This window comes from Emydura macquarii, unplaced genomic scaffold, assembly GCF_026122565.2.
Source record: "Emydura macquarii macquarii isolate MOO-44397 ecotype Brisbane River unplaced genomic scaffold, CSIRO-AGI_Emac_v2 contig_3345, whole genome shotgun sequence".
NCBI lineage: Eukaryota > Metazoa > Chordata > Testudines > Chelidae > Emydura > Emydura macquarii.
Genome location: NW_027133482.1, coordinates 3,761,322 through 3,902,044, shown reverse-complemented (window position 1 = coordinate 3,902,044; position 140,723 = coordinate 3,761,322). Strand labels below are relative to the sequence as shown.

The window sequence follows — 140,723 nt, the reverse complement described above, 5'->3', positions numbered from 1 at the left end:
ACGTTCAAGGGCAAAACCACCCAGGCAAGTTAAACAGTTGCCGCTGGATTAGCACGAGGCAGGCGCTGCTAATGTGACTCTCGCACACAAAGGGATGGACGAGTCATGTTTTATTCAGGAAGGTCGGCCCGGGTCTCCTGATGTGTGCATTCATAGTCCATAACCCCTTCCATAACGCCGGCAGAACCTGCCCCACTGGAATTCAAACTGCCCTGCAGGAGCGGGGCCGCCTCTCCCCAGTTCCTCTTCAAAACGTCCTGTCCAATGAGGCCTGGGTCTGAGTAGAACTGGGGGGGGAGGTTGACGGTTCCAAGCCTTTCTCTAGGGATTAGATTTGATTCTAGAATCCTACTCTTCAGATCAGCCCAGCTACCACCTTACAGGGCGTAACGAAGCACTGCAACATTGATGGCAATCAGTCCCTAGCAAACACGCGGCACTGCTGTCGCACCTTCCAGCCAAAGATTTCACGAGCACGAACGAACGCAAGTCTTGTCACCTCCCTTGAGACGGGGAAACGTTCTTATCCCCGCTGGGCAAATGAGAAAACGGGCCCACAGCGCAAGGAAGTCACTTGCCCACGGTCACACGAGGAAGCCCAGAGCAGACCCAGACCTCCCAGCCTCAACTACAGTGGTACTGTGTAGGGATCCTGCTATTACATGGTGCTGAATGTGTTTTTACCCAGTCCCTGCTCAGTTTAAACAGCTGCTGTAGTCTGCTCTGGAAGCAGCTGCAGTTCAGGGGTGGGGGAAGTGGTGTGTGTGTGTGTTTCACACTCATGTCCAAGAGACAGCAGCTGGCTTGGCTTAAACAATCGTTGTGTGCCAGCCCAGGCCAGGTGAAAAAACACAAATCGTTCTTTCTCCTTCCAACACGGGAACAATGGTTCGGCAGCTGATGTGCTGGGACCACGGCATTGCTTCATCATTACCTTCTCTGATGTATCCCCCAGTGGGCTCACCTTATGCTTAGACTGCAAGCTCTGCATCTTTGTTCTGTGTTTCTACAGCACAATGGAGCCTGGGTCCATGGCTGGAGGTCCTACGTGCTCAAATAATAATAAGGAACCCGAACCAGAACCCCCAAATACAGCCCAGTAGCTAATCTCCCAGCAGGAGCCGAGTTTGAGTGAATCCATCTATGTCCCAAGTCCCCATCCAACCTCAGAGCACTGATCCAGACCCCTGCCTGGCTTCTTCTGGCCTTTGGGAGCCGGTGAGCTGGATACGGAGCTGTGATTTCCTCCATGGTACTGCTGGTTACTGAGAAACCAGCCCAGGCCACGGAGTTGGCCCAGATGGAAACTCTTTGTTGCGTGCGTGAGCGGAGTGAGTGCATGGTGAATGGTGCCAGCCTGAAAGCATGAGGCCGGGACATCCGGTAGCCCCAGGGCAGGAAGAGGGCAGGCTTCCCATCCATGGGTAGCTCCTAGGGGGTCACACACACACATGGTCTCCATGGCCCATTTGGTCCTTGGCGCCTCTGCTGAGGGAGCAAACCAAGGTCCAGTTACAGCCAATTGTGTTGCTTCCATTTGTGATGTCAGGGCCTTTGTTAAGACCACCCCCAATCGGCCATCAGAGGGTCACTACCAGCCTTGGGTTGGACTGGATCCACCCATAGGCTAGAGAGGGAGCAAAGGTCCAGCTCTTCAAAGGTATTTAAGACCCTAAGAACGGCCAGACTGGGTCAGACCAATGGTCCATCGAGCCCAGTGTCCTGTCTTCCGACAGTGACCAGTGCCAGGGGCTGCAGAGGGAATGAACAGAACAGGGGATTGTCAAGTGACCCGTCCTGCCGGCCATTCCCAGCCTCTGGAAAACCAAAGCTAGGGACACTTCAGAGCATGGCTTTGCATCCCTGCGTGTAGGCTCCTAACTTCCATTGATTTCAGTCCGCAGGGTTCTTGGAGGCGTGTTGGGCTTAGGATATTAGAGAGATGAGGTGGGTGAGGTCATATCTTTAACTGAACCAGCTCTGTTGGTGAAAGACAGCTGTCAAGCATACATGGTGCCGAAGAAGAGCACTGCGTAAGCGCGAAAGCCTGTCTCTTCCCCAACAGAAGTTGGGCCAATAAAAGGTATTACCTCACCCACCTTGTCTCTCTAATTGATTTCAGTGGACGTTAGGAGCCGAAATACCTGTGAGGATCTGGGCCAAAACTCTTGGCGGGACCTGATCCTGCCCTACTGGTCTCAAGAAGAGTTTTCCCCATTGTCTGTAAGGTGCATTTCCAGTCCCCGTGGGGTTGTGTCTGGACATATTCAAATCTCACAGTGAAATATGTTTTAAAAAAAACCGGCACGTGGAATTTCTTATCACAACACACACGTCCCGAAATCCAATTATACATTCAGTTCCGGTTCTCAGCCCAGCTCCGCCTGCCTTCTTCTATCTTTATTCATCATCTTCCTTTTATTTCTCCCTTCTCTGATTGTCTTTTCTCTCCTTTTCTTTTGATTATCTTTTCTCGTTCCATATCTTTGCCTCTTTGTCGCCTTCTGTTATTGTCTCGGTAATTGTATTTATTTCCTTCTCTTTCCACCTCCCCTTCTCCCAAGTCGCTTTCTCTTTCCTCCCTACCTGTGCTTTCTGACTTTCCTTTGTTCAGCTCTTTATTTCATTTCCACGTTTGCAGTTTGGGGGCAGGGGAGTAGTGGTTTTTAATTATTCCTGCAAATTGCGACCTTTTGTTTCTGTCATTTAAAAACGTGCAGAAGAAAATCGGCTAGAAAAGAATAAAAGTGACACCTGATGGCACTTGTCGCTGGAGACCGCGATGCTGCTAACCACCTTGCCATGGCCTCTAGCGCCATTTACGTACCCGATGGGATTCTAAAGAACCTGGAAAAATTTGAGGAGTAACTTTTAACTGGCTGGACAATGGCAGTTGAGAGTGGGTGACCGGGGCAGGCAGAGTGACTCCTCCACGAACCGCAGTGCGATGCTCATTGGTAAGAACATAAACTTGCAACCAAAAAAAAAAAAAGCAAGCCTATAAAGCAGTGATCCTGGCCAACCAGCTCCAGAACCATTTCTCCGCTGGGGGAATGATGAGTAAATCCCAGCATGGGTAGACAGACACACAGTAGTTCTGGTCCAGCTAGCACCTAAAAATAGTGTGGCCGCAGGGGCATGGACAGCTGCATAGGCTCGCTGCCCAGCATGTGCCCAGCGAGTCGGGTGGGACTGCACTTAACTGCAATGTTTAGTGTGTTCATGTGAACAGAGCTAGGATGGGTGGCTCTAGGCAAGCCGGGAATTACACCTTGGAAGGAACAAATACTTTCTGTAGGAAGTTGTCCTGGAAATATAGTTTTCCTTCCTCTTTTCAAATGTCCTGGCACATGGGGACAGCATGGAGAGGAAAGGTTTGCAGAAGGAATATCAGTTGGGGTTCACCAGAGCACCCCTCAAAAAGTGCCCCTCGCATTCATTATTGCTCAGCCCTGCCTGCTAAAATAGCCAGGCACTTGCCGCCGGCAAGCTTTCACGGCTCCCGGCGCAAGGCAGTAACCCCAGCTGCAGAAGTGGCACTGCTTGCATTGCCCTCATTGCTTTGTAAAGCCATCTGACGCGCTAAGGGCATGAAACACTCCTACGTCAAATCGCACTCCTGCCTCCTCAACTGAGCAGCTGCGGACTGCCTGAGCCAAGGAGACCCAAATCTCTCACTCTTAGAGGCCTTTCCAAGTCATGCTCCAGGCATGTTGATGGGGCCACGTTAGAAAGCGTGCTCTGGGAGCTAGAGCTCTGCGTAGGTGTACACACCTCCTGAGAACTCATCTGTCCCTTCATGCCTATAATAAGTTAGTCAATTACATCCCGTCTCCTCCCTCATAGAGCCCCGGGCCAAATGGGGTCATTGTGATCCTCTAGTCTGACCTCCTGCATAACGCAGGCCAGAGAACGTCCCCCAAAGAATTCCTTGAGCAGAGCTTTTAGCAAAATGTCCAGTCTTGATTTTAAGATTGCCAGTGATTCAGAATCCAACACAAGAAACATATACCTTATGTCTAGTCTTTGTCTAGCTTCCACTTTCAGCCATATGCTTTTCTCTGCTGGACAACAGAGCCCATTATCCCCTGTGTAAATACTTATAGACAGATCAAGTCACCCCTTAACCAGCTCTTTGTTACGCTAAATAAATTGAGCTTCTTGAATCTAATCGCTATAAGGCCTGTTTTCTAATCATGCCCATGGCTCTATTCTGAGCCTTCTCCAATTTATCAACATCTTTCTTGAGTTGTGGACACCAGAACTGGACCCCGTATTCCAGCAGCACTCACACCAGTGCCAAACACAGAGGTGAAATAACCTCTCTACACCTCCTTGAGATTCCCAGGTGATGCATCCCAGGATGGCATTAGCTCTTTTGGCCACAGCGTCGCACTGGGAGCTCGTGTTCAGCTGATTCTCCACCACGACCCCCAAATCTTTTTCCAAGTCACTGCTTCCGAGGATCCAGTGCCCCACAGCCGGTGTGGCCCGCCTTCTATATGTCATTATTATTTAGTTGCGTTACCGTAGAACCTAGGCGCCCTGGTCATCCACTGTGCCGTCTCTATATCTATCTATGCACAGTATTAGGGGCCATACCAGTTCTGCGGCAGGCAGCTCTGAAAAGAGGCATCTTTCAGCAGCACACCTCTTTCAAAAGACCCAGCAAGCTCCCTCTGCAACCCACATTCTATTCCAGGGGTGGCCAAACCGTGGCTCCGAAGCCACGTGGCTTTTTTTTACAGTTAAAGTGCAGCTCGCGGACCCCTCTGCATCTCTCCATTCTCCACCTACCGGACTAGGGTGGTGGGGCTAGGGGCTTCTGTCCCGCAGGAGGAGCCTGCCGGGGCTCGGGGCTTCAGCAGACGCACCCCACGGGGCAGGAGCCCAAGCTCTGGTAGGCATGAAGCCCCACGCCCTGCCACAGGGCTGAAGCCCTAAGGCCCGGCAGGCGCGCCCCGGCTCTCAAACTTCTGAAGATTGTTGCGTGCAGCTCAGAGAGTCCGTAAGTTTGGCCACCCCTCGTCTATTCCATCCCCCAAGCCACGTTAATTCGTTCAGCTCGTTTTTCTAGCCGCCCAGCCCCTCCGATGAATCTTCTGCCCGCGTGAAACACTGCCACATTCCGCTCTCCAGCATGACGGGCGCTCGCTTGTTCTGCTGACCACCTCGCCCCTTAGACACAAAGGGAAGCTGTCATTGCAAGACTCGGGCAGAACCGTTTTGCTGGATAAAGGTATTGGGAGGTTTAAAGAGCAGCCCGGAAGGATTCCAAGGCTCTGTTTATACAATCAGCCCTCGTCTCTGCACGCATGTCTAGAGATTGTTGCGATCTTGCTACTTCCTTGATTATAAGTTCTCACCTAGGGCAGTTGCTTAGCTGATGAGTAGTCTGAAAGTTGGCAATTGCATGTGCTAATTGGATCATTTTCTTGTCTTCTCTTTGTTTATGCCATATGGTGGGTGGTTGTGCAAATCAGGTTGTTGGCGGGGTGGGGGGGAGGAATTTTGTGGGTGAGGGGAAGAGGGAGGAGGCTGTGGGTCTGGTTTCCAGATTGGGCACTTGGTAACAGCAGCCGTTCCCCCCACTGGCTAAAACGCGCGTGGCTTGATTTGTAAATGCAGATGTTTGTATTGGGAACACAATCGGCAAACATCTCGGTGAAGTCTTAGAGGAAACATTCCTGCCAGCGTGTGCTGCAATCACTAGGTGGCGGTACCACACAAAGGTGTCCTCAGTGGGGACTTCCAGTGTGGGTTGTTTCTGGGGGCCTGTACTTTCCCGCTGGGGGTTGGCTGTATCTCGTGGGGCACGCATTCTCCTGTGGAATGTGGACACTTTGTTATGGACCTGATCCCCCAGAGTGGGGGCCACTGGATGTACTAGCCACATCCCTGGGGCAGCACCACCGCTACGTTTTCCTCCCTGTACCCAGCCTAATAGGCCTCCGCAAAGCAGTGAAAGCTCTTGGCTCTTGCTGCGCAGAACGCCGGGGTTTCTAGACTGTTGGAAAGGGTTCTGCCACAGGCACCACCTCGCCACTCTCCCAAGTCCAAGAGGCTTTTGGAACCAGCAGGCGTCTAACCCAGAGCCGCACAGAAAGAAAAGCCATTAGCTGGGAAAAGAGTCCCTTGTGTGAGATGTCGTCTGGGTCACTGCACACTAATCCAGGGCAGTCAGAGGGGATCAGAAGCTGTCTCACGTGGACTCTATCTCCTGCTGCCTGTTCATTGATTGGCATTTGTCACATGTGCCTCATCAGTTTCAGAGGAGGCCGCCCTCAGGTGAAATGGACATGGGTCTGCAGTGCTCTGATCAGCATTTGCTTACAATGCCTGAAGGCAACTTTTTGAAGGGCTGCTAATTTAAAACAAACCAAACCTTTTTTCTCCCCCGGGTGGCATGATTTTGCAAAGTTTTCTGCCACCTCCATGCGTGCGGCTTGTCTCCATTGAGACTGGTTTTTCCAAGTATTGCACATTTAAATGGAGAGAGGTTCTGTCCTCCTCCCTCCGCTCTTCTCCCGCTTCTGCTATAGAGGTAGCTGCCGTGCTGTGTTCAGATACAGGCTGCTAAAGCAGACATGCACACACTTGGCTGTCTCCTGGAAATGTCAGTATTCATTTTATTGCAGTCAAGGATCAGGCCCCAGCACTTAGGCCTTATTACACATATAATAAAGAGTCTGTCTGTTTCAGTCTTTGCCTTCTGATTTTTTTTTTCCCCTTGATCACCTGGGACAGACAGAATTAGTTTGTAAAAAGAATAATGTAAAAAGTCAGAGCTCCTTCCCTCCAGGCCCATTCCTGGGAATGTATGGGCTTTGCTAGACGAGGGCCATTTGCACCAGCATAGTTACACCAGTAAAAACCACTAATGCAGACATACGGCACTGGTACAGGCCTCATTTTACACCATCAACATTCAGGGTTTGCCTCGGTGCGACTACCTTAGTGTCAGTATAATGGTGCAAAAAAACCAACCAACCAAACCACCCCTCCTGTATACAGGGCCTAAGCCATTTACAATAAAGCAAACAAATCGCCTGCAAACCGAGCACATCGTGAAACACTGGCCCAGTGCTCACCCACCTCGTAAATTACTGGAACCTGAGTGAAACAACGGGAAAAGGACAAGTTCTTTGGAGTACTTTTTAATATGACTTGGAACCAGCCACACCTTGCAATGTAATTGCCTGGCTATTGATGCGCTGAGAGGCGGTGAAGTTCTGCAGCTCCTAAATGAATTCGATGATTTTCTCCTTGGGTTTGTTTTTTTTTTTAAGTTGCAAATGGATCTCATTATATTTGCAAAAGGGGCGAGAGGAAAGCGACAGGCAAAGCCAGTGTTTGTTTCCTTGGTTACCCTGGAGAGGGCTTTGTAACAGTCCATTAATGCTGATCCCTTGGCCCACCAGCTCAGTGTCAGGGTCAACAGAGGGTCAGCGTCAAGGTAGAGGTCCCGAGATGTCGTTTTGTTGTCTGCTCTTTTAAATGGCTTGATCCCGTTCTGCCTGCTCTGGCGTGCTGGCCAGATCGAGAGGGGGGAAGCGGGCGGGGGATAAGCCATTTGTCAGAGCCAGTGGTCGCGAGAATTAGATTTGTCAATCTAATTTTTGAGGAGGGGTGGGGAAGCATAAGAGCCTCTAACACCCATTTCTGCCTCGAAACTTTAAAAGCCGCCGAGGCAGCAGCTGTGGTATTGATTTAGCAAACAGCCTGTAATTAAAGGGCCCGGTAGAGGGGAGAATTCTAAGTGAGGAGGAATAGCGCCCAAGGTGGATAGAAACGGGAAAAGGTCTGTGAGTCGTGTACCAACTCCAGCCCGGGTACACAAGGGGCAGCTCCCCTGACTCCAGTGAGCTTGCACCCATTTACACCAGGGGGCAGGCCTTGTACCCTTCTAGGTTCTGAATAAATGATCAAGAACGTATTAGAGAGATGCCTGGTCACGTGGACCGAAGGGCCTGATTCTGCTCGTGGTTGCGTCCGCGTGGCGTGACACTCACTCGTGTCTGGGCTATACCGCTAAGAGCCAAAGCCGGCCCAATGGGACTTCTCCAGGCATATGAAGGCCCTACCAGCAGCATCCTGTTCTAAGCTGCTCACGGCCCCATTAGATCCACAGAGGAGAACATTAGTGCTGTGGGGTCTGGCCCCCCCAGGGGAAGAACAGTGCCTCTGGGACTCAGTGGGAAAGGCACGGGAGCCTGCGCGCTGTTAAAATGTTCACTGGCTGGCTTAGGTGTCAGGTATGGGCTACGGAGCCTCTGACTGTCAGGTCCTTCACGGGAGTCGTCCCAAGCAGAGGGCGGGTTGGCGTTTGATGATCCCCGTCCACTTCTCTGGGGGTGGGAGCTGCCGGGAACCCCAGCAGACAGGCCAGTCTCTGGGTGGGCTGTGCACACTCAGCCATACAGCCACTGCTCAGGGAATGCCACAGGTCAGCCTGGACGGGTGGGGACTCTGATTCTACTGGGCATTTCTGAAGGTCGTGCTGCGTGCACGAGAGGCAGCAGGGTCCAGCAGCGGGGCCCGAGAGTAGAAGACGTGGGTTCTCTTCCAAGTCCTCCAGGTGGCCTGCTATGTGACTTTGGGAAAATCACTTCCTCTCTCTGTGCCTCAGTTTCCCCTTCGATTAGTTTGCCTGTTTAGACTGTAGGATCGTCAGGGCAAGGCCTGTCTCCCACTATACAGCATCTAGCCCAAGGGGGTCCCACTCTCAGCTGGGGACTCTAGATTCATCAATTCCAAGGCCAGAAGGGAGCACCCTGATCATCTAGCCTGACCTCCTGTCTAAACAGAGGCCAGAGACTTGCCCCACAATCATTCCCAGAGCAGATCTTCTAGAAAAACAACCTGTTTGTATTTGAAAATTGTCAGTGATGGAAAAATCCACCACCACCCTTGGTAAATTGTTCCCACACTCAGTTACCCTTGCCGTCAAACATTTATGAGAGACACAAGGTGGGTGAGGTCATTTTTTTTTAATTGGCCCAGCTTCTGTTGGTGAAAGAGACAAGCTTTTGAGCAACACAGAGCTCTCCATTTATTTACTGCCTGAATTTATCTACTTTCAGCTTCCGTCCTTGGATCCTGTTAGACCTGTCTCTGCTAGATTGTCAGATATTTGTTCTCCATGCAGACTCTTCTATGCACTAACACACACAGTGATGGCTGAAACACCAGGGAGCTGCAGGTATTTCATAGTCGAGGTGCTCATGGAGTCCCAGATTGCAAAGCCAGAGGGGATCACTGTGATCAGACAGTCTGCCCTCTTGTAGAACACAGGCCTGAGAACTTCCTGCAGGGAAGGGGATTATCTTGCCCTGTCCCATCCCAAAATGGACGCTTGTCTCACACCATCTCACCTGTCCTTAAATGTCCAATTTAACACAACAGGATAGATTTAGGGCAAATGGCATCATAGGGACCTTGCAATGAGTTACTCTTAGCCAGACAGCCTCTTACTTGCTGTATGCGTACGGCAGCCTGATTGCAGAATTTCTGTCTGTGGCGTGTAAGCTAAGCAGAATTCAACTCAGGAAAATCAAAGGTGCTGCCTCTCTTCCTTTCCTCTCCAGCACTAGGAGAAGGAGGATCCCAGTGGCTTAAGAAACTGGCAGTTGAATGCACAGAGCTTTTTATCTCTTGGTGCCTAGCTAAACAATCTGCTCCACCTTGCATTTAACTCAGACACTCGCAGCTAGTTTCCCAGACCTGAAGAAGAGCTCTAGAAGCTTCAACGCTTGTCTCTCATCAACAGAAGGGGGGGACGTGGCTTGACACCCCTTCCTGCAGTTACTTAGCCTCACTTACTCCGTGGCTTCTCCCGCCCCAGGAGCTGCGGCGCTTTCCCTCTTCATGGCTTAGCCCTTCGGCTAAATCACATTAAAGCTCTCCCCCCTTCCCGGGTAGGGTCAAAGTCTGCTTCAGGCTGTTTCCAGCCACCCCCCAAAGGGCTCTCCCTAGGGTGTCACTCCAGCAGTGACTTGTAGGGAAAGCCAGGCCAAATTCCAGCCTAGGGACCTTCAACCCAGCAGCTCTGGGCTTTTATGCTCCCAGCACATCCTGCTCCTTCCCAGGACTACTTTCTACCCGGTCCTTCCTGTTCTTCCCTCTCTGTAGTAGTACCTGAGAGCCAACTGCAGGTTTCCAACTTCCCCTCTTTAGAGATCCCACCCAGCTCCTCCCCCAGCCGGACTTCATCAGCAATCAGACCCGAGCACTGCCTGGGTTTCCTCCAGGAGCAACCTAAGACTAATTGGCCTAATTGACCCCTCAGGCCTGGTGTGGGGTGGACACCCCTTCACAGCTCTCCAGAGTTTTGATACCCAATTAACACTTCTCTTTAGGCGGTGTGCAAATGTCTTTTACAGTAGAGTTAATGTGGTACAACTATTTTGTGTGGACACACTTACACCAGTATAAAGGCACGGGAATAAGCTACACTGGTATAAAGGCAGTCTCTATCACAGACTCATAGCAGATGAGGGTTGGAAGGGACCTCAGGAGGTATCTCGTCCAACCCCCTGCTCAAAGCAGACCAACCCCAACTAAACCAGCCCAGCCAGGGCTTTGTCAAGCCTCAGCTTAAAAACCTCTAAGGATGGAGACTCCATCACCTCCCTAGGTAACCCATTCCAGTGCTTCACCACCCTCCTAGGGAAAAACTTTTTCCTAATGTCCAACCTAGACTTCCCCCACTGCAACTTGAGACCATTGCTCCTTGTTCTGTCATCTGCCACCACTGAGAACAGCCTAGCCCCATCCTCCCTGGAACCCCCTTTCAGGTAGTTAAAGGCTGCTATCTAATCCCCCCTCATTCTTCTCTTCTGCAGACTAAACAGGTATTAACCCAGATCCACACTGAACATTCCATTTTTAACTATGCTGGTTTCAAACCAATATAGTTAATAGTAACACCACTGCCACCACCACCTCGCTCGTCTATAGTGCATTTCATCAGTAGATCAAAGAAGGTTAGCATCATTATCTCCATTTTATAGATGGGGAAACTGAGGCACAGAGTGGGGACATGACTTGCCCAAGATCACCCAGCAGGTCAGTGGCAGAGCTGGGAATAGAAGCCAGGTCTCCCGAGTCACAGTTCTGTGCTCTAGCCACGAGGCCACACTGTTAAAGCAGCAAAAGCAGTGTGTATAGACCAGTCCTTATAGCAGCATATACGAAAGGGGAACTTTTCAAGGCCTGGAGGGGAGTTGGGCCTTTGAAATTCTGCCTCTAAAAGGGATAAGAGATAGGTTATCCCCGGAACTGCCTGCTGCAGGATGCTGGACTAGATGAACCATGTTCTGAGCCAGCCTGACAATTCCTGTGTTCTGACAATGCGCCACCATGCCGCTCTCCCAGCCCCAGTTATTCCCGCAGAAAGTCAGGGCCAGCACTTGCCGAGACCTATTTGCCAAGTGCTCCGAGACCCCGGGGTGAAAGGCCAAATCTTGCTGTCATTGTGGCCCTGATTCCCTAATGAGGCTCTAACAGCAGAGCTAGGAGCCCAGAGGCCACGAGTCCCTCGCCAGCACCACGGGGAAGCGGCTCGGGGAATGGTGCAGCTGTGGAAGACGCTGGCAGGGAGCAGAGGTAGAAAATGCCAAGCGGCGCCCTGGGTTAATTACTGAATCGGGGGAAAGGTACTTTGAAAAGGATTCGCACTGTCCTGACAACTTGCAAGTCAACATGCCGAGGAGACGCCCCATCTCATCCCGCCTCTCCGGTACGGCTCATTGCCAGCCGAGAGGAAGGGCAGCTGGGGGAGAAGCAGCCCAGGACTGAGTGTACAGCGTCCCTTCCCCAGGCCCCTAAAGGACCCACAGGCCACGACAGGGAGGGACGACTGGGCAACAGAGCGGTACCCGTGTCCTTGGATGACAAAGCAGACAGCACAGGGCTTGTGTCAGGGCGCTGGGGACCGAGGCGGGAGGAGAGAAGATTCCATTAATTACCCGACTTGCTGTCGTTTCTTATTCAACAGGACTGAGCCCGGGGGTGGGGGGAAAGGCCCAGAAGCCATGTGAGCCTTGGTGTTACAACGAGAGCTGGGCCCAGATCCAGACAGGCCTGAGCTTCCGGGGTGTCTGAATCCGGACCTTGAGGCCTTCTACAAAGGGGAGGGACGGCGGCCCACGAAACCAGGCCCAGTCTCTCCATAGAACCAGCTCCAGACACCTCTGGGCCCAGAGGAAGCTCAGATCTGGACGTGAATGCTGCATCTTAGGTCTGGCACTAGTGGTGGGCCCCAGAATCCAGGCCCTGAGAGCAGCGGGGGGTGGTCCTCTGACATTGGGCCTGCAGCTCCCTCCGTAGCTCATCTCTCAGGTCCTGGGAGGCTGACGGTTTATCCGGCAGCTCAGCCTGCTCCGGCCCATGCGAGAAGCTTCAGGAAAACTGCCAGGTGCCGTCCAAAAGCTGGGCCCCGTGGGCTCCCACGCCGTCCCTCTTGCGTTGACATGGGCCAGGGCCGCTTGGGTGGCTCCCTTGTGGATTCCTGGGGTGCTCAGCTCGGAACGGCGGAGGAAGGGGAGCTGAGGTGAGCAGAACTGAGCGTCTGCAGGCCGCTGGAATCGACGGCTTACCTCTGCCTGGCAGCGTGCAGCCGTGCCTCAGTTTCCCCTCTCAATGCCTCAGTCTGCCCGGCTCTCCAGACAGGCAGGCTGCCTCCCAGTGACTGAGCGTTTGGCCCTTTGGCTAAAGCATGAGGCTTCCACTTCTGGGGAGTAAAAGAGAAGCCAAAAATCAACATCCTGCCGTGGCCATTTCTAGGCCACTGCCTCCATCCCTCTGCTGCACGCCTGGTCCCGAAGACACTTTCTCCTCCTCAGAAGGTACAGGCCAGCTGGCCTTTCCCGCAGGCTCTGTCCTGCTCTTCCTCTGGCCAGAGAGGTGGGAAGGGGTGGCTCCCTCTCTCCTTGGGAAACTCTAGACACGGGTCCCCCACAGGCGACGCTGGCACTTGCTTCCTGCCCCACACCCTCTGTGCCCCCTTTGCCCACCGCCTCTAACTTTGCTCTTCGAGTCCCCTGGCCTCCTGCCCACCCCCGGGGCCAGGTGGGGCTGGGCTGAGATCTGAGTGCTGGGACCTGTGTCTACGGGCTGGAATTGAGGGGCCCTAGCAGAGCCGGGGGGGAGCCCAGGGCTGGAATCGTAGGGGGCTGCGGGTCAGGATTGAGGGGCATCGGCAGAGCTTTGGGAGGGAGAAACGGGGGGGCTGCAGGGTGGGACCGAGAGGTGCCGGCAGAGCCGTGGGGAGGATCTCAGAGCTGGGAGGGGCGGGACCGTGTGGCAGGACTGGCGCGGGAGCAGCCCGCGAGCCATTTCACAGGAGGCTCAGCTTCCGCCCAGAAAAATCCTTCTCTGGACGTCTGGTTTATGTCTTTACCGGCGCAGCCTCGCCAGCCGCCCCCTCCCTCGTTCCTGCAGCTGTCAGTCTGCAAACCCCGGGCAGACACACAGCCCCACGCAAACAGGTCAGCGCTTACATCACACAGGAGTGCCGGGGCCGGCTTGCGATCAGCACCCCCGCCCCTTCCTCGCCGCTGTGACCCAGCCCCTCTCTAACTTCTCAGGCTCCTTTGCACCTTGCCACCTGCCCACGCTGACTTTGGAACCTTCCTCACATTCGACCCCTGCCCAGTGCCTGGCCTGGCAATTCCTCCCCCTTGGCACAGGGTCTGGACGAGCTGTGGGGTTCCCCTAGGCAGCGCTAAGGACCTGCCCACCGCATCACAACTGCCCGGCCACGCAGAGATCTTTCAAAGGCTAGGAGGGGGCCGGCCCGGGGAGAGGGCCGCGTGTGGAGAGACAGTCCCAGGATGCTGACGTTGAGGGTGGGTGGGGGGCGTTTTCCGAAATCCTTGCTGCCCGATGAGGCCTGAATCCAGCTTGCAAAATAGCTGGACTTGTTTGTCATGGAGACTCTGCAAAGTTCAACCAGCTGGACATGGCACAGCGGGGTGGGGGGAGAAAAGGGGGGCAAACCACCTTATCCATTGACCAGAGATCTCTGTCCGTGGCAATTTCCCTATGCAAAATGCTGACACTTAACAAGCTCTCTTCCCGCCCCCCCACTCCGCCCCCCGGCCACTTTCCAACCATCAGCTTTGCCGTTCGTTGACGTGCACGAAAAACCCAGGTGCGAAGGGGGCTGCTGGGGTGGGGGGAGGAGGTGGGAGCTAAAACAAATAAAGAGTTCAAATGTGAAGCGATTAAAAATAAAATAAAATAAATCGAAAGCAGGCGAGATAAGGCTGGGAAGCCCTCGCTCCCTATTTAACATTCATTGGATTGAATAATCAGGCCTCATTATCTCAAATTCTCTGCATATTTGCCCTCAAAATGCTAATTTGGAAGTTGGCTGCGAGCGCCGGCTGCCTATTTTGACTAAAATATTATTTTGCTTTATTGTGCATTGCTTGTAGCTCCAGGGGGCATTTCCTGGTTAAAACCAAAAAGGAAAAAAACAATTCTATCAAAGGCTCGCCTGGGAAAAGAGCCTTTTATTCATCTCTCGGACCCCGTTTTGCGTAGAAATAGCATTTCTAGGCCTTTGAGTAAAATTAGAGGCGTTATCAGTTTCTTTTAGGGGATGGACAGTTTATCATTAATCTCGGGAAAGGAAATAGGAGAAATAATTTTTTATTATTATTATGTTACCGAGGGGAGAAAAACCCTCCCCCTCTCTCTCCTGAAACTCCGGTGTTTGCCCGATGCTGTCTACTTTTGACCTTTACAGAGATACGGCCGTTTCTTCGACTCAACCCATAGATTAGCGCCCATCGAGGTCGTATTTTACACATCATGGAAATACAATAGTGGGAGGAATTGGGTGCCGTGGGATTTAGCTGGCGGGTGGTTTTACATGGTTGCCCTTCACCCTCTGAGCACCTTCCACGTAAAATCAATAGCCAGATCCCTCGTGAATGTCATGGAGTCCTTGGCTCGCCAACCAGTTGGGGAGTAAAAAAAGTTTGGAGTCAGGTTTGTGGCTTTGATTTTTTAGATTTTACTAATTGACTGTTTTATTGGGGGTGATTTTAGATTGAAGGGGGGTAGATGTTTTTAGTGGGCGGACTGGGGGGTGGATGGAAAGGGGTGGTGATGTTTTTATTGGGGGTAGAAGGAAGGGGGGTGTCAAGTACCCCAGCGCTGATACCCTCTAATGTCAATGACCCCTAGCGCTCTCCTAAAGCTCTTCATCTCAAAGGGCAGCAGCCATCATCTCCTGCATTTTATAGAGGAGGAAACTGAGGCACAGAGAGGTCTAGACCAACATTTGCACTGTGGCTGTCTCACTTTTCAGGACAACAAAGGCTGAGTTTTCTGAGGTCCTGAGTTCCCGGGGCTCCCATTGGCTTCTGCCACCGGCAGGAACCCGGCCCCTGGCAGGCACCCAAACACAGCAGAGGCTTCTGAAAACTTGGGCCCGAGTGACTTACCCAGGGAAACATGGTGAGTCAGTGGCAGAGCTAAGACCAGCACCCCGATGTCTTGACCCCTCCAATCAGGGCCCTCTCTGCGGGGCCACACTATTGCTAGGGGTGCAAGAGAAACTTTTTCTGCAGGTGCCTCCATCCCGTGACCTTGCCCCTGGAAGTCCCAACAAGATCGCCACCCAGTGACACCGCTCCTTTGGTGAGGGGGACCACCTGTCCCCTAGAAAACAGACTGACCCACCAAACTCCCCTGCTGTGGACCGCTACACAGATTAGCAGATGGGCTTTTGGTTGCTAGTCGTCTGAGCTGGATTGGAACCGGCCCGCTAGGAGAGACCCACCCGGCCACCTTTCCAACAGCGGGTGTGGGGCAGGGGCTGGTGCCCTCTCCAAGGAGGTGAAGCTCCTTAATGAAAGGAGAGGGTTTCTCAGTCACTCTGCCTCGGGCGAGATCTGTCTCCTACGGACCCGGCCCAAGCGAAGAGCAAAACCCGGGCTCGTGACCTTGAAGAAGCGGCTTGTTGGTTTTATTCTTTGATGGCTAAACCTGGACTTGCCTGGAGGGCGGGTTCAGAGGACTCGCCCCAGGTTCATCTCCCTGTCCTAGGGCGTCTGGGACGCATGCCCGCAATCGGGACGTCACAGACTCACGGGCCTTGGCTTCACTGGGGGAAAAGGGATGTTCCGACTTCGAGTTAAAATCCTGGAGAAGACGAGGCAGCTGGGGAGGTTGTGAAGGCCAAAGGTATAACTGGGTTCAAAAAAAGAATTAGCTAAGTTCCTGGAGGCTAGGTCCATCCCCGGCTATTAGCCAAGATGGTCAGGGATGTGACTCTAAACCTCTGACTGCCAGAAGCCGGGAGAAGAAGACAGGAGTGGAGCTCTGCAAAATTGCGTTATTCTGCACACTGCCCTGACGCTCTGGAACTGGCCACTGCTGGAAGCCAGGATACTGGGCCAGACATAATCATAAAAGATGAGGGTTGGAAGGGACCCGAGGGGATCATCTAGTCAACCCACTGCTCAAAGCAGGGCCAACCCCAACTAAACCCTCCCAGCCAGGGCTTTGTCAAGCCAGTCCTTAAAAACCTCTATGGATGGAGATTCCACCAGCTCCTCAGGTAACCCATTCCAGTGCTTCACCACCCGCCTAATGAAAACGTTTTCCCTAATATCCAACCTAGACCTCCCCCACTGCAACTTGAGACCGTTGCTCCTTGTTCTGTCATCTTCCATCTGTCTGAGAACAGCCTAGCTCCATCCTCCCTGGAACCCCCTTTCAGGTAGTTAAAGGCTGCTATCAAATCTCCCCTCACTCTTCTCTTCTGCAGACTAAACGAGCCCAGTTTCCTCAGCCTCTCCTCATAAGTCTTGTGCTCCAGCCCCCTCATCATTTTTCTTGCCCTCCACTGGACTCTCTCCAATTTGTCCACATCCTTTCTGACCCAGTTTGGCCGTTCTTATGTAGCTTTCACATGAGTTTGCAGGTCAAGACACAGAAACCGGGGAAGCTTTGTGTGCACCTTGACCTGCCAGCCCGTGTGAAACCCAGGCACTGCCTTGTCTTCGTTAGGGGAAAAGGCCTTTGGAAGGCACAGCCAATGTGCAGCAGGCCAGCAAGGGACCGTCAAGCCCTTCTAGGCTGACCTCTTCAGCACTGCCAACCTCTAACAGTCACAAGGCATGAATCAGGCCCCCCAAGTTCATGAGCTTGGCCCAGATAGCATCACTTTACAACACTGACAAGACTGTGGGATTTGGCCGGGGTTTGGCCTCTCGGCTGCAGACTGGAGGGGCGGGGGAGAACTCAGCTTGCCTCCCGCTGCAGCTCTGATTGGCTGCTCTATCCTAGGAGGCAGAGACACAGGACAGGCAGCCAATCAGAAGGGGTTCTCCCGCAGCGAGGCTGAAATTCCCGAGGGGCCTAAACTTCTGGGGGTCACAGCCAGGGCGATTCCCGCCGTGGCAATTCCTGGACTAGGAAGGAAATGGTGAAAATTGGCAACACAGCCCCCTCCCGCCTAACACAGGCCGGAGAACCGCGCCCAGCGAACTCTGCCTCCACCCCAGCCCTTTTGTCTGGAAATCTCAGGGCAGGAGGCAGGGCTGGCATCCAAGCAGCCAGGGCAGGCTGGTGAAATCACCTGGCAAAACTCCTCGTCTTCTGCTCCACCTTTGACCCACCTTCGCCAACCAGAACCTGCAGCAACGTGTGTGGAGAGCTGACAGTGTTACAAACAAAATCCCAGCCAAGCCGCTCCCCTGCACACTTATGATCCTTCCCTTGCTGTAGGATCGTAGCACCTAGGAGCTTTAGGCACGGCCCAGGACCCCATTGCGCTAGGCGCTGTACAAACCCAGAACAAAAAGACAGCCTCTACCCCCCCAAAAAGCTAACAATCTAAATAACACTTCTCCCTCAGAGAGAAGATGAGAGAACATAACATGACAGCGTAGTCCCGGCTGGTTCTCAGATACTACAGGGCTGAGCGCGGGATAAGAACCTATATAGACGAGAGCAGCAAATTTGGGTGGGAGGTTAGCAGCGGGGCTGAGTGTCAAGGGCTGGTCTCTCCCTCAGCCTGTGCCCCGACGCTGGCTCCTTTGTGACTTTGCCGGGGTTTCTGGTCTGGATGGGCAGAACACCCTCGCCTCACTGGGCTTGAGCTCTCATGCTTCCCCCTGCAATCACATGTCACACGGGGCGAAGGAACCTTTGTCCATCTGGCGGGGCCACCTTGGGAAATCACTGGGCAGTAACCAGCGTGCTGGGACGTGCTGCCAGCGGGTCGCCCTGGGACTTGCAGTCCACTGAGGCAATGCGCTGTCTATCTGCAACCCCATGCCCATATTATCTGAGCACCCCCAGTTTATAACGTATTTCTCCTCCCACCACCAACAGGGCTGTGCTGTTATCCCCATGGGACAGGTAGGGAACTGAGGGACAGATCCTCAAAGGTATTGCAGCACTGCAGAAGAGAAGAGTGAGGGGGGATTTGATCATGGCCTTTAACTACCTGAAAGGGGGTTCCAGGGAGGATGGGGCTAGGCTGTTCTCAGTGGTGGCAGATGACAGAACAAGGAGCAACGGTCTCAAGTTGCAGCAGGGGAGGTCTAGGTTGATATTAGGAAATCTTTTTCCCTAGGTGGGTGGTGAAGCACTGGAATGGGTTACCTGGGGAGCTGGTAGAATCTCCATCCATAGAAGTTTTTAAGGCCCGGCTTGACAAAGCCGTGGCTGGGACGATTTAGTGGGGGTTGGGCCTGCTTTGAGCAGGGGGTTGGATTAGATGACCTCCTGGGAGCCTGTACAACCCTCATCTTCTCTGAAATGAATAGGACTTTGGTGTCTCAATACCTTCGAGGAGCGAGGCCTAAGTGACTTGCCTAAGGTCAGTCAGGATGTCTGTAGCAGAGCAAGGAATCGAACCTTGCTCTCTCAATTCGTAGGCTAGTGACTGGGCCACTGGACCATCCGCCACACTACACAGCAACCCTTGTCTGTGGTGAGCCAGTGACCCCATGGTCTAAGATGCTATTTCATGGCCTGGCCAAGTTTGCAGGGGTGCAGGGCGGCTCGGTTGTCAATGATGATGAATAATTAATTTGCTAATAGCGATTAGCTGGTTTGGAAAGGGCGCGGAAGAGGCCCGATGTCGTTATTAGCCAGCCTTTCCCCAGCTCATGTGGGACAGCCGAGCATCAGTGAGAGCACACGGCACCCGGAGCAGTGCATGACGGCCTTCCCCAAGGGGTGGACCAGCTCTCAGATCAGCACAGCCAGAGCAGATCTTTCCCTCCCAACGTGGGTTAAGAGGAGCAACTCCATTTCTCTGTGGGCTGAAATGTTGCAGTTCTCTGCTCCGTGTCCGCCTGCCTCTCTTGCCAGTTTGGAGCCTGGCGAGCTGGGGCCTGCGTCTCCCAATCAGCCTGAGACATGTCAAACCTCCTGACCCCTCGTCGTTTGGCTTAAGGGTCTTTTCTTTCCATGCAGCTGGCGTGGGGGACGTGGAGAGGGGACGCGGCGCTTTGGAGAGAGGCAATCACACCCAGCGCGCCTTCAGAACATAATTCTATTTACATTATTACCCTTTCTAAAAGTCAATCAATAGATAATAATGCCGGAATAATGTCCAGAGTTAAAAACCCCATTCACTGCCAAGGATTAGGGTTATTGAAGGGCAATTGCTTCAAAATCGCTTCAATCCCGCGTTAGTGATGCTATGATTCACTCGCTAGATTACCCAGCATTCCGCCGGCTCGCTTTAAATGACACATTTTGGATGCAGGGCCCCACACAGCTTCGAAATCTGTTTGCACAGCAACCTGCAATTGTATCTGAGATTAGCCGGGCTCCGGGGGAGACGGGCGGGGGGAGAGCGGTTCTTGTTGACAAATAAACGCGGCAATCCCCTGCCATCAATTCTGCAGGAGCCTCTGCATTTGGCATTGACTCTGCTTGTGACATTCCAGGCTGGACAGATGGACCCTTTGCGGCAGGGCTCAGAGTCCTCACGCCGGCTCCACGACGGTGCGGCCAGCTGGCCCAGCTGGCATCCCGTTTGCTCAGAGGAAAAGCCTTTGGCGGCCACGTTGCACTGGCGTAGGCGACCCAAGGGGGAAGCAGGCCCCTAGAAAGGAGGGCAGGTAACCATTGGGTGGCATGCGGGGGGGGAAGGTGCAAGGGGGGTTCCACCTGCATGTGTCCCCAGGGCAAGGGGCTGCCCCGAACCGCTCACACGCTTGGTCCTAGAGATGTACATAAAGCCAGAAGGTGTCCTCTGATCTGATCTCCCGTACATCACAGCCACCTGCACCCAGTCCCAGCCAGAATTAGGCCGAAGTATTACAGCCCTCAGATGACTAACCCGCTGCAGGCAAATAATAAGGGACTGAGGTGCCACCAGGGACCAGGGCCTGGGACTCAATGACACATTACTGCTCTGGTACGGTGGAATAACGAAACCCCAAAGCAGCGTCCACGTGAACACGCACTGGCTTTAACCTCACAGATGCTGTTTTGCTTCAGGGTCCTCGCTCCAAATAACATCTGTGCAAGTACCGCTCATTCCCCTGCCGTTGCACACGAGAGGCGCTGTCCCAAGGCGGGATCTATTCCCCACCCCACCCCTACGTTGACCATCCTCCGGTGATTGCACTGGTGGACGGTATCAGCGAGAGCCAGCGGGAAGTTTTCAGATGAAATCCTTTGGGCGAATGATGCAGCTGTGAGACGACGGGAAGGGTCTGCGGATTCCTGCCGAATTCGCCAAGCGGGTTCGAATGCTTCCCGCCCCGCCCCAAAACCCCAAACGCGAGGGCTTTTCCTGATTCACCGCGACATTTGGTTTAGAATTTGATGACGATTGTTTGGAGGTTTTTTTTTAAAGTAACGAGACCTTCAAAGGAAAGGAGACGTTTTTGGGTCGAATTAAATATTTTGTTCACCCCCAAAACACATTTTTTTCCCCTTCTTGTTTGGTTCATCCCCCTAGTGGCCCCTCGCTCTTGACTGCGGTGGAAGGCCACTCTGCTTCCCTATGGCAGATAACAATAGCCGGGGCCTGGGCCGCTCTGGCTGGGGCAGACCACAGTCTAGTGCAAGGCCTCCTGGCCTTAGGTGAGCAGGCAGCTACCCCCAGGGGTGGGAGTGGAAGCAGGGGGAGCAGGACCCACCCTACTCCATTGGTCCCAGCCCATGGCCCTCACAGTGGTGGGTGGTCCCACCAATGGGACAGTGGGGGAATACAGTCTTGCTGCCTCACATCCCAGCAGCGCACCCAGATCAACATCTGGTTCCCCTGGGCTACTTCCTACCCAACTCTGCTGGTGTTGCTCCATCGACACCAGGCTCCGTCGCAGCACTTGGCCTTCCCGGTAAATCCTCGGAGCCGTCCGCCTCCTCCGTCAGCAGGTCGGGTAAATCCTCGGAGCCGTCCGCCTCCTCCGTCAGCAGGTCGCTGGTCTGCAGCAGGTGAGCTGCTGAGCCGTCCACCTCCTCCGTCAGCAGGTTCCTCATCCGCCTCCTCCGTCAGCAGGTCGCTGGTCTGCTGAGCTGCTGGTCCAGATTCCCATAGCGGGCTTTGGTCCCTGGAAGAGATGTCTGCCTCCTTCCCTGGTCCAGCCCCAACTGAGCCAAACAGGGCCTCTCCTTTTATACTTCCTGTCCCACCGCTGTACTTCCAGCCTGGGGGCGGGGCAGGGTTTGACTCCGCCCACGGAGGGGGCAGGGTAGTGGTCCCTCGCTCCGCCTCACTACAACCCTCTGAACCGAAAAATTGGTCATTCGCACAGCTGTAACATCAGCTGATTTAGATCAGTGTTGCCAAACTCCAGAAGCACAAAAATCATGAGTCAGACTCCCCTGCTCAGGCCTAAATCATCAGATTGGCTCCCAAAATCGTAAAACGGGGGGAAAAAAATCCAGACTAAATCATGTGTTTTGTTCTGTCTGCTGATGTCTGCACACCCCTGCCCGCCTCCAGTGTGTGTGCATCTGACAGTTACACCCTGCACAGTTTACAGTGAGTAGGGTAATTGCGGAGCTCTCGCAAGGGGACCCAATGTAAGACCTCAGGACCAGGGCAGGGCTGGCTGTCAGAGTCAGGGGGCCACCAGCATGGTAAGTCATTCTGTCTGTCTGTCCGTCCAGGTTTGCAGGTGGCCCCCATCCCCTTCCAATCGCCGGGGACCCCTTGGCAACGGTGGTGCCTTCATGTCCCCATCGTGGCACCAACACCCGGGGGAAGGGAAGGAGGAGCAATTGCTGCCCCCACCCCCTTCCAGAGCAGCCTCAATGGAATGGGGAAGGAAAACCCGCACCTGGGTCAGGCCCCACTGGCTCCGCAGAGCCTCCAAACTGGCAGGGCAGGAGCCCAAAAGCCAGGAAGGAGCTGAACCAGACCAGTCACAGACTCCTGACCGCCCAGCGGGGGCCCTGCAGGCATGAGACTGCAATCGCAGGTGCCTCCTGCCTATTAAGCCATCAACAAAGCAGTTGATGGAGGGGGCAGAGAGCTGCTGCCCAAACTTGGGGGCTGGGGTGGCAGTGTTGTCCCCGGTAGGATGCACATTGGGAGGGAGAGGCATGCCCTTCCACTGCCGGTGCTCTTGTTGATCTGCCAACCTGGAATCGGACCCCTAGGGCTGAGTCCATTAGAGGGTAACAGCCTACTACTGCCGCCGGCTACGGGAGCCTTCACCTTTAGCTCAAACGGCAGAGGTCTGTCTGCCAGGGGTGCTGAAGCTCCCACTGACGACAACCCAAGCCACAGTGAGTGCCTTAGGCCTCTGGGCCTAGTTCACCTCTGACTCCCGCTGGGGTGAATGGAAAGCAATGGAGTCAGCCCAGACTCAATGCCCCGTATGACCGGCCACCTGCATCCAGCCTGGCACAGAGGAAGGGGATAGCCGGGAGCCGCTGATGGAGGGAGCAACAGCCCACCGTAGCCATGGAGAGAGGGGCCCATCTGACACCGCCTCACCCATCCGTCTCCAGCCGAACAGATCCACCTGCCCCGAGAGGTGCAAAGGTGTTTGGGGGCTGCCTTCCGTCGGCCCCCCCAGTGAGCGGGAGCCTACCCCGTGCCCTGCCCGAGCGGTACTTCCTGCGGAGCTGGGGCAATGACGCTGCTTCACAAGGCCGCTCGCCGGGGACGATGCTGTGCCGAGATGCCGTCACTTTAGGGGTCGCTGCGGTTGCCTGGGGACTGCGGTTCTGAGCCCAGGGCCTGCTCCTGCGAAGGTGGCTACCTGCAAAATGCCAGAAGATTCCCATGAACCAGTGTGCTGGTTCCTCGCTGGTGCTTCTCCGAGCAGGTGTAAAGCATGCCGGGGGCTGTCTCAGGAGGGCTGGGACAAGAGGGGGGGGGCTCTGCTGGAAGAGCTCCAGTTGGGCTTAGAAAATAGCACTGTGCATTCCTAGGGCCCTGCTTTCAGAGGGACTCGACGCACCCCACAGACACGAACAAAGGCAGATAGGGAAGTGCTGGCATCCTCCCTGTGGGGAAACTGAGGCACCGGGGGTTCAAGTGAACTGCTTGAACTGGCACGGCACGGCCGTGGCAGAGCTGGGAAGATTGCAGCCGTCCCGAGCCTGATCTTGACCCGCGAGACGAATCCGTTCCGACGGGCTAGTCCCCGACACTGCTGCTGTACCTCCCCCCGTTTGTCTCAGGACAGGGGTCGGCTTTGGCCCGGGCGCCAACTTGGAGCCGCGCCTCCCCCACCTCGCCAACGCGGTCCCACCCCTTCTCCACGCGGGGCCCGCCAACCCGCCACGGCCCCCGGGAATGGGCCGGCAGAACCACCCCCACCCCGCTGCCAGTCCAGCACCGGGAGAGGGGCCCGGGGGGCGGGGAGGGGAGATTTGGCACGGCCCTGGCTGAAGGTTGCCGACCTATCTTAGGAGATGTGCGTATTCTGAGCCAGCCTGCCTTTCCTTTCTTAACCGTCTCACCGCCGTCTCGGATCCCAGACGTGTGGATGTGACAGGGGCCCTGCCCTGTACCAGAGTCATCTGGGGGGAGCCTCAAAAGTACATCCACAAAGGGCTCAGTCCTGCCCCTGCGGCGATCGGGGCAAAACTGCCGGCCCTGCTTACCAGTAACGCAGGCGGGCCGAGAAGAGACGCCAATCTCCCGCCGCCAGTTCCAGCGACACATCAGGGCAGTGCTTTCCAACCTGTGCTCCACAGGCTACCGGGGGGTCCAAGATTTCCAAAAGGGTCCGCACCTCCATTGGAAATATTTTGCGGTCTGCAGAGGAGAACAGGTCGCAAGCCCCTGCCTTCGTGGGTAAGCAGTGCCCTCTGGCGGCGAAATGACAAACCCCAATCTTCCCTGCACTAAAGGCTGCTAATGTGACACGGCTTCTCGGGCTCAGATGCTCAAGGGTAATTTGCCACCTCGCTCCCGCTGGAATCTGTGGGCCTTCGGCACCTAAATCCCTCCGAGCGTCTGGGCCTTGGTGCCTGGAGCGCCGGTCGAAACCGACTCGTTTCCGTGAATCCCCTCTGGCCTGCTGGGATCTGGCGGGGATGAGAAAACGGAAGGGCTGAAACGCTACAGGAGTGTGACCATTTCCCGCCTGAATAATGGAAAAGTCCGACGGAGATGTGATGCGTGAGGTTCTCTAGAGAGCAGTGCGGGCTCTACAGAAATGCCTCTAAAAAGCAACAGCGTTTAAGAGAGAATCGATTTTCTATAGGGATTTTTGTTTTTTTAAATCCACGCTGTATCATTCTACGGGAGGAATATAATTTTCTATTCAATTGCACACAGCGGCACAAAAACCGCTACAGAAAATGTGTCGTTCTCTATTACACTCTGTAGGGTTTTTCTGTAAGCTGCCCAGCTCCCAGAGGACCCCGTCCCCACCCAGTGCTGCAGGCTCAAAAGGTTTGGGTGGTCTGAAAAAGCTCTCGACAACACCTCATTCGAGGGAAAGCGCATTGGTTGGCCAGTGCTGGGGCAGGCAAGCCAGGACTCTGGTGTTCTCCCCCTTATTCTGCTATGGGCTCGCTTTGGTGAATCACGTCTCTGCTCTGTGCCTCAGTTTCCCCAGTAATAAAAAGAGTTGGCGGCATCACTGCCATGACTGGGTGAGAAAAGGCAGCAAAGGCCGCATCAGCTCGGAAGTTGGGCCTTCGTTCGGTAACGCCCTTGGCAAGTGCCGTCCGCATCACGGATACCACGAGTCCCTGTCAGCAAGATGCTCCTGACTCCATAGCCCGCTGTCTGTGTGGTCCCCCGCCCCGCCCTTTGCTGTAACGGGACTCGCTCCTAACCCACTTTGTCCCACTCATTTGGCCTTTCTGCAGAGCTCCCAAGATCTGTAGCGAGCCGTGAAAGGCCAGAGCTCGCTAACGAGACATGGCAGGCTCTGCGGCCTTGCTTCAGCCAGGCCCCTTTGAGGTGCGGGTGTTGGCTCCTAAGTGCCTGAGGTTGCCATGGAGATGTGGCCACTGTGGCATCCATCCACCTCCAATTCAGATCCTTTCCTGTCCTCTGCCCCGGCCCAGCTGTTTTCTCTCCTCCGCGGGAACGTCTTTCCCCCCTGCCCCCCCCCCCCCCCCGCAGCTGTTTTGTGGCTCACCTGAGAGGGGGGAAGGTCTGATGGAAGCTGGGGCAGGGGACCCGGCCCTACAACGGGCTGGGAGCTTACATTTCCACGCCACTCCTCCCCACTCTACCCCCTTGGCCTGCCCTCCTGCACCCCAGGCTGCTTGTAAATCGTCTTCTCCCTCCATCCCTGGCCCGGAGCTGGTGCTTACAATCACGCTGCCCCGCAGCCACCTCCCCCAGACACTGGCTTGTTCTTGTTGGGTTCACGCCCCCCTTCCGGCTTTCTGGACACCCGGCCCCGAGGATTCCCGTCTGCAGCGTCACACCCACCGCCGTGCTGCTCACGGCCGTCACTGGCCCGAGCGGTGCCGCTCAGATCCGGAACCACGGTTCCCCTCCTCCCTCCATTTGGCCCCGGGGATTTGACGGAGCCTGTTGTTGGTAGAGGAGAAAGCTGTGAGTTCGAATCCAGGTCCCGGGTCCGATGGCCTCCCCGCTTGTCCTCCACGAAGGGGTGGCAGTTCAGCTCCAGGCAGTGGGCTTAGCCCTTCGGCCCATGGCTAACTCTTGGGTGCTCATGGCAGGGACCTCAGCGCCAAGGCGGGTGCTGCTGTATGCCACCTTGCCAGCCCAATCCCAGGCTGGGTCCCTGCAGGAGGGAGTCGGGGGAGAAGAGCTCTGTGCTAAGTTTCTGATTCCTTCAGTGCATTCCTGGGGGGGGGATGATGTGCCCTTTACCCACTGACCCCAACCCATCCCATGCAGGTATCCCCTTCCAGCCCCCCCCTCCCCTCACCCCACCTGCTCCCCGTACATGGATCCCTCACCGGGGGTTCTCTGTGTGTCCCAGGGCCAGGGTGCGGGGACAGACGGTGCTGGAGAGACGGCTGACTCCCCCCCCAGTGCAGGAAAAGAGGAGATCTGTTTGGAGAGAGAGGCCCCCCTGTGTGTGGATGTTATGAACCCAGGTGCAGATTCCAGGAAAAAAGAGGGAGATGGACACAATCGAGGGTGCGCCATTCAAACGAAGAGCGTGGAATTTAGCTTTGCTGTGTCGCGCGGCCCACGCCCCCCTCTGCCTCCTCCATGGCCTTTCTGCAGAGCAGATGCTCCAGCCACAAAGACTGCACTAGTTCCCCTGCTTCACTTGGAGAGGTTCCAGGTCCACACTTCAGTCCCAGATTCGAGCCCTCTCTGCAAAAGCCTCTGAGCGGCATAAGCCTCTCTGTAGAATAGAATAATGTCCAGTGGTGCTGCAACCGTGCCGATCCCAGGATATTAGCGAGACAAGATGGGGGAGGTCGTATCTTTTGTTGGACCAACTTCAGTTGGTGAGAGAGACAAGCATTCCACACAGAGCTCTTCCTCAGCTCTGGGCAAGGGAACCAGAGAGGCACCGCTCCATACAAGCTGAAACTGATTCTTTAGCACAGGGAGTTAACACATTTTTGCAAGAGACCATTCAAGCAGAAGTGAGCTGTTAACACCTCTGCAGTCCCAGGACACAGCGGGGTTAGTGGGTTGCAGATGGTTGCCAGGACCCCTAAATCCAGTGTCTTTACTGACTCCGTGATTTGTAGTGTCTAGCACAGCTCTGCATTTACGCTCCCAGGAAGATGACAAAAGACAAAATCACCCTGTTACCCCTGGGTGAACGCTTTGCATAAAGTGATCCCTTTGGCTCTGCTCTCTCAGTCCAACCTCACCCTCAAAAGAAACCTGCACAGCACCTGCAAAAGATGAGCCCGGGAGCTTGTCTCTCGCACCAGCGGACGCTGGTCCAATAAAAGATATTACCTCCCTCCCCTTCGCTCTAGAACGGCACAGAATAGCCCAGGATGCTGCTTTGTGAGTGTGAGGGGATGGTGACAGCCGCCGGCCGGCTGGTATTAGGATCTGTAGGCATGCACAGCCGTCTGAAAATTGCATCAGCTGCAGCCGTGCGTGCCTGGACGTGCATTGGGTGCCGTGTCTGTGACTATCTCTCTGACTGTCAGGCGGAACTTATTCAGGGCTTGAGACCCTCGGAGAAAAGGGGCCATTGATGAACAAAGCTGGAGAAAAATGGCTCTAAAATCCTTCTGCGTAGATTTCACACTGCAAACTCACCCAGTTGATTTACTTAGCTCTTTAGACTCTGTCTCCTTGACTGGCCAGGGGCCTGGGCAAACATATATGGGAGCGCTAGGCCTCCATGTCTGCAATGGGGAGGGCTGCCCCAAGCCTGTCCGTACAGTGCCCCAGTGCCGGCCCCTCATCTGGACAAGGAGCGCTGTGAACCATGAGCTCAGCCCAGACTCAAGCAAGGATCAGTGCAACCGATGAGTCATTTAAAATCTCCCCACCATTTACAAATATTATGATTTATTATTTGCATTGTGGTTGTGCCTAGGAGTCCCAGCCCTGAACTCCATGGTGCTAGGAGTGGTACAGACACAGAGCAAAGAGACAGGCCCTACCCCACGAATCTGACGCAGTTAAACATTGCTAATCTCCTGAGCACCATTTCCAGCCATGCTGCAACGTTTCTCATGCTCGGAGCACTCGAATAACCCCTAGCTCTTATTTCCTGCTTTGTAGCCACAGACCTCAAAGCACTTCGCCAAGGAGGTCAGTGTTATTATCCCCATTTTACTGATGGGGAAACTGAGGCACGGGGAGGGGACAGCTAAAATCAGTGAAAGTTAGGTGCCTAAATACCTCTGAGGTTCTGGGACAAAACAGCTTGCCTGTATCTAGAAGCTATATCTCCCGCATCCCGCCCCAGTGCACTTCATGCTAGGCCACCCCGCTTTCTAGTGCATATGCATGCCAGTTCTCACAGCTTGGCTAAAATCTTTACTGTGGTGGTGGGGCATTTGCCCCTGATAATGAGGTGTCTTTATTTTACATGCCATTTGCTAAGTGCAGCTGTTGGGGAATTGTCACCCTCTCCCCCCTCCGGCACAATTCATTCAGTGGCTCTGAGTTATCCAGATCGAATCACTATTTGCCAGGTAATTAGGGGCACTTCTGTGAAGTGCTGGAGGAATTATTAGAGCTGTGCTTGAAGAGGCATTTACAGGCTGCACTAGCCAGTGGCGGGGGGGAAAGGGGGGACGAGAGTGGGGCTGGAAAACTATGAGATCGATTGCTCTGGTAGTTATGGGGGTAAAATAGCCATCAGCAAATAGCAATAAATACAATGTTATGCTTCAGGGTGGCTACGGATTGTGGGGAATATCAGGAGACCAACCCCCTTCCCCACCTATAAACACTGATCATCAGCAAGGTGCGCTGGGGAAGGGCTATTGGCACCTGATTACTGACTCGTACAGGAGGCGGTGATGGATCACAACACCCTAGAAATTAGAGCCGAATAATCCCACCTCTCTAGTACAGGATTGTCCCCTACTTACCTGTCCTGAGCAACGGGGCAACCCGCGTTTGCTAGGGGGACTGTTCTAATGCCAGGAAGCTTTTGATATTCACTCTAAATCTTCCCTTTGTGCACCGGATAAGGACTCAGGAGACCTGGTTTATAGTCCCAGCTCTGCCGCTGGCTGACCTTGGGCAAATCATTTCCCTTCTCTGTGCCTCAGTTTCCCTGTGTGTAAAACAGGCTTGACGATAGTGACGCCCTTTGTAAAGCGCTCTGAAATCTAAGATGGAACGCGCTAGATATGACGATTCATTTCACGCTGTTTCTCCATGTACCATCCTTCGTCACTCCTCTCCTGCCTGTTTAGACACTGCTAAATAGTTCTTGCTCCTTGTCTACATCCAGAAGTTGCACCGCTTTCATTAAGGGCTTGTAGCACTTTGTCTAGGCAAGCATAGGTGCCCCCTGGCACGGAAGGGGAAGGAACCAGAACAGGCGCCATTACACCGCCATAACTGCATAGATGCTAAGCGCTTGACTACCATGCAGAGCCTGGGCCCGCCGGCGGACCCCCTCTAGTGGAGACGCTAAAAATAGGACGTAGCCATGGTCACGTGAGCGGCCAGCTGCCCAGCGTACATCCCCATCCAACATGCTAGGCACATCCTTGAGACGGCTAGCTCCTCTTGGCGCTTGCACCGCCACGGCTGTACATCTGTTTTTAACACACTAGCCCGATCAGCGCTAGCCCACGTCGCCTCAGGCTGCTAATCACACCCCCTCAAAGTGTGGACAAACCCTGCACGTGCTTGAACTTGGAGGGTGCCGTCATCTGACTCCATTATCATTTATCGAGCGCCGTAGGAGTACGTGGCAGGTTCAATGTAAATAAAGAGACGTGATTCATGCCCCTGAGAGCAGACCATCCGAGTAAGATCTTTGGGGCAGGAACAGTCTTTTTATTCTGTTTGTACAGTGCCTAGCGTAGCAGGATCCCGATCCATGCCTCGAGGCTCCAGGGACTGCTACAACACAATACATAAGTCATGATTAAATCAAGAACACAGGATATTGCAACAGACTTGGGTGTGAAAGGGGAATGGAAGTAGAGTGGGGGATGGAAACACAAATTATTTAGAAGGGAAGATTTCCCATCGAGAGTAGCTACGTATGTTGTTAGCTTAATGTGGATCTGATTAGATATAGTTGAACAGGATGACTAGATACATGGCTTCATGGTTAAAGCACAGGTCTAGGACTCAGGAGATCTGAGGCTACTCCAGATTTGTGTGTGAAGCGGGATAAGCCATTTAACCTTTCAGAACCTCAGTTTCCCCATCTGTAAAATGGGGATAAAACATTTCCTTACCTTGCAAGGTTGTTGTGAGGCTTGATTCACTAGGGCGTGTAAAGTGCTTTGAGAGCCTTGCACTGAAGGTATAAAAATTATGATAGTAAAATATGGTAAGACTTACCAGTGTGGTAAGTCATTTTGAGTTTGTCACAGGGAGAAAAGCAGACTCCTTTGAAATCCTGAATCCTGATGCTGCTACTGCTCCAGAATCTAGGAACACAGGAATAGCCAGATCAGATCAGATTCAAGGCCATCTAGCCCAGTATACTGCCTCCCATACGGCCAGCACCAAGCACTTCACAGGAAAGTGCAAGAAACCACATAATGGATAATTATGGAATAATCTTCCTGTAAGATAAATTTTTTCCTTAAAACAAAAGAGTTAGCGGCTGGTTTATGCCCTGAAGCAGAATTTATATCCCTTATTTATTTTTACCCTCTATTATGCAGCTGCAGACGTTCTTATTATTTATAGAAATGTCTCCTCTATTTTTGAGCCTTGCTAAAGTCTTGGCCTCCATAATATATTGTGGCAATGAGTTCCACAGGTCAATTATCTGCTGTGTAAAAAACCAGTATCTCCATGTATCCATTTTAAATGTTTTGCCTTGCAACCAGTAACCAGCCCAAGGCACTGACTGTTAACTAGCTATTTACAAGTCTTGTCTAAGAAAGCTGTCCGTGCGAGCTCCTTAGCCGGGTCAAATTTATTGATGGAAGAAATCCAGGCGCATATCTTAAAATGCTTAAGAGAGGGATTCATTCCACCCCCAAATCCAGGCTGTTAGACCTTTAAATAATCAGAACAGGAAGATGACATTTACCATGCAGATAAACCAAGACTATAGACTGACAATAAAAAACAAACAGGTTGTTTAAACAAAAAATGCCAATTGCCGCATGAAGCGAGGATTCTGTTTGAAGCCCAGTTCTGAAGCTGCCGGCAAGTGTGAATTACAAACAGCCCTAGTGAGGAACACATTGAAGTGAGAAGCTCACTGGTCAATAAATACAGCAAACCCTCACGGCTGCGTCCCAGCCGCTCCGGCAGCTGCCGGCACCCTGCACCCATTCACAGTGGTTCAGCGAGGGGGGACAGGTTTTCCTAACACAAGAGCGCGGCTGCTCTCCATCCCAGCTGGGCAAAGATGTGCAACCACGTCATCACCACACACACACACACACACACACACACCCTATTTTTTATTTGCGTAGGAGCCCCAGTCATGGACCAAGACCCCGTTGTGCTAGGCGCTGTACAAACCCAGAACAAAAAGGCAGTCCTTGCCCCAAAGAGCTAACCAACCAAGTGTAAGCCAAACCCCGCATCTAGTACACACAGGCTTTGCCTGCACCAGAGGATTTTAGCACGTTAAGTAACGTTCGCTGCCCCTCAAACGATTGTAACACACACAGAGGCAGTGGGGGCAGCGTAGCATTTGGAGTGCACTCTACTTCAGTAGAGTAGATACTGCCCAGCCGCCGTCGTTTTGATGCCGGGGTGGACACAGTCCAGCTACAATGGTTCAGCTGCTCCTGCCACGGCTGCCCTACGGTGCACTGGAGGCCTTGCCGAATCTCCCAGGATGCCCTGGTTCCTGCGCAATGGGTCCCCAGAGGGCATGGCAGCTGAGGCAGGTCAGGGTGGCCATGCAACCATCCGAGTAACGGCTCTTCAGTCAGGCAGGCCAGATGCCCTGACATGTTTGTGTTTGGATCAGTTCAGTACAAAGGGTTGGGCCCTGCTGTGTAAACACACACACACATTGCACGGCCGTTTGCACATTCCCCACGGCACGGGCATGGACGCTGAGGCTCAGGCTAGCCGCCCAAGCTAGGCTGGGCTTGGAGTCGGGTGGCTAGCCCAACGCTATGACATCCACACGACTCCCTTTAGTGCGCTCGTGCGGCTCTGTTGAGCCACGCTGGGAATCACACCTCCCAGCTGCGGTGTGAACGTACCCCCCCAGGAGCTGCCCCTTCCACACACATCCCACGTGGAATGGGACGTAGCCGGGCCTGGGGTACGGCCTTTGACCAGATCTTGCACTTGAAACAATGCAGCTGACCTGGCATCGCGGTGACAGGATACTTCCGCTTGCTCTTTGCTGACAATAAGTCCAGAGGGAAAAACAAGCAAGCGGCGATCTGGTTTTCCCAGCATGAGACTGGCGAACATGCTGGCGAGGCATGGGCAGTGTTTATTACCACTCACTCACGCTTGCGGAGTTGATCACCCAGGGTGACAGAAAGCCATCCAGGCTTTCCTAACCCACCCCGGCCCGTTTGTGTTGTGTAGAAACGTAAGGGGTAACCCCTCAACCAGGAGAAAGCCTTGGTAGTTAGTCGGCTGCAGATCTGTGCAGGCTGCGAACTTGCCAGCTGTTATAAATAGGGGTGGTCAGATCTGCTCCAGACCTGAATGGGTGACTATGGAGAATTTGGAGGCGGTGGAAGATGGTGTCGGTATTTCTGTAGGTGGCGCTCTTCCCAGCAGGGGCATCCCTCCCTAAAGATGATCTGGGCGTTAAGGCCCTTATCTCAGCCTTTGGGGAGCTGGGGTCAAGTTCTGGCTCTTCCACAAACTTCCTCTGTGATCTCGGGCTAGTCACTGCATCTGTGTCTCAATCCTCCACCTGTGCAATGGGGATAATTCTTTCACTTTTGTCTGTTTCGGTGGCAAAGCTCTTTGGGGCGGGGACTATCTCTTCCTATGCAGATGTACAGCACCTAGCACAATAGGGCCGTTGGGTTTTGTGTAGTACTGATCTGATTCCTCTGACGGCGGTGCCATCTCTGGGATTGGATGTAACACTCATCACATGTGGAATAACACAATAGTGATCATGAGGGAACCAGTAGCGTTTTTCATAAGGTTTATGCCCGGATACCCAGGGCAAATCCCAATAACAGTCAGCCTTCCTGAATTCCCTCCTATGGTTCAGCTGGAGATGGGAATCCTTCTTCACTTCCGGTCCTAACCCGTTGTGTGCCGTTGCTGTCAGCTGGTGCCAAAGTTACAAAGGCATGTAGGCCTGGGAAGATGCAAGTAGGCACCGTGTGGGATTTCCACAAGCACCTAAGTGAATTAGGTGCCCAACCTGCTTAGACACTTCTGTAAATTCCAGGAGGTGCCGATCTGCATCCTTAGGTGCCTAAATATCTGTGAACCTGGCCCCTGGTGCCTTACACCCCAGAGCTGGTTGCATTTCAATGGCGGACAAGATGATCTTTGTATCTAAAGCACCTTGGGGATGAAAGACACTACATAACTGTCAGATGACAGTACTGATGACTATTTTTGCTGTCATTCCTTTATTTGTTTCCTAGTAGCACCTATGGGCCTTGACGAGGGCAGGGCCCCATTGTGCTAGGTGCTGTACAAATATAGCACATGGCTGCCCCGGTGGGAGCTCACAGCCCCCAAATGAAAGAGATTTCTGCATTTTAAAAGGCTTTTCAAAGGGCGCCCAGCGCTGGCGCCAGTGCTAGAGACTGACTCCATATAGCCACGGTATAGACAGTGTCAAAGCTAAGGTGACCGCTGCCTTCTGAGCCAATACCAGAGGCCTTCCAGAGTATATAGGTGTCAGTCTCGCTGGCTTGAGCTAAAGAGATCAGAGCTCCAGCCGGGAGGTGAAACAGACCCCTATCCTCTGTGGCTTACCTATAGCCAGGATCCCCTGTCACACGCTGACCAGGGGTTTACACTTGGACCTACTGCACTATTCCACTTCTATCCCCCAGGGTCAACGCCCCCAGTCCTGAGCCGAAAGGAGCACTCCTAGCATTTCCGATGGCCCAGTCCATATTTGGCCTCCCAGCCGGGGGCCATGGCTGGAATGCCCATCCAGACACCTCCAAACCACATCCAGCTCCCCATCTCTGCTGTCAGCAGGGATCCCTTCTCTGTGAGGCAGAGTCCTACCATCTCATTTCTTACCGGGTTTTATAACTGGTGTTTTCCCCCCAGAATGACCTGAGAATTGCTTATCTAGCGATTTCTGCCAGCTGAGAGACCAATCCCTTGCTGTTAAATGGATTATCCAAGTGGCAAGCCCTCAATTCGAACCCCAGCTTTGGCCCTACGACTGTACAATTTCTACCCTACTGGTCTATTCAGCCTTCAGTTGCCAGCTGTACCAGGGACTCACCATGCAGGCTTGGTCACATCCCTTCCCCTCTCTAGCCCCTCAGCCCGGACAACTGCAATTAAATAGCCCCTTAACCCCAGCCTCTTAGCCCGAGTCGGCTGGCATGGGCCAGCCCCGAGTGTCTCATTGCAGTGTAGACACACTCTAAGTGTACCTGTAAAAGGCAGATGACACACACCTGTAGGAAGAGATTCTGTATGCTGTTGTGCAAGCCACATCCCTTCGCTGTGCCTCAGTTTCCCCTGCCACCCTTTGTTGGTTTTGGACGGTGTGCTTTCTGGGGTAGGGAGTCTCTCTTACTCTGTGCCCTGACCCCAGTTTGGGCTTCGAGGTGCTACTGTAATATACATGACAGGCTTAATCCCAGAACCTGGTCAAAGAGTTGTTGCAAAACCCAAACCATCTTTGCTAGCCCGTTGCAGTCTCTTGGGACCATCTCAAAGATTTATCTCAAAGACTTCATTTCCAGGCATCCGCCTGAGGGAACAGACTAGCGTTGGGTTACACAGCCCCTGTTAACGGCATCGGGTTGGCCCTTCGTGACATCTCACGTCATCTCAGTGGTGCTGAATTTTTCCAATTCTGCTAGCCAGATGGAAAGGGACAGGTTGGAGCACGCACAGATACTGGGTTAGAGAGAGAACAGAAGTGTGTTTGATAAGAAAAGGAGCAGAGGCATCAACTCATCATCCTGCAGCCATTCACACTGTTTGGTCACCCACTAGTTGAATACAATTAAAACCAGCCCTGATATTTAACACTGCTAACCCAGACACTTTGGGATCGAACTTTCTTCTAATCCATGAACCTCGACTGTCCAGGTAGTCGTATTTTATACCTAACAATACCTGTCCCTTATACATAGGGTGACTCCTGACTATATATGCAACTATACCGCCCCTTCTCTCCCCCCCAGAAAAAAGAGTGTCCCAATTTTTCACACTTGCTATCTGGTCATCCTGCACTTTTCAACAGTAGAGCTCAAAGCATTTCACAATCTTTACTGTATTTATCTTCACAAACCCCCATTAGATAGGCCAGGGCTGTCATCTCCATTATACAGATGGCAGGGATCCTCAAAGGTATTTTGATTGATTTCAGGGGGATTTAGGAGCCTAGAGTAGGGCCTGAGAGACTAAGTGACTTGCCCAAGGTTACACAGGCAGTTGGTGGTAGAGCAGGGAATTGAACCTAGGTCCTCAGCTCCTTCAAGGCGCAGTTTGCAGGTGAAGCAACAAGGGCACAAAGTAGGTGACAATCTCATAGGCACAGACTGTGCATCCCTGACTCACAGGAGCCGTCTTGCTGAAGCCCTAACCATAAGGCCCAGCCTTCCTCCACTCTGATGCAAATTCAGAAAATGTGTTTATTTATCATTGACTTGAATGGGATCACGTGTGTGAGAAACAACTGTGCATAAGTGGGGAAAGAGGATCCCAGATTGGTCCATAATAACTCTCTACTTCAAATTCCTCTCTGGCGTAACTCCACTGATGTCATTAGAGTTACACCAGGAATATACACTATGGTATGTGCCCCCAAATAATGCTCTGTTGTGTGCTACAAAGACTGAAGTTTTACTTTATTACTGATTTTTCCCCCCTATAAAACAAAATCATATTGATTGGAGGAATGCTTTCCGGGCTCATTCTGGAATTGGGAGCCTTTGAAGGAATAACGGTGAACCCTTTGCGTGATCTGTAACAGGCAATCATGCCACACATTGGGGATAATGATGTGGACCCTCCTTTGTAAAGCCCTTTGAGATCTGTGGTTATACAAAGCGCTATACAAGAGCGAGGTATTAATTATGAATGTATTATTAGTAACTAATATCATTATTACGTTGGGATTTGCTTTGGGTGTACTTCTTTCTTTTTAGGGTGGTGGTGGTGGTTGATTTTTGCCCAGCACATTTTTAAAATGAACAAAGAAAAGAAAAAGAAACATACTGACTCTTTCTTGGATCTGATCTTGTATCCCTGGAGTCAGTGGCACTCCTGCCAGTTAGAACGGGAGCAGGCCTTTATTGTCATAGATTTATTTAGACACTCATCTTGTTGATATGGTCAGTTAATTTGGCCTGGTATCAAAAGATAACGGTAATCCTAAATAGATCGAAAGGATATGATTTAGTAGGAAGCCATAGAATTTAGGTAGAGCTTTAATGGGTGGGTGGATGGAATGAATGACACAATGCTAGACAGACTGATACAGTAGATAGATAGATAGATACAGTGATACAGTGAGATACAGTGATCTACACAGTAAGTACAATTTACAGCTAGAAACCATGTAGACGCTGGATGATGTAGTAGGTGAGCAGATACTGGACACTAGAGTTTGTGGTTTCTGGTTCCAGGGCAGACTGAACCAAAAAGTCTCATAAAAATCCCCAAACCAGAAGACCCAGGCCTCCCTCTAACCTCTAGACTTCACCTGCTGGCCTGCGTATCCAAACCAGACAGTCAATCCACAAAATGCCAAGGAGCTTTTTGCCTCCAGACCATCCCTTTCTTAGGCATGTTCCCAATGCAACTGGCTTGCTAATGACCGTCATTGTTATTAATTAGCTCATTGTTTCTCCTCTCCAGGGCCCTGGGGACTAAAGAGGTTACACCTTGCTTGGGAGCAAGCATTAAGCCATTAGGGATATGCAGCCAGTTTGCACTCTAATTGTTAACTAATGAAGACTCCTGCCTGGGGACTGGCTGAGCTGAGTGTTTGCTGTCTGGAAGGGGTGCCGGGCAGAGAAAAGGGCTGGCAAGTTTATTCTTGAGGTGCTCTGCCACACAATTCAGAAGGTTAGAACTCAGGAGTGTAATGGCCAGAGCTCAATGGGCCTCCAAACTGCCTTTTATTACTTAATGAAATGTAGAAAGAGGAGCCTGGCTGTTAAATGATAATACCTTGCACCTTCCAAGCTCATGACCCCAAAGCTCTTTGCAAACACTAATTCATTGAGTCTCCCAAAGGCCGCCCCCCCCCCCCCCCCCCCCCCCCGGGAGGTAGGGAAGAATTATCCTTCTGGGAAAGATAAGGAAACTGAGGTACAGAGAGGCCGGAGGGACCGCCACAAAGGTACACAGGACATCTGTGGCAGGTTTATTTGTGATGAATATGTTAACACACACACACACACACCAGAAGGTACGATCAGGCTCTGCCCCAATGAGTCTACAGGCAAATAAATGACGGGAGGTATGAAAGGAAGGGGTGCAGCGGACGTCCCAGACGAACAGAGTAGCCTGGGAGATAACTGGCAAACAATCTATTAATTCTAAATAGACGTAACAAGCCGTTTGCCAAATTACCTAGACCTATTTGTCATTTGTGGCCATTGCCTGTTTTTGCTCATTTAGGCCCCGATCCTGCAGTAAGGTACCTCCAATTGTTATGTCTAATTTAAATATATTCAAATAAAGTATTTAAGAACTACATGAAATGCATTATTTAGATTGCAATGCCTAATGTAAATATCATGATTTGAGTTAATTTCAACACCTGCCCACATTGCTCATTGAAACGGTTTGTTTCTGTAACTGCTCCCTTTCTTTCCATTTTGAACAGTGGAAAAAATGCAGTGATTTTGTTAGAGTTTGCATGGACTCTGTAGCCCTTCAATGCTGTTTGCTTTATCCATTGTTAGCCCTTGCCCCACCCGCTTTGTCTGTTGCAGCCTATCTGATTACTAGACTGAGCTCCCCAGGGCTTTTTTGTTACCTATCTGTACAGCACCTGGCACAACGTGGCCCTGATCTTCGGTTGGGGTTCCGAGGCACTACCATAATATTCTAATAATAAACCCTGCCCCCAATTCTCTCATCTCTTCTTAAGCAGCTCCTTGGGACTGAGCCATCATTTCTTCTTCAGCACCCTTGCGACTCTGATTGGGGGACAATATGCTGAAACCCTGCTGAAATGCAGCTATGTCTGGGGTGGAGGACTGCAACCAGCTGTTGCAGCTCCTGATGGAGGAAGGAGAAGAGATTTTTGGAAGAGGACACCATGGTAAATCCTGACTCTTGTCCACAGGATCCTGTGATGTGTAGCCCTGTCTAGGTTGGCTTTGAAATAGTGGTGCCAAGCGGTGAAGGGACTTGACCGAGATCACACAGCAGGCTAGGAACTGATCTCAGACCCCCTGAATCTTGGTCCAGGGCTGTATCCACTACCTCCCTCTATGAACTTTACTCTCCAGGATATTTAGCCTGAAACCTTTCAAGCAATCAGACATGAGGGGCCACACCACATGGATTGGATGTGCCTGGCCAAGGAGAATCAGTACCCTGCTGATGAGCCGTTAGTACCGGCAGGGCCTGGCCGTTTCTACCCCAGTGTGATGAAAAGCAGGAGGCCAGCGTTATGGGGGCTCAGCTCTCTAGACTGAACAAAGGCCGCTCTGGGCCCAGTTCTCGCCCAGTAGCCACCACACCAAAGCTGGAAATACAGGTCTGCGGGATCACGTGCGAGATGTCACAAGGCTTCCCGGCCTGGGCGCTCAACGGAGACAGTTAATACACAAACAGCTGGGGAGACATTAAGCTCCCAGGCAGCTTCTATTCAAGGTGCAGTTATCAAAGAACCCATGTTCCCCCGCAGCTGAATGACATGAATGGGCTGTATCAGCTCCCCTATGCAGGCGGCCCAGGGCCACACCTTTGGTAAGCCATCATGATCATCTTCGCTGGGCAGATAACCCAGCCATTGCAGGCCTGTTAACGGGAACAATGAAATCGCCTCCTTTTCCCTCCCTTACCTGGGGGCACACCTATGTCCTGCGGTTCATTTAACCCTTGCGGTGCCCGCAGCGGTGGGAGATGCTGCCATGTTGAACAGTGGCTAAGGATGGCGAGCGCTTTGAGTGCTATGCAGAGGCAGTGTTATGGTGGAGGGGGGTGTCATTCCAGAGGGGGGCAATGAGAGTTGGGAACCAAAGCAAAGGGATGCCTCAGTGGACCAGCATTGCAGGTCCAATGGGTTAGGAGTGGGGTGAGAATCCTGGACTTCAGCCGTGCTCGGTTGGGGGTTCATGTTTAATAATTTAGGTGGGTCCCTGAAAACAGGCACCTGTGGGGGAAATGAGCACTGACCGAGCTCTTGACAGCCAACAGACTGAAGTGCTTTACAAAGGAAAGGCAGTGCTGTATCATTAGCCTCCATAGACAGATGGGGAAACTGAGGCACAGGGGCTCCACTTTTCAAACTCGCCGCAGTGACTTAAATGCCTACATTCCATTTTCAAAAGAGACTTAGGTGAATTGAGCCCTCTTGCCTTGCAAATGAAATGTAGGCTTCTAAAGTCCTGTCCCTCAAAGGAATTCAGCCCAGATCTTCAAAGGTGTTTAGGCACTGAACTCCTATTGAAATGAAAGGGCGTTAGCAGCCTAAATACCTTGGAGGATCCGGGCCTAAGCGATTCACCCAAAAAGCACAAAGGAAGAGGACCCAGGTTGTCTGATGCCCAGCCTCGTGTGCTCAGCTCCTCCACGCAGTTGCAGGGACGACAAACACTGGGGGTAGGGGGCTACACTGCGTCGCAAGACCCATCAGCACTGGGGGATGATAAATGAGATGCAAAATGCAGGAGACAGACCCTAGAAGGTTGGAGCTGGGATGCAGGAGATGGACTGGTTGTCATTGGGGCCAACAGGTGGCACAAGTAAGTCAGCAGTACGCAAGTCCGCCTGGACCCGCTACTCAGCACAGTTCAGTAGATAGGGCATTGGAGGGGAACTCAGGAGACCTGGGACTAGGCCCGATGCTACCATTGACCTGTTGTGTGATCTCTGTTTTCCTGTTTCCTCTTGGATTGGATTGTCCAGACTCTATCTAGATTGTACTCTGGGAGGGAGGCAGAGCCAATCTGTTACTGTGTGTATGTACAGCACCTAGCACACTGGGTCCCATTATAGGTGCTCCTGTAATATAAATAATATCAGCAAAGAAAAACGGGGCCACCTAGCATCACTGTCCCAGATCGGAAACCAACAAAGATCAAGCAAAAGAGAAGGATTCCCACACAGCCCGTACAATCTCCTGTGCCCTTGAGAAAACACATGCTGGAGTGTTTGCAGCTCTCTGGCCTGGAAGGAGGGGATCTCTAAGGTGATGTAATTAAAAGAGGATTACAAACCTTTGAGGAAATGCACATTCAGGGGTTAAGGCTGTCGCCTCGGGATCTCAGCAAGGAACTGAGATCAGCTGAATTAGGGAAGCAAAGGGAAAGAAAATCTTTTGACCCGAATGTTTTACGGAGTTTTAAACAGACATTTTCGGGCTATTGGTGGCGTCCCTGGAAAGCCAGGTGGACTCTGCGGCTCCTCAGAGAGAGGGGCGCAAGCCATGGGTTGGAAAAGGCTGCCGTGGCACACAACCCTGGACACTGCGACATGACGCCCCAACCTGCTTCAAACACGGGCGGGTCCCATCTGCACAGGGGAGACCAGAGCATGTGATAAAACAGAAGTGGGGCAGATAGGTTCTGGGTTAGTCTGGTCTCTGTGTCAGCAAATCAAGGGGACTGTGGCTTTGTAGCACAGGTTCAGACCCAGGGGAGATAAGTGAGAGGGCTGGATACAAATCTTTTAGGTTGAACCCACTTCTGGTTCCTTCGCTGCTTCCATTGAAGTAAAATGGCAAAACCTCTGTTACAATTGCACCACCCGGGGCTGCTGATACGTCCCCAGATTCGCTCTGACAACGTGGTTTGTACGTTTCTGTTTGTTTTCCCGTAACCGGCAATAAACCCAGTGAATGGGCTAGCATGCGCTGAAGCTGTCCCGTACTCCAGGGCAGGGGAGTGGACAGATGTCTGTGCGTTTTATTGCAAAAAGGGGAGGCCAGGCCACCTGCCTGGGTGCTATAAATGCAACATCACCAGCATGGCTCCCTGGGTGCACGTGGGCAGGGAGGAGACGGAGGTCTGAGGTCTGAGGGCAGAACCTCTGCGTTCCAAACAGCAGCGGCTCCTCAGCTGTTACAGGCTCATGGGGCAAAACGGTGCCGATTGCACGAGCGCGAGAAGTACAAAGGGGTTTCTGGTCCGTGTGCAAAACGGATGAAGGGAGCAGGAAAACCTACGTGGATATTTTACAGGGCAGGGCCGCTGAGCCTGCAAGAGTACTGAAGGATCTGCAGCATGTGCGGTGGCCAGCCGGGTGGATAAAGAACATGGGGCTGGGAGATGGAGCACAGAGCAGGGAAATCATTTTGGGGCCTGCTCCTTTCCCCGTTGATGCCACCTGTGTATCAGGGCAAGCACCAAAATGGCAGATCCACGCCCGGCCCCCGACGCTGGGAAAGTCCTGACCCACATTGTAACTTGGGACCCACAACCCGCTGGAAGCCTGAGCGTCTCAGGCTGAAATGCCGTGGTCCACGGGCCGGCTTTCGGTTTGCAGCCTGGCCAGGGAGGGAGAAGGGCAGGTTTAGTGCCAAAGGGAAGAGGCAGAAGTCCAGCTGTTCGCCTCTTGAAAACAAAGCTGAGGCCAGTGAAGCTTCCCCTCTCCATTCACCGGCCCAGCAAGGTGTGGGGCTGACAAGGGGAGGGGCTCGGAAGATCTGAGATTGTTGACCTGGCCAAACACTGCTGTGTTTGCCCATCTCTTCTGCAAAGGGGTGTCAGGGAGGCAAAGCAATTTGGAAACTCAGGAGTCGCAGGGGGCTGCTGCTCCCAACAAGCGTTTGAACGTGGTTAGCCCCCCTTTCTGGGAGCCTGGATTTGGGCCGGGGAAGGGGGGGGGGGGGCAAAGTTTGCTGAGCTGCCTTGAAGGACTGGTTTTTAAAAGGGAAAGTACACAATCAGGAAATGGGGCGAGCCCCTCTCCCTGGTTAACGGCCCCCGCGCTCCTTTTTTATCTTGGGCCTTTCAAGCCTGGTAATTAAGAACTAATAATGACAAATCTGCTTTGCAATGCTGCCCTTTCATCTCGCCTCTCATCGCCTTCATTTGCATTGGCCCACGGCAGATGCAGGATGCTTCAATTTCCCCCCTGCCCCAGATAAAAAACAAGACAACGGCGCAACAAGCTGGCTCTTCACGTGCGGGGCCGGCCACCTTGAACTTTTATGGCTTCTTCAGTTGCAGCCCACTGGGGCGAATCCCTCCCGGGTGCAATATCACTGATGTCGATGGCGTTTACACCGGGGTGGATTGGTCCCCTGGGCTCTGTATTTGAAAATCGGCCTCACATTGGTGCCTTAAAGGAGTTAGGCACTGAAACGCCTTTGAGGATCTGGCCTTACTTCCCACACATGCCTGGTGCAGGATGGACAGGGAAAGTCTCTAACCTTTCGTAACGCGGGCTCCTCTTTGAATGAAAGCAGGGTAACTTTGGGCCCGATCCTGCACTGTCTGTCTGCCCTTAGCGTCAGTGAACGAGGAATGCAGCACCTGGCCCTAACCTGTTCCTCAAGGGGAAACCTCGAGCATTCGGAGCGTGGTCAAAGGGGCCGTCGCTGCAGAACGGGGCCCAAGAGGGAACAGCGCAGAGCGAGACCCCCTGGGAACACCAAAGCCCTTTAATGAGCAGATTAAACAGGGAGGACAACAGCCAGCCACCCAACCCTCCCCTTCCCCGACCCGTGATTCCTGTCGCCTTTGTGCGGGTGTGTGTTTGCCTTTCCCCTTCCCCTCCCCAAACAACCCTGCAGCTGCAGCAGAGGACACTTCCACCTACGTGTCAGCAGCAAAGCAATCAGGAGAAGGTGCTGCCTCCAATGAGCCCCCATGATGACTTTCTCAGCTCTGGATGAAGCAGGCCCTCCACTTTCCTTGCTCAGTCCCTGGAACCTAGTGAAACCCAAGCAGGGCCGGGGGAGGACATTACGCTGTCTTTTGCCCGGCCTTGCAGGGGGAAACGCTTTGCAGCTGTTTTGGGCCCTGGCTTGTTCTCTCCCTCAACTCCCATTTCCTCCCCAATAAAAAGAAAGCCACGCTGGAGTCTTTTGACTGGGGCCAGCCCCCCCACGGGGCTAGGGACTGAGGTGTGACTTTTCCCAGCTCATTAGGAAAAGGTGTACAATTGTGAGAATTTTAAAACCTAATGACCATCTGAATCCCATCAGTGGAGTCTGCCACTAAAAGCAGGTAACAGTAGCAGCAGCCAGTGCTGGGATCCATTCCCTGCCACAAACTCCTGGAGTGACCTTGGGCAAGTCACTTAGACCCAGATCCTGCAGGCCATTTAGGAGTCTAACTCCCATTGACTCAATATCTCTGAGGATCTGGGCCTTAGTCTCTGAGTGCCTCAGTTCCCCATCTGTAAAATGGGGATAAAAGCATTTTCCTACCTCATGGGGTGTTATGACAATATATCCATGAGCGTGTGAGGTACTCCAATACTATGGTAATAGGGGCTATGTAAGAGCCTTGGATAGACAGATAGCAGCAGGTCTGGTCTGATTAAGTGCCAGATTCTGCCACTCCTATGCACGCTGTGTATCACCGCCCTCCATGGGTTGTCCCATTGAAATAAAGCAAGGTGCTTCTCAGCATGAGTACCGGAGGGCAGGAGCTGACCCTAAAGGGTTAGTTCATAAGAGCAAAGACACCCAGAATGCAGTGTGCATCAAGCTGGGGGGGGGGGTGAGGCACAAGGAAAAGCAGTGGAATCACCGCCTCAAATGAAGAGATAAATCAGTGTCCCCTATAACCCCGCAGCCTGCTTTCCCCTCATCCACTCTGATGTAACTCCCCTGGGGAGACCCATTGGGGCAAAACCCGCATGAGTTTGGGGGCCCCTCCCACGGTTCCCATGTGAGCCAAGGTTTGCTTCATTGCTCTCCAGGCCCCCGGGCACCTTCCACTGCCTTAGCTCTCTGGCTCTGGGGTGTAGCGTATTTTCAACCAAGGAACCAGGGCAGAAAATGGTGAGGGAAAAGGGGGGAGGGAGAAGAGAACGGTGGGTGCTTTGCCTCCTAGATTTGTTGGTGCAGAGCCTGTCCTCCTCTCCCCCCAACTCCGGTTTGTGGCCCGCCGGCCCGCAGCTCCACCGGAACTGGCAAGCGGGATCTCACGGCTGGAAGTGACTCTGGACTTGGCTTGCGTGCCTGTGTAAACCCAAGAAGGAGCAGGCACAAAGGGGCACCCAACCACCAGCCACCCTGGGGGTCTTGGGAGATTTCTGAAGCTGCTGTCGAGGGGATCTCCAACCTCCCCCCCCCCCTCCACCCCCTGTCCCGCCCCTTCCAGTCCCCCGGCCCATCCATTCATTGGATCCCTGGTTGGCCCGGACACCTTTTTCATCTGCTACTTAGGGTCGAACAAAAGCCCAGCAGGATCCATTAGCACATCAGGGTCCCTGCTCCGGATATAAGGGAGGGAAGGGAGCGGGGCTGGCCTGTCTGTGTGATCGGGCCAGGACTGGAGCGCGCTCAGCCCCTCACCTGCTCACGGCGCCGATCTCTGGCACCGCCTGGCCATGCTGGCTGCGCCCCCGCTGCCCTTGGGGTTGCCCGCTCCGGCGCGGCTCTGCCCGCCCCCCGGACACTCCCCCAAGGCTCCGGCGGGGAAATCCTTCACCATCGACGCCCTCCTGGCCCGGCCGGACCCCTGCCCGCCGCCTCCTCCTGGCGCCGGGCGCTGGCACCCGGGCTGGCCCGACGGCGCCTGGCCGGGCGCTGCGCTCCAGCTGTGCGCCCAGGCGCATCCCCTCCTGCAGCCTCGGCCGCTCTACCCCGTCTGCTTCCCGGCCCTGGTGGGCTCCAGGGCCCCTCTCAGAGCCTCAGGTAAGAGCCTGCTCCAGATCTAGCCTCCCTCCGGCGGTCACCCCACCCCGGTACCGACCCCACCCTCGCCTCTCCGCTGAGCTCTCTCCGCTTTACGCACAGGGTACCTGCTCTCCAAGTGCTGCAGCTTCCCGGCCTTCAAAGCCAAGCCGGGCAAATCCAAGCGGGTCAGGACCATCTTCACCAGCGACCAGCTGGCCCGGCTGGAGAAGGAGTTCGCCCGGCAGCAGTACATGGTGGGCACCGAGCGCTGTCTGCTGGCCTCTGCTCTCCACCTCACCGAGGAACAGGTCAGACAAGCCGGCCTCGCCTCTCCCCTACTCCCGCCTCTGAACCAAGAGGGTAGGGATGACAGTTCCAGGGGAAACGGATACCCTTTGAGCCTGGATCTGCCACCTGCCCCATGGCCTGGCTCCCCCGTGCACCCGGCTCCAAGGGGGGTGGAAAGAGACCTATAAAGCCACACACAGGACTTGATGCCTACATAGGCTTTACGGGTTTCACCTCCATCCTCCCTGGAGCTGGGGCAGGCATTCATCCCCCTTGACTTCAACACAAGTTTTCCTCCAAAGAAGGGCTGTAAGATGGAGCAAAGTTCTATCCTACCCCCCCCCCCCCAGCCCAGTGCAGGACTCTCCCATGGACTCTCTCTAGCTTTTCTGGGTTTGGGGGAGGGAAGGGGGAAGTCAAGTGACTGTGTACATCAGAGCCTCCCAAGGGAAGGGGACTGGAAACCTTCTAGAGACCAAGCCAGACTGGGTAAAACCCTTGAGAACAGATTGGGGGGGGGGGGAGAATTCCAGCAGCTTCCATCTAGGAACAATGTGCAACTCTCTTCTGAAAACCTGGCCCCTGGGGTAGGTGCTGAGTCCCCCCTCCTCATATGGATCAAGGAGATAAACTAGGGAATTGAATGGTTTTCTTTCACTCCTGGTTTCTAGGAGCTTGATTCTGCCCTCCTCACTCTGGGCCTGACCCAAAGCCCATTGAAGGAGATGGAAATTCACCTACTGACTCCAGGGCTTTGGATCATGCCTTCTGCGTCGCTCAGTGGCACTGGCTGTGGCCGAAGCTGCTCCACACCAGGAGGCAGGGGGGCAGAATCTAGCTCCATAGGTTCTTCAAGCTGAATTTGTTTATGTATTTCTCTTGCTGGGGCTGGGTCTTGGGCAGTAACAAGTAAATCTCTGAGCTCTCCAAAGCAGGGTCATTATTATGTCTTACATCACAGGAACAGCTCTGCTCAGGAACTGGGTCCCATTGTGCTAGGTGCTATGGGACCCATGGTCAGAACCAAAGAGCTTACAATCTAACTAGACAAGACAGAGGAGTATTATTACCCTTCTTCTCCAGGGGGGGAACTGAGGCTCAGACATGACTTCCCCAAGGAAGCCTGTACGGAGTCAGGCATTCACCCCAGGCTAACCATGGGACCTTCCAGCGTATCATGGCACGCTACTCTGATCCCTAGGGCCCAGATCCTGGAAAGTCTTTAGGCACCTAACACCCATTGAAATCCATTGGAATTAGACACCTAAAGAACTCGGAGGATCTGGGCCTCGGTTCACAGCGTCTCCCAGGAAGTAGGAGTCAAACCCAGCTCTCCTGAGTCAGTCAACCCCATTTTAACCCCATTCAGGGATAACTGGCTCTCTCCAGCAACTTGTCAATTGCATATTTCGACTGACCCTGGGCTCGCCAAAATCAACGGGAGTTGGATTGCCAGAGGGCACAGGGTCCAGCCCTTGGATGGGTCTGTCAGACAGCCATCCATGAGGGAAGGCGGAGGGGGTTGGCTGTCATCTCCCCCCCCACACACAAAATTTCAACCAGGGAGGTATCCCTGAGGCTGCACTGACCTAGAGTTTTGCACTGGTGCCCGTCATCCCAGCGTCTGAGCCCTTTCAAGGTTACTAGAGCTGCCTGGCAGGCTCCCGGGTAGAGCTTGGCTTTTCAAAGCCAAACTTCTTCTCTTCCAAAGGTAAAAGTTTGGTTCCAGAACAGAAGGATCAAATGGAGAAAGCAGAGCCTGGAACAGCAACAAGCCAAACTGGTTAAGATGGGCCTGGCCACTTCCCAAAGGAGCCCGGATTCGCAAACCCACCAGGGAGAGGAAGGAGACAGGGACTTTACCAAGGAACCTCCGGATGAGTCTCACTTCGAGTAAGCTACTGCACATGTCTCTGGACAGATGCTCCTGTGCTGTGCTGAGGGCTGTCACCCATGTACATACTGTATCATAGCTGGCAATGTGCATATATAATATATACAAGGTAGGGGTTATTTTTGCAGTGCAAAAATAGATTAATTTATGCAATTAAAAATAAAACACAATTACTCTGCCCCTCTAGCCGGCTCAGGTTCTTACATCAGGCCTGTCACTGTGGTCTCTGGGCGCCTACATGTGAACTACATGGTCAGTGGTCCTGTAATGGAAAACAGCAGCACTCAATAGGCCTCTCTAAATTTGTGTAGGATACAAATGTATCCCAAAGTCCCGCCTCCCCCACTTATTTATTTAAAAGCCCTCCCTCCCCATCCTCTTCATAATAAATTTCTAACTTAGCCTGCAACGCTGCCTCTTTTTGTTTATGGTGACTTCCCTGCGTGCTTTTTTCATCTTCCTGGAGTGACTTCTCTTTGCCTAACTACTCATTGTATCACCACACTTCTTGGTGAAGCAGGGAGCTCAAATAAGGACACTTCTCCCTCTCTTTGCCTGCAATAAACAGAGTGGATTCTCAGTGACAGGGGGCATAGTAGGAAATAGCTTCATGCTGGCAAGATGATGAGCCTCTGTACAAATATGGAGGTGCTGGGTTTTTTTCTTTTAACACTTTGGTCTGCATCAGAGGAGAATAAAAACAGGTGGGTCTCAGAGATTTAAGGCAGGTCAACACTTACGATGCTGCCCTGGTGCCACTGTAGCACTTCAGTGAAGATGCTACTGTGCTGAGGGGAGAGCTTCTCCCATACCGTAGTGAATCCACCTCCGGGAGAGGCAGTAGCTATGTTGACGGAAGACGCTCTACACCAGGGGTTAGGTTGGTAGCGTAGACCTGGCCTGAGCTGGTTCTAATCTTCTTTGTTTCCAGTGTTTTTGTAGCCATGCTGGGCCCAGGATATTAGAGAGACATGGTGGTTGAGATGTCATGTCTTATACGTAGAAGTTGGGCCAGGAAAAGAGATTATCTCATCCACCTTGTCTCTCTAATCTCTCTCTGACCATTGAGGAGCATCTGACTTGAGTGGGTGCCAGGGCTACCCAGCCTGTGAAGGCTGCCTTCAAATGCATGACAGAGAAGGACCTCAGCTGGGGTAACTTTCCTGAAAAGCCACAGTGAATATCCCCCGTCGCATTTCTAGATAGATGTTCTAGACTCATTTTCTGCATGAGAGCGGCTCTTGTGGGCACCAGCTGAGATCAGGGCCCCATTGTACTAGATACAAACGCACAGTGAGAGTCAATCCGAGCCCCAAAGAGTTGACAGTCTAAACAGTCAAGACAAAGGGGAGCAGAGAGGCAAAGGGACTTGCCCAAGGTCACACACAGGTCAGTGGCAGTGCTGGGAATAGAACCCAGGTATCCTGACTCCCTCCCGCTCCTACCTGAGCACACTTAAAAAAACAAAAAAGCAAGCAGCGCTGCTCTGTTTGTATTCGTTATCCCACCAGGATTTGTTGTTAATGCTGAAACAGAAAAGATGGTATTATGTCTTACACCACATGGTAAACGCGCATTGCACTTTAAAACAGGGGCAGCGGCTGCAGGCTAAGACCTGCTCCTGCAAACACAACTCGGGAGTTGTGCTAACTTCCAAGTGGTGTATGCGGAGGAGTGAGCACAACTCTCCCACCCTGAGTGTTTTTAGAAGCAGGGCTGAAATTAAGATAAAGCTGGTGACGTGGTCACACGAGAGGTTAATGCCCTCAACTAGAATTGCTAGGGGGGTTTAGTACTATATGGAATGGTTATGTTTTTATTATTTGATTTTTAAATGACATATACTGAAAAATGTTTGACTAAAATGCCTGGGCTTGATTCTACCACCTTTACACACCTCACTTGTCAGTAAGCATCAATCTGAAAATCAAGCCCCCTTTAAGGTGTCTCCAAGAGGGCACCAAAAACCACCAGTCACTGGAACAGTTTAGCTTCAGTCCCTGTGACTCAGTTTCCCACCTGCAGAATGGGGATAATAGCAATTCCCTACCTCTTGGGATAAATATATTAAAAATGATGGGATCGGATACTGCGGTAGTGGGGACAGAGAGGTAGCTTAGAAAAGTTTTTAAAAATTACAAACTTGAGAGACGACATCAAGAAAATGGAGGGCCTGGGGCATGACTGCATGGAAGTACTGAAGCTGTCAGAACCTGACTGCCAGGGATCCAGTCCAGGTCTGCATAGACTTCAGGGAAAAGGGCCCCGTCCTCGAGTTAGTTACAAAACTCCTGGGCCCAGATCCGCAAAGGTGCTCGGGCTCCTAAACGTCCATTGAAATCAGTAGAAGTTAGGTTCCTAAACGCCTTTGAGGAGGTGGGCCTTGCTGACTTAAATGGGGGCAGGACGTCAGTAATTCCAGAAGAAAAAAAACGTAGGAGGAATATTTTGGTCTTTTCCCCGTGTACTGTTTTACCTCTGACGGTCACAGAGGTCCACGAACCAGTCTAATTCCACTGACTTTAATAGAGCCACTCCTGATTCACACTGGCTTGAGAGCAGAATTATTCCCACAGTAAAACACAGGGCCAGATTTACCAGACTTCCAGCTGAAATCGGTGGCAGCTGCCTGTGCTCAGAAAAGCAGGTCTTGACTCAATACTTCTGAGCGTTACGGAGCTCGGAATCCATGCGGAAGGAGGGGCTCAGAAACCCCGAAGCACTTCTCTGTGTTCGAAAGAGGAGAGGGGTGAATTTAAAGTGCAATCGCTGTCCCTGAATAACTCCATTTGTGGATACTCCTACTGGGGAATAAGTGTTCCTGCATGGAGTTAATCAGGAACAAATCCCTGTGCAGACAAGCTACGATCATTGATCTTTATTCAGAACTTTCTATTGAAATCAATGGGAATCAGGGGCAGGATATCAACAGTCATGGCTCCCTCTTGCATGCCTAACACAATAGAAGATTTAAAGCCCTGATCCTGCATCACAAACAAGCATCCACGGCCTGCTCCACCCCATTAGATACCCCTCCCCACATAACAGCTGATTCTATGGAGCGAGTTCCCACAGCCTTAAGCCAAAGGTATCACAGGCTGGGCACAGTGTAATAAATACCTACTGGGACTGGCAGGGTTGCATCCCGAAACTGGTGGAAAATTACAGGTCATGCCTTCAAAACCAGGGGGAAATGCATCATCCACCCCCATGATCCCCTGGGTTCAATAATCCACATCCCCAGTGATGGGAGGGGACGAAACCCAATTGGATTAGAGAGTTTATTCCGGCAGCAGCGAAACACAAAGAAAAAGAGGGAAGAGAAGAGGATGATGTGATTGAAGCTGCTTTTTATTACGGCTGTTTTCAGAGCTGGGATTAGCTGGCATCTGTCTCAAAGAGCCCAAACCGTGCTAATGTCTTTAGCTGGCTGGTGTGACCTGATGGTGCGTTTGCCGGTTTGATCTCTATCATCGCGAATGCCGCTCGCTGTACTGGGCTCTGCGTTTGAAATATAACACAGCTGGAGGGGGGGGGAGCTCCGGAGAGGGAGGAACACAGGGTGCTCAGCGCCTGGTGACGACCACCGGAGTCCAGGGTGCTCTGCATCTTGCAGATTTGGGCTCTTATTAAACACGAAGCTTTACCAGTGTTCGGGCCCTTCCACATTACAAGCCAGCTATGGGAGGACAACTGAGCAGCCTAGCCCAGCCCTGCAGTTCTGACTCAAATGGACGTTGGGGGAGTTTGGCCCGACTTTAGACTGCCTGCCTATTTGAATTATTTACTGGGTTGCCAGCATAGGGTCTAATTGATCAAGCACTGGAATGGGATTCAAGAGAACCAGGTTCTCTGCCCAGCTCTGCCGGTAACCTTGGGCAAGTCACCGTGCCTCAGTTTCCCCTCCCACACTTTATCTATTTAGACTGTAAGCTCTTCAGGGAGGGAGGGACTATCAGCGTGCATTTGTGCAGCACCATGGGGTCCCAGTGTGGAGCCTCTGTACTACAGATAATAATATAATACAAACAAACAGCAACAAAAAGGACTTGATCCTGAAAACCTTTACTAATGGGACAGATTTCAGTGTCTCCAGAAGAGCTTCAGTCACGTCAGCAGTGCCGTTCCAGATTTCCACTGGTAGATTTCCAGCAGGCTCCTCACTCTCGTACTGGGGTACCCCTGAGGAGGTGCTTGCAGGATCAGACCTGTAAATGCAGTCCCGGCACCAGGTCTTCACTGTCCGCCAGACACTGCAAAACGTCATCCATAGAAGGCACATGGCTCTCAAGTGAATCCCAGATCAGCTGAGGCTCGACACAGCAGGGGGGCGATTAGGGCTGGATCCTGGGAGTGCTGGCAGCCTGGAGTCTATAGGAGAGGAAGGTGCTCAGCACCTCGTCACTTAATAAGCTCTCTGGGTGCCGGTGGCTCGCTGGGTGTGGAAGGAGAAACCTCAAGCACAGAGGCTACTGGGACATCAGGAGCAACCTGCAGGTTAATTCAGACCGGCCGTAAACCTTCTCTGTGCTAGAGGGTCACACCCTCGGGAGATCCCTCTTTGGGACTAGCATGGGTTCCTTCTCAGGGGCTCCCATCCGGCGGTCCTCACTCAGGCAAAACGTCCAGTAGGCCCCAGTGGGGTTTTACCCGAATAAACACTGCCTGTTTGGGTTCCTGAAGGAGAAATTGACGGACCGGGGCAGGACCCCCCATCCCACCAAACACTTACTCACATGGGGAGACCTGTTACTCGTGGGAGTCAGACGTGCAGAGGTTGGTATGGAATGGACATAAGGTCAGATCCACAAACTGGCGTCGCTCCACCGACTCCAGCAGCGCGATGTTAGTTTACACCAGCCGCCAGGGGATCTGGCCCATGATCTAAAATGCCACTCAGCCCCCCCCCCCCCCCCCCCGTACAAGATGGGCCCAGGCTCCCTCCTTCGCTCATTATAGTCATTCAGATTGGTGCCTGCCACAAAATGAACTTCCTGCTGCCCTGGGGAATATCTTTTAAGGTTCCCCTTGGAGGCTATAAAAATGCTGGGAATTGAGGAATCTGCACGTGTATTTTTACAGCCCAGTGATTTCCCCTCTTTGCATACAGGACCCTGAGAGGAATGAAACCGAAGAAAGTGAATTACAACTCCCCGCGAGCTGCTGCGGGAGTCTGTCCCCACCGACAGAAACAGGCCTGGGCCAGCAGAACTTTCACTCTTTTCCCCATTAGTTTGTAGGTAGTTTTTAGGTTAGATATTAGCTTAATTAGAGAGCTTGGTTAGGTTAAATCATGTACAGCTTTCTGTTAGCCCCAGCCCCAGCCCGCTATCCATCCGTTGCCATCCACACCTTCCTATCTACCCCATTCACTCCCCTCTGTCTATCCCTACCAGCACGCCTCTCTCTATCCATCCACCCCCAGCCACACCCCGCGACCTCCATCCACACCTCTCTACCATCTATCCTCCGACATCCCTTTTATCATCCATCCCTCTCCAGACACTCCTCTAGCTAGTCATCCTTTCCCATCCACACCCACCTATCCATCCCCATCCACACCCCTCTATCTCCATTCACACCGCGCTTCTCAGCTATCCTCATACTCACCCCTCTTAGCCATCCATCCATCCATCTCCGGCACTCCTTTATCTGTTCATCCTTTCCCATCTACGCCCCTCCCCACAGGCACCCTCCATCTACTCTCTCCCTTGACCCTGCACAAATGTTAATTCAGCGTGAGGGTCTGTCATGCCGCCATTATTAGTTATTGTTATTCTAGTCCCACGTAGGTGATTGCTATTCCGCATGATTGGGCTACTTGGGGATGTGATGTGCCAGTGCAACAGAGTGGGCCAGCTGCCTCCATGGCTTTCCCACCGCCAGGCCCCAGCACACCTCGGGAACCTTGCACAGGGGCAGGGATCCCCACTGGGCGAAGGCAGGCTGGGCCCAGCGCTGAGCGTGCTGTACACGCTGCCTCTCCTGCCCTCCACCACAGGGAATGTTAAAACCACCTGCATTTTTCTGGAGCTCCCATTCCGCACTGCACAACAGCTCCCGGAGGGAGACCGAGCAGCACAGCCTTATGGGAAGTGGAAGGGAGCTGGGGCGTGGGGAGCGAATCCAGAGGCACAGGGCCTCCAGCAGATCCCTTGAGATCTACGGGAATCTCAGGGGATCCACAGGTTCTGGAGCCCAAACCCTCTGCAGTCCACCCTCCCTCCAACACAGGAACCCCAGCTTTTCCTGGCCCCTGGCCCCAGCCGGGGGAAAGGTGGATCTGGCTCATTCACATCAGGTCCAGGTTGGTGTATGTACAGAACAGCCAAATTCTCGCTTCTCAGGTTTCACTCTTCAGAGCAGGGACTTGTCTGCAAAGGAACTATCTCACTTCCAAGGCTAGAGACGTACCAAGGAGTGATAATAACCCTTATGAAGAGGATCAGCTTGCATGACATTGACTTAGCGATGGAGCGCTGAGCTGCTCTGCTGCTCAACAATATCTCAATAATCTCAATAATAATGCTTTAGTTGGGGCTGGTCCTGCTCTGAGCAGTGGGAGGGACTAGATGACCTCCTGAGGTCCCTTCCAACCCTAGAATGCTATGATTCTATGATCAATGCCGGTGGATGGATAGGAATGGATCAGATGAGGTTTCGGCACTAGGGCCCGTTCACGCCCAGCCTACCTCGCCTTACCCATGTGATTAGTCCTACTGAAAACATCAGTCTCGGTGGCGTTATTTGCATCAGTAACTATTACTCGGGTGAGCAAAGGCATGCAGGACTGCACCCTTAGATACAGAACCCAGTGGACTGAAAGCTGAAGTAACATGGGCCTGATCCAAAGCCCATCAAAGTCATTGGGAATCTTTATTATGGCAGTGCCAATGGACTCGCCAAGAATGGGGCCGCACTGTGCTAGGCGCTGTACAAACAAGTAGTGGTCCGTGCCCTGAGTCTGTGGGCTTTGGATAAGGCCCTGCAGGGAGACATGTCTATTTACAATAAGTGGCCAAAGAATTCACTTGAAGCGTGTGTTCCGGGGACGCTATTTAGCGTGGGTTGGGGGGGGGGGAGCCCCCCACCTTCTGTAATTTGCTTGAACCTGTGCGAACAGAAGTCCCTCTCCGTAATCTGATTGTTTCCAAATCCCCTCTGGGCGCGTTGCGTTTTGGGGACGGGGACAGGGGAAAGGCTGAGACGCACTGGCTTTGCATTCCCAGACCTTTCTGCATTCCGCCTGCTAATCCTTTCAGCCAGAGGATCCAGCTCACGCCATGACCCACAGAGACTGAAGCAAATGGAAGGAGATGGTGAGCAAATCCAGGGCCTGATTCTGCTCACACGGACATTACCTGGTAGAGCACTGGGCCCATGAGGTGTGTTTCTGCCTCTTTTAGGGCCCCATCCTGCAAGGTACTGAATGTCTCAGGTCCGACCCTGCACCCTTTAAGTCAATGTGTCTAGGGCAAATCTTTGCCTTTGATGTCAGTGGGAATTGAGGACACCCTCCACCGCTCAGGATTGGGCTCTTGCTCCCAACAAAACCACCTTTTTTATAGAAAACCAGGTGGGCCAAATTCTGCCCTTGCACCTGAAGTTGTTGGGCCAGATTCTGATCCAAGTGACCTCCCCAAGGTGTAAATCTGGAGTAAATCCACTGACTTCTCTATAGAGAGGAACTGGGCCTCCTCTTCCTAATCAGAATTCTGGTTACTTGGAAGCAATCCCACATCACCCGTGTCGTAATATTACACACGGGCGGTTCTTTTACAATGATCATGGTTGAGCTGGTCTGTGAATTTTGTGTCTTCATTTTTCTAGTTTCTATTTTTTCCCCTTTCCTGGTTTCTTGTAAACATTTGTGGCTTTTTAAATGCTTCCTAATCTAAGATCAGCCCAGTCACGCACTTGTTATGAGCCCCGTGCTACTTTCCTGGGCTAGGCTGTTTATTTCCCCTCCCCCCTCTTTATTTTTGGTGGATTTTTCTAAATGAGATTACTCATTCCAGAGTCTTGGCCAATAAATTCAGCTCAGGGTGGTGACAGAATATTGCAGGCAGAGGTAAGGTTCAAGGAAAAGATCTGGCTAGATCCATGTATCAAAGGTTAAGGGATCAGCCATACTTGTTTCCAGTCTCTGTCTTGTCATGTAATCTTGTTAAATGGTTAGGAAGCTCTTTTCCTTAATTCCTGATTGGAACATCAAATAAAGCAGCTCAGAGACATCTGGACAGCTCTGATCTGTTCGTTTTGGCTGGCCTGAGCTGAAAAGGGATATAGGAACTGAAAGCAATCGCATATCTATCATTCCTCAAACACTACAAAACCTGCACGGCCCAGATTCTGCAGTCCTTAACTGGGCGAATTCCTCAGCAACTTCAACGTGGCTCCGTGATATTTAAGAGAATGACAGGACTGTTGCATTCCATAAATCCAATCCCTCGTTTCCCTAACAAATCTTCCAACAACTGGAGTCAATATACAGCAGGGCCGGGAGCCGACTTTTGTTTTTTACGGGTTTGAATTTTACTATTCATATTTTTACTTTCATTTTTAAAAAAAATTCAACAGCCCAGTTCATGTTAAAAGTGCTTCATGGATCCCCTTGCCCCGGCAAAAATCTGTTTGTTTAACAATGACAGCAGTGATTGCTATGACTGAGCTGCGCCAAAGGAAACATCTTCTTTAGGCTACTGAATAAAAGGCTTTGTCTACACACAAAAGTCAGACCACTTTAGCAACACAGATATAGTTCAAGTGATGCAATCCTTGGACTATGGAGGTGGCTAGGTCAGTGTAGAAGTGCTTATATCTGTACAGCTTATTCCGATGCAGGAAGGGAAATAAGCCACATCAGAATAAGCCACCTTTATACTGGACAAACTGCACCCATATTAGGAGTTGTGGTAGCACAACGATCCCACCGCTAACCAAAATAACGAGAATGGTATCAGCTCTGTGTGCACACCTAGCCTGAAAGACAGAGCCGATTCGTAATGCTGCAATTAACAAAGAGCAATCAAATAGCTACAACATACACTCTACACTCTGGGTCTGTGAGAACAGAACTTTGCGCCTGTTGACATGAGGCACTCTGCGTCTGTGCAACTCACGCCAGCAGATCAATGACTTCATGGGACTTAAGCACATGCTTACAGTTAACTATGTGCTTACGTGCTTTGCTGGACTGGGAGCATCACTGCTCTTTGCCTCAGTTTCCCATCTGCACAATGATGTTGCTAATAACACTTCTTCCCGCCCTTTGTCTCTGATAACAATACCACCACCTCAGGACAGTTTTTTAAAGGTATTTAGGTGCCTGCCTCCCACAGAAATCAATGGAATAAGGTGCCTAAATACCTTCATAAAATTTGGCCCCTCGCTTTTATAGAGCACTGTTCATCCATAAATCTCAAAGTGCTTTACAAAGGAGGTCAGTATCATTACCCCCATTTTACAGATGGGGAAACTCAAGCACAGAGAGGGGATGGGAGTGACCCAAGATCACACTGGTGGAGCCAAGAATAGAACCCAGGTTTCCCAAACACCAGGCTAGGGCTCTAGCTACTAGTCCACACTGCCTCACGTAAGCACTTTGGGGCAGGGACTCTCTCTGAGGCCACACAGACTTGCACTGGTTTAATGATGCCAGTTCGTGTTGTTTCAGCTCAATCAGTTTAAAAAACACGCCTAAAGCTAAACGGCTGCAGCTGAAAGAAATCCTTACTATGTATTTGTACAGCACCTAGCCCAGTGAAACCTCGACAAGAAAACAATCCGATACTAATAATGTATGAACAGAGAATGATAGACAATGGAAAATCTGTGTAATCCAGATCCACAGAAATAAGGCTATCTCTAGCACTCCCCAGAGACTACAATGATTAACGCTATGGCCAAGATTGTCAAAGAGGACTAGTCATTTTGGACTGGGGGCAGCTTGAGACATTTTAGAGGGGTCTGATTTTCAAAGGTTTGGAACCTTCAGAAAACCTTTCAGGGGTCTCCGGTTGGGCCCCCCAAATCACTAACCACTCTTCAAAATCTTGGCCTCTTTACATAACAGGAACAGCAGCCGTGTGTTTTCCCCCGGCCTGGCTTGGCCCTCTCTACTATTGGAAAGATCGGAGCTGAGGAGAACTGAGCGATTTCCCCGGAAAAGGCCGCCTGGCTCCTAAACGAGACCTTCTCTCAAAGGAAGGGCACACGCAGGCAGTTCTTCTGAGCTCAGAGCTGCAGAACGGTCCTTCCCCACAGAATGAAACCCCAGCTGTGCTATGATGATCATTTATTATTTGTCTGCCAATAGCATCTACAAATCCCCAGTCACGGCACCCCCATTGCGCTAGGCCCTGTACAAACACAGAACAAAGAGATGGCTCCTGCTGAAAAGCTCTTATCATTTACGTAATCTCATATATCGGGGGAGGTTCCATGTTAATTGTGTCCCACTTACGCAAGATCACATCAGTTCAGTTTTCAGAGATCCACCCCTCACTCCAGTGACCAGCACTACAAATTCCCCCCTGGGCTCTGGCACTCAAGCTGGCTTCTTTCCTACTCATCCACCATCACCAGGAATACAGAGCCTGCAAGTCAAAGGGTGCCCTCATTGACCCCTACAATACAATTCCACTCCAGAGGGACAACTTGTGTATGGCCCACAGGCCATATAATCAGTAATGTTTGTAAAATACCCTGAGATCCATTTGCGTGGCAGGCACCCCGTGAGTGGTGTGTTTTTAAAATAATCAATCCTATCAGTCAGGTAAATAATGACAACAGCTAATAAACAAGGAATAATAATATGGCTGGAGAGGAAAGGTGCTCGTTTTCCAAAGCACGAGTCAGGAGATCTGGGCCCCGTTCCTGGCTCTGCTAAAAGACTCCCCCGTGTCCTTGGGGGAGTCACACAGCCGTTCCGTGCCTCAGTTTCTCTAACAATAAAATGGGGATAATACTACTGCCCTGCCTACCAGGGGGCTACCTTAATTATCAGTATTTTCAAAGCAGGTTCAGATAAAGGGAAAGATTCCCAGATGAACTAAACTAGCATAGCTTCCGTTGAAGTCAATGGACTAGATTCCCAGCTGGTGTAAATTGGTGTCGTGCCGTTGAAATCAGTGGGCCAAGTCCTCAGCTGATGTAAGGCCATGTAGCTCCGTTAACATCAATGGATCTGTGCCCGTTCACTTCAGTTGAGAAGCCAGCCTAGATTGTCCAAAGCCTTATTATTCCTGGAAATATGAAGTATCCCATCAGTTGCGTGACTTCTATTTTTATGCATTAGTCCAGCGTCAGCTTGCATCGCAGCCCCAAACAGCCCCACTTCTCGATCATCACGCATCTCTGCTTTAAACTAGAGCGCGAGCTGGGGCCCAATCCTGCGCCCCTTGCTTGCCCGAGTGCGCCTGCTGGGCTGGATTCTGATCTCACTTACGCCCGTGCAAAATCAGGAATCACTGAGCGCAGTTACAGCCGTGCAAAGGCCATAATCCAGACCAACGTCTCCCAACAGCAACGCTCGTGTGAGCAAATCGTGGCAGGATCGGGCCCCTGCCTTCCCCCACTGGTGTCTATTGATTTAATAAGATGGAGAGGAAGAAAAGGAGAGGGAGCATTAAAATAATGAAAGATGAACAAAGGGGAATCGCCAACAAAGAGTGCCAGCTTTTAATGATGCGGCCCGACAGATCCCCTGCTAGTCCTCCCTTTGGAGGGGCGATTAAGAACATACTGTTATTGTTAGGGAAGAAAGATAAATCCCTGCACCGTTTCTGATGCGATCAGCCTGCGCTTCTCCCTACAATTTGTGATCCTGTTGTGGCCGGTTGTTTGCCCTAGGCAAGGAGAGTCTGGGAACCACTTAGGAATTATCCTTTGGTCATTAGCATCCCAATTAGGAGAGAACAATGCATAAGCAAAAGATAATTGAAGGCAGCACTGGGATTATGGTTTGCTCATGACTGTACTCATGCTAAATCAAAGGTCATTTTGTTTATAATTCCCAATTAATTTCAAATTTAAGGTTTCAGAACTTTTATCTCCCGGCTCTAAGAGCCTCTGTTAAAATCTGTTGAATGGTGCACATCCAGTGCACCTCTTTTCAAGGCCTGTATGTGATTAGGAGCGGCGCGGAAGACATTAAAGAGCTGCCTGGCCTCAACACTGTGTAACATTCTGGGGTACACGTCCCGTTGACATGCCGTGAGCTGGATGCTCGGTTCTGTCCTGCAGGGAACGTTGCTTACTTGCTTTGGAGCAAAGTACTCCCGGCCACCTCTGGCCGTGTGGCTTCTGTGGCGAGGGATGATCGAAAGCCCGCCAGGATGGGCATGTTGGATTCATACAAGGCACCGGTGAGACAGAGAGTTTTGCTGAGAGCGGCCCAGCAGGAGAAATTCACCAGTCAATGGGCATGGTGCAGGCCTGACTCTGGTGCGTGCTTTGGACAGGTCTAGCAAACATGCCTGCCTGACATCAGCCTTCCCTGCTGGCACGTTACGTCCTGGTTTTAAAAAGATTAGAAATAACCCTCGCATCTAAAGGCCTTGTGGTTTAAACCAAAAAAGAAACTCTTTGCCCAGCTATAGTTCAGATTTGTTCAATATTTGTGGGTAAAGATTGGTTGAAAATGGTGATATAGACCTCAGAGCTGTTATCTTCGTTTAAAAGATTGTCTATGTACTGTAGGACTTTATGTATCTCACACACTGTGATATGTGGATGGGGCCCCAGATGGAAGGCATGAAACTGGATTATCGATTTTTAGCAAAAAAAGGCACATAGTTAAAAAAGTTTCTCATTTTGTGCAATATAATCAGCCTTCCCTACAACACAGTCAGACCAGCTTTTCCACTGCAGTCAATTGGCCTGATTCTCTTTTGCTTACACTGGCTTTAATCCAGCATAAGGCCTTGTCTATACACAAAAGCTGCACCAGTTTAACTAAGGCCTTGTCTACATGAGACGGTTGCACTGGTTTAATGTAAACTGGTTTTTAAATAGATTTAGTTAAACTGGTGCAAACTCCTGTGTGCACACTATTATTTCAGTTTAAAAGTGGCTTATTCGGCGTTATCTTAAACGGATTCTCAATCAACTTAACCTAAACCTGAGTAAGCCTGGTTTAATCAGAAATAACAGTTTCCACACAGCCTTCTCTGCCAGTGGAACTACACTGGTCTAAAATCACACCTTTAATTAAACCGGTGAAACTTTCTCACATACACAAGGCCATAGTTAATCCAAGCCTTACCAAGTTCCACTGCAAGTGCCAGACACACTTTTCTTACCTGCCTTCTAACATAAACACAGAACAGCCTGAACATTTAAAAACCAAATCAACCCCCTCTCTAACCCACCAAAACAAAACTCTCCACTGCACACACAAGTCTCCCCTTGGAGAGAGGAGGAACCCCAAGCAACAGATGTTATTTGTGAGTCACTTAATGAACTAATGGAAGGTACTTAGAGATCATAGTGATGATGGCAATATAAGGGCCTGAACGGCTTAGGATCAGAGCAGCTCTGAATATAGACAAGAGCTCAGTTCCACAGCTGGAAACCTAAAGCAACTTCAACTGACTTCAATTTGGTTACTTTGGATTTACAGAAGCATAATGGAGGGTGGAACCTGGTCCCTGGTTATTATTAGCGTGCAGGCTTAGTTCTTCTGTACACTAGAAACCTTCACCTGTGTAGCAATGTTGTTTAGGGGGATGATTTTCTGTGACATTTCTATACCAGCAGAAGCCCTAGCGTAGGCACAGTTATAGTGGCAGAAAAGTGCTTTTGTTGCTATAACTTATTTCACTTGGGGGATTAGCATAAGCATAAGCTGAGTTCGCTGGTATGGCTGTACCAGTGCAAGCCAGTGGAGATCTGGCTTTAAGCAACCGTAAATTCTGGATCTCTCCATTTGTGCGTCGCTTCCACCATGCGACTTAACACTTAGCAGCAGAATAACAATGGGGCATGAAAAAGGGAGAGGAAGAGCAGCTTGGAGCTGAAGCTGCATATGTGAAGACGGCCCTTTCCTTTAGAGTCACAGAATGGTCCATTTTCCAAGCCCTGGCCAGGGGTCGAGAGTACGTGGCCCAGGTGAGTGAGATGGGAGAGGGCCTGACATTCTGCAGGATGCTTGACATTATCAAGTGCTAATGAGAACTGCATGGGGCTAAGGAGCTTTCCAGCGCCATTCCCCCAAATTAACCTGACAATGCAACCTGAGCAGGGAGTGTCTGAAACTCGGCCCCGTTTGTGTATTCACTGTCTGGGTCCGGAAGGCAGAGAAGGGCGGATAAACAGGCCGTTTTGCAAGCCAGGCTGCCTGCATCCGACATGGCTAGGCGTTCGCTCTTTGCTCACGTCCATGACAGCAAAGGGCTAAAAAAATCAAAGGGCCCCGTCCTGCAATTGGAGCCATATCAGAGCTTGGGATCAGGGCCACAATGCGCTCACCTTCCCAAGAAGCCTTACTGAACAAGGGATAATGGATCCAACCCTCTCAGCTCCCAGGCCCTGTCTCCACTAAGGCCATTTCTGTAGCCCACCTTTGCTAACACTGATTCAGCTCCACCGATGTTGGCACCATCAGGAGCCGTAGGGTCCAGGGGCTGCCAGCTGCCATCGTGGGCACTCGAGAGGTCAGGAAGACCTGCTCTGAGTAGGGCTGGAGGGCAGGGTTAACTATGCCAGCAGCCTCCCTGCACGGGGGTTCCTGACACTGGCGGATCTGAACCAGCGTGAGCCCCACCGGGTGTATTGTTACAGTGCACACAGGGTCCCGGTGACAGCTGGGGGTGTGGCAGGGGATCCGGCAGGCTCAGTGCTAGAGCGAGAACAGCAGCTGGGCGATGGCTGTCTGTCAGTGACGCCTGGGAAGCGCTGCCAATCAGCTAAGCACTCAGCAAACATAGCTCTTCTGGCGATTGACCCTCGCCTGCCTTGTCTCTCTGGGACCACAGCTACACTACGGGGCCCAGACGGCACAGCCCGCTGGTGCAGACACTGCGTATCCTCACAGAGGGTCCACCAGCTCCCTGAAGGACAACGCTAGCTGTGCCGACACAAGCAGCCTTACTGGCATCTGCACGGGGGCTCTGGGTCTCCACTTTCAAATGCTAGAGTGGCACGGCTGTGCCGCTGCCGCGTTTCAGTGTAGACGCTCTCACCAGGGCGACAGGAGGGGCCCTCCCATCCCGGCAGGTCAACGGTGCCCAAACTTTTCCTGTCGCACCCCCCCCCCCACACACACCAGTCATGGAATCTGTCCTCCCCACCGCTACTGTGCAGTGGGCTCAGCAGTGGAGCTTGGCCCAAAGATCTGGTCTGGGGGAGGAGCAGAGCTGGGGCTGGGGCCGGCTGCCAGGGGTCTGGGCTGGGAGCGGAGCCTGGGGCCAGGGGCAGAAGGGGGTTAGGTGGCGCTCCCACCCCACTCTCCATGGGGGCTGACCTGGATCCCGCCCCACTCCTAGACATTCCTCACAATCTGGGGACCACTGCTGTAAATAATCCCAAGGGGTGGTCGCTAGGCTGATGAAAGAATTCTTCCATCATCTCAGCACTGTCTGCGCCGGGGTTAGGTCGGCGTCGCTAGGTCTCTCGGGGTGTGGATTTTTCACACCCCAGAGGCATAGCAAGGCTGCTGTAAGTTTTCAGAGTGGACCAGCCCTGAGATTCGGAGGGAGGGGGCTCTATGTCACATAAGGGGTGTGAATTTTCCACACTCCAAGCCGGCCTGGCTATGGTAGCAGAACCTTGTGAAATTCTCAGTGAAATTCTCTAGCCTGTGTTCTGCAGAAGGTCAGATTAGATGATCAGAATGGTCTTCCCTGGTCTTCAAATCTGTGACTCCCCTGAGACCCAGCCCAGTGTCTTTATCCCACAAGCATCCTTCCTCTCACCGATCAAACAGCAAACCATTTGTTTTGTGCGACCAGCGCAGGGTAAAAGAGATGGTACCCAGGCCGTGCTGCTGGGCTAGGAGAGGTGAACAACAAAGAGAAACTCTGCTTAGGTCCTCAAACCCATGGGCCAAAATGTCTCTCATGCGTGAAGATGCGGCTGATTTTCCCCTGTCTACGTGTGCACATCCTTTCCCAGCGTTATGTGCACTAAGAAACCAAGGATATCGCTGGGGACAATCTTTTTACCATCAACTGCCCCATGAAGTAGCTTTTCAGTGCAGTTAACAAAAGGCACTTTTGGAACATAACATGATAATGATTTTGAACTGGGTAGCGTCCATTTAGGCTGATGCATTCCGAAGGAGCCGAAGGGTAAGTCTCCACTGCAAAGAAAACCCACAGCATCGAGGAGTCTCAGAGCCTGGGTTAATTGACATGGCTTTGCAGGGCTGGGGCAGGAGCCTGGGGTCTGAAACGCAGCAAGGGGTATAGCTATTTTTAGCCCCGCAGTCCAAGCGAACTGACCCAGGCTCTGAGACTCAGCGCTGCTGAGTTTTCAGTGTAGACGTACCATAAAGGAGCCGGCTGCTCAGTTCCCATTGAAAACTATGAATCTATAAAATGGCTTAAATGTTATTGGGAGATCAGTTTTCCAAAACTGCTAATCCCAAGCATTCAAATATCACGTGTCTGGCCTCAAAAAGTCCTGAGACTGGCTTAAAAAATCACGAGATTTTAAAAAGATAATAATAGACTGAGGATTTTTTTATTTATCTTCCGCTTTCTGAGACCTTTAGATGATACTTGGGTCACCGCAACCACGAGGGCTAGAAACTTACTTTATTTTTGAACGAAAGCTGAGATTCTCACTTCATCACATGACTCCAGGAGCTGGGGCTTTAAGCGCAACTATCAAATATCGTGAGACTTGCAGAAAAATTGCTGACATTTGGCAACACATTGAGAGGAAGGATGCTCTAGTTGGGTAAGCTACAGGGCCAGGATGCAGTAAATAAATCTGTGTTGAACTGCCAGCTTTGTCTCTGTGTGACCTTTGGCAAGTCACTTAAATTCTTTACTCCTCGGTTCCTTTTTTTGTAAATCGGGGACAAAAGTGCCTTCCAGCCCCACACTGCTGTTGTGAGGGGCTCAGATACAGAGAGGGTCTGACTCTCTCTTTCCTCTGATGTCAATCCAAAGCAGCTGGAAAATGCTATCAAATGAGAATGAGAGCATAGCTTCCTGGCTTTGCACTGGCGGGCATGACTACAGAAGGGGCAGGGGCACGGAGAATCAGAGAATAAACATTAAGAAATGGCCTGTTATTATTTATCGCAGGCATTTTCATAAATGCTTCAAAAGCAGCAGCTAGTGATGTGTTGGCCCATAAACTGGGGCTTAAGATGCATATTCAAACAAAATGCATCAAAATGCTCCCCTCTACTTTGCAGTGGTGAAAATCAAGCCCTAGGAGTGAAAATCCTGCCTTCACTGACTAGTGACGATCAAATTAAATGAAATCAGGAGTTATTAGATGCATATTCAAACATGCATCAAAATGATTTAGATTTAGCGCTTACCTTGTCACCCAACACTGGACAAGTGCATGGGAATCCGAAGGTGAAACAGACTTCAGCTAAGTCTTCACTGCAAAAATAAAATAAAAACGTGGGAGGGTTACAGTGGGATAACTCACATGCTTTAGCTAATCCCGCTGTGAAACTGTAATGGAGACCAGGCACCTGTATTTTTTTCTGCAAGGTAGCCAGGGCACGGTCAGTACTATATCTTTATCCATGGTTGACCTTCGTAGGCTGTTGCTGGGCTGAGTCCCCAGCCTGTCATGCTGACTCAATATTGTCTCATTGTTTCCTTGAGTTTCCCGGTCAGCCTGCCTGTATCCAGCTGGTGTTATTTGTCTGAAGTTATTTGAAAAGGTTCAGAGAAAGAAAACACAGATGATCAACGGTATAGAATGGCTTCCGTATGAGGAGAGACTAAAAAGGTTACAGCAGTTCATCTTAGAAAAGAGACGGCTAAGGGGGGGATATGACAGAGGTCTACAAGATCATGAATGGTGTGGAGAGAGGGAAGAGAAAAGTTTTACCCTTTCACACAATCTAAAAACCAAGAGTCACCCAATGAAATTAAAAGGCAGCATGTTTAATACAAAGGAGAGGAAGCACTTCTTCACACAATGCATAACTAACCTGTGGAACTCCTTGCCATAGGATGTTGTGACGGCCAAAAGTATAACTGGGATCAAAAGAGAAAAGTGGATAAGTTCATGGAGGATCAGTCCGTCAATGGCTATTAGCTATGATGGTCAGGGACACAACCCCATGCCTGGGGTGACCCTAAGCCTCTGACTGCCAGCAGTTGGAAGTTGAGGATGGGGTGGATCACTCCATAATTGCCCTGTTCTGTATACTCCCCCTGAAGCTGTGCTATGGGCCACTGTCTTAGACAGGATACTGGGCAAGATGGACCATAGTCCGACCCATTATGGCTGCTCTTATGTCCCACACAAAGATTGGAAGCTCTTTGGGGCAGGGACTGTCTTTTTATTCTGTGCTTGCACAGAGCCTAGCGCAATGGGGACTTGGTCCATGACTGGGACTCCCAGATGCTACACAAATACAACTAATAACTACTACTACTAATAGTTTACCTCATGTTAAATCTACAGAGCTTGTCTCCACTCATATTTTACAGCACAACAGAAAATGCGCGTTAGTTATCCCACAGTTAAAAACATACCTTTTTTTTGGCAGCCAAGACAAACCCTTATTTCACTCTCCAAGCTGAATTCAATGGGATATCTGCCCGAGCAAAGAAGGAACCCTCAGCACCTGGAGTCACATGATTATGTACAATCTCTGGTCTCATTTAAAAAAAAAGATCAATGAATTGCTAGTCTTTGTGGTTGCTGGAGAAAAGCTTGGAACTCTGACCCTAGCATAACCTTGGCTAAAGGTTCAAATTGCAGAAGCCAAATAAAAAGAACTCCACGTGTATTATTATTTTTTTAAAATCACATGATTTTTAAGCCAGTCTCCTGATTTTTGGTGTGGGCGGGGCTAACTCACCGTTTTTGAGCCCTTGGGGCTGGCAATGCTGAAACTGTCAACATGCTGAATTATAACAAACATCTAACAAATCAATCAGTCAGTTACAGTCAAGGCTGCTGGTGTGCTCAGACCACAGTGTGTCATGCAGACCAATATTGTTTCCCGTACTGGTCTGTCTGTCTCTTTGTCTTGTACTTAGATTGTAAGCTCTGTGGGACAGAGACTGTCTTTTTGTTCTGTATTTGTACAGCACCTAGCACAATGGGGGTTCCTGGTCCATGATTAGATGCTACCGGAATACAAATAATAAATAACAATAATATTACCCTGTGTCAGAGGAGCTGAACACAAAGATTTCTTCAATCGTGGTACCTTAAAAGCGATTTGATTAAAAGATGCCCTGATCATGTTTTTGGGTTTTTTTTATTTTGTTTTTAGGAAATTTCTACTGCATCTTTGTCCGCCGGCCAGGCTGGCAGTTCAAGTCAGATGGAAATGCAGCCAGGCCCTCTCCATTGAAAGCGGCTAGGTGTGAAATTTCTCATGGGCAAAGAAGTGAAAGCTGCAGGGTGTCTAGAGGAAGGGGGGTGAGAGAGAGAGAGAGAAAAAAAACCAGCAGCCAGAAAGAGACAGAAATTCTGAAAGCAGCAGCCCCATTTTTGGGGGGCAGGCAGGGAGAAAGGAACTTTCTATGAAGGGATTGTAAAATGCACTCCCCCTGGCCTGGGGAACAAGGCCCCCCACTCTATTTAATAATCATTAGCATCAATTAGAATCCTTTGAAGTGGGCAGCATCTTTGTCTCGTTGCAAAAAAAAAAAAAAGAAAGAAAACCCTTTCAGGGAGCCCATAACAACAGCTGGAGCAAGGAGAGGCTGGACTCAAGTTCCCCACTTTCATCTCTTGTCAAGGTGCTTGGAAGGAATGTTAAGACAGCTCCCTGCTTTAATGGAGTTGTCAGGAAATGCTTTTCACCGGGGTTCCTTTCGCTCACGGGGGTGGGGGATGTTTACAAAGGGCTTTTATGTAAAGTGTTCTAAGGAACTCCCCCGCCCCTTTTATTTTCTAACCCCCTTTAAAAAACAAAACAAAAAAGAGGATCAGGGACATCCTTTTATCTCCCCTCCTTGCCCCCCTGCGAAAGCTTCCCCTTCGCTGAGCAAATGGGGTTGGCGATAGACCCAGTGCAAACCCCAACCTTGCAGCCATGTGTCAGTGAGTCAGGGCCACTTGGAAAGGAGGGGGCTTGTTAGCATGGGAAGCGCCAGGCTACCAGGGGCAGGCCCCCCCAGCTCCTGTTTTGCTTGCTGGCTAGTGCTACATTTCCCAAGTCGTTACCACGGGGTGAAAAACCCCAGCTTTTTAACAGAAATACATTAGCAGAGCACACAGTGCTAATGGGAGACAAAATACCTCATTAGTCAGCTAATTCTACCAGGCAGGAGTGGCAGAATAAAAAACTCACCTGACCATCACTGCTGTCTGTCCATCCAGCCACCCCTTCCTTTCTGCCTATCTAATTTCTCTCTGCAGTAACATCTTTGCTATTTAACCCCCCCGCTCGGCCCTTCGTCTCTCCAGAAAAATGGACGAGGGATTTTTTTCGATGGCCATTTAGGTGGATAGTGGGGTTAAGGAAGATGATCCTGGATTTAATCCACTACTGAAGTCGTGTGTATTCTACCCACCTTTCTGCCTTTGCTCCATGCTGGAAATGATAAAAATCAACACTTCCCCGGTATTATAAGAGGTCTGAATATGAATGTCCCTTGGCCTATACAAGGACTTGGGTACTATTTTACTCTGTAGTTTCCCTCGTGTTAATGTTTGTCTCTTATTTTGTATTCTTGTTTTATAGAATAAAGCTCTAAAATCTTTGTAATAAACAAAAATAAAAATCTCTCCGATCTCACTGACTTTGGATTCTCCCCCGCCCACAACTATAAGAGCTCCTTGATGGAACACAATGCCCCTGCAGCCCCACAAGGAGTTTTTTTTTTTTTTTTGCTTCCTTTTAACTGGCCAACCTACTAACTTCCTGTCGCCTTGCGTTCCACCCCAACTGGGGTTCAGAGATTTGGGGAATGAATCCCCCTCTTGACCCCCTTAGCTAGCGTATGCTCCCCTTCGGTATCCATGAACCTCTTCCTTCTCCCTAATTTAAAAGCAAAATTCCTCACGTGGCTGGACTCGATCCTAGCCCTATTTGACTGTTGGAATTCTAGCATTGACTCCGATGGGAAGAGAACAGATCCACCGTTACTTTATTCTTGGTTTACCTTTTCTTCCCTCTTTATTAATTTGTATGTTTGAGTGATGCCCCATGCGAAAGAGGTTTGCGTACATTTTCTCCCCCGTCCATCCTCATTCACACCTCTCTGTCTATATTTTAATATTGGACTATGTATTATTCCATCAATATCAAACCGCTGCGGAGATCTGCTTACAAGCAGACAGGATGATGGCCATTATTATCAACGTGTTGTCATTATTTTTTATAATACTAATTAACTATAGCTACATTAAATGTATGTGCATATTAAAATAAATAATCAGGTTCTCTCTGAAGTTTGCGGAAGGCAAAATTCTGTTTTCTCCATTCAAGTTTGGCATTTATTTGCAAATATTTTAGAGGATTTTGTTCCACGTGATCATTATTATTTTACAGTAGCTATATGATTTTCTGATAACTATATAATGTGAAATAATTATAATAGTTATGAATCATTAGATAGATCTAAAATAGTAATGATGCTAACCAGAACAAGTTACATTATTTGAAATATAAAACTTGGGCAAGAGTAACAGACCCTTGACCTCTGCAGACTTATTGCAAAATATCCAAGAGGAACTGGAGTTGGAAAACATCAGTGCCTGGGGAGCTTGGAAGACTTTTTTTTTATTGCCAGAGTCTCCAGTTTTGCAAGATGCTTGAGCATATGTCCGAACTTTAAACACGTGACTTTTGTTAGGAAGGATTTGCAGGACAGGGGCCTTGCATTGTAACGAGGAGCAATAAAACCCCAGCTGTATTTATTTATTTACGTATTTCCAAATTGTCACGGAAGACACCTGCTGAAGGGAAGAATTAAACGCTTTACAGGGAAAGCGGATGGATTCTTTGGTACCACCTGGTTATCATTTCTCTCTTTCTAGGTTCTTGTGTGGGCACCCATCCCTACGCTATTTCCTGACTAACGAGATACTCTAACAGTATTCCAATATATTTTCATGATTTACATTTGCCCTGAAATGTATAAAAACACTGAGTCTGATTCTTTTTTAAAGTAAGGCCCGTTTATATGGCTCTGGCAGCATAATGGAATTTCAGCAAGGGTGCAAATTACACTTATGCCCACTTGAAGGCAGGTGTGATAATACAAATACATGCACACCTATAGCTATGCTTTATTTTCAAGTAAAAGGCAAAAGGTTCATAGCCTCTGCTGCGACCTGATGTCTGTACCAAACAAAACCAGGGCTTGAAGGCACAGACTTTGCCAGGACTCAGATTTCAGCAATGGAAGGTGCATTTTCTTTTGGGTGACAGAATGAAGAGAGAAAGCAAAAAGGATAAAGCACAGGAAAGGACTCTGAAAACATTCAGCTTTGGAGGGAGCATTTGGACCACACCGCAGTGCTTCCTGCCTTGTGTGACAGTAGAAAGGGAGACAGAGGGGCAGGAGTCAGCCCTAGGATGTGGGTAGAACACAGTTACACACACCAGTGTACACACACAGACACTTCAATGACAGGTTGCAAATTAACAGTGAATTTCTGCTCCACATTGCAGCACCCTCTTGCACAGAAAGGTGAGTGTGTAGGTACATTTGTGTGTCTCTGCGTGTGCACGTGGACACATTGTGTGTGCGCACATGCAGATATTTGTACGTCTATATTTGTGGTTATGTGTGTTTGTGTGCGTGTGTTCATGTGCATGTGTATTTCTGTGTTTATATTGTGCGTGTGACAATTTTTGCATTTATATTGGGTGTGCGCGTGATTCTCTGAACGTTTGTGTCTATGTGGTGTGCGTGTGTTTTGTACGGTGTATCCATCTATGCTTGGATTTATGTTGTGTATTTATGTTGTGTGTCGCTTTTAGAGGCATGTTGTGCGTGTAGGTGCATTTGTAGGGGCTGTGAGACGTCCCTTCGCATTCCCATTTCATCTTTCCAGGCAGACCTGGCCCCTGTCATGGCCCTGCTAGGGTATCCCCCTGCCTGTCCCAGCCCAGAGACACCCCCTGTCATGCGGGCACCCTGCAAAGCCTCCCCTTTCTCCACCCAGCTCCTGCCTGCTTTGCATATTAATGTCTTCTTTACACTTCACAGGGCAAGCCCTCGGTATAAAGCCACCTTGGGCCCAGCCCCAGCCATTTCCTCTGTTCCTGAAAAGAGCCAGCCAGCCAGAGGGGCTAGGAGAGGGGAGCTCACACAGCCTCGGGAAAGCAACAAGCCCTGGCTAAGGATTCTGCCCAGCCTCAGCCTCCCCATTAGAAACAGATCTGCTGATTGAACATGCTCCAGAGGCCGGTCTTCCCAGGGCCACTCAGCACTGTCCTGGCAACAGCAAGAGACTCCTCTGGCCCCCCAGCTTACCCAGATGGTCCCCAGCCCCCCCAGAAGACCCCCTTCCTCATAGACGCCATCCTCTCCAAGCCAGAGCCGCAGAAGAAGGGCGCAGCCTCTGCCAGAGGTGCCTCCAAGCTGCCTCTGGAGTGGCACAGCTGGATTTACCCAGCCGCCTACTCTGTGGGAGTCCTGCCCTGCCCAGCCATGTACCTGTATAAACCAGGGCCCGGTGACGGGGCTCTGCAGCACAGGGGCTGCCTGTACTCTTATCCCAGCGGGAAGCAGGACAGTAAGTAGCATTTAAGAGTTGAGGGTTGCAGGGCGGTGTGTTGGAGGGACTGTGGGGTGTGAGTGCAGGGAGGGGTGTAGGTGTGTGTGTTTCTGGCTAGTCTTGTATGTGTAGGGCTGCATGGGGTGTCTCTGCCTGGTTTGTGTGTGTGTATGAGGCATTGATGTCAGGATGGGGCTGACAGTGTGTGTGGTGGTGTGTCTGGATCAGTGCATGCGTGTATTGAGATCTGAGGGGGTGTGTGTGTGTGTGTGTCTGTTTAGGGTGTTTCCATCTAGTATGTGTGTGTCCATGTACTGGGGTGCGAGGGACATTTCTGACAGTGGCTGTGTGTGGACGGGTGTCTGCGTCTGGGGCGTCTCTGGCCTGGCGTGGTTTGTGTGGGGAGCAGGTGTGGGGCAGATGCAAGAGTGGCTAGCATTAGGGTGATGATATGCAGTGGGGGGATGTGTCTGTGGAGCTGGAAGAGGGATGCTGTCTGGAGGATGCGGCAAGCCTTCGGCCTTACTCTTTAGGCACCTTGGCAAGAGATACAGGCTCATCAGGACTGGCCAAGAGCAAACGGGGTCCATCAGAGCTTTTGATTTGTTTCTGAACTAAACCAAACCAGGAGAAAACCAAAAAAGGTTTATTTTTAAAATTATTTTAGGACCCCTGAGATTTCGGGGGGGGGCTTCTCCCACTGCAGCCCCGCCCCAGCTCCTTTGTTGTTGGCACTGATACATTCACAGACCGAAATGCAGCTTCCAAACTCTGTTCAGTTTGGGGGGATATGGGGTGTGGGGAGAGCACAGTCATTTCCCAATATTTATTTCTGTTCCTCTACCAGGAGTGGGTTAAAGGGGTTGATGCTTATTAATCCTGAACAGCTGATGGGGGAAGAGAGCCCATGGTTTGGAGTTTATTTTCGCAGGGCCTGATCCTGCAGATTTGCATGTGAATAACTTTGCTGCAGTTGGAACCACTCATCTGAGTAAAGTTACTCTCCCGTGTTTACAGAATCTGACCCCAACGTTTGTGTTAGACTTTGTAATGTACATGCACCTAGGGCAAAAAGAGAGATTTTTTTTTCTTAAAGAAATAGATGAATTTGAGTTTCTTGGGCAGATCCAAAGAGAGGAGTGGAGTTGAACTGCTGTAACGGAGGGCAGATTTTAGTTCAGTGCATGTATATTCTTGTCTGCTCTGTATTTACTTCAAACTCTATGGGTACCATTGATTTTTAAGCAAAATTAACCCTTTATCTCAACGAGATAAAAATAGAAAAATTAAAAATTAAAAATAGACAGCCCATTGAAATTAATTATTATTAATTGGCCCTTGCAGGGGCCAATCCCACGGTCCTTACTCAGGCAAAACTACCCACCTAAATCAATTACGATTTTTGCCTGCATAAGAAACCAAGATTTGAGCCTTATAGTTTGTAAAAATTCAGATACTACAAGTATTGTTTATACTCAAAAACCTTTTAAAACTATCTAGTGTAGTTACGTATTTCACATTATCTTTTTTTTAGACAAAGTTTAGTATCTGTACATTTATATATTAATTATAATTATATTGCTAGATGGTGACAATATGCTTGGGCAATGTGCAAAATGATTTTATAAATTATTTCAGTCCGACTCCTATTTACTACTCTAATAAATATATTATAACTTAGTTATTATATGACAGATCTGCTGGTATAAATAGGCTGAGTTCAATTAAAGTCAAACTAACAATGCTGATTTATATCAGCGGAGACTCTGGCCCTAAAATATAAGTGTTTATACACTCAAATATTTAAAAGACCTACCCTACATTAGTTTTATTTGCCAAACGTGTTTTTATAGCTGTAACAGTTACAAATGTTATGACTTAATGACTCTTAAAACTACGGTCCTAATCTTGCAAACGCATACGCACTGCGTATCTTTACACATCAGAGTAATCCCACTGATCCAGTGAGATTACTCCTGTGCATAAAATTAAGCATGTGCAGAAGTATTTGCAGGATCAAGGCCTATAATTCTAACAATTTAGAATTGCATTCTAGCTATTTGTATCGCCAGAAACATTTTAATATCAACATTTCAAGCTCCCAGTAGTTTTTGTAACTATATTTTGATACTTGGAAACCTTTTGAACTCTTACAGTGATTATATCGGGCCATGATCCCACAGGCTGATCCATGTAAGTGGACCCCTAAACCTTTGCAGTGCCCCTCTAAAATCAGTGGGGCTCAGTATGGAAGCAGGGACCCATATGTGTAGATCCATCTGCAGGATCAGGGGTTTTTCAGTATAACTATTTATTAGCAAGGGACCTGATGGCAAGCCCTGTGTCTCCGGTCCTCCAACCCAGATCTAAAGCATGGGCGGAACCAACACCTTGAATCCAAATGCTCCTAGACTTGGGAATTTTCCAAACTGAGAACTAATCTCTCTTATTTATTCATTATGCAGAGGCCCCCATCCTGCCACCCCCATGGGTCGTGGGGAGCCCTGAAGTCAGTGGATGACTCACATAAGTAAGAATTGAGGCTGGCAGGCACCAGCCCTGCATTTATTTGGTTTAATGATTTGAAGCACGTGTGAAAGAATTGGCAGTGCAGAGCCTTAGAAGCAACGTTGCCTGTTCTTGAGTTTTTGCAGTTTGCTCACGTGAAGACTTTTTATTCTGAACTACATATCATTATACCAACAAGACACTTAGGCAATAATATAGTAATTATTAGTATGCCAGCAACATGCCCGTGCCATGCAGGGTCCAAAAACCAGACACACCTTGCCCTGAAGAACTTACAATCCAACTCCTCAATACATAGGCACATTATTAACTTTACTGTTGGGTTTTGAGCAATCCCAGTGACGCGTAGGGGTTACTGGATCCGGGCCTAAACAAGAGCGTCCAGTATAAGCAATGCACAGAGCGGGTCAAATCCTGCTTGCTACAATCCACTCATGGACTTCCTTGGGACCAGGGTCTGGCCCTATGTCACTGAAAGGTTCCCCGGTTATACTGGCTGGCAGAGGCTGTCTGCTTCTTTCCTCAGGGTGTTACTGTTCCTTCTCTTCCATCCTTTCTGAGCCTGGTGTAGACTGGAGCAGCCGTGCTCGGAAACCAGCCACAGCTGTAGCTTACAGGGTTTGGAGCAGGTGAAACTCTTCCACCCAGAGTAACGGGAGTCAGCCAGGGCTGTGACGCGTGCTGTCTCTCTGTACACAGATGTTTCCTGCAAGGCAAATCAGGCCGTTTCTGTCCTTCCTCTCGCTGAGTCTTGCCCCTTGCTCACAGGTCTGCAGTTGTCTCATTGCGTAGGAGCCGGCTCTCTGGGCCCCCCTGTTCCTTGGAGATCCAGGGGGCCCTGTAAGATGAAGAGGGTCCGCACAGTCTTCAAACCGGAGCAGCTGGAGCGGCTGGAGCAGGAGTTCCTCAAACAGCAATACATGGTGGGCACCGAGCGGGTTGATTTGGCTGCAACCCTGCACCTCACAGAGACCCAGGTAGGAAATCTGCCCTGTCCCTTGAGGCCATGACGTCAATCTAGGATCTGGACATGGTCCCTGGGGTCAGTCAGAGATCTAGGCATGGCCCCTGCCTGGGACTGCATCCGGACGTGACAGCAGGAGATGAGATGCCTAGTCCGTTTCAGGGCTTCTGTCTCTGTTATAGCATGAGGGGCTCCCGGTAGTTACACTTTCATCTCCCCAGAAATGGGGACGGTCTGGGGGGGGGGGGGTGTCTAGTCATTGAAGGGAGATCCCATGACAAGGGATATTTAAGACTAGATGAGACTAAACGTGGGCGAATGAATACACGATGCACAGCTAGCCCGTGGAACTAGCTCTAAAAGATATCACTGAGGCAGGATGTGTGTGAAGAACAACAGCCTCCACCCTTCTGTCCAGTAGGGAGGCTAAAATGCATTTGGGGTATAGAGGCTCCTGGTTCAGGGCTCAAGCCAGCCAAAGAATCCTCCTCTGGGGGAAGGGAACTCTGGAATTGCCCATTATGGGGCCATCATTCCCCTGCAGCAGCTGATACAGGCCCCAGATGAAGCCAGGAAACTGAAGCAGATGGGCCATTGGTTTGATGCAGCCTGGCTGGTCCTGTTCTGCTCTAAGGACCCGTTCTGTATCGACTACAGGCGGTGGACTAGACAAGCTCATTTTCCATCTCTATTTTCTACGATTCTTGATTTTTGTCCCCTGTGCGTGCACCCAAATGCGACCCTCTGTGGGGCCGAGGGGTGAAAAGGCCCCTGGGACCTGGGCTCCCATTATCGCTGATCTGTATCATTTTAAAGAAGTCAGCCCCCACCCTGCCGAGCCTGTTGCACTGTCCCCCAGCAACTCTTCCGCTTTCCCTGATCACTGCTGTTCCCGGCAGGAGGACCAGGAGGGTGTTAACGGGTGTAACCGCCCCCTTCATGCCAAGGTTGCTGGCATGTGGCACTTCTTAGGAATGCTGCTTTCAGAGAGTGCCACATTTATTTTTAGACCACATTCACGCTCAGACCTCTCCACGCTGCACGTTCCCGTCTAGACTGAAACGGCTGCCTCGCTGGGGCTCCCGCTTACGAAATCTGTCGGCTGGTGGTTCCCCGGAATAACTCGAACAATTCAAAGCACTGTGCTGCAGTGTAGATGGGGCCACGCCGTGCTCCTGAATCGTGGTGCAGCCCTTCTAAAGTCTCTAAGCACTTCACGCTGCTCCCACCAAAGCCAACTGGCTTTCATGGGGACGCAGCTAAAAAAACCCCTGTCCCGTGCAATCTATGCTGCATGGCTCAGGTTTTAATCCGAATGACTGTTTGGCAACAGGGTTCCCCCAGGGTGATTGTTACTGCAGTGTAGCCAGGATCTATGACTTCAGGGCTCATGAGATTATAGACCTTGGCTCACTTTCCATGATAGGCCCATGAGGATAGCTCAGGGCATGGAAGAAATCACTCAGCGCTGAGATTTGGGATCCAGCGCCTCTGCCTGAGAACAGTAGAGTGGCTTATTTATTTTTTAAACCCATTTTGGTGACACTGGGGGGGAAATCCTGGCCCCACTGAGCCGAATGGGAGTTTTGCCACTAGCTCAGTGGGGCCAGGATTTCCCTCATCATTTCTTTTTTTTTTTTGGACTCTATTATTGAAAGACAGCACAAGCAGGGTGAAGGTTTTTGGGAAGGAATTTGGGGCTGGTGGATAAAGCCAGGGACAAGGAGACAGGACTCTTGTGATCCGTTTCACTATTGTCTGCATAACTGCATGCAAATGGCATGACCGCCATGTGACTCAGTTTCCCCATCTGTAAATCAAGGATAATACCACTTTCCAACCTACTGGACAGTCGGCAGGCTTAGGTAAATGTCTGTAAAGTGCTTTGAGAGCCTCGAAAGAAAGGAGATATGGCTTTAGTTATAACTATTATTAATAATCCGTGGTGCCAGGAGCCTCTTAGCACCAAGAAACTCCTGCTGGAGTCAGGGAGACTTGCCTGCGTAGCGATTGGGCCCTGCTGACAATATTTTAGCACAGTTCAAAGACCTGCAAGGCCAGGGCTTTAATGCACCAGAGCGAGTGGTTTTCATTGCCCTGTGGGCTGAATCTCTCATAGGTGAAAGTCTGGTTCCAGAACCGGAGGATCAAATGGAGAAAGCAGAGCCTGGAGCAGAAGAAAGCTAAGTTGTTGCAGTTTGGAGGCCCACCGCCTGTTACTACTGACTTGACAGACCTCAAGAACAATGAGGAAGACCCGGTGGACGTAGAGGTCTAAAGGGCTTGAAATTTCCCTGCTGCAGACGTTGCTCTTGCGATGGAACTGGCAGACGTTTACAGCTATGTCCAGGGAGAAGACTGACGGATGAAGCTCCCAGGGAGTTGAGCAGCTGCTCCACACCATGCGTGCTTCTCCGGCCTGAGAAATAGACCAAACTCGTTACCGGAATGTCGAAGATACAGGACTGACCTGGCACTGCTTAGGATGAGTCCGTGATATGCAACACCCACTGTCCAACCGCATGATACTATACACCTGGGACCTGGTCATCAGGTCAGTTACGCTTGGGCAACTTCCAGCATAGGGCCCCCATTGATAAAACCAGGTAACCCACAAGTCTCTCTTTTCTCTACTGAAACGCCCCAGAAAGCACAGCCCCTTTCCAGCAGAAAGACTGGAGTTAAAATTGGAGATGGGGGCCCAGTCATAGAGTTCGGATCCAGATCCAGACATCAGTGCCTTTAAACTCCATGTTAGTGTGTTTTATCAACCCCTTGGTGCTGTTGGACTAACAGGCAGGGTAGCCCTGGCGTGGTGGTGGTGGGGGTGGTGTTAAGAGAATCAGGCTCATTATTTTTCCCCTCCCTAGTTCATTTTATTTCCAGATCGTGTTTGAAATTCAGAGCGGCACAAAAAGTGCTTCACTAAATTTGCAACAAAGCAAACAGGATCTGACCAAACTAAGGAGAAAAAAAGCCCCATGGGTTATAATAAAGGGCGTGATGTTACCACACGCACAGTTCTCATTAATTTCAATGAGAGCTTCACTAAGCTGCCATCCCTCTATTCTGGACCCTGGTTCCGATCTGATTTACACCAATCTTCTACCGGTGTAACTCCATGAACTGCCATGGAGTTATTCCTTATTCATGCAGGCGCGAGAGGAGAATCAGGTCCTTTCAGTTCAATGTAAGACTGCAGGGTCAGCCCTAAAGATAAAAATTGGCAGCCCAAGGGGTAATTTTCTGAAAGCCGTAAGTGCTGGGGGCTTAGAATGAAAGTGCCTCCCAGCAGCCCTCCTGTGGTGCTGCAGTAGGGATTTGTACATTTTTGCCTCTCTCCTGGCCTGCAAAGCCCAGATCAAAGACCTCGCTCCTCCCCTATGCACATATTGCATTACCTTTACCGTGCAGAGAGGTGCTCAAGCGGCAAAATCTGGGCCTAGCTTTCAGATACCTCTCTGGTAGTGTTTGCATCTGGGATTTTGCTTCAGGCCATTGTACAAATCTTGCTTTGGATTACAAACACCATCCTTATACCAAGTACGGCATTACGTGCAAACCCCTCCCCATCCCGCAAGCAATGCACACGCACTCATTAAGACTCCAGCGGTAGTTGCAACGTTCTGTCTCTGCATTCTGCACTGGATGGCAGAGGAAACAGCACCTGGTGGTTTTGCCTAGTGTCTCTAACAATACAGCCAGAGACTGTATTTTTAACAGGAGGGTAAACTGGGGTCATGACAGTTGAGGTCTGAGCAACAGACAGGTGATGCCCTGCCTCTCTTGTACTACGTTGTACTAGGTGTGCTTGAGTTCACATTGCCAGCTGCTAAGGTCTCCTAGCACCCAAATCTGCTGCACTGTGGTTTGCCATCAGGTGTTCCTGTGTTTGCCGAAGCACATATGGGCTGCTCCAGGATATTAAGGCATTGGCTGGCTGGCAGTCTGCCCCCAAACGCTCAGGATAATTTATTGTGCCTTTTTTTTTGAACCGGAACATTGTAAATAACACGATTCTTGTATTATTTATAGACATAGCCCCATTTTTTGGACACTGTCATTTATTTATTTGCTTCACATTTTACCATAATAAAATCTAGTCTATTTTAAAAGAGATACCGAGGGAAGGGAACTGGGAGGCGATATTTTCTTCCAAGCAACTGGGTGGCTCATGGTGGGATTGGACCCTGTGGGTGTAATGCGGTTAAACAACCTTAATGAAACTCAAACTGAGCTGCACAGCTGCAGCGGATGGGTCATATGTCCTGAATGCTGTGTTCAGTCAATGCAGGTTGAGATTTCCCGTCACTGTTGGGCTAGCCATTTTCTCTCTGGTTTCATCTACAAACCGTGACAGCCCGTGAGAGGGGAGCAAGCCGAAGGGGTGTTTGGGGGCCATGGTTTCACTGGTAAAGAACAAAAGATTGCAACGTGCAGCTGCCACACCCCTGAAAGGGTGATCTGCCTGCTGATTTTCCACATGCCTCGTGCAACGGGGCCCCGACATCTGATCCATGTCATTCATAAATGGAGAGTTGGTTCCTCTGGGCTGGTTGGATTCCCCTATGTTCCCTCCGCCTCCAAGACCAGACCATTCAAACAGGCCTTTCAACCCTGCAGGAAAAGCGGGCTCCCACCACAATTCACAGGAAGCAATGCTCAGCCCAGGCCATGTCTCCCCTTCTTCTTCTAATCCCATCATAAATTTGAGCTGAGTCCGAAACTAGCTGGGACAGGCCCCTGTTCACCATGGCGACCATGCATGCCTGGGATGAGCAAGAAGATTCAGTCGATTTGGACACGGAAGTCACTACCATAGAGAGGAGCCTGGCCCCCTCAGCCAGGAGCTCTTTGGTGTATCTGGGTACCAGTTCAAGCCCAAACGTTCATTTACATCCACCACTAGCCTGGGAGACTTCTTGCATCTGAAATTGGGTGCAAAAAGCACAGCTGTACATCCTGCCCACCTAATGTTGCACCATATGCCTACAGACCTCCTGCTGCTATAGCACAAGCCCCTACTACCATTCAGGCTAAAGAAGGATCTCCATTAATTGTTAGCACTGTAAGACCTATGATGCACTGTCACGCAGTTCTGATACCATCCAGCAGAGGGCAGGCTCTCCCACACGTATGACATTTCTTTACAACGTACATATCACCTGGAAAATACGATGTCACACTGCATTCTAAGGTGTCACTACAGATTAGATCGGGTTGAAAAATGGGATTATTTTCCCCATGGAATTTTTCATGGGGGAGGGGAAAAGGTATCATTTTTAAGTCTCAGGGTTTCCTTCTCTTTCCTGCCCCTTTTAACGCCCCTTCCTCCCCTTCCCCCTCACCCATGGAAGATAAAAAAAAGTGTTGGAAAGATGGGGAAAATCCACTTTTCCTTCCTTTTTATTGTTTCCCGACAAAACATCACTTTTACACAGTGAAGGCATGAAAAACAGGTGTCTACACATTTAACCCCTTTTACTATTTGACACACCCGTGAAGGTGTGTCAAACCCACATACACACACACACACACACACACTTACTGTTTCCCAACTCCTCACCGTTTGGAAAACAGCAGCTCAGTGTTGAGAAGCAGTGGAAAAGCCCCCAGCTTCAAAACCAAAATATTTTGTTGCTGGTTTTTTTTTTTTTTAAATGAAATTTCTCATTTTGAAAAATGTCAAGTTTTTCCCCCCCAAAATTTTTTAAAATGTCAAATTTTATTTAATGAAACTGTATTTTCTGATGGAAAAGGTTTTTCTTTTTTGACCAGGAGCTCCCACTAAAGGAGCCAATCAAGATCGGGACCCCATTGTGCTAGGCGCTGTACAAACCCAGATTAAGAGACAGTCCCTGCCTGCTCCTGAAGAGTTTACAGTCTAGGGCAAAGTAGCATGGCAAATTCCTTTCAATCCCTAGTTAAACTGGGCAGGGTTCATACTGGTGGCCTGTAGATGAGAGGCTCTGTATCTCATTAGCAGTGCCCTTAAACAGCCAGTCCCTTTAAGTGCTAAAGTGACATTATTGAGAATGAGGTTATTTTCTGCAAAGGTGAGTTTATTACATCAAGTTCTAACTTTTTGGGGGCTCAGTTAAGCAGGCTTTCCTGCTTTCTGTCCAGGCTGGCAAAATCTCCGCCTGCTGTCTCAATCTCAAACACACTGTCTGCCACACCTGGTTCTTAAAGGCACAGCTCCTATTATAATAATCCCCAGCAAATACAACACTTTTTCATCCATAGCTCTCAAAGCACTTTACAAAGGAGGTCAGACTTGTTATCCCGCATTTTACACAAGGGGAAACTGAGGTACAGAGTAGTCAAGTGAGCTGACCAAGGTCACCTAATCAAAAATAGCAGAGCCAGGAATTGAACACAGAGCTGATGCCTATATCAATGCTCTGTCCACTAGACCACACTGCCTCCCCATTAACACCGATAAAGAAAGTCCAAGGCAGAAGAAACTATCAAAAATAAAACGACCTGTATCGGCCACTGCTTGTACCACTTAGTGGATCGTACCAACATAGCTCTCCTTGCATAGGCAAGTGATGGAGGCCCCATTGCTTGAGACAATTAAAACGATGTTGGATGATGCCCTTGTGAATAGATTTTAGGTAACGCTCCTGCCCTAGCTGATTGGTCCGTGCTTTCCCCATGCAGAAGTTTAGCCCAAGACTAAACCCTATTTTGAAGCTTTAAGTAGGACTGAAGTGGTGTGAAGGCCTTGTGATGGCTCTTTGTACAGAGCTAATTTCTAGATGCTCAAATAGTTCTGTTCCCTCTCCAGTTTTGCTGATGCGAAGGGAGGTGACCAGCGCCTTTTGACTAGAATCCACGGGCTGCAGCAAGAAGCAGGATGGCAGGTGTTAATACGTTACCTGCCTTGCTTCTCATAGGATGTGGTCCTGCAATGTGTCCTGACACCCACGTCATAGGGAATTAAGGGCAACTCAGCATGGTGACTTTGCAAGAAGGTGCGGAAAGCCTGGTAGATTTGAGCCCTAATTTGATGGAGCTTTTTCTGAACCCCCCCGGGGCCAGCCAGAACGCCTGCAGCGACATCTAACGCCCATGCTACGGAGCTCTGGGTTTGACTGAGTCAGGGGAAAAAAAAAAGGCTGCTGGGTAGAGCCTGTGCAGAGGGAATTTCTAGGAATCAAGTTTCTTAAAGGCAGGTTGGAGCTCAGCGAAAGTGCAATGCAGCAAATTACCCTTTAACGGCAGCGGGGTCGGAGCAAGCAAAAAGCCAGTCAGTTTAAAGAGCTGGTGAGGCCCAGTTCACGCTGTGGAAAGGGGCTGCCACTGCGGGGATAAGATGCCATGCTGGGATGGGCGCCTCTCGTCATCATTTGGCTTCTTTACAGCCAGGGGTTCCCAAACCGTGGTACGTGTCCCCCCAGACGTATGCAGGCCGCCTCCCGACGGTACACGGCCAAGCCTCCGGCTGCCAAGGTCGCTTGAGCAGAGTGTGGGCGCTCCCTGCTCCGGCTCCCTTGGCAACTGGCGCGTGGGTTGCCAACTCTTGCCTCCTTGTGGGGGGCGGCGAGCTCTGTGGGGTGGTTATTGTTAAAGTCCCAGCTCCTGGAATCATAGGATTCGGGGAGACTCTCAGCTCCCCCCCCCCACCTTTTTTTAAAAAGTATGTTTGTTTCTAGCCCTCAGAGGAGGGAGAGAAGCCGGACGGCCTGCCCCGCGGCCCCCGAACTACAGGAACGACAAGAACCCCCCGTTTGTTTGTTTTAATTTTAAACCAGTCTCGGGAGGGGGTGCGGGGGGGGGTGTTGGGGATTGGACGAGGGGGGAGGTTTGATGCCTGGGTTTTGAACCCTTGGGGCTGGCCACACCCGGCCCCCAGCCACGAAAATCTCAAGAGCACAAACCCAAGGAAACCGGCGCGGCTAATCCGGATTCACTCCAGTTTGTAAAGCCAGGCCGGTTGGTTTGTTGGGGGGGGGGACCAGGATTTCGGGGTTGCGGGACACTGAATCCCCCGCCCGGTGATCACAGGGGAGAAGGGGCGAGGCAGGGGAGGGGAGCCGCCGTACAGGGCGCAGGACACACACACACACACACTCCCAGCCAGCTCGGGGCGGGCCCCGGCGGGCGGAGGAGGAGGAGGACAGGACGGGGAGGAAGAGGAGGAGGCTCCGTCTCGCCCCTCCCCCCCCCCGGTCCGAGCGGCGCCGCCCAGCCCAAGATGGCCGCCTCCGTGGCCGACACGTTCCGCTTCTGTGGCGAGCCCGCGGGCCGCGCCCGGAGCTCGGTGGAGGCGCGGTTCGTCAGCAGCAGCAAGGGGCGGGCCGCCCCTCCCCCCCCGCCCCGCGGCCCCCCCGCCAGGCGGGGGGGGGGGTCTCTCTCCCCCCCACTCTGAGCCCCCCCCCCGGGGTCCCCTCCAGCCCGGGGCGGGGGGATCCCCGCCTCTCGCCCCCCCGCTCTGGGCTAGGAAGCCTCCCTCTGTGGCTGGGTCTGGGGGGGCTGATCTGTCCATCCCCCCTTTGCAAGGCACCCCCCCCCCAAAAGCACAGAGCCGGGGGGATCTTCACAAGACCTTTCCTGGCTGGGTCGGCCCCCCCCCCCCGGCCTGTGTGTGTCTGGTTTCTGCTCCCCCCCACCCCCCCAAATAAAAAGCCAGTGATTTAAAAAAAAAATCCAACCAGGCCCAGCCTCCCTCCCTCCCAGCTCCCCCTAGAAGGGACCCCAGTCGGGACAGCTGGGGGGGCTTGGTGGTGGGGAAGGAGCCAGGGGTGCTGGGGGTGAAGTCCATGGCTGGGCCAGCAGGGTCCTAGGTCAGGACTGAGGGCCATCAGCAGAGCGGGGTGGGGCGAAACACGGGCTGCACCCCTGGCTCCTGCACCCCTTTCAGGAGGCCGATTTGTCTGGCCTGCCCCCGAGTTTCACCTCACTTAAAAACCCCTTGCTGACAGCATCAGACATAAAGATACTGACACGGGTTACTGAAAAGCTGCCTCCTTTCTACCATCTAATTATAAAATGCATCCATTGGAATATAAAGATCGTACAGTGCTTAGTGTTTCAGTGTCTGGAGCAGTGTAAAAAAGTCACCGTCCGTATGAGATTTTAATTTGTACTGACTTTGCTAGTGCCTTTATGGAGCCTGTTTTAAAACTACGCAAATACCTAGATGACTTGACGTACCCCCAGTGGAACACCTACCCCTGCGATAAGAACCACGGGACTGGACAATGGAAATCATAGTTCAGATGCCTTGGCTGGGCCAGGGCGGGTTTCGCTGTCCTAAAGAGTGTTGGACAATTTTTGTTCTTGTTTCCGTGACTCCCCAGTGACAGAATAAATTTGACTCGAAACCTCCGGAATAAATGAATTCTCTTTCCAGGCTGATCTCAACCCAAACGTGAACTTTCTCAAGAGAGCCATGGGCGAATGAAGAGAGGGGAATATAAACTTACAACTGCCATTAGCTGTAGCCTATGAAATCTATTAATGCCGGGTTCATTTTATTATCTTCGCTGTAGCCACCTATCTCCATGCTTAGCTTTATGCCTGAGCTTTCCCTTTGATGCAATGGAGCTATTTGTATGTGTAATATTAAGTGAGCATGTAACTGTTTGCAGGATCGGTGCTTGTATTTATTCCTGGGTATTTGTGTGTTACGACAGCATGGGAAGTCCTTTTTGTTGAACTATTTTTCTTGTGTTTTTATAGGCTGTGCACTCACTGGTGCTTTGTTAAATGATGAGCAATAGATAAAATCATAAAAAATAGCGCCAAGCTAGGACACTGGAGCTACTAGGCCAGCTACATCTTACTGCAGACCTAGAAAAAATTACTTTTCAGTGGCGACAAAGTTCTCCCTTTTTAGGAGGCTAGGAGTTGTTTGAATCCGAATGTTTACCAAGGATCTCTCGATTTTATGCTCTAAATCAAAATGTTATTGGGGCTGCTGTGTTTGCTTGTTGGCATGTTTCACCCCAGAGGTTGCTGCATTTCAGTGCCGCCTGAGATGATCCTGTGTATTTGGCTTTGAGATCCTTCTAGGTGAAAGATAAAGTCTAGGGGTGAAATCCTGGCCCTGTTGGAGTCAATGGGAGTTTTACCCTGGTTTGCACCCTTGAGAAGTGCAGGGGAGAGGGCACAAGCCAGGATCTGGATTCTACAGCACTGGATCTGGGTTCCACCCTACAGGCTTGGAGCCAGGGTTTTGGCTTAGGGCACCGGGCCTGGAGTCAGAAGACGTGGGCTCTGTTCCCAACTCTTGATCTACCCTGAGAATGGAACTCAGAGTTAGCTGGGGGGATGGAATAACTCCAGCAGAGCTTGCGGCGGTGTGAATTTCTGCTGACTGGGAGTCACTCTTGTTTCTCGATTCAAAGGGAAAAGGCTTATTTGCCACCAGGAATATCCGTAAAGGGGAAACAATCTTCTCGGAGAAGCCTGTGGTCTCATCCCAGTTCCTCTGGAATGCGCTGTGCAGATACAAAGGTGAGCGGAGAGTCATTGGTTTTAAGCCCAGGTGGGGACCCTTAGCAACCTACTCTGACATCCTGCGTAACAAAGCCCTGAGAAAGAAGCAGTGGCCCTGATGTGACTGTGTCCCAGCCCTGTTTTCAGTGGGAGAGGTTCTTGCTCTTTTTTATTTATTTATTTGATTTTGTTTTGTATGCCAAGAGCTTGATTCACTGTGTGCTATGGGCAGTATCAGGGATAGAAAATTACACTGGCCCAAGGTGTGAGACTTGTTGTGTTCAGTCTGCGGCCAGCAAACAACTTGCTGCTAGGCCAGAAAACCAGTGACAGTTTAAAGACTGGTGTCTTTCAAACCACCACTGCTAGAAATAAATGCTAGATATCCTTGAAAAGCTCTAAAAACCCAGTGCGTCGGGGTGTAAACCACTTCTCTCTAACTATAGTGGCTCATGAAATACCTTCTGCAAAAATCATACTGTTATTGAAGGGGGGGGGGGGAAGTAAGATGATAATCAGAAGAACATGAGATGGGATATCTCCTGACCTTCCAGAGTTTAGAAACACTGTGCTGAACAAAGAATGTTTCCAAGCTCTGATCTTGGACCAGTGATCAGAAGGGAGAAAAATGCCGATCCCAGGGAATAAAATGTGGTTGGCAAGATGGATATAATCAATGCAAAGGGAGCTGGACAGAAGCTGGGGTTGTTCCTTGAACCCTGTTACAGTACGTCTCTGCTTCACTGGGCACTGTGTCGTTCATACCATCAATCCCTAAACACTTAACAGAGTTAAATATTGATGACGGATGGGGAGAGAAGCCAAGAAAGTTCTAGGCCAGGGAGAAAAGGTTTCCAGCTGAGCTTTGAAGTGCAATGAAGAATCAGTGAGCTAGGGAGAGCCGTGACGGCTGTTTCGAATGGCAGGGGCTGTGTAGCAGAAGGGTTTATCGTAGCAGATCAAATGTGGGGCCCCAAGATGCAGGTGAGGTTTGGTGGCAAAGGAAGTTAAGGAACGCAGGAAGTGGTGCAGATAATCAGGGCCGGGTATTTCTACGGACGGTGTTGGGCCTGTGATGATTTCAGCGGGGTGATTTTGAGTGGGATAGTGAACCAGATTTTCAGCAACTGTAAATCAGTGTGGTGCCACTGAAACGCCAGTTGAGGATGTGGCCCGCTGCATCCCAACCCACCTGTTCTTCTGGAAGGAGGTTCTCTCAGGCTCTGCCATCCAGCTCATTATTTCTTTCCCCAGCCTGTGACCACTGCCTGCGCGCCTTGGAGACGGCCGAGGAGAACGCACAGAGGCTTCTGGGGAAAAGCTATCGGGTCCTGCCTCACCCAGAGCAGTGTGGCATCCGGAAGGATTGGCATCAGCATTGCCCTCATTGCCAGGTACAGGGCTGCCTGGGAAAGGTGGGAATCGCCACCGCGCTGGCCTCGTGTTGATGGATCTGGATGGCGCTTGAAAGCTATGGCCCTTTCAGATTTGCTGTTCTGAGGATGATGCCCTGGTGTTGGGGCTCCCTCCTCAGGAAGGTTTGAGTTGGTTTCCTCGTTATTGATGGGGAGAGCTGGGCTGGGTCATCTCTAGGCCAGCTCTTCCCACGAGTGTTGGAGGCTTCCCGCTCTGCAGCTTGGTTCTACCCCAGGAGGGGATGTAGGGGAGCAGTTTGCATGTCCTGGTGCTCACGGGGTGGCTGCGTCCGAGGAGAGATTCACCCAGGGAGAAGTCACGTGCCTTTGCTCTCCCCACTGCTCTTCCTTGCAATAGACAGGGGCCAGGACTTGTACTAAGGGGGATGGACTGTGAGCTGTTCAGGGCTGGGGTAGGACTGCACCCAGGAGTCTCCTTCCTACCACAGCGCTCTCCCGAGTCACTGGGAAAACAGCTGGCCTGTAAGGGTTGGTCACTTCCCTAAGGGCTGAGGTGCCGTTGGGCTGACGTGTGTCGCTGTCTCTGTTGCTGGGCAGGTTGCGTATTGCAGTGCTGAATGCAGGCAGTCTGCCTTCGAGCAGTACCACCAGGTGCTGTGCCTGGGCCCCTCCCGAGAGGACCCCAAACACCCCCTCAACAAACTGCAGGAGGCCTGGAGGTAGGTGCATTAGATCTTCGTAAGGTGCCAACAGACCAGAGCCACCGATGAATGGTCTGGCTCTGGCTCACACGGGAGCAGAGGAAGGGACTCACCCTGTGCCCAGCTGAAGGGGGTTTGGAGCGGGGTCAGTTACTGTTCGGTCTCTGCAGAGGCACCCACAGCTCCGCTGTTCCAGTCTGTAACCATGTAAACCAGCCCAAGCCACATACGACATGCAGTCGTCAGCGTGCTGTACCCCACGGCCGCCCAGAACTGCATGGCATCTGTGAGAACAGAACTGGGATCCTCCTGCCCCTAAAGCACAAGCCTCTGTCACCTGAGCTGAGAGAATCGCCATTGGCTGTATAGAGGCTGTGACACCCAGTTGAGCAGTGCTGATTCCATCCAGTAGGAGGCAATAGAGCGTGTACACACTTGTCAGTTTATTACAATACTTTGCAATTCTATGGGACCATCTGCAGATCTCAAAGCACTTCACAGACATTATTGAATTAAGCCTCCCAACACCCCGGTGAGATAGATAAGGATTACTATCCCCACATGTTGATGAGGAAACTGAGGCATGGAGAAGGAAAGTGACCTGCTCAAGATCAAGGTGGTAACAGAGTTCAGTTCTCCTGACTCCAGCCCTGTGCTTAACCATTAGACAACAACTCACTAGGTTTAATGAGGATAGTTTTAGTTGGCTCTTCATAGCTTTATAGAAGATTAGGGTTGGAAGGGACCTCAGGAGGTCATCTAGTCTAATCCCCCCTGCTCACAGCAGGACCAGCCCCAACTAAACCATCCCAGCCAGGGCTTTGTCAAGCTGGGCCTTGAAAACCTCTAAGGATGCAGATTTCACCATCTCCCTAGGTAACCCATTCCAGTGCTTCACCACCCTCCTTGGGAAAAAGATTTCCTAATATCAACCTAGACCTCCTCCACTGCAACTTGAGACCATTGCTCCTTGTTCTGTTATCTACCACCACTGAGAACAGCCTAGCTCCATCCTCCCTGGAACCCCCTTCAGGTAGTTAAAGGCCGCGATCAAATCCCCCCTCACTCTTCTCTTCTGCAGACTAGACAAGCCTAGTTCCCTCAGCCTCTCCTCATAAGTCAGCCTAATCATTTTCATCTGGTTCTCCTGACTTCAGTCCTGTGCTCAACCATTAGACAGCAACAACTCACCAGGTTTACAAAGGACACTTTTAGTTGGCTCGTCGTTTATTATTCGTATTATAGTAACACTCAGAGAGCCCTACTGGAGCAGTAATCCCATTGTGCTGGGTATACGTAATAAATATTGTTCCTGCCCCAAAGAACTTACAATCTAAATAGACACAGGCTGGGAGGGGAAGGCAGGGAACTGACTTACCGAAGGTCACGCAGCAGGTCAGCAGCAGAGCTAGGACTAGAACCGGAGTCTCTTGTGTGCTGTAGCTCTTAGACCACGATGCCTTTAGCTTTTTACTGTCAACAAGCGTAGAAATGAGTGGTAGACAAGACCTGGAAGGCCCCCTGCTGGAGTCCAGCTCTCCAAAGGCAGGCCAGGAAGTTGCCCCTTTGGCAAGCTCTGTAACCAGACCTTCGTAAATATCCCCAAGCCTTTTAGAACTAGGTTCATTTCTATTTCCCTCAGGGGGAACCTGGGCTGTTTGTGTCCCTACCATGTCTGCATGTGAACGGGGTGTGTGTGGGAGTCCCAGTCCGTGTCTCCTTCGGAGAGCAAACACCCAGCTTGCCCTTCCAGTGCCAGGACACCTGTGCTCATCTCTCTCTCTCTCTCCTTATTATTCCTCCCCCTTGTACAGAAACGTCCATTACCCTCCGGAGACTGCCAGCATCATGCTGATGGCGAGGATGGTAGCCACCGTCAAACAGGTGTGTGTGTCTGTTTGCGGCTCGTGGTACTAGGTGCAGCTCTGCACCTCCTTCCTGTTGCTCCCGGCTGTCTGCCGTCTCCTCTAGGGGAATGTCTGCGTTGCAAAGAGAAGGGATGAGGGCAGCGCCGGTAAGCATAACCCATGCTGGCTTTAGTCTGCCTAGCAGGGTGAACAGTCGGAGCGAGAACGTGGTGGCACAGGCGTCAATCCGAGTGCATGTCCCGGATCCCGCGCAGGCTTGTACTCGGTCGTTAGCCTGTACCAATTCCATGCTGCCCTGTCTTCACTACATCTTCAATGCTAAGATTAAAGCTAGCCCAGATGCGCTACAGCCACTCCTTCACTTTGCAGCAGAGACGTGCTCTAAATTAACCCCAGGCACGTCAGTATGCGGGGCCGGGAATGTCTCGTCGCTGCTGTGAGCTGGCCCTGCATGCACTTCCCAGCACTAGCGTCATTTGTTGCTGAGACAGCATGCAGCAGAGAAGGACCTCGTGACCGTCAGCCCCAGAAGCTGACCCTCCTTCTGCTGTCATTAGCTCTGGAGTGTCTCAGCTCTCTGGAGGCCTCTAGTCACCAGAGGGTGAATTAACCACAAATGCGTGAGGCGGGTCCGATTCCACCCGGCAGAGGGCAGTGGGACACGGACACCCCAGCCAAGCCATCCCATCACTGACCGTGTCTCTGCGTCATTGTCCTGACCGTGTGATGCTGCTCCAGTTCCTCCTGCCTCGGGGTTTATGCTGAGCGCTTTACTGCGCTAGGCTGTGGAGATGCCTGTGGGAAATACCAGGCCGCTGTTAGCACTGATTTTGTCGGGGCCTTGGATACTATGGTGATAAGTGCAGAATAAATACGCGCTCACACCTGTGTGGTGTAGCTGTGCCATGAAAGGCTAACCTCCGGGTGAATGTGTCTTGAGAAGGCATCTGTTGTCTGATGAATGATCTGCTCCTGTTCCTTGGGTCTCCAGTGACCTGGGAGAGCTCTTTACAAAGAGGGGCGTGGCTGCGTGTGTTTCCTGGGTTTCCTACCGGTGGGGTTTGGGGTTTTGAGGTCCCTCATCCCATCAGGTTACAGAGAGTCGAAGCTGTTGACACGTATCAATGGCTTCTCCCCCCACTTTAGCAAAGGCAGACTTGAGTTAGCCTAGAACAAAAGCTGTCACCGTGGAACTGGGCCGAGCCCATCGTATCGTGCTCTCCTTGGCTTCTCCAATCCCTTCCCGGCCCATGGCTTTGCATCTGCGTGTCCCACCTGTATATCCTCACCGCACCCATCTCAAGGAGGGAAGCATTTCACAGAGGGGGAAACTGAGGCACAGAATGACTTGTCCAGTGTCACAGAGGGTGTCTGTGGCAGAACAGGGAGTTGAACCCCGATCTCCTGAGTCCACACCCTGTGCATTAAACACAAACCCAGCTTTCCTCCCCTTTTCGTTCTCTCTGGCGCACTCGTATTCCAGGGGCTGCACACGGTCGTGGCAGTGCTAACATTCAGGCCTAAATAGCGTCCAGATCTCGGGTATCCTGCCATCTCGATTAGCCCCCCCCACGTCCCTCCTGCCAGAGTGCCAGCTGGAGTGTTTGTTTGATACCTTTCAGGCGAAGGACAAGGACTGGTGGATAAAGCTTTTCTCTCAGTTCTGCAGTAAAACAGCCAACGAAGAGGAGGAGATCGTCCACAAACTGCTGGGGGACAAATTTCAGGTAAGCGTGCGGCTCCACTGGAGTGGGTGGGTCTTTTGGGGGAGGCAGGGTGGTGATCCCTCAATTCGTCTCTGAAGGCCCCGCTTGTGTACCAACCCTTGGGCACATAGAGAGAGACACCACCGTCACCAGCAGGGACCAGAACCGGAACCACGGGCCGCCGCCTCTAGTGTTCAGAAAATGGCAGAGTGTTAGACCAGCCACTAGAGGGAGCCGTGTATTGCCCTGGTGCCACGGGAGGCAGGCCAATCTGTGGCCCGTCTGCTGGGACAGGACCTCTTAGGGCAGTGGTTTTTATGCTGAGGCTGCTTCCTCCATAGGAAGTGACCAGATACCAGCGCTTTGCTGGTGGGGCACGGCCACGGGTGGCTATGGCTTAGGATTGCTGCCAGCCTGGGGGCAATTTAGACGAGCAGGCTAAGCAGCGCAGCGCCTCCTCCAGGCGGCTTGTCGGCTGGGTTTAAAGCTGCCATGCTTGCCCGGCAGCTCCTCTCCTCGCTGACGCTGTGGCCTTGTTTCTCCAGGGCCAGCTGGAGCTGCTCCGGCGGCTCTTCACAGAAGCCCTTTACGAAGAACGTCTCGGCAGGGTGAGTGGCGAGTCCTTGTCACCCCCTTCTCTCGTGGCAGAGTCCTGTGCACCCCGGATGGAGTTCTGCGGAGCCTCTGCTTCTCCCTAGCCCCCCTGGCACCTCAGAAGCAGTGTGTCGTGCTCACCCTTCCTCCCGACGGCACGAGGGGCTAGGAGTCGCCTTGGAGCCCATTGGGGCCTCCCCCCCTTGCCCTTAGCAGAGCTGAGGTGGGATATGCGGGGCACCCTCTTTCTCAAGGGCCTGAGCACTTGACCCCTCCGTGCGCTGCGCTTGTGCGGGCCCGGGGGATAACAAGAATCATAGAAACGTCAGGACCTCGAGGGGTTGTCTCGTCCAGCCCCCTGTGCCTGACGGCTGTTGGGCCAACCTGGTCGTAAAAGCCACCAGTGCCGGGGATGCCACAGCCTCCCTTAGACGCCTGTTCTGTGTCTTACGTGTGACCCTCAAATGCACACAGCTGTGCAGCCTTTCCCCTCACTGCTGCCTTACGGCCACGTGCCCGGGGGGGGAGAAATACAGTGGAATGGGCTTGTGCGGCTCTGGCGTGACTGGACCTGGAAGCCAGCGCTGAGTACCAGAAAGGAGAGGCGAGGCCGACTGGGGGCTGCAGGGGTCCCTAAGAACTGGCTGGGGCCAGAAGTGTCTAGAAATCTCAGAAGGTTGTAAAAGCCAGCGAGGGGGAGGAGTTGTTTGGGGTGCTGCGAAGAGCAATGGGGTGAAGCTGGGGGAGGGAGAAGGCAGGCTGAGTCTGACCCTGGATTCTGCTAGAGGGTGGAGTAGCCACCAAAGGGAACCTCCTTGCTTGGCATGTTTAAAGCTAGATGGGGCGGATTGCCAAAGGCACCGATCTCCCACTGAAGACGATGGGAGCTGTGGATGCTCAGCGCTGTTGAAAATCGGGCCATTATTCTCTCTGCCTCAGGTTCTCCATCCAGATCTCTCTCTCTCTAGCCGTTTCTAGGAACCCCGTCCCTGTGTGCAGGCCTCGTTATTTACAGGATGCTAAAACCGCAGCACAGCAGAGCGGAGGCTCAGGTCATTGCAGGCTGGCATAGCATTAGTAGCAGCTCCAGGCCCCGCCCCGGTCCCATCACGTCGTTCTGCAGTGGGTCCGGCAGGTAAAGCAGTGAGCTAGAGTTTCTCAGTGACCGGTCCCTGGACCGGCGCCGGTCCCCGAGATCTCCCTGAGAGTTTAGGAAATCCGCAAGCCGGTCCCTGATATCAAAAAGGTTGAGAAACACTAAGCTAGAGTACATGGGAGCCACTGAGATGGTGGCTAGCCCTACAGTCCTGACGGGTAAACTGATCCTCTTGCTTCTGCTTGGTCTTCCTGCAGTGGTTTACTCCAGAAGGGTTCCGGTCGCTGTTTGCCCTGGTTGGGACCAATGGCCAAGGCATAGGAACAAGGTAACCAGCGTGCGCTGCGGCTGTGTGTAGGGAAATCCGCACGGCAGTCGTGAGAGTCCCAAAGCTGTCCAGGGCTCCGGGCACCCCCCAGCAGTTTGCATGGATCCCCCATGCAGTCTGCCGGCGTCGCTCACGCATGTCACCCAACCCAGCTGATGGGAGCCGCTTAAACACCTTGCCAGAGAGAAGAGAAAAAACCTCGCGCGTGTTTCTGAGCTTCTGTGAAAGCGGCTCTTTACCACCAGCCTGCAAAGTGGGACGGGACCGCCCCAGAGTCCGGGATCCAAACCCTCCCAAAGCTCGGGTCTGGTTCTGCATCAGAACTTTGCCTCTTGGGGCCATTGCCCAGCTCAAACCTGGGATCCCCAGGATGGGTCCCTCCTCCCTCCTGCGCGTTCTGGCTCACGGGGTGTGATCCCAGCTGTCCCTAGCATTGGGGTACGTGTGGCTCTCGTCCTCCCGCCCAGATCCGGAGAGCTTTGAAAATATAACCCTGTTCTGTCTGGTTTCCACTAGCTCCCTGAGTCAGTGGGTCCACGCCTGCGATGCCTTAGAGCTTCCCCCGCAAGAGCGAGAGCAGCTAGACGCCTTCATAGACCAGCTCTATAAGGATATTGAGAAAGGTAACGGCAGCGGGAAGTGTCGGCGCGGTTCCCAGGCAGCGGTCAGTGGGGTTCCCTGGGGCGCTGTCTTCCCCAGGCCCGGCGGGGCTGCTGCCCTGCCGGGATGGTACGGCCAGGGCTGTGCACGTGCTGACTTGGGCTGTGTTGACCGGTTCTGTCTGAAGGCCCAGGCCAACGGCGGGGTCTGAGTGGTGGCGTCATTCCCTGGTGACGTGAGGGATGTGACTGCTGGGCAGGCGAATGGGAGCCCACGCGGGTGCTCCTGCAGCAGTAGTTGTGCTTCAGCCAGCGCGCTTAGGAATAGAAGCGGCGGCACGGGGCTTCGGCGCCGGTCCGTGCCATGCCGCCGTGTTCACACTGCTGCTTTCAGCAAGCTAGCGGGAGTGCAGCTAGCCCGGGTGCGTCTGCCCGAGCCGCCACCGACTCTCCCGGCTGCATGCCCTAAGAGAACCTGGCTCGGGGACGAGGCCTCACCTTCCCGTTCCAACTCGGAGGCTTCCATTCCAGGACTGGTTTGCTTCCACTTTTCGGGATTCACCGAACCCGTGACAGGCTCAGCAGCGAGGGGATGCAGCTCCCGGATGCTGGGAAGTGGGACTGTGGCACGTTGAGCCGCAGGGAGCTGGTCCTGGGGCTGGAGGAGGCAGATGGGACGCAGCCTTTTAAGCCCAGTGTTTAACACTCAGTTCCCTTTTTGGCATCTGCAAGTGACTGCAGGTGCAGTGTGGGGGGACAGACGTGGACCAATAGCTGTACTTGATTTCTGGGTGCAGCTGAGTAATTGGATGTTTACGTGCCCTCAGTTCCTCCCACAGCTATCGGGGGGCGGGGTCAAACAGGGGGCCTGGCCCCTTTAAATACCAACCCACAGCTGTCCTGTCCCCAAGCTCTCTGGGAGGCTGAATTGCATTTGAGTGACTGGCCCGGGTGAACCGGCAGCAGGTCCCATATACAAAAAGGCTCTGCCTTGGCCAAGTTTGCCCACCCTGCTCTTTTCCCATGTGATAAGTCGCTCCCCTGGTTTGAGGAATAGGATTTGGCTGGGGGAAGCTGTCCAGCGCTGTAACCGTCCCTTTCTGCTTCAGAGATGGGCGAGTTCTTGAACTGCGAGGGGTCCGGTCTCTACGTGCTGCAGAGCTGCTGTAAGTAACGGGACGATGCGGACTGACTCGGCAGCCCAGCCCTTGCCCCTTCGGGTCAATGATCCTAACCGCCCCGAAGGGTTCACAAGATGTTGGCGTGGTCGGGTGGGTCGCGGCCTGACCTGCCTTCCCATTTCCTTGTGTCCATTTGCAAAATCCACAAGTTTATTTGTGACGCGTCTCGAAAATGAACACGCCGGAGCTTTGCAAACAATGAAATAAAGACCAGCAGCTCAGCGCATGTGAGCAACCCTACAATAACACTCCCGTAGTCTGCAACCGAGCGCCAAGGAAACCTCCAATACATTCTTCCTTCTACAGAGCCCAAAGTGTGCCAGGCGCTTTATGGACAAACACCATGTGACTCACGTCCCAGAGGGCTTTTTGCATGGAATGGGGTAAAAATCCCTTGGTGATGATACTGTCTCCAGTCTTAGCTGCCTTCCGTTATTAAAAACACGGCAATAAGACACTGGTTTTATTAACAAGAAGGGAGGGGGCTTAAGGATACACCCTGCAGCACCGAGACGGCTGCATTATCCTGGCAACAGTGGTGGGGAAAGCTCTGTAACAGGCAGGCTTACACAGAGAAGGGATCCAGGATCTACAAGGGAATGATTTTCCTTCGTCTCTTCTGGTCCCGTTAAATGACCAGTGGGGAGACTAGATGGTTCAGAGAAATGCTAAAGCGTCCCAAGCCTCTCCCCTCCAGCTCACCGCTTAGAGTCCAGGGCAGAAGCGATTGAAGCCGGTCCCATCTGCTGGCTGTTCTGTGGCACAGGTGCAACGAATGGGTGGGTCTCAGTCCAGTTCTTAGTAGACAAGCGTCCTGGATGACTCAGCTGGCAGGGTTTGGCGCCATTATTGGCAATCTCAGCAGATGGATGAGATTCATCTGTGAGGCCCGCTGGCTGCCGGGGGTCTGCATGGGGAACTGGTGCCGCTGCCCCTGCCATGCCCACTGTCTCTAGCGACACCCGCTGTGTGTCACTCACTGCTCCGGTGCCCGTCTCTTCCCCGCTGCAGGTAACCACAGCTGCATCCCCAATGCCGAGACGTCCTTCCCGGATAACAACTTCCTCCTGCACCTCACCGCTCTGGAGGAGATCAAGCCAGGAGAGGTGAGCCTGCGGGGAAGTGAACGGCTGGTTTGTCTGGGGCGGGGGCCAGTACAGCCTGAATAAGGCCAGGAGGGCTCTGTCCGTGTCTTATATGGCCCCCCATTACCAGAATATCCAATCCCCGTGGGAGGTAACATCCGTGTTGCACAGATGGGGAAACTGAGGCACAGCGAGATGACGTGACTGGCCCAGACTCGGACAGGGAGTCTGTGGCAGAACTGAGGATTGAACCCTGGTCTCCTGAGTCCCAGGCCAGGGTCTTTGCTAAAAGGCCATTAACCTCTGCGGCCCTTTGCTGAGGAAGGGACAATGGGCCTACCTCCAGCTCAGCCCAGCTGCGTTTTCGAGCAGTTCTAGACCCTGATTCTCTTGTGAGCGATCGGGGAGACCCAGGCAATCTCCACTGTCCGGATTAGAGACGGGACTGAACGTCGGGGCCGTTCAGATCTGACCTTCGCACCTCCGGCCTGTGACGTCGCTCAGCGGCTGGCACGCGTGGGACGGGGCTGCGAGGACTAAAGCAGATTCTTTACTGAGGCTACTGGACACAGATGGACCCTGTGGTTCTCTCTGGCTCTCCAAGTCCCCCTGTGCTGCTTGGTGTTACCACACAATGGCCTCTTGAGTCCTGGCGGGCCTCCCAGCCACGGAGAAGACGGCTGACCACGCTGCTGGGTCGGTCTCTCATTGGGATGAATACTGACTTCCACCTGCCCTGGAAGTTAGCGCTGGGGGAAGCCCTGCTGGATGCCGTGTTCTGCTTTAGCTCCTGCCAGTTCTCTCTGGCCGGTGCCTGGTCCAGAGGGACTTGCTGCACTTTCCCCTCTGTTCCTGCAAAGCATCCCGCTGGGCTGGGGGAGCACAGCGGTCGTTCGGTGCAGTGCGAACCGACTCTCAGCCGGGCCTGTGTTTCTCTTGTCTCGCCAGGAAATCTGCATTAGCTATTTAGACTGCTGCCAGCGGGAGCGGAGCAGACACAGCCGCCAAAAGATACTCAGGTAGGGCTGGCCACCCGCGCTGCTCGGATTCTGCTGGCCGAGAGTCCCTGGGGAACAGAGCAGGGGTAGAAGCTGCGGTCGGGGGAAGGATTTCCATAGGCGTGTGCTGCAGAGCGAGATGGTTCTGCAGAGTATCGTCAATTTATTTTCAGTGATTGGAGGACGCCTGGGGTCCCCCCATCTTACTCTGCTCTTGGATGTAACTGCATCTTCTGGCCTCACTCTGCTGCACGCGTCCCTCCAGCGGAGCAGGGCCGGTCCCGGTGCACTCTCCATCTCTCACACACGAGCGTGCGTCCCCTGGCCTCCCTTCCCTGGCCCTGCCTCGGGCCGAGCGGGGCTGGTCCCAATGCATGCTCTAAGAGTGTCAGCTGCGGAAAGATCCCTGAGATCAACCCGCGTTGCTCCATTCAGCTTCTGGCCCGAGAGCTGAGCTTACTGCTTCTGCCCTCGTCACTCTGTGGCCTGTGTCTGCCTTTATATGGTGCCTCCTGGTTTCTGTTCAGCTGGCTTTGCACCGTTTGCTTGTGCACGTTGCCTGCTTGGATGTGCCGCTGCGTCCCCCTCGGTCCGAAGGGCGCTTGGCCTAACGTACAGCATGTGTGCGGAAGGCGCCTGCAGGGCGTGCTTGGCACGCTTAGCCTTTGGGATGGCCAGCGGTGGTACGCGCACCAGCGGGCGCGATGCAAAAGCGGGAGGCTCACGCTGCAGGCATGCACGGCTGTGCTGTGTGTACCATGGGCGTGCACGCTGCATGTGGTACCTGGGGTTTGTCTGCCCTGTGAGCTGGTGACTTCTCCTCCACGGTCGGGGGAGGTCCTGAGACCCTGGCCTTTATTGCTGTCCTTGATTTGCAGGAAGCGTGTAGCCTCTCAGCTGTCAAGCAGCATAAACCCCGGGAGCGGGTAGAGCAGGCCGGCAGACACAGCCACCCCGAACGGTCCATCTACACCGCAGTGAAAGTGGGATTGCAGTGTGGGCAGGCATGCCCAGGATAGCTTTGATCCAGGTAACAATAGCAGTGTAGACGTGGCAGCGCAGGCCAGCACCCCACTTTGTACCCAGGTTTGTCCTGGGGCAGCTCGCCTGCCTTGCTACATCCTCACTGCTATTGTGACCTGTGCCAGCTAGATCAGAGTGAGCCTGCAGTACCTCCCCGGGCTGCAGTCACACCTCCAGCTGTGGGGTGGACAGACCCAAAGATACGTCTTGCCCCAGGTTGCCTTATTCCTGAGCGGGCAGAATGTTAGGAACCATGAGGAAAGGGACAGAGAATAAAACAGAAAATGCCACTGTAAATGGATGGCACAGCCACACCTTGAACGCTGTGCGCAGATCAAAAAAGCTATGTTAGAAGTGGAAAAGGTACAGAGAAGAGCAACAAAAATGAGTAAGGGTATGGAACAACTTCCATAGGAGGAGAGATTGGAAAGACTGGGACTGTCTAGCTTAGAAAAAAGACGACTGGGGGGATATGATAGAGGTCTACAAAATCATGACTGCGGAGAAAGTGAATAAGGAAGAGTTATTTGCTCCTTCACATAACGCAAGAACCAGGGAACACCCAATGACATTAATATGCAGCAGATTTAATGCTACCAAAAGGAAGTGTACGGCTTCACACAACGCACGTTAACCAGTGGAACTCCTCGCCAGGGGATGTTGTGAAGGCCAAAAGTATTAAAGAGTAAAAAAGAGTAAAGTAAACAAGTTCTGGCTGCAACCCTGCATGGGGGGCTCTGCCCGCGCTCAGAGCCTGCCCATCTGTGGGAGGGCTGAGTGGGGAGTTAACCCCCGGATTGCTGGCTCTACCGAAGGGCCCTGCCCTCCCTCCTGGCACCATAGCACTGCAAACTCCTTTGACGTGGTTCTCTCTCTCCTGCTCCCTTCAGGGAAAACTACCTGTTCACCTGCTCATGCCCCAAGTGCCTGGCTCAAGCCGACGACGCCAGCCTGACTTCGGAGGAGGAGGAGGAGGAGCTCGAGGGCGAAGGGGAGACGGACGCTGCGGAGCTGGAGGATGAGATGACGGACGTGTGATGCTGGGCCCGGGGATGGGGTTCCTCCAAGACGCGGCGGCTTTGTGCTGGAGACAGGGCTTTGGGGAGGGACTTGGCCCGTGTGTCGGCCGCGGCTGGCGCTGCGGCAGGGAGAGAGCATGTTAAAGTTTGCCGAGGTTGGGCAGTCGAGATCTTCCCTGCTCCTGACCATCCTTCTAGGGTGTGTGTGTGTCTGGGGTTCCATGATCCCCTTTCTAGGTAATGGCTCCAGTCGTCCGAGCCGCCCCTCCTCGACTGAGAGGGCGGTATCAGCTCACAGAGGAGTCGCCTTGGCCGCCTTGTTTGTGTCTGATCCTGCACACAGAGCAGTCTGCACCACAGGTTCATGCTAAGAAAATCCGCTGCTCTTCTGAGCACAGCTACACACAAACCTTCTTCCTGCCGCTTGGCGAACAACCCGCTACACCGGGGCTTCTGTAAATGATCTGAGAACTTGGAGAGCGGAGTGTGTGTGTGTGGGGGGGGATTTAGGCATGTGACTCCCTGCGGGCTGTGGAGGGGGAAGAAAAGAGGTGTAGCCCTTTGGAGAGGGTGGCTGTGTGGGGAGGTTGTGGTCTTGTGGACTCAGCACACAAGTAGGAGCCAGGTCTCCTGGCCTGTGGTCCCTGCTCTGTCTCTGGCTTGTGATGTGAGCTGGGGGCCAGTCACTTACTGGTGCTGTCTCAGTTTAAAATGGGGGGTGTGATCAGACTGTCCTGTCTCGCGGAGGGGTTGGAAGGATGAGCTGCTCAGTGCCAGAACCGGGCTGAGTATTTTGAGTCATAAACTCTTCATCTCAAGCATTGGTGCGAGCCAGCGTGCGAAGGGTTAAGTAGGGCTGGGGGCGATGCAGTCGGCTGATGGATGCCGCACACTCCTTATCTTTGCCTCTGGCGGCCGCCCCACATCCCCAGGGTGATTTTGGTGTGGTGGGTTTCGCTGCTGGGAGAACTGTCTGTCCGCTGGGGCCTCAGTCTCTGAGCTCCTGAATGGGCCTGAAAGGGAAATCCGACCCCAGCCTGCCGCTGGGGGTTAGACACCTGGGCCCAGATTTGCAAGGGTGTTGAGACGTTCCTAGCTCAGCATTGCAGTGCCTATCGCTCATCGTCCAAAGGGGTTTAGGAGCTGAAATCCCATTGACTGTCAATGGGATTTTGGCTCTTAAGTGCTTAAATCACTTTTACCAGTGAGCCGTGGGCTCCTGAATCAGTTAGACATTGGAACGCTGAGCACGGGAATGCCTAAATACCTCTAAAAACCTGGGCCCCGGTTTGCCTCCAACGGCACAGGCCTTGGGGTCCGGCCCCGCCCCAGGTGGATGTCCTGATCCCAGCACTGGAGCAGTCGCCTTCAGTCGTGTATGGGGGTGGCTGGAGGAATCCATCTGCGGCCTTCCCTGGTGTTTATTATCCCGCTGGCCTCCCGGGGGTGCGAAGGCTGCAGGGATGGGCCCTGGGGTATCACTTGACCTTCAGCCAGTCTCTGAAGACCGAGTCAGCCAGGAGACGACAGCCCCTTCTAGACCCACTAGTGTAAGCTCCCCCAGGGACTGTTTGCTGGGGTCGGAACAGCTCCCCATGCCCACGACTCCTCTTAAAGTCCATGAGTGTGGCGGGTGCTCGGCACCTCGGGATCAAACCCCGTCGGGGCAGCGTGAAGCTCTCGGGGGTGATGGCGAAGGATCCAGATGGCACTTCTGCCATCAGCCGTAGCCAGGGATGGGACGATCCCAGCAGAGGCTGGAGCCCGTTCCCCTGCGAGGGCAGGACCTGCCCTGCAGTAGAGACTGAACCGCTTAGAAAAACCTCAACCTCTTCGGTTGAGTTGCTGCTGAGGCTGTGGGGCTGCTGTGCTCCCCCAGCCGGCCATCCTGAGGTCAGTGACGTCAGGGTTTGCCTTTCTGCTCTGTCAGGCAGGCTGGCTGGCTGGCGGGTCAGCTTGGAGCACAGTGTAATTGCTTGGGGCCTGCAGGGTAAGGGATTGACTGGGCTGAGTGGCAGTCGTCTTCCCACCCCACCATCCCTCCCTGTCAGTGTGACCGAAGTGGGAGGAAGGCCACCCACCCGCCATGGTCACCTGCTCTTTATAGCCAAGTTCCCTACCTCCCCGCTCCAGTAGCGGGGTCAGGACGGGTGGTGCCACACATCTTGATCTCCCACCCCGCTCCCCCATCAGTGGGACCAGAGTTTTGGGAGGAACTCTGCCCAAGCCAGAGTCCTTCCCCTTCCAGAAGTGGGATACAGTTCCTGGCCTCGTTTCTTCCACCCCCTCCAGCCCTCCTGCAACTTGTGGGGCTTAGCCGTTTTGATCAAGATGAAGCCTGGCAGGCGGGGATCTGTCGTCTCTTCAGTCCACGGCAGCCGCTGAAGAGTAAGAGAGCTGCAGCCTTCTCCCGTGCAGATGAAGCAAGAGCTGTGAGTTTCTGGTATGATGTTGCCAGCCTCACCTGTGTCTAGCCTTCAGTGCTGCTCAAACGTCCCTGTGAAGGCTGATTTTTCGCTCCTTAAACTTGTCTGCGTGGACTGTCTTAGGGCCGGCTTGACATAAGTGGGAGTCTCTGTTGCGTTTCACTGGGCATTTGGCAGGGTTGTTAGCATTTAAATAGGACCTGTTGGCCATATTTTATCCTTGTGACAGCGTGCTGTGAGGAGTCCAACTTATAGTTTACATTCTGTGTGCCTGGAGCTGGAAGACTGAACTAGGAATTTGGTACGTGAAGGTCACAGGCCAAATCCCACACTGGTGTAAATCTGGAATAGCTTCACTGACTTCCTGTGAGTCACACTGCTGTCATGGAGATCAGAATTGGTTTTCATCTTCACAAGCTCACACTGCACAAGCAGCTGTGCTTTGATGTTCGGTCCTGCTTGAAACAATACAGCAACAGTTTTGTTTGAAAGGGTGCTAATTCCTGCGGTGATAGAATTGCAGTGAATGAAGGTAGCTTGCTGATACAGACTGTTAAACCGTGGCCTACAATGGCTCCAGAACATTGCTTGAGCAAAGCAGTCTTCCAAAAACCCAAATGGTGCAAGGAGCTAGAACAAAGTCCCACCCCTGGTCACCTGTTACATGTGAAAAAACGTTACACGTGAGAGCAAGCGATGAACTGCGGTTGAGTGAAGAACTGCTACTCAAATTGGATCAGGATAGATGTGAGTTAAAGTGTCAAGAGGAAAATGATCCATTGCCCAAAAGTCCTGACAGTGACTAATGTGTTCAAACAAACAAAACCCAAAAAGGACTTTTAAAAAAACCCCAAAGCCTTTTCTCCATCGATGCTGTTTCCTGTTTGCAGGCCGGCTTGAGCAGTGAAACTATCTTGGTCAATTTCACTTCCTGGTTCTCAGGTCCTAGCACAGAGGGCTTGAGTAGTGAAACTATCTTGGTCAATTTCACTTCCTGGTTCTCAGGTCCTAGCACAGAGCCCTTGCATGTAGGTTTCCTGGGCCGTGCTTTAGCGCTAAATGTATGCACTCTGCCTGCATAGAGAGCCTCAAACACTCGGCACTAGGTTACCGCCCAGTGCCTGAAGAACCAGAGTGCTGCTGCTAAGCCTGCCTTGGATATGTTGTTGGCCAACCTTGAGTTTTAAAAGTTACCAACATCCATCTGTAGTTTCCCTCCTACCACTGTAAGTTAACGCTTTTCAGCTCAGACTTCAGTTGAGAAGCAGGCCCAGCTCTTCTTACTGTTGTGCTTGCAACCAGCAGCCTGCCGCAGTTGTTTTTGGGACAGCGGGGCGAGGTGAGGGTTAGGCAAAGCCATTTGATCCGTATATTCCCACATAAGCAGAGGGGGTATGTGCTACAAACTTTGGATCCAGATTTCCAAACAGTCTGAAGTCCAATCCCGGGGTTTGTTTTGGTCCGTTTGCAAAACTTGGATCTGGACCTAGAACCCTCCATGGTTTAGGAGTATGCGACGCGGGAGGTTTTGGTGCCTCCCTGCATGAGGCCCAGCAAACCGCCAGGCAGTGCAAAGTGACACGGTTTTAGCCGTATTTGCCTTTTGATGGAGCAACAGCTGGAAGCTGCCACTAACTTTTCTGAGACAAAAAAGCTGGTGGGCCAGACTTGGCTGCTATTGCTGAGGTCATTTGCAATCTGCGCCCATCTCTGCAGCTCTGCCACCTGGCTTTTATTTTCCGCTTTGTTCGATTCACGGCAAAGCAGTTTTAGGGCCATTTTGTTCTCCGACATCTCACCCTCCCCACCACATCATGCTCTGCGCCGCTTCCCTGCAGTCACAAAATGCCCCGGGCAGCTGAGCTGCCTCAGCCCCTCTCCTCCCAGATTCCTGGTTCATGGCTTGGAACATCCTCCCCTGTGGAACGTATCCAGCCGTGTACCCAGATAGAGTGCACGCCCCGCCTTCTATTATCATTGTGTTCACACTGACGAAAGTGTTGTGAGATTGAGGTCAGTGGAGCTTTTCAATCAGTTGGTGTGGTGTGGTGTGGTGTCCGTCTGTCCGTATAGAATGCATGATAAGAGAGATGTGCTATGCACCTGACTGGAAAGAAATCAAACCACTATAAGCACAGCCGGTTTGGATTGTGCAAGCTGTCCTTAGCATTGAACTTTGTGGAATTGGTTCTTCTAGCCGTTTGGGTCTGTCATTTTGATGGTAAGATCCAGGGGAACTCACAAAACAGAGATGGGCACATCCTCCCTCTCCAGCGATATCGGCCAATAAAGCATTGCACCTGTTCTGTGTCACCCATCCCACAGACATCCCTGCGTCCTGCGCTGGTCTCAATAAAATGAGATTGGTAAGAACTGAGTCTGAGATGCCTGTTTCTTTGTTTAAATGAAACATGGATAGCGGTCAGTTGTTCTGTGTTTGATGATGGTAGCACAAAAAGTAATTAGCTGAATCTGCAGCAGGGGATGTTGATGTTAGGAAAAGGTTTTAACTCTAAGGTGAAACAGGTCACCAAGGAAGATTGTCTGACCTGTTCTTAAAAGCCTCCAATGACGACAAACACCTGTCAGGGATGGGCTAGGTGTATTTGGTCCTGCCTCAGCAGAGAGGACTGGACTAGACTAGATGATTTCTTGAGGTCCCTTTCAGCTGTATGTGCCTGTGATTCTATAAATAAGTGGTGGCTGGGGGGAGGGTTTGGTTTAGGGTTCAGGGCGCACGTTCTGGAGGTGACTTGGGCAGGCACTGAAGGATGTAACAAAATCGAGGTCAGGAGCCAGCCTGCCCGAGCTCCCAAGGAGCAGAGGTTAGTTTCCTCAAGGATGGAAAACCAGACAGCGCCGAGACAATTTTGTTCTCTCAGCTCTGCACACGGGGATGCTGTAACTTAATGGCTGGTGCAGGAATAAACTACAGCAAGTCAGCGTCTGCTCTCAGTGTAAATCCCAACTAACACTAATGGAGTCCCTCTGGATTTAGACCTCGGTAACAGCACAATTTGCCCTGGTCTCTCCCAGGACTAGTTTAAAGCAAGCCCTGGCTCGTAATGACTGGAATTTGCCACCTGACGGCTGGTGGGCTTTATGAGGGCGATTCTCTCAGCCTGCAGTTCTTATCCACCCATGTAGACCAGACACGTCCTCTCCTTACCCCACAGCTGGCCCCTCCAGGAGAGGCATGGGGCTGAGTGCTGGGGGAAGAACACGCTGCTGCTGTGACCCCTCCCTGCCTGGCCGCCCCTCCCGTACTGAAGTCGCACCCTGGTGGTGGAAAGTTGCACGACTCTTGTGCTGAAGGGTGTGTGAAAGCAAATCCATGTTCTAACAGCGAAGAGACTGTCCACCTAGATGTAGCCCTGGTGCCATCAACGTCTCTGCAGGCACCTAACGGGCACAAGGATTTTAGCAGGGATCCGTTTTAGTAGTGGGCTATGGGGGGACCCAGATTGCTGGACCTGCCTGTAACCCAGCCGTCACTGTCACCCAACCAGCTCCCCTCTTTAAACAGCAAGGGGTTGCTAGCCCCGCATCCTCACTGAGAGGTCCTGGCCTCCAATTCATTCTCTGACAGCCCAGCTCTTAGTCTTCAGGGCCTATCGGACGCCTCTTCTGTCCGGTGCTGGGGCAGGCGGCAGGACGGGTCACGTCTACAGGGGGGCCTGCAGCTGAGCAGTTCAGATTCGGCTTTCCCAGCTTTCTTGTCTTGGGGAGACAAAGTTCATCTCCTACTTGGTGCCAGTGGTAGGCTGAGCAGGGCTCTTTCTCAGGTCCTCTGGTCCTGTGGGCTCAGAGCAAAGCAGCACTTGGGACAGGCAGTGACCCCACACATGCGGATGCACGGGTGCGGGTGGTCGTCCCAGTGATAAATGTCTCCGCAGCAGCCAGCACAGCGGCCATCCCTTCCCCAGCCCAGCGAGCAAATCTGGAACAATTTGAGCACAGAGCCCAGCGGCGTCACAGCTCCCAACTAAAGTGCCTCAGCTGATGTTCTCTTGCCAACTCTGCCCAGCCACTCCCCGGAGATTAAGAAATCAGCCCGCCCCGAGCATCCGTCTTTATCTGAGAGATTAAACAGGTGCCTGTTACAAATGAACATAGACCGTTTTCCTGCGAGGAGCGCCCCACCCGCATGGAGGCAAATGCCAGCTGCCACCTTGCCCAACACAAGCCCATCAATGGGGGTGTCCCTTCCGTCTCCTTTCAGGGGAATTCCTGCTCCGCAAGACCCCAGAGAGATGGTAACCCCGCTGTTCTGGGAGCTGCGGTGCCGGCCAGGTCCTGGGAGCAGGCCCGATCTAGTGGAAGCAGGACTTAGCCACCTGCCCGCAGGGAGCGGGGCTGCGGTTCACACACTCCCTGCCTGGGTGACGGGGAGGGAGTAACTGAAAGCTGGCGCCAGGCCGACCCCGGGCCAAGACACACCCAGCCCTAGGGCCGCTCCGTCACCTGGTGCTAACGGGAGCGCAGGACGTGCAGCACTTCGCAGGATCGGACCTGAGTGTGGCCTGGGTCTGTGGAACCTACTGTCTGACGGGGACTTTCCTAATCCACCAACCCCGGGACGTGATAGCGAACTGGGCTCCCCCTCTGCGACGGCAGAGCCCCTTTCTCCTAGGCTGCTCTGCAGGCGCCGGGGCTTGAAATCCCATGGCTGCGAATGCCTCCTGCTTGCAGCATTCACGAGACGATAACAAGGCTCTGATCCACCGGAGCGGCACGGCACGTACACGGGGTTCCCAGTCGGGGGGGGCCGAAGGCAGCTCCAGTCTCCCTCTCCTCACTCCCAGCAGCCCGTAGCCTCCCTGCCCCAGGCTCTCTGCTCATTCCTGGGGCCGAGCGAATTGAAGGAAGGTGTGAGGGGCAGGGGCAAAGCAACCCTGGGCTAGATTGCTCCCACACGCAGCATCTCCTCCATCAGCCAGGCACCTTTTGGCCTCCCTGATCCTGTGCCCTCTGAGTCTAGCATCCATCCCCTGGCCGGCCCCTGGCCCAGCCTTAACCCAGACCAGTTGCGCGTTGAAGCTTCCCAAGGGTTAGAAGCAGAGCTGGGCCTGAGCCAAGACCCTGGCTCAGAACAACCTCAGCATTGGGGGGGTAAAAGGGGTCACACTTCAAACCAGCTGGGAACTCTGCACCCCCCCCCACCCTGTTAACAAGCCATGCCAGCCCCCCTCCCCACTCTGACCCCACCTCCTTGCCACGCACACACTGGGAAGCGTTCCACACCCAGGGCCAGCTTATGCCCACCTTGCCCACCATCTTATGCCCACTGCAGAGACGCCACCTGCCTCCCCTGCTGTCAGTGGGACCCCCCCGTCCGAGGGCCGGAGCCAAAGCCTCTTGGAGACAATGGACTTTAAACCCGGACTCAAGTGAGGGAGGCAGGATCAGGCAGTGAGTGAACGGTGATTAACAGGGCCCTGAGTTTTCCATGATAAAAAAACCCAAAATTCACTGCTTAAAAAACCGGAGCAATCCATCTTTTAAAGGAAATGCTGCACTTTAATTTCCCTAGCCACAATCTACACAGGTATCCCCTGAACACAATGTTTTACTGCTAGACCGTAGACCCCCATTTATCTGCGCTGACAGCCCACGCCCCGCTGCTCAGGGCTGTTCAGCCCTGGTTCGGTTAACACGGTGAGCCGGAAGATGGAGGCTCAGATAAATGAGGTTCTACTGTCAAGGTTTTGATTTTTTCACAAAAGGTAATAACAAAAGAGTCTTTGTAAAAACGCAAATTCTGTAGCAAATGAAGTTCTAGGATCTCTGATAATAAGGTATTAGAGGCTCCCATCACCCTGGAGTCTCCAGGGATAACACTGAGTTAGGGTTGGACGGGACCCCAGGAGGTCATCTAGTCCAACCCCCTGCTCAAAGCAGGACCAACTCCATCATCCCATCCAGGGCTTTGTCAAGCCGGACCTTAAAAACCTCTAAGGATGGATATTCCCCCCCCCCCCCCCGGTAACCCATCCCAGTGCTTCAGCACCCTCCTTGGGAAAAAGTTTTTCCTAATATCCAACCTCGACCTCCCCCACTGCAACTTGAGACCATTGCTCCTTGTTCTGTCATCTGCCACCACCGAGAACAGTCTAGCTCCATCCTCCCTGGAACCCCTTTCAGGTAGTTAAACATCAGGCTCCTGCACGAAAGCCTCCCTGCCTGGTTTTCTGGACTTAATAAAATTGGCTTGTTTTAATTTCCAAAGCTCTGTGGCACCAGCTGCGCTTTAAATTCAGGAGTAGGTTTCAAAGGCAGGAATGGCAGCTGACAGCTGATCACAGCATGTAGGCAGCTCACGAAGGGGAGAGGTTTTGATCTCAGGTATGTCCAGCATCACAGTTACTTTTAGGACCTGGCCTTTCAATCCTTTCTCCCGAAAGGACCCCTGACTCAAGCAAGGAGTCCCACTGATGTCAATAGGGCTACGAGCCTGAATACAGAATGCAGGATACAGTGTTACACACACACGCGCGCGCGTGCCTGCATACTATGAGTCCATGGATTAAAGAACGGGCTCGCTGCCTATCATTGCACAATCCCCATTCAAGTAGAGGGCGCCCAGCAAAAGAAAAGTTTAAAAACTATTCAGCTAATTCCCAGCGTGTAACAAGGACCCAAGTGCTTTTGTGCATGGCGGAGCTGGTCTCTACCCTTTCAAAAGGCAGAGTCACCTGCAAAACATTCAAGCAAATGGACATTTTAGAACTTCCTCTACTTTATTTTTCGAATCCCATTAAAAAGCAACGAAAACACCCAGCCCAAAATTTACATCACGCACCAGGCGAGGCAGAGCTGACCACACCAGGAGCGTCAGAGGTGTGGCAGAGAACTCGGTGCCGGCGAAACAGCCTTGGACCTGGAGGTCACGATGTAGTGGCAGCATAGGCATGGCACAGGTGGCAATTGTCCAACCTTTCCCTGCCAGCATGTGCCACCCACTGTATCCTATTGCTAAGGCTGAGCCCAAACTCGCCCAAGAGATCAGCTGGGGAAGCTGGAAATCCACTGAGCCATGGAAACTACTGGGGGAGAAATGTGGGTGGGGGGAGGTCCAGTCACTAAAAGACCTGCATAGGACCCTGCTTTTTAGGATAATACGCTGAGCCTCAGCCACCCTGCTTATCTATTGGTGGCTTCTTCAGCCAATTACAGGATAGCTGAGGGCAGTGGACCAACCAATACCACCAGCACAAAAATAGGGGCGTGGCTTGACAGCCCATACTTCTGTGCCAGGTTACGGTAAGAGGTTTGAGCGAGTCCTGGGCTACAAGAGATCCGGGAAGAGAAGAGGACCGAGGAAGAGACGTCTCAGCCATACGAAGCACCATTGTGCGAGCAGTATGGGACAAGCTGGCAGAAGCAAAAGATCATGAGAAAGGGGCTCTCCAGAAGTCAGCCTGTTTCCATATGTCTATTCGGTGCAGAGTGGGTTGGAAAATGTCTCCGCAGTCGGCATTTCAGATGCCCAGGTTTGCACCCACTGTGTCCATCTCTTAGCCAAGGGCCTGGCATGGCCACTGAGCTTACTTGTAAGTGGGAGTATCCCGGTGAAGCCAATGGGGTCCTGCTGGCTTACACTAGGGGTGAATCTGGTCTATGAAGTTGATTCGGCCCTTTATATTCCTGTCTTCACTTATGGCTATGGACTGTCTCCAGCACAGCTTCGTATTCTGGTAGCCTTGTTCCGCCGGACATGACAGAGCCCAGGCTCAGCTCCTCAAAGGTCTTTAGGTGCCTAACTCCCATTGATTTCAACGGGAAGGATTTCTCTCTCCTGAACCCCATCTCCGAAAGACAAACTCATTTCCTCTCTCTTCCAGCTACCCTGGTCTTGCCTGAGTTTAAACTTCTGGCCCCACTCAGCCAAAAAACATAAACCTCAAGCCAGCCTGGTGAGTCCTATTAGTACAGGATAATCCCCTGTGCATCACACTTTCCCCCTCTTTACACTTTATTTACACACCATTTCACTTTAGATTGGCAGCACACCTGCTATCTTACAGCTCATCGAAATGTTTCTCTAGCAAGCTCTGGCATCTCTGAATTGCTGTGCTCTGAGATATTTGCCTCCCCACTCAGAGTTACTAAGGAAGTCATCTGGCATCGATGCTGCATTATGCAATCAGAGTCCGTCTGCGGCTCCAGAGTCTGAATTTAGCTGGCTACCAGCTGCAGCCCAATAACCTGGGTTGTTATATCCGGTGAGTTTGGATTGTGGAGTTTTGGGGCAGGCAGGGTCTGTTCTTCAAGGCCAATCCTTGGAATCCAGCTAGAAATCTCCAAGACCTTCCATTTCTCTGCCCACTACCAGAAGGTCCATGGAGGCTGCATCATTTCATAGGTTGGGATGCTGGTAACATTGACGGGGATGGAGATAATGGCCCAGGGGAGTCCGTGCTGTTCCAAGGAACGGCGGATCATATACCTGGAGAGACACAGACGCACATTTAACGAAGGGAGCTGGGAAAAAGGAGCTCAGTCCTTAGACACACCCTGGAGCCAACAAAGAGTGCACGGTCAAGACAAACTCCATCCCTCAGAACAAATATGATCGAATCCACTAAGGGTCTCACTTAAAGGGCTTGTTTCTGGAAGGTGTTGAGCATCCTTAGGTCCCACTGACCTCAGGGGGGCCTGAAGTCACTTAGCCCTTCCCATGAGACACTCAGCACCTTGGAGAGTCGGGAAGCCTGAATTTTATGACTGACAGCTGCACTGGTAGCCTGCCAGGAGACTGAGTGCTGCAGATAATCTGCATAAAGTATTTATATGCTTAAGAAAAAAATCCAGGCAGCCATGTCTGATTGCAGATGCTTCTTCCTTGCTGGATGAACAGGGATGGCTGACTGGAGCGTCACGGTGCCTGATCAGCACTGGCCGAGCCCTGGAGATACACAGGCCATGGCCTGCAGTTTACAGCTTCTGCTTTAAGCGCTAGCTTGATCATTTATTCTAGATCATGACGCCGTACGAGCGCTGTGTATAAATGGACCACTTCAGTCTCCATGGCTGACTGGAGCCCATGGGCGGGGCTGGCATTAAAGATCTGGAGAACATCTGAGGGGGTGGAAACAAAGGTGCCTGCGCCATCTTTGTTTCGGCCACATAACCAGACTGACTTCAATGGGACTCCATGGGCGTCACAGAGGGGCACGATCTGTGAAGATACGGGCGTGCGCGCACGCTGGGGAAAGGCGCCTACCCATCTCTTCCCAGGAGGAAGAGCGCAGGAATGTCGGCTGTCCGCCTCGTGCTGTCCTGGATCATTTCGACGTAGAAGCTGTCGTTGTCGTAGGCGTTGTCAGCGATAATCACCGCTCTCCCGCCGTGCTCCTGGACGACACGCGTTTTCGACAAGAACGAGCAACCCCTGCAGAGAAAAATCCCGATTCGTCTTAGAGAGCCCCGGGGCCTGCTGTCCTCACAGAGCAATGCCTACATCTCCCCCTTCAAAACCATTGCCCCTTCCCAGCCACAGTGTCTGTGCATTTCCTGCAGTCTTCGCCTGCCAGGGCGAAGTGTGAGAAGGGCCACGCTGTCAGGGCTGAGTGGGGGGAATAGGAAGCGAATGACACATTTGAACCACAGGATTTTACCGGTTCACAATAATAGGCACCGATCTCTCTTTGCGTCACAAACGTTATCCAGCGAACCATCCCGACGCCCGAGACATCGGGGACTGAGCCGATGAGGAAACTGAGACAGGGCGATGCTGAGATTCGCCCAAGGACACAGAGGGAATGTGTGTCAGAGCTGGGGTAAGCATTCTGCAGCACCCGGCTCGCAGTCCTCTGCTTGGGCCAGCTGCACCAATGTTCCTGTCTTAGCCAACCTAGCATTTAACCACTGGAACGACTTGCCAGGGGCTGGGCAGATTCGCCATTATTGGGCATTTTTAAATCAAGCGTGGCTGTTGTTCTAAAAGCCCTAGGAATTATTGTGGGGGCAGGTCTCCGGCCTGTGTTAGCCGGGAGGGCAGACTGATTGATCACAGCGGTCCCTTCTGGGCGTGGGATTTATGAAATCGTCTCCCTCCCCTAATTCTCCTTTTTATTTTTCCCTTAGTCTCTAAGGCACCCAGCCACTCTCCAGGATTTGGAGAGCAACATTCTACATCAGGAGCAAGCAAGCTCCTGTGCTGCTTTGTATTGCCCACCCCCAGCCAACGCCAGCCGTGATCCCCCAGCTCCGGCCTGCCCGGGACCTTGTCCTAACACTGACTCTTGCCTTGCAATCCTCCACTGGCGCAGGACCGGGCACAGCCAGCAAAGCAACCTTTGCTAGCAGTGCCTGGGAGATGGCTGCCTGCCTAACACCCAGTGGCAGGTGCTCCTGCTGCATAACCCGCGCCCCAGCACAGTCCGCCTACCCAGCAATCGGAGGGGGGCGACTGCAGCATGCGTGAGCGGTCCCCAGCTGGCTTTGAGTGAGCTAACTTGCTAAAAATAGCAGTGAAGCCAAGGCAGCTGCGGCTAGATGCCCGATTGCAAGCCTGTCCAGGGCCTTGGTTACGCACTGGGGCAGAGAATCGCTGGCTGACCCTGGCGGTGCCCATGCGGTACCTGTTCTGGGGTTAGTAGCAAGAAGGCTTCAGCCTCCTGCTATTCGAGCCCCTAACGCTGGGGCGACCTTTAAAGAAAGGGGAATGTGGGATGCTTTGGGAAAATGGCCCCGGGGAGCAGGGGCTGTCCAGGCTCCTGGCCGCTAGACCCCACGGATGCTCTCAGAATGCCAGGGCCAGGAGCATCCCCTCCACCTGTGTGAGCAAACGGGCCTCTGCGAGGGCTGCCCTTCCCTCGGCGTGATGCCTCTGCAGGGGATGGGGGCTGGAAGGAGTGGAGCTGGAGGGCAGCGTCGTTTCCTGCTCAGTTTCCTCGAGGAAATCCAGGAGGGCATTAACAGTCCTTGAGCTCCATTAGCCCCTCGGCAGCTGTAACCCCAGCCCCATTCAGCCAGCGACAGCATTTCCACTCTGGGTATCGCCAGGCCCCGCTGAGCTGGGTGGTTTCCTTCTTGGCAGGCCCCCTGGGTCTGTGCGGCTAACCCGGGCCCATTCCATGGCTCCCTAAATGTCTCAAGAAAAGGGGGTGACATCCTGAACACTGCCCAAGGCGAACCTCAGAGCTGGCAGAGGATTCCCCGGGGAAATTCCTGATCTGTTTCCTTCATTATTAAACAACAGGAGCTGCCTTCCTTCTGGGACCTCTCTGCACAGCCATATGACAGATGGGAAAGCTGATGACGGAGACGCTGTCAGCGTTGTCAGACTAGTCTCCCGGCCCCTGTGTTTTCTAATCACCTGTTTCAGGTGTTGTCTACAAGGAAAAAATGACCAGCCTACACGTAACGCCCTGTGTGGACCCATTATCCCAGGATAAGAGTGTCCATACCAGGGGATTTAACTGGCATCACTCCGCAGGTATAATTACAGCAGTATACAGTGTGTCAGTATTACAGCAGTATGTCAGTAATATTCTCCATGCAGAGAAGCCTCTACTGTCAGAGGGCTAAGATAAAAACAAAGGTGAGCTGAAATCTCTACGGGTCCGTTCCTCAGGCAGGCGCTCTGCGACGTGACCGGTTTTGTTCCGCCCGGTCTCTTTGGTGGAAAAAAAACCCCGCCGGCCCACTCGCTGCACGCCGCTGTTCTAGAATCACACTATAAATAGCTTCCCTTCCTCACGGGTAAAACAGATCTGTCACAAAACCTACCCACGCTCCACCAGGGCGATCTGATCTTGGATGAAGACTCCATTGTTTAGCTCCCCACATGCCTCAGGGGGGTCTGCTGGGACCAGCTGTATCTGCTCGTATCTCGTGTTCTCAGAGAGATGAAAAGAAAAGAAATACATTGGGAGTAAGGGTAGGGGGCAGACCCGGGTTCGCTAATGTAGATCTACCTTGGGGTCGGCAGCTTCAGAGCATGGGGGTTTATTTGTTCTGGTTAATCCCAGTTTCACACCACAGTTCTCACGCTCCTGCCCCTAAATAAACCTCCAGAAAACTACAAAGAAGCAGTCAGATCTGGCCTCGTTATTGCTAGACTCCTAGATCGTGATACTTTGCAGGTCTATAGCACCTACGGGTCTAATATTAAACCCTGCAAAACCCAATGAAGCTATCAGAGGAGTTTTAGTACAACACTGACCAGTGCATCTTCTCTTCTTTCCTATTCCTTGCTACAGGATCTTTCTGCCAACTATTCCTCAACCTTCACAACAGCCATGGGAGGCAGGCAATGCTTAATGCCCTCATTTTACAGAAGAGGAAACTAAGGCACGGAGAGGTTTCATGACATGCCCAGAGACACACAGAGTCCGTGGCACAGCAAGGAATAGGACTCAGGTCTCTTGACTCGCAGTCCTGGGCTCTAAACCCGGCTGGCACTCTCTCTCACTGCTGAATTCCATCTGTCCTGCGGCAGACCGGCCAGGGAACTCCAGAGAGGTCCCGTCAAAGGCGGTAGTTTTTAGGGATCCGGGACTGTACGTGGATGTATGAGTGTTCACTCTGCACGTGTCCATAACCAGAGAACGTCACTCCCTGGCCGGTGAGGGCTGTCCCAGACGTTCTGTGCATGCCCAGCCTGCAGCTCAGGGCAGGTCTGCTCAAGTGTGTCTTACTGAACTCACCCCCTTATTTTATTTTGTTACAGGGCCAACAAAGGTCCTGTTTGTGCAGGTCACTGAATCCCAGTTTGCAGATGGTCAGGCGCTGCCTGCTCCTCAGTCCATGGGGCCCCACAAAGGCTGCTTGGGTCACTCGGCCAGCTTCCCATCCTTGCACTTTGCCAGCTTACTCCTTTTCAGACCTGATTCTCCATGGCCCTTTGCCTTGTGTAATCATAGAATCATAGAATCATAGAGTTGGAAGGGACCTCAGGAGGTCATCTAGTCCAACCCCCTGCTCAAAGCAGGACTAACCCCTGCTATATCATCCCAACCAGGGCTTTGTCAAGCCGCAGCTTAAAAACCTCTAAGGATGGAGATTCCACCACCTCCCTAGGTAACCCATTCCAGTGCTTCACCACCCTCCTAGTAAAAAAACTTTTTCCTAATGTCCAACCTAGACCTCCCGCCCTGCAACTTGAGACCGTTGCTCCTTGTTCTGTCATCTGCCACCACCGAGAACAGCCTAGCCCCATCCTCCCTAGAACCCCCTTTCAGGTAGTTAAAGGCCGCTATCAAATCCCCCCTCACTCTTCTCTTTTGCAGACTAAACAAGCCCAGTTCCCTCAGCCTCTCCTCATAAGTCCTGTGCTCCAGCCCCCTAATCATTTTGGTTGCCCTCCGCTGGACTCTCTCCAACTTGTCCACATCCTTTTTGTATTGGGGGGCCCAAAACTGGACACAATACTCCAAATGCGGCCTCACCAATGCCGAATAGAGGGGAATAATCACTTCCCGTGACCTGCTAGCAATGCCCCTCCTAATGCAGCCCAATATGCCATTGGCCTTCTTGACAACCAGGGCACACTGCTGACTCATATCCAGCTTTTTATCCACTGTTACCCCCAGGTCCTTTTCTGCAGAGCTGCTGCCCAGCTCGTCGGTCCCCAGTCTATAGCTGTGCATGGGATTCTTTCTTCCTAAGTGGAGGACTCTGCACTTTTCTTTCTTTCTTTCTAATCCTTTACACCTGTGCAAAGGGCTGACAAAATGAGCATGGCGGCATCTCTCTCTCACTCACTTGGCACCACATCGGGTGCAGGGCAATGGTGAACGAGGCTCCAGGCCTTATCTTAGCTGTCCCTGAATCCTGAAAGAGGCATTTCTCTACCGTGCTACCACCGAATGGTGGAGAAACGACAGCACAAGGCAGTATCCCTTTGTTCTAGTATAAAGAGACTCTACGGTCCAGATCTTCAGAAAATCAGGCTTCTAATGCCCATTGATTTCAATGGAACTTAGGAGCCTAAATAGCTTTAAGCAGCTGGGTCTAGAAGCTCAGAGGTAGGGTCTAAGCACAGGACCAGGAGCTAGAAACTTTTGTGATCCCATAGACTGAACACTGGCCTGGGAGCCACAAACTCCTGAGATTTAATCCTGCCTCTGACATGTCCTCCTGTGTGGTCTTGGGCAAATCACTTAAGTAGTCTGCCTCAGTTTCTCCGATCTGTAAAATGGGGATAAAAATACCTACCTATCTTGGAGGGGTGGTGTGATGGTTATAGAGTTAACGTTTGCAAGGCATTCTGAGGCTAAAAAGTGACACCACTAACTAGTACATAGTACAACTAGCACTGCTCGTTGGAGATTTGTAATAGGTCATCTGTGTCTATCAGTGATTTCAGAAATGCAAGTTGCTTTCACAGATATTTCTCCAGTTGCTTTAGTAACAATGGATAATTCTGGCACTTATCCAATACGTTATGGGCCAGGCATCTTGCACAAGATTAGGCAGACAGGAGAGCAGCTCCCACAGCATAGCACTGATACCCTTTCACAAATCTCTCCTGGGCAACATCAGAGAGAGACCAAATTACACTGGACAAGACTGGAGAGATTCCTGGCACACCCCACCCCAACCTATCCCACAGAAATAACTTTTTAAGTAATTCCAGCATTTTTCTTACACTTTGATCTGCTTTTAGAACCGTATTTAAAAAGGAACTCATTTGTTTTACATGTCCCAGATTGAGCAGGAACTGCAGAGTTCCCGAGAGTAGGTAAGTGGATCGTGGAGATTCTGGAGTAGCTTCATTTGAATTCCTCAACAAATTGCAAAGTTCACTCTACACACATTGGGCCAGACCTTGGATCTCTCTTAAAGCAGTGTAAATCCGGGCCAACTCCACCAGCTTTAATAATTGACACTCGTGATTGAGATCAGAATTCGGCCCAATGTTCCTAAGGGGAAACAAATTTAAGAGGTGACCACAACTAATTCCAATTATAACTGGAGTAAATGAAGAGCAGGTTTCAAATAACTAGTTGCGGATGGGACAATCTAGAAATGGAAGGTGTAATGCAGATCGGATTCTTATACTTACAAACACGCCTCCAAAATCTTTGGCCAGAGTAGCAGTGAAGATGTAGCGTATATCTCCAGGACTCAGCACTTGGAAATATAAATATTCATGGATGCGTAAACCTGTTTATTTAAAAAGAAAAAAAAATAGAGGGAAAAATGGAAAAGTTCTTGGGAAATTCCTCCAAACCAAATGCACAATCACGCTGCTGTGAAAACAGCTCTTCCTAATGGGGGTGGAAGAAGCAACGGGTTATAACATTTCATTTACAGTACCAAAGTGTGCTGAAGTTATAATGGCTGGATATACAGGGCGCAATTCACCTACCACTCTGATGCAGCCAGTTCTGGTGTGGGACAAGGCAGCCGTTTAACAGCGCACAGCAATGCTGCATAACTGTTTAGAGCAGCAAGACAAGAATATGGCATCTCACTGAAATCATAAGTGGTGTTTTAGGGAGGCAACAAATGAATCCTGGTGGAATCTGGCCAGGACACCTGCATATATACCCCGGTACTTGTGAAAAAACATCACTGGATATTTTCCCAGCACATTCTCTATAATTTTCTTAAGCCAACTCAATGCCCCGCTGAAGCCAGTACTGTATTCGGGATTATGAAAAGATCTATTGATGTCACTATCTGGAACAATGCTCAGTGCCAATTCTACGCTTGCAAATGTCCAATGTGTATTACGCTGCCTCCAAACAAGCAGGCTTTGTATCAAGTAACCCCGGTGAGGGGGTGGGAGAATGGCTACCTGGCCAGGACACTCCTAGCACAATGAGATCCCTTTTCCAGTGCCCGGCACATGCTACCTGGAGAAATGGTTCGGAAAGCTCCGGTGGGTTCAAAACAGCTGTGTTCCGGGCTCAGCAGATGCACAGTAATTGTTAGTTGAATCCCCAGGCACTGCCACAGAAGTGTTTCAATTAAGTGCTCCAAATGTCCTGCCTCTGCGACTGTTTCGGGAGCCAGTTATTTTCCATGGATGCAATTAGGAGCCCGTTGACAGGTGGTGGGTGGAAAGCATAATGCTGCATTTGCTGCGGAACAGAGGTGGTCAGAGTCCGCGTTCTCTCTGCCCCAAATGAGCCGCAGCATGGGGTGATGGTCTCCGACACACTGGGAGGGCCCTTCTACCTGTAGTTTGAATCGCACTTCATACAAGTGGCTGTGACGACTCAGGATGGCTCTTACATCTTGGGGAGGGAGCGCTGACTAGCAGTGACAGCAGGAGAATGGGCAGGAGTCCTGTGTGACTCCGGGCACGTCACTTAGACTAGCATTTTCACAAATGTCCACTCATTTCTGGGTACCCCCAATTTTTGCATACCCCAGGTTGAGGTACCCTGGCCCTGATTTCACAAGCTGCTTGAACAGCCAGCGCCCCAGACCAAGTCAGTGGACCTGCTGGTGCCTAGCACCTCTGGAAATTAGGACCCTGGAGGTGTCTCAAGTTGGGTGCCCAAAAATCACCAGTCACTTTTCAAAAATATTGGCCACATCCTTTCCCTGCCTCAGTTTCCCTCCAATGGTAAATGGGGATAATAGCTGACCATGGCACAAGGGCGTTGGGAAGTGCGATTAATGCGGGTGAAGCATAGAAGATGCTCTAGGAAGCCAATTTACATTCTAAGTTAAAAGGAGAGGACAACTGTAGCCGAGCACGCCTGGGCTTGGCCGTGATCTCTTTGTGAGAGGCTGAAGTGAATGAGAAAAGACATTGACACAAACCCCAAAGGGTCAATCTGCTTTAGCAGCCCAGAAGACTGGTCGCCATGGAGGCAAAGATGTTAGCACTATGGAAAACCTCCTTCCTCTCAACCAGACACCTGCTGATGGTTACAGTGTCAGTTAGGGCGTGTGTTTAGTGGCTGGAGCAGGGGAGTCTGGGGATGTGGGTTCTACTCCTGGCTCCGCCACTGATTTGCTGCGTGTCCTTGAGCAAGTCACTTCATTGCCCTGTGCCTCAGTTTCCCCGTCTGTACAATCTGGAGAATGATCGTTATTTATCAGCCTCTCAAGGGTACCAGGAAGCTTAAAGCTCTCCGGGATCCATGGATGTAAAGTGCCACGTCAGTGGGAGCTAATAACCACTACAGCATTCAGAGGAAGTGGGATGGTGGATGCAAGGGCAAATGACAACTCAGGGCCTAATCCTGAGAGGTGCTGAGAAGCACAGCTCTTGCTTACATCAGCAGGCGTTGCCAGTGTCCAGCACCTCTCCAGATCAAGCCCTACACCTCCACACTGCTGAGAGCAGCTTAGCCTGATTTGAACCAAGCAACACTGAGCAAACGCCCAGCCAGAAACTCAGAAAGTGCATTTGTACCAGCCATCACAAGACTCCAGGGCGTGACCTAAAACCAGGCTGCCAACCCTTTGGAAAGCGCCTCCCAACTGAACCCAAGTCGTTTAGCAGAATCCAGTGCACAATCTCCCCTCTGGGATCTTCTCCTTCACTCTCTCACTCTTTTAACCATCGTAGTCACCTCTTATTTTCCTGCTGGCTGCCTTTTAATCCTGCAGTGCCCCGTTCTGCCTTTCCAAATCCCTTTGCATGAATTTTTAGGGCTGATTAACCATGCTCTAATGGACAACGCCGGAGACCAAAGTTTTCTCTCTAGCCCCCAAATGGGCAATGGCTGGGCAAGATGCCCCCAGGCTGCCACCACCTCAGCTGTGACCTGCAGGTGATCACATCCCAGGGCAAGAGGATGTGGTGTTATATTTTTCTTTGGTTCGCTCGCTGCTTTCAGAGCCAAGACAAGGCAAGTCAGGACACAGGTGAAAAGAAAGCACAAGGCACTGAGAAACTCTGAGGCATGAGCAGCGAGATCCTCCTGCTACGCACCCCGAGCCGCCGGCTTGCCACTGCTCTGCAGAATATAGAAGTGAAAACGGGAATTTATAAATAGACTGAAAACCAGAGAGGTTTGGCAGATCTCCACTGCAGCAAATAACGCAAACGGAGGAGCCACGATCATATAAGACAAAAAATAATGATAATCACGAATTCACCTCCAAAGGGAAGCTCTCAAGAAGATTTTTAACCCCCTCCCTCCCCTTTCCTTTCCTTAAGACCACCAGAATTTCTGAGCACAAAGGCCAGAAGCTCAAGGTGCATTTCAAACGCTTGCTTCTCAAGTCAGCACTTTTGCAAGCCTAGGCCAAGCGAAATGGACAAGGCGCACGGCCAAGGCAAGCACAGGGCACTCTCCAGCCTGCAGGTGGCCAATACTCACCCTCAGTGCCAGGCCAGGTGCAGAGACACAGCAGGAAATGCAGCCATCTCCCAACGCCGAAGAACATGTCTGTGCACCAGCCTCCCTCCGGCAGCTCGCACATGCACCTCTAACCATAGAAGTCTCAACTGGCAAAAGAGCAAGCTCGGCCTCTAGCTTCCACTCATTGGTGAGCTCAAGCAGCTGCTGATCCCATTGGTGAAAGTTTCAATCAATCCACAGCTTGCTACAAAGGGGTTTAAACTACCGACGGGCTCCTAAGAGAGAGGAAGCAAAAAAAAATTTTTAATCTCAGGCCCACCAGTTCAGCCCCCACTGAAATGAGTCGATTTTTTTCAGCAAGATCAAGGCAGCAAAATAACTGAAAGCAAAATTCCTCCTTTTCCACCCACTCCACTTCCTAAAAATAAAAGTGAGTTTCTCATTGCATATTCCAAGGAGAGGGCTGCATAGGCCTGGGTGTGAGGAGATGGGATTTTATTCCAGGCTCAGCTATAGACCTGCTGTGTGACCTTGACCAAATCAGTGTGGTTGTGTGCCTCAGTTTCCCCCCTCTGTGACCCTGACTGTTGAAAGAGAGGACTGTGAGCTTAATTCAGTAAGGTTTGCTTACACGGGTGTCTTAAAATGAGTAATCCCCTTCGCTACAATGGAGCTGCTCATGTGAACATTCAGAGAGCTGCACAGGTATCTGCAGAACTGGGGCCTAACTGCAGACACTATGATTGCAAGCAATAACGAAGAGGGAAGGAGGACAGGGACTACGGTAATAAGACCCCGGATGCTGATTTTGTTTTTCACAATTGTGCTTTTAATGCAGAGATCACTATCGCTTCTCTTTCTGTTTCTCCAGCCTGCTGTACTCCCACTCAGCCCATGACTATTCCCTGAGATTTCTCCACATTATTTCGCCAGCTTCACACGTACACCAGCCGCCCCAGCTCCCCTTCATTGCCTCAACCCTCCCCTCCACTCCCAATTAGTTGTGCTGCATCTCCATTTTATTTGATATTTTTAAACCCTTCAAATCCCATCCTAGGCTGCATTTGAGCCATTGTCACGGTAACGCCATTGGTTTGCGAGGATGTGCTACACTGGTGTAAAGCAGGGCTCACACCCAAAGGGCTTAATGCAGTGCAGATTTCTCCAGTGCAGACAGGGGGTAGGTGTCCCCCGCCCATGACCCTCCACCATCAGACCCTCTGCCCCATTTCCCTGCCTCTCGCTGCACTTCAGGTGCCAGCGGGAACCTGCTCCTCGTTCACCAGCACCATCCTCCCGCCTTGGTTTAGGTATCGCTGCTCCCACCCCACAGCGATACGGACTTGAATAGCAGATATTAGACAGATAGGGAGCCCCATCAATACCCCCCGCCTGCCAGATGGTGAGCCCCTCAGTGCTCCCCCCCTGCCAGATGGTGAGCCCCTCAGTGCTCCCCCCACCTGCCAGATGGTGAGCCCCTCAGTGCTCCCCCACCTGCCAGATAGGGAGCCCCCCAGTGCTCCCCTCCCCCCGCCTGCCAGATAGGGAGCCCCCAGTGCTCCAGATAGGGAGCCCCTCAGTGCTCCCCCTGCCTGCCAGATAGGGAGCCCCCAGCCCCCCAGCCTGCCAGATAGGGAGCCCCCCAGTGCTCCCCCCACCTGCCAGATAGGAGCCAGATAGGGAGCCCCCCAGTGCTCCCCCCACCTGCCTGCCAGATAGGGAGCCCCCAGTGCTCCCCCCGCCTGCCAGATAGGGAGCCCCCCAGTGCTCCCCCCGCCTGCCAGATAGGGAGCCCCCCAGTGCTCCCCTGCCAGATAGGGAGCCTGCCAGATAGGGAGCCCCCAGTGCTCCCCCAGCCTGCCAAATCCCCATCAATGTACTCCCCCTGCCAAGTGCCAATAGTGAGCAAACCATCTACTTCCCCTCCTCCCCCCCACCGGAAGCCCCGCACCATCTCTATGGTCTCAGCTAAAGGAAAGAAGGAACACCGCCAGCCACTCGGCCAGTCCAGCCCGCTCCCAACCATAGAGTCGGGGCAGGGAGGAACCGCCCGTTGGCCGTCAGACGTTCGAACTCCGAGTCCTCCTCCCCCGGACCCCCGCCCTCGGGAAGTTTCTCTGCGCGCGCGGAGGCCGCGACGCGCAGTGCCTTGTGGGACCGGCAGCCCAGTTGGAGTCTGGACGTTGGGGGAGCCGTACGAGACGTTCCGTCAAGATGATGGTGAGTGGGGATCGGCGGCCCGATTCATCCGCCGCCATCCGCCCCGGGGACGGGCCCTCCCGGCCCGACAGCGGCTCCCCGGTCCCCAGCGGCCTCTGGCCGGCCGGGATCAGCCGTTATTTGCGGGGGATGGCGGGCGCTAGCAGGAGTGGCGGGGATCCGCCGCCCCGCCCCAGCGCAGCCCGGCGGCAGTAAGAGGGAGGGGAGCTGCGGCCTGGGCCTGGGCCTGAGGCAGCCCATTGAGCGGGCGGGGGGGGGCTTGCCGTCTTTGGGGCTCGGGGCTGCCTAGTTACCGTGCGGTGGGCAAACGGTGGTGGCCTCGCGGGAACTACCAGTCCCATCAGGCAACGCGCGCCACCTTGCTCCTGAGCTGGGGGAGCAAGGGGCCCATGGCATGCTGGGGATTGTAGGTCGGAACGGCAGGGAAGCTGAAGGAAGCTTCTGGGCACTACAAGTTGCCCTGCCCCTCTGGAGGCTCAAACCATTGCATGCTGGGATCTGTAGTCTCCAGGCTGCCTCTCCCTGGGACAGAGGCTGGGCCCATGATTAAGGCTGAGGTTTAGTCAGGGGTATTTATAGTAAAAGTCATGGACAAATCACAGGCAATAAACAAAAATTCATGGCCTGTGAGCTGTCCATGACGTTTACCATAAATACCCCAGACTAAACCTTAGCTGCCCCCCGGGGGTGCCACTGTTTGGGAGGCCCTGGGAAGCACTGTCCGGCTGCCCCCGGGACTGCAGTGGTACCCAGAGCCCCTCGGCTGTCCAAGCTGCATCTATGGAAGTCATGGAGATTGCGGAAAGTCATGGAATCTGTGACTCACAACCTTACCCATGATGGTGCTCTGAGGCTACTGTGGACCAGGTGGAGCATCACATATTGGGAGTTGTAGTCTTTGTGAACAGTTCTATGTTGAAGATGGGTGTGGCTCATTTTGATTCTGGCACCTGCTGTCCCCAAGTTGTTCAAACCAAGGGTGGAGAGGATATATTTAATTTTCATGTCCCATCCCTGCCCCCTTGCCCCACAGATTTCCAAAGGCAATGTTGTAATCGTTTTGGATCATAGCGCTTTCACCATAAAACTGTTTGTTGCCAAAGGATCAATCTCTCACATTACCATCACGGTGTAAAGATAATCATCACATTTGTTTAGGTGTTGGATTAGCTTCCTCTTTAAGCGGTACCATCTTGCTCTGATTTTTCAAAGGTGGTGAGAGATGAAAACTGATTGCTGGCCAGCATGGTGTGAAGGGTCAATAGCATGGGACCATCCTAGAGCATAGTGAAGACGCATTGGCTGGATGTTACCATGGTCTTTTAGAATCCCCCAGTCATTCTCTTAAGAACATAAGAGTGGCCATACTGGATCAGACCAATGGTCTTTCTAGCCTAGCATCCTGTCTTCCGACAGTGACCAGTGCCAGATGCTTCAGAGAGAATGAACAGAACAGAGCAATGTAAGGGATCCAGCCCCTTTCATCCATTCCCAGCTTTCTGGTGGCTGGAGGTTTAGGGACACCTATAGCATGGGATTGCATCCCTGACTATTTTGGCTAATAGCTATTGATGGACCTATCCCCCATGAATTTATCTCATTTTTTTGCTCTCAGTTATAGCTTATCCGTAGTTTTGATGCGCCCAGCAATCTTCCCTGTCAGCCAGGTGTGGGAGACGCAAAATGTTTACCTTTCAGGCCTTGTCTACGCTACAGAATTCAGGGCTTGTCTGCACATGATACGCTGCAGTGGCACAGCTGCAGCGCTTCAGTGTGGACACTGCCTATGCTGACGTTAGGGGTTCTCCCATTGGCACAGGTAATCCACCTCCCCCAGAGGTGGTAGTTAGGTCGATGGAAGAATTCTTCTGTTGACATAGGTTGAATTTCTTAAGTTTCCCACTGAAAGGCTAGTTCACTAGATCTCAAATCATTGTTCTAGATCTTTTCTGAACCCTTTCCACACAGGGACTTAGGTTGGCTTAACTAAACCCTTCAGGTGTGGATTTTTCACACCCCTGAGCAACTGTTGTTATGCCAGCCTGATTATCTTTTGTAGACCAGGCCTTATCTGCATTTTGTTTACCACCACCAATAGGTCCAGCTGTGCTGGTGGCAGAAGCAATGTAAGAGTAGCCAGGGCTCAGGTGTTCACACCATGGAGTCATGAAAAATCTCTCAACAGGTTTACATGACACAGTGGTAGAAATGCCTTTGCTCCATGCACACTGCTGGCCTAGCATTTTGGCAGCAGCAGCAGCGCTGTTGATAGCTATTGCAGTGGTATGGATACTGTATGTTTCTAATGCAGAGACAGTCCAGTGTCGAAGCTGGAAGGTACTCATTTCACTGTGTTTCATGCTGCTGAAGCGGGAGGGGCCAGGAATTCAGCCTCTTTTAGAAGGGTAACAGTACACACCCCCGCAGCATGTAACCAGATTTATTGTTAACTGGAGCTGCTCATTAACATGTATTTGCTGAGTTATGGTTGTATTCTAGAAGGAAATGGATCCTCACTTTGAGTCCTGGTTATCTTTCATGTTAATTGTATTTTCGAGACAAATTAAATTAAGGTTGAGTCCAGTTCAGTAAGGTAAAAATTTAAAAAACAAAAGCAAACAAACAAAAGCAACTTAAAAAAGTGTAGAACTATAGGCATTAGAAACTCAAGAAATTCAAGGTCATGATTACATTTAAAAGAAAAACCCCAAACAGTTGAAAAATATGGAAATACTTAGTTCTAAGACATCGAACCCAATCTTCAGATTTATACAGTGTAAGACCAGAAGGGACCATTGGATCATCTAGTCTGACCTTCTGAATAGCACAGCCCATTATTACATTTCACCCAGACACTCTGATACTGAGCCCATTGACTTTAGTTAGGTTAAAGTATTTCAGTCCTCAGGAGAGTAAACTTTTGTGTGTCACAGGCAGGAAACAAGAGAGCCCTAAGTGTTACCTTTTCTCCGTCCATGTAGTGATTCCAGGCTCCCATCTTCTCTGCTTTGGTCTTTTTGTACCTAAGACCTTATTTCAACAAGCCTAATCATGTGAATAAGGTTTTGTAGGCCCTGGCTCCTTCAGCGTAAGATAATTTGGATTGAAATTTTTTCTAAGCCATTAGGCTTTAAGAAGTTGATAGACTTTGGTTTCAGTCTTAGATATGGAATTGCAAGCAGTGACTCTATAATATAGTGAACTGGTCTCCTAAATTGTTCCCATCAAGAAAAATGACTAATAAATGCTACTAATAATATTAATTTGCTGAGATAAGGAGGTTAAACTATTGATATGCACACAGTTATTTTTAGAGTGGCTAGTTGGCTTATTAAAACTGAGCAAGGCATTAGCTAATATATGTTGTCTTTTCAGCCCACACCAGTTATCTTGTTGAAGGAAGGCACAGATACCTCCCAGGGGATTCCTCAGCTTTTAAGTAACATCAATGCCTGCCAGGTTATCTCAGAAGCTGTTCGCACCACCCTTGGCCCCCGGGGCATGGACAAGCTTATTGTTGATGACAGAGGTAAGTGTAAAGTATCATGACTTCCCAAGGCTGCCTGTTAACACTTCAGTGTAATCAAGTGTAAGGCAGTGGCTTTTGGCTGACTAACAAATAACATCTTGCATAATACATGCTATATGGTACTTCTGTCGAGGCAGAGAAACCCAAACTAAAGATTAGCTAATTTGGAGCTAAGGTTGATAATGTCTCCCCCAAATCAAACCACCAGTTAAACCCAGCATTCAGAGACCTCAACATGCTTACCTCACCCCCATTCTTATTCTGACTCACAATTACACACTAGCTTTCAGTTCTAACCGAAACCTTCTTTTAGTGCATACATCTAATTCCTGGTGATCACACTCAGATTGAAAACCTTTTCTCCAGCCTCAGCTAGATTAAGATATTTTAGTGACAAAAATACCAGTAGCTTTAAAGGATGTGTTGTTTATCCAGGATATGGAGTTAAGGTAGCTTGTTTCTTTCTGGCTTAAAGAACCTCCAGATCTAGAGGCTCCTGAAAGGGAGGTGGCATGGTATTGGCTAGATCCTGGCATGATGTGGCCCAAGTGTTGTGAAACTTTTTTTGCTCTCCAGCTCTGCCAGTATACCTCAAACCTGATCTACAAACGTCTTTGTCTCATAAACTTCTAAGGTCAGAAGGGTCATGATCATCTAGTCTGACCTGCACATTGCAGGCCACAAAACCTCACCCACGTGTAATAGACCCATAACCTCTGTCTGAGTTACTGAAGTCCTCTCAAGTTACAGAGAATCTGCCATTTACGATAGTTTAAACCTATAAGTGACCTGTGCCTCATGCTGCAGAGGAAGGCGAAAAACCCCCAGGGTCTATACTAATCTGACGTGAGGGAAAATTCCTTCCTAACCCAAAATATGATGACCAGTTAGAGCCTGAGCATGTAGGCAAGACACACCAGCTAGACACCTGGGAAAGAATTCTCTGTAATAACTCAGAGCCCTCCTCATCTAGTGTCCCATCACTGGCCATTGGAGATATTTGCCTCTCTAGTTGTGAACCTATCTTAAGCCAGAAATGTCCTGCTGTGCTGAGTTGTTTGGCTCTTAGTGGATGTGCTGTGCCTGAGCAGGGAGTAAACTGACATTGGGGAACTTACTTTTACTTGTTTCACAATTAAGCCCAAGTTTCTGTAGTAGAGAGAGAGAGCACCTGGAGCACTGAACTGGTGTGAGATCTGAGGCCTGAACCAGAGGCTGTGAACCAAAATCAGGCCACGTATTAAAGCAGATGCTTACAAGTTTACTGTCCAGTATGTGAACCTGGCAAAGTTGCAGCTAGTCTACTAGGCACTAGTTATTTACGTAAATATATTCTAGCTAGTACAGATATATCCCAATCTAGTACTAGTACTAGATCAGATGGTTTGACATAATAATAAATAAGGATGCTTTGTCCAGAATCTCAGGAAGAAGGGGAGGTAACAAATAGATGTCATGAAATATGTAAGTGGGTACGTAGGTTGTTTATCCCAGTCTATAAATGCCTTGCCTTAACTCTTTGTCCAGCTGAAGGGGCACCAGAAAGTCCCTCTGCTAACTGAGCTGAGTCCATTGTAAAGAGCATACATGTGTTAGTGTACCTGTAGATATAGATCCAGGGAGCCAGTACCGTGCTTCGTTGGCAATAAATCTGGCCGAGTGCTTTCACCGTCGAACCAAGTCAGTGGTCTTTCTTTGCGAGTAACATCGAGGTCTGTTGGATGAGCAGGCTGCCTTATCTGCTGCTGTTAGTGATAACATTGGAGCTCCAAGGACAGAAGCACCGGGCAGCCTGAACACCGTTACTGGGGCAATGACATTTCAGCTTTCAGCACTTAACAAGTTCCCTTCTGTGAAATGTTATTGCATTAACTGTGGCACCTAATAAGCCAGCATGCTTCATTTGTAAAACCCAGAATTAAACTGCCATATCAATTGAACATACAAAGAATTACTGCAGAATGGGATGGAAAGTGATGTTACCAAACAGGGCTGGTCGAGGCACTGTTACATCAAAATGCGTGTATTTAAAAAAAGTCTTAGCTACATTAAAATTAAAAGTGGACATCTTTCAAATCCATTTTGCTTTTCACCATTTATAATGTTTATTTTTTGCATTTTTCTCAGGTTGGACAGTGAGCCACAGTGACCAGACTAGTTTTTGTCCTGTTCAGCTGATTTGTAGTCAGTTGCTTTCAGCTTGTGACAATGTGTGGAAATTCAGCCGTGATCATGTTCCAAATGCTGTTAAGGAACAGATATTTGTCTGAAGAAAAGTTGTCTTTAATGAGGAGTTAGGGTTTGATCCTCTGCTCATTGAAGTCAAGGCAAAGCTCACAGTGGTGCAGAATCAGGCATTTAGAGAATTTATGGAAACCTTTCTATCCCAGCAAAAGCTGGGGGCCCAAATTTTCCTGAAAAGGAAAATGGAGAAAGGCATAGAGAGGCTTACCGGTGTGTTTAAACTTATTAAAAATATTAATCTAACTTGCCTTGAATTCTGAATAACTTCCTCAAATGCTGGGGTTTACACCTACATTTGGAGTGGGAAGACAGGTGCCTTCAGTCAGGAACTTTAGACTGAACTCTTTTTCTAAAACCATAGGCAAAGCAACTATCTCTAACGATGGCGCCACAATCCTGAAACTTCTTGATGTCGTCCACCCTGCTGCTAAGACATTAGTGGACATTGCCAAATCCCAGGATGCAGAGGTATGAATATAAACAGCTGTGCCTCTGAAGTGTAAACGTGAGGATAAAGGAAGCATCCTATGAAATGCTGGGATACATTGTGTGTTGGTCAGGGCTCTGCAAGGGACACTGGGCAGCATCAGTGTCTGTCACAGTATATTCATGTTTGCATTACAAGTATGTACACCTTGTGCTTAAGAATAGAACCTTTAGGATGTGATGGTGATATGAACAAACTGCCTTGTGGTGTTGCAGGTTGGTGATGGCACGACTTCTGTGACCATGCTGGCTGCAGAATTCCTGAAACAAGTGAAGCCCTATGTGGAGGAAGGACTGCATCCTCAGATCATCATCCGAGCCTTCCGCACTGCAACCCAGCTGGTAGGGAAATGAGGAAATACTGCTGCATAGACTAGTGGGGAGTCCGTTTGTTATCACAGACTCTTCATCTCTAGAACATCTTGGACAGTGATTCTGTACCAGAAGCGGGCAAAAACCATCTCTAAAATGGATTGGGGACGGGGGAGAATAGCATGAGCAGTAACAATTCTCTCCACCCCACTGTAAAATATCAGCTGGCTTCTTTAAAACACAATAGCAGCCAGTAAGACTTTATTACTTTAGATCTCCTCTCAATTGTTACTACTAGGCTTTCCTTTCCACCTGTTCATCTTCTCTTGGTAAAACACCTCTTCCAGTTCTTCTGATCTATATTCCACCATCATTTAAGCTCATGTCTTCTAGCTCATGTCTGACCTGTCCATTGACCTGCAATAGAACTTCAAATTTAACTTTATAATGGCTCCTTTCTTAGACTTGTTAGTAGCTGCCTGGGCTGAATGTAGGAGGTCTGACTTTAAATGCCCAAAGACTCACTTGAAGGTCCTGTCCAGCGTTGTCAGAACAATATTTTTGGAGGGAGCATAAGTGGCTATAGTCATTTTGAAAAGGAAGTAGAAATAGTTTACTGCTCCATCCTTTGAGTCCATAGGAATTTTGCTTGTGTGGTGGGGTCTGAGCTTGCACTTAAGCATGCTTGAGTTACACATACTGCTTCAGCATATCTCGTCTGCTTCTAGATCTGGTTTCCTAGACTTGTGCTGACAGCAGTAAAGCAGTTCCAATGATGATATATAGATTCTTTTCCTGGGTTTCTTGCCCAGCAGCTATGTTTAAGGAGATGATTTGTGATTACTAGACTGAAAGCAGTAGAATAGCTGAAATACTTGGAGGACAGGTCCATCAATGGCTATTAGCCAAGATGGTCAGTGACACAACACCATGTTCTGGGTGTCTCTAAATCTCCAATTGCTACAAGCTGTGACCGGACAACAGAGGATGATCACTCAAAATTGCCTTGTTCTGTTCATTTCCTCCGAAGCACTTGGCAGTGGCTACTGCCAGGGACATGATATTGGGCTAGATGGACCGTCAGTCTGTCCCACTATGGCTGTTCTTATGTATTTAAAATTTCAACTGCATCAAAACAAGCAATAAAGGTTAAAATATAAATACAAAAATATGCTGAAGGGCTGATCAGATTCTTAAATGTGAGTCACTAATTCCAGCTGCTGGCTTTTGTTTTGACAGGCTGTAAATAAGATCAAAGAGATTGCAGTGACAGTGAAGAGGGAAGATAAAGAGTAAGTTCCCATTTGAGTTTGAGAAGCTCATATTGTGACTAGACGGTATATCTGCCCCAGTAAGTGCCTTGTTGGTTCAAAGGCATTTTAAAGTTATTTTTGCTGCACGTTAAGTGGTCCTGGTTTGAAGACTTCAGGCCAAATTCAGATCTGGGATGAGCAGCTGCAGCCATAGCTAGATTTTTCTCTGAATTTGGAATCTGTGGGTCTGACTAAAAAGATGCTGTGCTATATTTCCAAGGCTGCTACTTCAGCAAAGTATCTAGGCCATTGTTGGCCAGCTTGGATGTATAACGCTAGGCACCTAAATAAATGGCCTGATTTTTCACACTGGTGCTGAACCACCTGCAGTTCCCACTGAAATCAGCAGGAGTCTAGATGCTCAGCATGTCTCTGAAAATCAAACCACTTATTATGTGCTTCTCTTTACGGACCCCAGTGGGGAGCTGTTGGCCCTAACAAATTGAGCTGCTCTATTGAGGAGGGAATGTTGCACACTGAAGGGTTTTTATCATTCCTGCTAACTGTGGGGGAAGCCCTGGCACATCCGTCAATGGATGCAAAATCCAATAGTTCTGGTAACCTTTAGTAAACATTACAGTGATTTCAGGACTGGGATTCAGGTCCTTCCTGAGTTCTGTGTCCTGCCCTCTTACAACCCCTAACAAGTAGTATAAGCCAAAGTTTTCAAAATGGCCTCTAATTTGGGTGTCCAATTTGAGATACTTGGGGCCTGCGTTTCAGAATGGCTGAACACTTGTGGCTTCCGTGGACTTTGGTTGGAGCTGTGGGTGCTGAGCATTTCTGACATTTGGGCCCATGGTGTCTGGAGCTGAGCACTGTAAATTAGAGGCCCTTTCCGAAGATTTGGGCCCTAAACATAGAATGCCTCAGTTTCCCTCTCTGTAAAAGGGGGCTAATACTTCCTCATTTGGGCTGGAGCGGGGAGTGAGGCTTGAGTAATGCATATAAAATGCTGTGCGATCTGGCAAAAGGCAAAATACGTATGCGAGATGTAATTTTTCTTTTGCAGAGAGCAAAGAAGGCTGCTAGAGAAATGTGCAGCCACAGCCCTCAACTCCAAGCTGATCTCCCAGCAGAAGGATTTCTTCTCCCGGATGGTGGTAGATGCCGTCATGATGCTTGATGAGTTGTTGCAGCTCAAAATGATTGGAATAAAGAAGGTGCAGGGAGGTGCCCTGGAAGTAAGTTCTGTCTGAGTCTCCTGTTAGCGCAGAGGAGCTCTTAGGTTACGTCTACACAGCAAAGAAAAACCCACGCCTGGCATCATTCCTTCCTTCTCTTGGTCTCGAAACCCCTGGCACAAACATCCCCCAGACTGGCCAACACTTCCTTGTTTTGCCTTCTCTCTGTAATTTCCAATTTTAATTAGCATACAGGCAGGAGCGGGTAGGGTTGTGTTTCGGTGTACACCTACAGGACAGATCCTCCGCAGCACAGCTCTTTGTACAAAACGGGTGTGAAATGCTACCACTGCTCGTAGTGGTGACTTCTGGTGGGTTAGTGGCCGTGTCTCCACTGAGAAGTGGAGCCTGTCCTATTCTCTAGTGAGTGAATTGTTAGTCTGTGGTGGTTTCTGCCTGGAAATACTTCATACAAGTATTTCTATGAAGAAAAGAGATGATCACTGTGCCATTATCTTACCCAGACAATTAATGTAGTAAATCAGTATTGCTGCTGCCTGCACCCAGCCATACCTGAGGATCTGTTAGCGTTTCAGGGAGTCACAGAAAACTCCCTCCATCTGATCTCAGATGGGTGAGACCACCCTTTTTCCTTACTTTCTAAGGAAAATCAGTTCAGCTGCTCCCAGCAGGAGCTACAAAGAATGGAAGCTAGTTTTGTCAGATGCTGTCTGCCCTTAAATTTGACTTTGAACAGTTTTGGGGATAGTTTTTCCCCTGATGGCTGTTTTGAGGGATTTAGCAGGGCAGGTCTGGGAGCCTGAGAATAGTGCAGCATCCTGCTTTCCGGGGTATCTGTTGAAGATTTGAGGTTACTCGTCATCCAGGCTGCGTGAAGGTTTTGGATCACTTGGGGGCCAAACTCATGTATCCTAGGGAAGGCTTTTGTGGTTTTGGCAGCTCCTGGTCACAATGGCCGTGCTCCATCGGGTCCTGGATGCTCAGGATAGGCGCTGCCAGCACATATGCTGAGTTTGGGGTGAGACCAGAGGATGATGTTGCTTGAGGGCTGAAGCTGAGCCCTGACTTCTCATGGAGGAAGGGAGTGCTATAAAAGGCAACTGACCGTTTCTAAAGGCCTGGTGCAGAAGCCCCATTCTAATGGCCTTGAGACTATACCTTCCTGGGGTATCTGACCCTGCAGGAAAGACCCTGCTCTGGAGAAGTCCACATGGAAGCTGGTGGGTAGTTATAAAGTTGTTGCATAGGGAGAGCATGTGACATTGACTTTTTTCCAACATGGAGTATTAAAAAGATTCCACCGTAGGGGGCAGCGTTGGGCAAGCCACCCTATGCATAGCTGTTCTCATCCAGACCTGACAGTTGAGGCTGTGATCTAGAATAAGGCAAGAAAACATCAAGTTTAGGGAGATGGTTGAGCAGGGGCAGGCACCTTCAAAGGGTACAAACGGGGAAGGCATCAGAGAGAGACTGGAGAGTGCTGTCTGTCGATCCTGAGTTTTTGTATAGTGCCTTTTGCAGTTGTATCTCGAGTGCTGGGAAGGATCTGATGGGAGAGGGTGGTTTCGTGGACAGAAGAGATAAATGTCTGCCACTTGAGTTCTGTAAGGGTAGAAGAAACAGTTGTCGTAGGGTAAATGGCACTTTGCCTTGTACACTGACTCTGACGCAGGAGCTCATTAACCCTGCCTGGCTAAACCCAACATCAAACCCCTTCTTTCAGGAGTCCCAGCTGGTGGCTGGAGTCGCCTTTAAGAAAACGTTCTCGTATGCCGGGTTTGAGATGCAGCCGAAAAAGTACGAGTCCCCCAAGATCGCTCTGCTGAACATTGAGCTGGAGCTCAAAGCAGAGAAGGACAATGCTGAAGTCAGAGTCAACAACGTAGAGGTAAGAATTGAAAGGACCAAACCAAACGTGCACTTCCAGTGCAGAATGAGCCTCTTCTAAACCTTCAGGTGGAGAAGGGCACCTGGTTCCCTTATGGGTGGGGTTGGCCTGTTGCCCTTCCACATGTAACTATGGCTGCGCTAGGTACCTTTGTCTTACCAGCTCAGATTGATAGCATGATTGGCTTTATTTAAGGTCCACATTTCTGGGCGGGCTGTTCTAACTGAAACCTGGTATTCCAGCTCCGAAGGGAAGACTGCCTTCCCCCGGCTGAGTTGTCCCTTGCCAATATGGTAATGAAAGGACAGTTCCACTATGTTTTTCTCTAGCCCAGTAATTCCCAAACTTATTCATGCCACTCTCCACATCCCTTTTGGACTGACCTCTGTTAACGTGACCCCAGGGGTCTGAGATAGAGCCCTGTGACCCAAACCCAATGGGACCTGACGACAAGCATCACGTCAGATCAGAAAACAACCTTGGGCTTGGCTCGGCTTTTCCCCTGCTGTCCATGACGTTGGCGCATCAATAGCTGTGAGCCCCGTTCCTGCTAGCCAGTGCCACCTCGCTGCACCGTCCTGTGTGTGCTGCAGAGCGACTGTGTTGATGAGTCAGCGCCTCTTCCTGCACAGCGCACGTGGCGGGGCAAGGCAGCGGTAGCCAGAGACCACAGCATGCCCATCTTGTGACGCCCCTGGTAATCGTGGGGGTCGTGACCCACCGTTTGGGAAACACTACTCTAGCCCATGGTTCATGCTGCATTTATTCCAGTGACTGGTCCTTTGGATAAATTGGAACCGAGCAGTGTCTCAAGTGCTAATGTGTGAAAATCACTAGAGTGTCACATAGTGCATTGAAACTGTTAGCTACTGGGCACATGTAGCTTCTGATAAACACCAGTCAGATGCTATACACGTTGGCCACCCATATCACATGAAAGGAAGCTGAAGGCAAAACTAACTGGAGATCGTGTTAGGGCTGAGAATTTAATTTGGGGCTGAGTTCCTAATTTTTGGTCCCCACAGCATTTGTGGTCCCTCAAGACCCACTTGCATTTTATGCATGAATAGAGGGGTTAATCTTGGCCATGTTACAGTCTGGGTAATTACTCAGTTCCCCTAACATTCTCCATGCTATCTCAGCAAACATGCTTTTCTTCACTTTCTGTCCTGAATGATTGTATGGTGTTGCTCTTGTGCCTGGTTTAAATCCTTGCTACTCAGCAGTGGCCGCATTTTATTGATGGCTGCAGTGACTCTCATATGTCTGACTTGTAAAGTTTGAGCACTGTGGAAAAGCACAAGATAAATATCAGCCTCTGTCTGCCTTCTTCTCTATTGTAGTGTATGCTATATTAGTTACTCGTGCTAACTGCAAGAAACAGTCTCCTCTCCTTCCTATAAATGGTGCTCAGATATTTGTACAGCCTTTCTTTCCTCCTCCCCATTAATCACCTGTTTTCAAGATATACTGTTCTGTCACTGTCTTCCTGTCAGCTCCTCCAATCCCTTGATCTTGTTAGTCATGCTGCTTTGAGCTTTGTAACTTTCTCTGTGTCTCTTTATAAAACGAGTGACCTAAAATTGCCTTTGAGTGTGTAAAGTGAACATCTTTCCAAGACCGTATAAAGCAGCATTACTGCTGCCTTTGTCTCAGAAGGGATCTCCCTGTGCAGGCAACCTATGATGGCATTTGCAATTCTTTGTAATGAAACTGTATTACAAGCTTGTCTCTGATTTTCTTCTGCTAGGATTACCAGGCAATTGTGGATGCAGAGTGGAACATCTTGTATGACAAGTTAGACAAAATCCACAAGTCAGGAGCCAAAGTAGTCTTGTCCAAACTTCCTATTGGCGACGTCGCTACTCAGTACTTTGCAGACAGAGACATGTTTTGTGCTGGTCGAGTTCCAGAGGAAGATCTCAAAAGGACTATGATGGTACCTTTTTTTATTTTTTTTACAAATGGGTTTAGGTTGGCTATTAATCCTTGTTGGTGCCGGTCTGCTGGCCAGATCACTCCCAAAGCACTGCAGTAACAACACAGATGGCATTAGGAAAGAGATGTTATGCGTGAAGATTTTAAAATATCTTTTAAATCATTTGATACCTTGCTAACGTATGGAGGAGCGTATTAAAAGCTGTACTGTATGGGGGGATTGTGACGTAGTGGTTAGGAATAGGACTCCTGTGTTCTTTTGCTGGCTTTACTACAGTCATTTGGTGGCTTTGAACAAGTCACTCAGGCTGAGATTTTGAAAGGAGCTGGGAGTTAGGTGCCCACATCCCAGTGGGAGATAGGCACCTAACTCCCATTCTTACACTTCCTGTACCTATGCCTCAGGTTATCCATCTGTAAATGGATGGGATACATAACCTACATCACTGGGTTGTATGAGAGTTGACTGGTGTCTGCAAAACATCCTCTGCTGAAAGGATCTCTGTAAACGTAATGTGTTCTGTGTACTGCTTCAGTCTGGTCTGCACCCAGTGTTTGTATCAGTGTAACTCTCATTTGTGAGGAGGGGGGTGTAACGGAGTGGTTATACTGGTATAACTGTCAGTTCTTCCTAGCCCTTCGTTCAGGGGCTGTTTTACCCCCTGGTATTTCTGTTCTCTTTTGCTGGTTGCGTCTTAATTCTTCTCCTGAAGGTGGCTACAGCCAGTCCTGCTCCATGACTGAGAGTCGGAGGTCACCGTCGCTCCAACCAGTCACAAGGCTCTGTGGCTGCGCTGCCATTGCAGGACAGTAACCTGCTGTCTGAGCTTGTCCCTCTGCTGTTACACTAAAGCCACCTTTTCTCTCGTGTACATTGCAGGCCTGTGGGGGGTCTATTCAGACTAGCGTTAATGCCCTCACAGATGAGGTTCTGGGACAGTGTGAACTCTTCGAGGAGGCTCAGATTGGAGGAGAGAGGTAAATAAACCGTAGCTTGAACTGTTCATTGTAATTTGGCACCGTAATTTGCTGGGGGCCATTACCCGCTGTAACGGTAACATTTAAGACCAGTAAAGTGCTAACCGGCTGCAGTGCCAGTGTGTTTGAGTATCTCTCCATGGTCTGGCTTGACATCTGGCTTCAGGTGGAAACTAAACCAAGGGTATCCCACCCGCTCATGCTATTCAAGAGCCCAAGTAGACTTAATATATTGCCTTGTACATGCATAGGGACTTTCATCCCAAAGGATCCTACAGTGATATGCAAACGGCATATAGGCATCCCTTCATCCATCACTGAAATGCAGCCCCTTCTGGGGTTGAGTGGGGCAGCTGTCTTAACGCCCCACAGCAACATTTTACATCAGTGAGTGAAATGCCTTGCCCCGCCTCAGTGGAATTTCAGCTTTTTCATGCTGTGGCCCCCCTCGAGGGAGAGATCCTCTTGGGGATCAACTGCCAACATCCTAACCCCCTTGCTGTTTGTTTCTACCCACTGGGTCCTGTGGGGCTCCAGGACAGGCTCCCCAGATAACTGCTTCAGCACAGATTTTTTTTGGGGGGGTGCCTGGGTATTCTCAGGAGATCTTGCATCCCATTCATATGCTAATCTGGTCCTCCCATTTAGCTGGAGATTCGACAGGGTCACAATGCAAGTTAGAGGACTGCAGATACGTGGTCAGCTTTCGAAAGGAATTCCTCTCTCTAGCCACATCACCGACAGAAGGGCTTGTCTAGATGAATGCTTAGTTCGCAGCAAGTTGGGGTGTAAGTCTGCTGTGCGCTAGCCTGCTGCACGCTGGTTGGCTGGGCATTAACAGTTCCCTTGTGTGTTTTGATCCGCTCCCATTTACAAGCACGCCATGTCAGAGCGCACTACAGAACTGCTAGCATGTGATGACAGGGTCCACACAGCCAGGTAGTGTGCAGCAGGCTAGCATGGGATAGACTTACACCCCAGCTTGCTGCAAACTACTTGATCGTGTAGATGAGCCCCAAGTGGTGGCTGTCTTAGCACTGCTAATCCTTGACATGCTCTGCTCTTGGCAGGTATAACTTCTTCACAGGCTGTCCAAAGGCAAAGACGTGCACACTCATATTGCGAGGAGGTGCAGAGCAGTTTATGGAAGAGACCGAGCGGTCCCTACATGATGCCATCATGATAGTCAGGAGAGCAATCAAGGTATGGAGGAGCTGGAGACGTTGCAGTTGCCGTATGCTAGGGTTCTTGTTTGTAGGGCCCTTGCAACCTGTCTGGGTTCTGAAACTTACCTTCCTTAGCAAGGAGGTAAATCCCATGCAGCACCTTGGGTGGATGTGTGTTTTGGGACAGTGTGTGGGGGAGGGAAAGTTGGAAAGTGTTTGTTTGGGGGCGGGAGGAGGCTGCCATTTCAGGAGAAGCAGTACTGTGAGTCTCCGCGCCCAGAGTGCAGTGAACAGAAAGCTGGCCAGTATTAAAGGCACAGTGCCCCTTGAAGCCCGCCACTCTTAAATGCTGCCTGGCGTTCTCCTCTAGCAGAGGCCTGAAGGCTAGAACCGCCCTCTGCCCAAACGGGATATGCGGGCGCTAAACCCAGTCATCCGAATGGTGACATGGGGCATGGAGAGGAATCCCCCAGGGGAGTGCAGAATGGCTCTTCCATTTGGTTCGGAGAGTGCCTGGCACACTTGCCTGCTTCTTTCGTATCTTGCTTCAAGGCTTTTTTCACTCCCGCCCTGAACTGAACTGTAAGCCCTGGCCCTCTCCTTTAAACCCATCCTGGTGACTACAAGCAGCTAGTCAATGGGTCTGAGTCAGAGCTAGGGATACCGGGACAGAGATTTTTAACTGGTGCATGTCTCTCATGCCTCTCCCCACCCTTCATCTTTCATAGACAGCATCTAGCGCATTGTGGGCATTTCTGGATAGTACGTTACACGTATAGCTACTGCTGTGTTAATACACATTGAGGTAAGACCCTCTGAGTGGGGGTGACTTGCAAATGGGTGCAACAGGAAGCTGTTAAGGATTTTGAATCATTTGCTTCTAGCAAAAATACCTCGATCTGTGATTTACTGAAGTAAATGCAGAAGAAATGCTGGTAGCAGCACTCGGCAGCAAAATGACTGCTTCGCAAAAGCAGCTCTTCAGGCTTGTTCCACCTCTTTGATCACTTGATGAAAGAGAGAGTAACTTAATTCACTACTAGTCAGGTCTGTGTCTGTCCTGAGAAGATGTGGAGCTGGAGAAAGGGCCCCCCGGCTGTGTCAGTACCAGGGTAAGCTCCCCTTCCAGAGCATTTCCTCCCCGGCCTGGAGAAGCCACTGGCCCTCTGCAGAAACTACTCACAAAGTTGGCAGGTTGTCCTGATGGTGGTGGTTGTGGCTGGTATGATGTGGACACTTCAGAGATGCCATCAACCAGATCTGTAACAGGTTAATTTCGTGTCCTGGGCTTTCTCCTCTATTCGGTAACTGGTTTCAGTGCAACAGTGGTATCTGGATAAAGGTAATGGAATGTTTTACTCTTGCTCCATTTCAGAACGACTCCATTGTTGCCGGTGGTGGTGCTATAGAGATGGAACTTTCAAAATACCTCCGGGACTACTCCAGGACCATTCCAGGCAAACAGCAGTTGCTGATAGGCGCTTATGCTAAAGCTCTTGAGATCATTCCACGCCAGCTCTGTGACAATGCCGGGTTTGATGCAACCAACATTCTGAACAAACTGAGAGCCAAACATGCACAGGTGGGCTCGCCCCCCTCCGGAACGAACATGTTTCCAGGAGAACCGATAAAACTGAATTTCTGAAGGGTGTGGAACAGAGCAATGATACAACTGTAGCTGTATTTCAGTGGCTGTCTCTGATTAAGTCTTGTGGTTTGTTTTCAGATCGGAAGAGGAATCTGCTGCTGATCGTAAAGAGAAACTATTTATTTGTCTTTTAATCGCAGCGGTGGGATGACTTCTTTAGAGCTGCAGAGTAAACTTATTGGGGTTTTGACTTGTTTTAAAAAGGCCTCACTTGTTAGGGGAGAGTCATATATATTAACCCTGAAAGCAATCAGAGCATGACGGTTGATAGTGTCCAATGTGCTTTTCCAATGAAATGCACACCCAGCCTTCGGAACATTTGTGACCATGAAAGATCGTGGGTTTTGGCTGGTTGTTTGGTTTTTTTTGCATGTTCTGGACAGATTCCAGTTCAGACCATTACTGCTGCCCCCCTAAATGCTCCCAGAACTTTCACTTGGCTGCAGTATTGCGCTTCCCTTCCTAGCAAACGCTTGTGCAGTATTTGTGATCTTTGCCATGTCCCACCCAGAGATGGCTGCATCTCACTAGTGTTAGCCACGAGATTGATAGCAAGGGAGAGCTTGTAAAATGCTATAAAAGGGAAGTTATTACACCTCTTGGCTAGGAAAGGTGCAGTCTGAGCCCAGAGCTGGAAGCTGGGATTCCTGAGATATGGTTGGAGGAGGGCACTTTCGTCTCTCTGTACATTATGTGGGGTGAATGCCAGAGACGGTGCAGGGCTTAGTTAATGGTTTGTAATGCAATTGGCAGATGGAAAGTGCTAAGAGCTATTACTTCCCTCAAGCAAGACTCTTTGTGATGACAAGGAGAATTGCTGTCCCCTGGCTGTATGTTAGCACATAGGAGCCATTTCCCTTCTCCCTGTCCTCTTGCCTGCACCCTCCCGTTTTACTGCATAACTGACGTTTCCTCCTGCTCTTTTCCTCAGGGAGGCACCTGGTATGGCGTGGACGTGAACAACGAAGATATCGCCGATAACTTTGAAGCCTATGTGTGGGAGCCAGCCGTCGTGCGCATCAACGCTCTGACGGCGGCATCTGAGGCTGCTTGCCTCATTGTGTCTGTAGATGAAACCATCAAGAATCCCCGTTCTACAGTCGATGGCCCTCCCGGTGGCCGGGGCAGAGGAAGGGGCAGGCCACACAACCACTGAGAATGTGTCTTTGTCAATGTTGTATGACAGGGGGCACAGGGACGACACTGGTGGCTGCTGTCTCCTAAAACATGCACCTTTAAAAAGGAATTGATGCCTAGCTTCTGTTAATTTACAAGCCATTTACCACCTGATTATTTGATGGGTTACATCCAACTACCATGGTCATCTTCAGAGAAACCAACTCTGAGTCGATAGCAGCAGCCTCTTGTGGAGCCCTGGTCCCCATGTCTTCTAGACAGCGCTGGTCCCACTCAGCTCTTTTGTTGTCCTTCCACTTGGAAGCTGTGCTGTGTGAACTCCTTGCAGGGTTGGCATAGTGCAGAAAGAGCATGTGACAGTTCTTGAGTGTATTTATTGGTTTTTCTAATGGAATTTTGAACCTAGACACAAACACAATAAATAGTTCCAAGCATCTTGTGGCTAAGTGCAGACTTTTGGTTTTCCCCTGATTAGAATCTGCTTCAGTAGGGAAATGCCCAAGACGGTTGCAGGATTTTTAACACTTTCTCTCCTTCTGTGGAAGACTGTCAACTATGTGCTTTAGTTGTCAGTATCCTGGGAAGCAGAATCTGGGGCAGACCTGTGTAAATGCTTTCTCTTTGCCTCAGAAGACAAATCGCTGTGTTGTTTGTCTCTCAGCGCTCCCAGGCTGCTTAATAATCTTTATTTGCCTGAGTTTAGTAACCCATTAAAATCAGATCATCTGTTAAGGAAACCTCATTTAGGGATAAATGCCATTGCAGCACAGCTGATGCAGTCCTGGAAGCCTGTCTGATTGCCATGATTGCCACAGGAAAGCACGGATGGTGCCTTCCCTCCGGATCTTTTTGCGGCATGATAATTGTGGCTACTTGGGGTTTCCATCAAGGAGTAATGGGGTTGGAGACGTCGGGGGACTATGGTGCTTATGTGCTAGATCATGGTAGATTATGGGCAGGGCACTTTTCATGCTGGCTGAAGGCTTTCCTTCATCCACTTGGCAAACCTGGAAGGCTTGTAAAATGTATGAATGAGGTGAGGATTTTTCTAGGCTGCTGTTTCGTTGCTACTGCTGAGGCCATATGATGAACCATGGGAAGAATTGTATTTATCTGGTATCGATCCATTGAGCTCTCATTTTGACAGGCAAGTTTATAATTCGTTGCACCACAAATCACATCATTACTTATTGCAGGTTGTCTGCAAACAAGTAGCATGCCCAGTGGAGGCTTCAGCATTGTTCATGAAGCACGGTGAAATCCGTGCCTGGAAGGACCTATGGAAACGCTGGTTGTTACAAACATAAAGGCAAATGCTTCCTGGTTGTAACCTTCATCTTGCCAGGAACATGTTAACCAGTCACACGCCAGCAGCGTCCAAGAATGGGGAAAATCAGAGTTTGACACTGCAAAACAAAAGAGTTTGCAGAAGGAC

The 140,723-nt window shown here is 51.2% G+C and overlaps 5 protein-coding genes across 5 annotated transcripts; 4 read left to right on the top strand and 1 right to left on the bottom strand.

The window, feature by feature from the left end:
- Positions 1–44,812: 44,812 nt before the first annotated feature.
- LOC137143691 (homeobox protein not2-like) lies at positions 44,813–47,286 on the top strand. The gene is made up of 3 exons (XM_067533608.1): positions 44,813–45,119; positions 45,222–45,409; positions 47,101–47,286. The coding sequence occupies exons 1-3, from the start codon at positions 44,813–44,815 to the stop codon at positions 47,284–47,286; spliced, it is 681 nt and encodes a 226-aa protein (XP_067389709.1).
- A 23,507-nt stretch (positions 47,287–70,793) lies between these two features.
- On the top strand, positions 70,794–76,889 carry LOC137143708 (homeobox protein not2-like). The gene is made up of 3 exons (XM_067533634.1): positions 70,794–71,136; positions 74,416–74,624; positions 76,731–76,889. Exons 1-3 carry the CDS (start codon positions 70,794–70,796, stop codon positions 76,887–76,889), a joined length of 711 nt encoding a protein of 236 aa, XP_067389735.1.
- A 5,912-nt stretch (positions 76,890–82,801) lies between these two features.
- SMYD5 (SMYD family member 5) lies at positions 82,802–103,433 on the top strand. Its single transcript, XM_067533542.1, has 13 exons — positions 82,802–82,912; positions 84,972–85,078; positions 86,315–86,454; positions 87,034–87,155; positions 88,952–89,021; positions 90,628–90,732; positions 91,257–91,319; positions 92,659–92,729; positions 93,246–93,352; positions 94,438–94,494; positions 95,521–95,615; positions 96,543–96,613; positions 98,506–103,433. The coding sequence occupies exons 1-13, from the start codon at positions 82,815–82,817 to the stop codon at positions 98,651–98,653; spliced, it is 1,254 nt and encodes a 417-aa protein (XP_067389643.1). The 5' UTR covers positions 82,802–82,814; the 3' UTR covers positions 98,654–103,433.
- Positions 103,434–107,361: 3,928 nt separating this feature from the next.
- Positions 107,362–119,477, bottom strand: PRADC1 (protease associated domain containing 1). Its single transcript, XM_067533618.1, has 5 exons — positions 119,303–119,477; positions 116,077–116,177; positions 112,797–112,906; positions 110,287–110,454; positions 107,362–109,509 (listed from the first exon to the last, which is right to left on the bottom strand). The coding sequence occupies exons 1-5, from the start codon at positions 119,403–119,405 to the stop codon at positions 109,389–109,391; spliced, it is 603 nt and encodes a 200-aa protein (XP_067389719.1). The 5' UTR covers positions 119,406–119,477; the 3' UTR covers positions 107,362–109,388.
- A 1,854-nt stretch (positions 119,478–121,331) lies between these two features.
- On the top strand, positions 121,332–139,722 carry CCT7 (chaperonin containing TCP1 subunit 7). Its single transcript, XM_067533553.1, has 12 exons — positions 121,332–121,504; positions 124,880–125,033; positions 127,639–127,745; positions 127,980–128,105; positions 129,315–129,367; positions 130,401–130,572; positions 132,257–132,421; positions 134,172–134,360; positions 135,240–135,337; positions 136,408–136,540; positions 137,879–138,085; positions 139,083–139,722. Exons 1-12 carry the CDS (start codon positions 121,499–121,501, stop codon positions 139,305–139,307), a joined length of 1,635 nt encoding a protein of 544 aa, XP_067389654.1. The 5' UTR covers positions 121,332–121,498; the 3' UTR covers positions 139,308–139,722.
- The last annotated feature ends 1,001 nt before the right edge of the window (positions 139,723–140,723 follow it).

Bases quoted from the DNA above. Each gene is read 5' to 3' on its own strand.
- LOC137143708 (XM_067533634.1), top strand. From the start codon at position 70,794: ATGCTCCAGAGGCCGGTCTTCCCAGGGCCACTCAGCACTGTCCTGGCA. The intron at 71,137-74,415 runs GTAAGTAGCATT...CCTTGCTCACAG, and splicing joins TCCCAGCGGGAAGCAGGACA to GTCTGCAGTTGTCTCATTGC. The intron at 74,625-76,730 runs GTAGGAAATCTG...AATCTCTCATAG, and splicing joins TGCACCTCACAGAGACCCAG to GTGAAAGTCTGGTTCCAGAA.
- PRADC1 (XM_067533618.1), bottom strand. From the start codon at position 119,405: ATGTGCGAGCTGCCGGAGGGAGGCTGGTGCACAGACATGTTCTTCGGC. The intron at 116,178-119,302 runs GTGAGTATTGGC...TTAAATAAACAG, and splicing joins CACCTGGCCTGGCACTGAGG to GTTTACGCATCCATGAATAT. The intron at 109,510-110,286 runs GTAGGCGCCTTT...GTGTCTCTCCAG, and splicing joins TTCCTCCTGGGAAGAGATGG to GTATATGATCCGCCGTTCCT.
- LOC137143691 (XM_067533608.1), top strand. From the start codon at position 44,813: ATGCTGGCTGCGCCCCCGCTGCCCTTGGGGTTGCCCGCTCCGGCGCGG. The intron at 45,120-45,221 runs GTAAGAGCCTGC...CTTTACGCACAG, and splicing joins GGCCCCTCTCAGAGCCTCAG to GGTACCTGCTCTCCAAGTGC. The intron at 45,410-47,100 runs GTCAGACAAGCC...TCTCTTCCAAAG, and splicing joins TCCACCTCACCGAGGAACAG to GTAAAAGTTTGGTTCCAGAA.
- CCT7 (XM_067533553.1), top strand. The intron at 130,573-132,256 runs GTAAGTTCTGTC...CCCTTCTTTCAG, and splicing joins TGCAGGGAGGTGCCCTGGAA to GAGTCCCAGCTGGTGGCTGG. The intron at 136,541-137,878 runs GTATGGAGGAGC...GCTCCATTTCAG, and splicing joins TAGTCAGGAGAGCAATCAAG to AACGACTCCATTGTTGCCGG.
- SMYD5 (XM_067533542.1), top strand. From the start codon at position 82,815: ATGGCCGCCTCCGTGGCCGACACGTTCCGCTTCTGTGGCGAGCCCGCG. The intron at 85,079-86,314 runs GTGAGCGGAGAG...TTCTTTCCCCAG, and splicing joins TGCGCTGTGCAGATACAAAG to CCTGTGACCACTGCCTGCGC. The intron at 92,730-93,245 runs GTAACCAGCGTG...GGTTTCCACTAG, and splicing joins GGCCAAGGCATAGGAACAAG to CTCCCTGAGTCAGTGGGTCC.